General features: G+C 39.8%; 2 protein-coding genes across 4 annotated transcripts; both read left to right on the forward strand.

The window, feature by feature from the left end:
* Positions 1-40,120: 40,120 nt before the first annotated feature.
* batf (basic leucine zipper transcription factor, ATF-like) lies at positions 40,121-46,393 on the forward strand. The gene is made up of 3 exons (XM_047387653.1): positions 40,121-40,353; positions 41,103-41,207; positions 45,332-46,393. The coding sequence occupies exons 1-3, from the start codon at positions 40,291-40,293 to the stop codon at positions 45,536-45,538; spliced, it is 375 nt and encodes a 124-aa protein (XP_047243609.1). The 5' UTR covers positions 40,121-40,290; the 3' UTR covers positions 45,539-46,393.
* Positions 46,394-46,519: 126 nt separating this feature from the next.
* Positions 46,520-85,094, forward strand: flvcr2b (FLVCR heme transporter 2b). Of its 3 annotated transcripts, none has more exons than XM_047387651.1 (11): positions 46,520-47,576; positions 55,805-55,946; positions 65,055-65,195; positions 70,843-70,910; positions 72,616-72,719; positions 73,728-73,838; positions 75,562-75,667; positions 75,899-76,010; positions 77,294-77,349; positions 79,685-79,837; positions 82,159-85,094. In XM_047387651.1, exons 1-10 carry the CDS (start codon positions 47,001-47,003, stop codon positions 79,766-79,768), a joined length of 1,500 nt encoding a protein of 499 aa, XP_047243607.1. In that variant the 5' UTR covers positions 46,520-47,000; the 3' UTR covers positions 79,769-79,837; positions 82,159-85,094. The 3 variants fall into 3 exon arrangements, with proteins under 3 accessions (XP_047243607.1, XP_047243606.1, XP_047243605.1); XM_047387649.1 differs by lacking the exon at positions 46,520-47,576 and adding an exon at positions 49,037-49,830; XM_047387650.1 differs by lacking the exons at positions 46,520-47,576; positions 79,685-79,837 and adding an exon at positions 49,032-49,830.
* Positions 85,095-124,067: the final 38,973 nt, after the last annotated feature.

The raw sequence follows: 124,067 nt of genomic DNA on the forward strand, positions 1-124,067 counted from the left end.
ACTTTGTAAAACGCAAAAAATTGTATTAAAGAAAGAAATGTGGTCTCATTTGCAGAATTACATTAATATTTACACCTAGACTGTGGTGCATAGGGTCGGTCCAAGTATAAGTGGGCTTTGCGCCTGCTTAGAAACCCCCCGTTGATCTGGGGCCCCCCAAAAAAATAATTTATAAGAAAACTTGACAAATGTACCTCTTGCACATAAGGCTGAGCGATAAGAACATATTCAACCCATTGTGCTTTGTTCCATTAGCGCTGTCCAAAATGACAACATGGCTCCATTACGTGAACATTTTGGGCCAGGCATTTTTGGTTGGACTGACCCACCTGATCAGACATGATCTTTGCAGATGATCCTCATAAATATGTGTGCCATTGGTTTTAAGACTGTAAACAACTTCATGAAAAATATAAGAGTGGTAGATCTCTGTATGCACACTGGGGAATAGAAATAGATATAATGTCATATGTTTAAGCTAAAATAAATTCATATAAAACATGTAATATTTGTTTAGGTTTTAACAAATGGCAATTAGTGTTCTGTTATATTTCCTGATGCTACTAATTATGTTGGCTTAAAGTTGACTGTATTACTGATAAATACTCATACTAAATACGACACAGGCATGCCTTTGTAATTATGTTTCGCTTCAATTTAATTCAAAAATACTTTATTCATCCCAAAAGTATATTAAATGCTGTTGTAGCTCATTTTATGCAGGTTTCTTCAAAGGGTCGTTGAGTAGGTGCTGATGGGTGTGGGCAGGAAGGATCTCCTGTAGCGGTCTGTCTTACAGCAGATCTGAAGAAGCCTCTGACTGAAGACACTTTGTTGTTGTAGGACCAGGGGTGAAAGTGAGGTGGTACGGTCCGGTACTGTGTACAACTAAAGGATTCTGCGCCGGTATGCAGTACCGGGAAGAGGGAAGAACAGCTGTCTGCTATGAAGCCGTCATCCAGAACCAGTTATGGCTGCAAAAATTCACAAGCACACAAAGATGATCAGATCCGCTAAAAATAGGCCGTCTAAAACACAAATATAGCTTTTTTCCATCATTCCAAATTGTTTCTGAACTGTTCTGCTATGCTGGAGCCTCAATGCTCTTGCTTTGCTTCTCTCCCCTCAGAGCTCGAGGCTTTTGTGAACGGCCAGCCCTTAAAATGAGCACCGCTACGTTTAAAGTTTGTCTGCTCGCTGATAAATACCCGCGTTAAAAGCAAAGGGAGATTAACTTGTTGTGTTTCCTGTTATTTTGCTGAATTACAACAACACAGTACAGCTCGAAAACACCGTTTATAACCAGAAATTTCACATACACTATGCGAGAGCGCATGCGTGCTTACCTCCAAAACAGAACGGTTGCCAAGGAGATTGGTGCGTTCGATTTAATGGACTGGGAGATTTTACACAGATGGTGCACAGACATAAAAAAAACGTCACTTGCATTAGGACAGGACGAACAATAAATCACTTACAATCTACAGACTTTTAAATAAAAACCACGAAAACAACCAAACTTTCAAATGTTTTATTTAAATGATATCAAAACTTGACCACAATGCAGAGAACAATAACTTCTTGGTTCAAAAGAAAAGACAGAAACTGAAGATGAAAAGGTATGCATCAGAAAATGGTTTATCATTGTTTTATACATGGCAGTTCTTTAACAAATGAAATATATATATATATATATATATATACATATATACATATATATATATATATATATATATATATATACAGGGGTTGGACAATGAAACTGAAACACCTGTTATTTTAGTGTGGGAGGTTTCATGGCTAAATTGGACCAGCCTGGTAGCCAGTCTTCATTGATTGCACATTGCACCAGTAAGAGCAGAGTGTGAAGGTTCAATTAGCAGGGTAAGAGCCATCCGGACCAAAACCTCACGCCACAAGAACAGTTTTTTCCCCATCTGCCACCAGCCTTGTTAACAAAGCCCGGAAACCACCCTGACACTCTCCTGATTCTGATTCTGAACATCTCCTATGGCCTGCACAGTCACCAGATCTAAATATTTTTGAGCCACTTTGGGGTGTTTTGGAGGAGCAGTCAGGAAACGTTTTCCTCCACCAGTATCACGTAGTGACCTGGCCACTATCCTGCAAGAAGAATGGCTTAAAATCCCTCTGACCACTGCGCAGGACTTGTATATGTCATTCCCAAGACGAATTGACGCTGTATTGGCCGCAAAAGGAGCCCCTACACCATACTAATAAATTATTGTGGTCTAAAACCAGGTGTTTCAGTTTCATTGTCCAACCCCTGTATATATCTGTATATATATATATATATTCTACATTGTCAAGTGATTCTAATTTCTGCCTTATACAGACAGCTTACAGTAAAGTACAATATTGATACATTTTATTAGTTTGAGTTTGGACTTTGCTGAGAGAGAGAGAGAGATCTCAAGGGGCCACAGATGAGAGTAACAATTAACACACACACATTTTATATGTATATATATATATATATATATATATATATACATATAAAACTGAAAAGTGGGGCATGCAATATTATTCGGCCCCTTTACTTTCAGTGCAGCAAACTCACTCCAGTAGTTCAGTGAGGATCTCTGAATGATCCAATGTTGTTTCAAATGACTGATGATGATAAATAGAATCCACCTGTGTGTAATCAAGTCTCCATATAAATGCACCTGCTCTGTGATAGTCTCAGGGTTCTGTTCAAAGCGCAGAGAGCATCATGAAGACCAAGGAACACACCAGGCAGGTCCATACTGTTGTGGAGAAGTTTAAAGCCGGATTTGGATAGAAAAAGATTTCCCAAGCTTTAAACATCCCAAGGAGCACTGTACAAGTAATCATATTGAAATGGAAGGAATATCAGATCACTGCAAATCTACCAAGACCCGGCCGTCCCTCTAAACTTTCATCTCGAACAAGGAGAAGACTGATCAAAGATGCAGCCAAGAGGCCCATGATCACTCTGGATGAACTGCAGAGATCTACAGCTGAGGTGGGAGAGTCTGTCCATAGGACAACAATCAGTTGTACACTGCACAAATCTGGCCTTTATGGAAGAGTGGCAAGAAGAAAGCCATTTCTCAAAAAGTCTCGTTTAAAGTTTGCCACAAGCTACCTGACCTGGGAGATACACCAAACATGTGGAAGAAGGTGCTCTGGTCAGATGAAACCAAAATTGAACTGTTTAGCCACAATGCAAAACGATATGTTTGGCGTAAAAGCAACACAGCTCATCACCCTGAACACACCATCCCCACTGTCAAACGTGGTGGTGGCAGCATCATGGTTTGAGCCTGCTTTTTGTCAGCAGGGACAGAGAAGATGGTCAAAATTGATGGGAAGATGGATGGGGCCAAATACAGGACCATTCTGGAAGAAAACCTGTTGGAGTCTGCAAGAGACCTGAGACTGGGACGGAGATTTATCTTCCAATGATAATGATCCAAAACATAAAGCCAAATCTACAATGGAATGGTTCACAAATAAACGTATCCAGGTGTTGGAATGGCCAAGTCAAAGTCCAGACCTGAATCCAATCGAGAATCTGTGGAAAGAGCTGAAGACTGCTGTTCACGAACGCTCTCCATCCAACCTCACTGAGCTCGAGCTGTTTTACAAAGAAGAATGGGCAAGAATTTCAGTCTCTCGATGTTCAAAACTGATAGAGACATACCCCAAGTGACTTGCAGCTGTAATTGCAGCAAAGGGTGGCGCAACAAAGTATTAACACAACGGGGCCAAATACTATTGCACGCCCCACTTTTCAGTTTTTTATTTGTTAAAAAAGTTTGACACATCCAATAAATTTTATTCCACTTCACGATTGTGTCCCACTTGTTGTTGATTCTTCACAAAAAATTTGAATTTTATATCTTTATGTTTGAAGCCTGAAATGTGGCAAGAAGTTGAAAAGGTCAATGGGCCGAATACTTTCGCAAGGCACTGTATATATATATGTATATATATATATACATATATATATATATATATATATAGATGTATATATACTGACTGACTATATATATATATATATATATATATATATATATATATATATATATATATATATATATATATATATATATATATATATATATATATATATATATATATACAGGTCCTTCTCAAAATATTAGCATATTGGGATAAAGGTAATTATTTTCCATAATGTCATGATGAAAATTTAACATTCATATACTTTAGATTCATTGCACACTAACTGAAATATTTCAGGTCTTTTATTGTCTTAATACGGATGATTTTGGCATACAGCTCATGAAAACCCAAAATTCCTATCTCACAAAATTAGCACATCATTAAAAGGGTCTCTAAACGAGCTATGAACCTAATCATCTGAATCAACGAGTTAACTCTAAACACCTGCAAAAGATTCCTGAGGCCTTTAAAACTCCCAGGCTAGTTCATCACTCAAAACCCCAATCATGGGTAAGACTGCCGACCTGACTGCTGTCCAGAAGGCCACTATTGACACCCTCAAGCAAGAGGGTAAGACACAGAAAGAAATTTCAGAACGAATAGGCTGTTCCCAGAGTGCTGTATCAAGGCACCTCAGTGGGAAGTCTGTGGGAAGGAAAAAGTGTGGCAGAAAACGCTGCACAACGAGAAGAGGTGACAGGACCTTGAGGAAGATTGTGGAGAAGGGCCGATTCCAGACCTTGGGGGACCTTCGGAAGCAGTGGACTGAGTCTGGAGTAGAAACATCCAGAGCCACCGTGCACAGGTGTGTGCAGGAAATGGGCTACAGGTGCCGCATTCCCCAGACCTGGGCTACAGAGAAGCAGCACTGGACTGTTGCTCAGTGGTCCAAAGTACTTTTTTCGGATGAAAGCAAATTCTGCATGTCATTCAGAAATCAAGGTGCCAGAGTCTGGAGGAAGACTGGGGAGAAGGAAATGCCAAAATGCCAGAAGTCCAGTGTCAAGTACCCACAGTCAGTGATGGTCTGGGTGCCGTGTCAGCTGCTGGTGTTGGTCCACTGTGTTTTATCAAGGGCAGGGTCAATGCAGCTAGCTATCAGGAGATTTTGGAGCACTTCATGCTTCCATCTGCTGAAAAGCTTTATGGAGATGAAGATTTCATTTTTCAGCACGACCTGGCACCTGCTCACAGTGCCAAAACCACTGGTAAATGGTTTACTGACCATGGTATCACTGTGCTCAATTGGCCTACCAACTCTCCTGACCTGAACCCCATAGAGAATCTGTGGGATATTGTGAAGAGAACGTTGAGAGACTCAAGACCCAACACTCTGGATGAGCTAAAGGCCGCTATCAAAGCATCCTGGGCCTCCATAAGACCTCAGCAGTGCCACAGGCTGATTGCCTCCATGCCACGCCGCATTGAAGCAGTCATTTCTGCAAAAGGATTCCCGACCAAGTATTGAGTGCATAACTGTACATGATTATTTGAAGGTTGATGTTTTTTGTATTAAAAACACTTTTCTTTTATTGGTCGGATGAAATATGCTAATTTTGTGAGATAGGAATTTTGGGTTTTCATGAGCTGTATGCCAAAATCATCTGTATTAAGACAATAAAAGACCTGAAATATTTCAGTTAGTGTGCAATGAATCTAAAATATATGAATGTTAAATTTTCATTATGACATTATGGAAAATAATTAACTTTATCACAATATGCTAATATTTTGAGAAGGACCTGTATATATATATATATATATATATATATATATATATATATATATATATATATATATATATATATATATATATATCGTTCGTTCGTCGTCTTCCGCTTATCCAGGACCGGGTCGCGGGGGCAGCAGACTCAGCAGAGACGCCCAGACGTCCCTCTCTCCAGACACCTCCTCCAGTTCCTCCAGGGGGAGCCCAAGGCGTTCCCTGGCCAGCCAAGAGACATAGTCCCTCCAGCGTGTCCTGGGCCGTCCCCTGGGCCTCCTCCCGGTGGGACGTGCCTGGAACACCTCCCGAGGAAGGCGTCCAGGAGGCATCCGGTATAGATGCCCGAGCCACCTCAACTGGCTCCTCTCGATGTGGAGGAGCAGCGGCTCTACTCCGAGCCCCTCCCTGATATATATATATATATATATATATATATATATATATATATATATATATATATATATATATATATATATGTATATATATATATATATATATATATATATATATATATAGTCAGTCAGTCAGTCATTTTCTACCGCTTATTCCATAGTGGGTCGCGGGGGAGCTGGTGCCTATCTCCAGCAGTCTATGGGCGAGAGGCAGGTACATCCCGGACAGGTCGCCAGTCCATTGCAGGGCAACACACAAACAACCATGCACACACTCATTCATACACCTAAGGGCAATTTAGAGTGACCAATTAACCTATATATATGGTTCTACTGGAGGTTCCTTCCTGTTAAAAGGGAGTTTTTCCTCTCCACTGTCGCTACATGCATGCTCAGTATGAGGGATTGCTGCAAAGTCAACGCCAGTGACTGTCTCTACATGCTCATCCAGGAGGAGTGACTGCTACAAATCTCTGACTCGATGCAATCTGCTGGGTTTCCTTAGATAGAAAAACTTTTTGTCCAATTTGAATAAATAAATGAATCTGACTGTACTGTTCAATGGTTAGGATTAATTGGAATGTATGTACCTGACTTTTGTCAAGTGCCTTGAGACATGTGTTGTGAATTGGCATTATATAAATAAACTGAATTGAATTGAAATATATATATATACAGTACAGACCAAAAGTTTGGACACACCTTCTCATTCAAAGAGTTTTCTTTATTTTCATGACTATGAATATTGTAGCTTTACACTGAAGCATCAAAACTATGAATGAACACATGTGGAATTATATACTGAACAAAAATGTGTGAAACAACTGAAAATATGTCTTATATTCTAGGTTCTTCAAAGTAGCCACCATTTGCTTTAATTACTGCTCTGCACACTCTTGGCATTCTGTTGATGAGCTTCAAGAGGTAGTCACCTGAAATGGTTTTCCAACAGTCTTGAAGGAGTTCCCAGAGATGCTTAAGCACTTGTTGGCCCTTTTGCCTTCACTCTGCGGTCCAGCTCACCCCAAACCATCTCGATTGGGTTCAGGTCCGGTGACTGTGGAGGCCAGGTCATCTGGCGCAGCACCTCATCACTCTCCTTCTTGGTCAAATAGCCCTTACACAGCCTGGAGGTGTGTTTGGGGTCATTGTCCTGTTGAAAAATAAATGATGGTCCAACTAAACGCAAACCGGATGGAAAAGCATGCCGCTGCAAGATGCTGTGGTAGCCATGCTGGTTCAGTATGCCTTCAATTTGGAATAAATCCCCAACAGTGTCACCAGCAAAGCACCCCCACACCATCACACCTCCTCCTCCATGCTTCACGGTGGGAACCAGACATGTAGAGTCCATCCGTTCACCTCTTCTGCACCGCACAAAGACACGGTGGTTGGAGCCAAAGATCTCAAACTTGGACTCATCAGACCAAAGCACAGATTTCCACTGGTCTAATGTCCATTCCTTGTGTTCTTTAGCCCAAACAAGTCTCTTCTGCAGTGGTTTCCTAGCAGCTATTTTACCATGAATGCCTGATTCACACAGTCTTCTCTTAACGGTTGTTCTAGAGATGTGTCTGCTGCTAGAACTCTGTGTGGCATTGACCTGTTCTCTAATCTGAGCTGCTGTTAACCTGCGATTTCTGAGGCCGGTGACTCGGATGAACTTATCGTCCGCAGCAGAGGTGACTCTTGGTCTTCCTTTCCTGGGGCGGTCCTCATTTGAGCCAGTTTCTTTGTAGCGCTTGATGGTTTTTGCGACTGCACTTGGGGACACTTTCAAAGTTTTCCCAATTGTTCGGACTGACTGACCTTCATTTCTTAAAGTAATGATGGCCACTTGTTTTTCTTTACTTAGCTGCTTTTTTCTTGCCATAATACAAATTCTAACAGTCTATTCAGTAGGACTATCAGCTGTGTACTGTATCCATCTCCTGCACAACACAACTGATGGTCACAACCCATTTATAAGGCTTGAAATCCCACTTATTAAACCTGACAGGGCACACCTGTGAAGTGAAAACCATTTCAGGTGACTACCTCTTGAAGCTCATCAACAGAATGCCAAGAGTGTGCGTAGCAGAAATCAAAGCAAAAGGTGGCTACTTTGAATAACCTAGAATATAAGTCATATTTTCAGTTGTTTCACCCTTTTTTGAATGAGTAGGTGTGTCCAAACCTTTGGTCTGTACTGTATATATATATATATATATATATATATATATATATATATATATATATATATTGTATACATAAACCTGATTTCAACACCGAACCTAAACATAGGCTGCTGAGTCAATGACATGTCTACTTGTAGCCAGAACGTCCCTGAGGCAGATGAGTAATGGAGTTTAATAACAATTCTTTTAAATTAAAGTTATCGCAACAATTAAAACCTAAAATTAAAGTATCACGAGTTCAATTGTAGATGTTGAAAAACATGTTAAAATGAATTATCTAGACAAAGGGATCTTTAAGAAAAACCTGGAACTAGCAAGTACCACTTTCCCATGAAAACATCTAAAAAATGTGCTCCACCACAATAGTCTCTATGGACACTCACTGCGCAAGACTCCACTGCAGAAGAAAAGGATGCTGAAGCATGTTTAAAGTTTGCTGCAGAACATTTGGACAAACCAACTGTGAGGATGTAGTCATTCCTACATGGACATTAATGAGAAGAATCTAAAGGTTAAATGAGTGTGGATGAGCAAAACAACCCTAAATACACAGACAGGGAAACTCTCAAATGGTTTTGGACAAAGTAAATAAAGAACAGGTGGGGGCTTAATAAGTCACCCAAGTTGACTGTAATTGACAGTTTGTGTGGGAGAATGGGTCAAAACCGCACCTGAACAATTCATGCAACAATTTTCTCCATACAGTAGACTGTCAAAGTATTAAATACATTTCAGTAAGCATGTTTAATATATTCTTCCTGTGCCATTGCACTAGTGTACATAGCCTTATTTATGGACTCATTTGTTTTTATTTTTATTTTGGGTTACTTGGGTTGTTACCAAAATCTGGAGTGAATTAAAATTCAGTCAGCCCATTGGAAACATATTACCAGAGAAAAATGACATGTTTTAAGTTTATTATTTCCTTCTCTATAGACAACATCAAAACATAAAAACCACAAAGAAGTGAGAAAACAGACATCGCTTTACTGTGTGTTGGAGGTCTTAAAAATCTACCTTGTGATGGAATCATCATTTTCATTCCTTTTTCCAGTGAAATGGTTGAGAACTAAAAGATAAAAATGTTGCAGAGAGATCATTAAGTTGATTGGTCTGGATAGCAGAAAATTCATTTAAATAAAATTGAAAGACGGTAGTGATGTACACCTGCTAAATCTAACAAAATCAGATTCAGTACTAACTATTTACAAGCTGGTTTCTAGTACCAAGGTACCCCCAACCACCAGCTGTTACTGTGCCCGGCCAGGCAACAGTCTTCCACATCTTTCTTTCATGTACAAGAAAGGCTACTTCCATTTGTATCAAAAATCTAATGAACGCTACATTTTAAAGATAACATTATAACTCTAATAATACCCTAAATATGTATATATATCTCCAGCGACCCCTCTAGTTCCACCCCTAAGTACTGGCAAGAATTTAAAACGGTTTTCACCCCTGTGTAGGACAGTCTCATGAAGAGGATGCTCAGGGTTCTCCACAATATTTTTCATTTTAAGAAGAATCCTTTTTTGCACCATGATCTCCAGAGGTTCCAGGGGAGTCCCCAGAACAGAGCCACACTGAAGGACTTAAGCTTCCTCAGGAAGTACAGTCTGCTCTGTAGACGGCTTCACAGTTGCCTTAAGTATTTGATCTCAGTATTGCTGCAGATGACAAGAGTCTGTCTTCTACTGAAAGTCTGAGGTGTACTGAGTGAAAAGGAATGGTGAGAGTTCAGTCCCCTATGGTGCTTCTGTGCTCCTAACTACCTGGTTAGACACACGACCCTTCAGTCTCACAAACTGTGGTCTGTTTGTCAGGTGGTCTTTGATACAGGAGATTGTTGAGCCCTCCACCTGAGTCTTCCGGAGTTTCTGACAAAGCAAGTCAGGCTAAATTGTCTTAAATGCACTGAAGAGATCAAAGAACATGATCCCAACCGTGCTGCTGGCTTTGTCCAGACGACACTTGATTTGTTGAAGCAGGTGTATGATGGCATCTTCAACTCCAACTCTACAGTGATAAGCAAACTGAAGAGGGTCCTGATGGTTTATTGTTTACTCAGGTTGGCCAACAGGAGTCTCTCTAGGACCTTCATGATGTGGGATGTCAATGCAACAGGTCTATAGTTATTGAGGTCTGATAGGTGAGTTTTCTTTGGGGTACCGGAACAAGACAGGAGGTCTTCCACAACACTGGAACCTTCTTCTGAGTCAGGCTAAGGTTAAAGAGGTGCTGCAGAATCCCACAGAGCTGCTCTGCACAGGCCTTCAGGACTCTAGGGCTAACACAATCTGGACCTGCAGCCTTATTCCGATTCAGGCTCCAGTTGCATCTTCACCTGACTTCTTGAGACACACAGGTGGACGATGGAAGCAAAGGGAGCATCAGCATCTTCTGATTTGGTTGAAGGCAAACATATAGAAGCACAAGGGTCCATGGGTGAGGTGGAAGATTGAACATTTGAGGTGTGACAAGAAAGCTGTGGGTCAAAGGAGGGTGGGATGTATGTTTGGCTGTGAGCAGGAGAGGAGGATGCTGAGCTTGTTTCTGAACTGAACCTATTGAAGAATGTGTTTAGTTCATTGGTTCTGTCCAGACCTCCATCTGTCCGATCTTCCTTCTGCTTGAAACTTGTGATCTTCTTCATCCCTGACCACACATCTCTGATATTGTTTGGCTGGAGCTTGCTCTCCAGATTCTTCTGGTACACCTCTTTGCTGTCTCTTATGTTGTCTTTAAGTTGCTTCTGTATACTCCTCAATAATTGCCTGTCTCCCTCTCTGAAGGCTCTTTTTTTCTTGTTAAGCAGGTCCTTTAGGTCACTGGTGATCCAGGGTTTGTTATAGGGGAAGCATCTCACTGTTCTGTTGGGAATGGTGTTATCCACACAAAGTTTATATTGTCGGGTACACAGTCAGTCATGGCAATAATGTCCCCTCCATGTGGCTGGCACAGTTTGCCCAGTCTGTAGCCTCAAAGCAACCTTGTAGGGTTTCTTCAGCTTCCTGTGACCATCTTCTCACAGTTCTCTTTACTACAGGTTGCCTCTGAACAAGGAGCTTATATTTTGAGCAGAGAAAAACAAGACTGTGATCTTATTTCCCCAGGGAACGTATTACTTTAGAGATGTATGAGTCCTTGACATTTGCATTAAACAAATCCAATGTTTTGTTTTCTCTGGTAGAACAGCTGATAAACTGTTGAAATGTAGCAGAAAGTGAAGCATGGTTAAAATGACCAGATAATGCAGACGCATTGGGGTGTTGTGTCTGTAGCTTAGCAACAACTGAGCTGATGGCATCACACCCAGTGTCGGTAAAAGCTAAAGGTGGAACGTATACTGTTGCCAAAATAACACTGGTGATCTCTCTGGGTAAATAATATGGATGAAAACGTACTGCTAACAGTTCAATATCTCCACTTCAGAGACGACACTTCACAGTAACATGTCCTGGATTACACCATCTGTTGTTCACAAGTACTGTCAGTCCACCTCCTTTGCTTTTGCCGCTCCTCTTTAAATCTCCGTCTGCTCGTATGGTCAGGAAGCCTGACAGAGAGACGCTGGAGTCAGGGATATGATCCTGCAGCCATGTCTCAGTGAAGCACATAATACTGCATTCCCGAAACTCTGGCAGGGTCCTTTGTAGGGCTTGGAGTTCATTCAACTTATTTCCCAATGATCTCACATTGCCCATCAGAATCAACGGAAGAGATGGTTTGAACTTTCTCATTCTCTCTTTTCTTTTTGCTCCTGCTCTGCATCCATGGTGGCTGCTTTTCAACTCATCAAGGATTTGGGGTTGTAGTTGAAGTATTATTTGAGCTTTAGAGATATTAGTCAGCTACTCCTGGTTGTAAAAATCCACCTTGTAGCTATGGTGATGCATCAGAACAAATGTCCCAAAGTAAAAAAAGTATCAGCAAAAATCCTTACAGCTGCACAGCATCCGGTACCGGAGAGGATAATCATTCAAAAATCTAATTTTATCCACCGCAAGAGAAATTTGAATTGTTGAAAAGAATTATTCAGAATGAAAAGTAACAGAGCTACTCCAAACCTACTGCCACCTTGAACAGCACAATTCTAGAATTCATTTATATTTTATATTCATATTATTACTAAGGTATTGCTATTACATGATGTAGTTGATTTGGGCCAGATTATGTCTCTGTTACATGATGATGTTTAGTTAATTAGCATCAAGTCCATTCAAAACTTGCAAGCAATATTACCTTTATGCAGAAATTTTAGAACATTAATGTAGTGGCAGTCAATTTGCATTACTTAACTAAAAATGACAATAAAGTAAGAAAACGAATGTTGGGTTAGCAATGATGCCGACAAAAACATTAGGATCTTATTGTTGTCACACAGTCACTGCCTCCGCTGTTTTACTAATGTTATTACTCACCACGTCATCAACTACTTTCTCTTCACACTGTATGCCTTTATTGTGTCTCTCATCTTCCTCTAATTCACGTTGCTGTTTAATGTCTGTTGCTGCACAAGTTGACACTACAGCAAATATATGTGTAATTATTGCCCATTTGGCAGCATCTGCCAGACGTGTTTTTCCCTTTTTTTCCACAGCTTTTCTGCACCACCCTTTCTCTTTTGGATTTCCATTCTACATCCTCTGTCTTCAAGTGTATTCATGCCTTTTCTTAGCAGTTGACCCTAGAAAATCCTGCCAATACGAACTTCCTCTTGGGATTTGTACATTTGTTTGAGGTGCAGTTGAAGCTTTGTAGTTCTTATTATAGACAGTAGATGGCACTGCAGATAAAATCTGCTTGTATTCAACAACTGGTAGCAGAGGAGTCTTAAGAGGATGTGGAGTTTTTACTACTAAGTTTAGCCTCATAAGTGTCAGGTTTTAGCTGTTTTTTTTTATACGTCTATCAAACATGTAATAATAATTATTCCCTCTGTGTTTATATTGCTTGTAAAAATGGAAGTGCTTTCATACCACGTGGCCGAGCTTCCTGTGTAGCAAGCGCCACTCTGTGCGTGAACTGTTACAACAATGGGGATGTGGGTTGAAGCGGCTGGCCACACCAACCGAGAACAGTTTTTTGCCCTGCTGTTGGAAAGAGAGTAAAGTGTGACTTACCATTCACTTCTACCTTATGGGTTGAACATTATTATAGCAAAAATGCATGAATTTATACATCACAATACATAGCCTAAATAAATTCAAACTATATTGTCATATTACTTTTAGGTCATATCACAATGCCACAATTTTGCCCAAACTAATGTTATCTATGTTACGTTTCTTCCATGGTTTTGCATGTTAATGAAATATTAAACTTGAGGCTCTTGAATGGACATGGCTGCAGAAGAGTAAAACGAGTAAGTCAGACAAATACCTCTGTGCAATCTAGTTTTTCCCTTTTAATAGCTTCACTGAGAAGCTCAATTACTATGTTGTACCGTGTTTATAGCACAATGGGTAAATGGAGTGAAATTGCTAAAATTATTATCAGAAGTTATCCAAGGTGGTTTTATGATACGATAACAGCTTGGAATGTCAGAAAGATATTATTGTTATGGGAGACTTAGATGATAATTTAAGAAATATTTTGACCAGAGAGGGTTAATTCAGCTTAAATGCTAAAAAGTTAGCAGGTCAGCTTAGTGAGCAGCAGAGTCTTAACAAATGAACAAACAAGGTCAAAGTCCAAGGGATGGTTCACACTAAAACTTTTCCCTTGTCCTTTATGTGCAGAAAAAATACCAGCTAACCCTTTGATTTTAAGTATTTCTTATCCCTGAGTCTTAAGAGCGAGATCCTAGGTGCACAATTGAGCTTTATCGCAGATCCTTCCTCTCGGCATCTGTTAGACTTCCTAACCATCACTGCTCCCAACAAGCTCAATAAGTGTTTATATTCCTGCTGTTTTTGCAGAGTTTTTCCATAGTCTGTTATTTTCTCATGCACAATTACAAAAGCACTTTTTGTAAATTTTCAAATCATCCTACTCAGTTGCACATTTCATGTAACCTGTTCATGCTATTTTTTTAAACTGCACAGTATTTCTTTTTCATATGTGCTGTACATTCTAATCTTTTTTTTTAATAGTTTTTACAACTGTGAGTACCTGTATGCTTCCACTAGTATTTTACTTTGCTGCTGACACAAATTAATTTCCCTGCTGTGGGACAATAAAGGGTATTTCTAATCTATTCATAGGTTAGAACATAGCTTAACAAACATAGACATAGCTTAACAAACACACAAAACAATTATTTTAAAAATTGTTAGGTTCTGGACTGAGAATTTGTGAAAAAGCACCCAGTCAAGAGAAAAACTGAAAAAAGAACATCAAATTCTGATCAACAACTGTTGATCAAGAAGATTTGAAAAGAAGACAATATTGCTTCTTGGAATCTACAATAGATCTCAAAAGAATAAACACCCGTATCAGATCACCAGTTTGATGAATAATTTAAAACTTTTTCCACCTTAATGTGACATATATCCTGTAAAATCTGACTGAAAAACAAATCTGTTTAGAGAAAACAATTGCTGCAATAACCTGGCTACAAAGGTGTACAAAAACTTAGTTTTTATGATCCTTTTGATCCAGTTTTGACATACAGTCTTCATGGGTATACTTAACATCAATTAAAATGAATCAAAATCAGCTTTATTGCCGAGTTTGTACAGACAAACAAGGAATTTGACTCCGGTACACTTTGCTCTCAATAATAAAGAATATCTTTTTAAATTTACATATATACACAATAGACTTTACAATAGAATATAATGTGAGATCAATCCAAGTATGCATGGTGGTGTTCTTGAACTCTGACTGTCAAGTGTTCATCAGAGAAACAGCCTGGGAGAAGAAACTGTCTTTGCACCAGCTGGTTTTCGTAAACAGTGCTCTGTAGCACCTGATCAACTTGAAATAAGCTTCAGTTGTCCTTTAGGATTTTCCTGACATTTGCTCAGTTGCAATTATTTTGCCAAATCCATAGTTTAGGCAGAAACTGGTCTGGGAGGCCAACAGCAACACTAAAGAAGCTGTAGGAATATCTGATAAGAACTGCTTGCATTCCCTGGTGACAAGAGTGGAAAAGAGAGCTGAAAGCAGGAGCCTGTTCTTTAAAGAAAACATTAAGGATATGTTAAATTTCCCAAAACCTTGTGGGAGAATGTGTTATGGCCTGATAAACTATTCCCAAAGCTATGTTCGCAGCAAACAAGACAACACATTGCACCACCAAAAGAACACCATATCCATGATGAAACATGGTCGTAGTTCCATCATGATCTGTGTTTTTTTTTTCAAATGGATCTGCTCCATTTAATCAAGGTGGTTGAAATTACGAAAAATTCCAAATACAAGTCAGTTTTAACTCAAGGGGTGTGCTAGGAAGCTGGAGATTTCATTTTTCAGTGGCACAGCAAACATGTTTAGGAGTCATCTTACATAGTCCAGAACTAAATCTGACAGAAAATTTGTGGTGTTACCTGAATCTCTGGACAAGAGATTTCCGCTAATTTGTGTAAAACTTTTAAAACATTTCTAATGTTTTTTTTACATGATAAAACCTGGCATTTTACCAAGGGAATGGAAAAGTGTAAATACAAAGTAAAGATGACTCTGGACTATTGTATAGCATTATAAGTGCAGGACGTGACTAGCCTAAGAATAAAGACATTTATTACTAAGATAAATGCAAATACGAACATTTGTATTATAGTGAAATACTTTAATTCAAAGTGAAGTTCTTGGACAAGGCCCAAAGAATACTAAGGATGTGGCGAAGCATATCTATTAGACTTCTCCATTGTCAGATATAAACAGGGAAGATCTTTTGTGAGGAAGGGTGTTCCCTCTTGCTTTCACATAATTCATAGTGAGAGGTTTAGAACGTTTTCCCTATTTAGTTTGTACTCAAGGTTTAGTCCGAGTTTGTCTCGTTCTAGCAGTTTCTGAAACATCTTCATCGCTGGGTCTTTGTTTTGTCTTTGTCTTTGTAATGGCTCCTGAAATGGCTCATCTAATCTAGCTAATTGCCATTTTTCCTGAGCTCTGCATTTAGGAAGTGGAGCTGGGTCACCAAACAGCCGTTTTTGAAAACATCCTATTAGAGCGAGGAAACAAAAAGTTCTCACAGTCCGAACAATGTGCCATCGGTTATTCACTGGTTCGCTCTGTGGGCACAAAGCATTAATTAGGGCAATAACTTCATGCTAAAGCCATTTTATAGTCTCCTTTTCTGTTTGAGTGCATCTATTTCTGCTCTGACGTTTTGTCTGGGACACTCTCCCCTGTTGTGTTTGCAGATGTGTTACTTCAATAACGAGGAGAACACTGGAAATGTGGGAGACAGGCCTTGAAACGCCAAAACGTTCTTGACAAAACTAATATTCATCATCAGGGCAGCTCCTAACAGGAATTGACATAATTACTCGGCCTGTTTCTAGTCTAATTAGCACACTTCCACAGTGGACAGGGACTAGCACTTTGGCAGGAGAGGGGAAGTGGACAGGCATGGCAGTAGCAACAGAAAAAGGGGACCCCTGGTTTCAACATAATTAGGTGAGACAATGCCCCTGACTGTTTTTGAGCTATGGCAGTGGCTCGAAGTTGAGGCCAAGCAGGCGAGCAGACGCCCCGTGAGGTACATCTCCCCGAGATCCTAATAAGCCCCTAATTGTCCTTTTTTGTTTCACATGGGCAGCAGCAGCAGACATGAAGACAGCCTATTCCTGGTCTCCTGTAGAGAGCATGGTCCCAGATGAGGGGACAGCGGTTGATGTGCCTATGGAAGCTCAATGGGGGCATTTAGTATTTGGACATTAGACTCAAGTCAGTGTTTATGATCTTGCAAGAAGTTCTGACATAGACTTTACAAAAACTCATGTTGAATTTTTTTGGTTTATTCCCCAAAAATATGGACAGATTCTGCAGCACAAGGGGAAAAAATATATTTTCCGTTCTTTTGCAACAGTGCCTTGCAAAAACATCATGGCCACTGAACCTTTCACATTTTTATCACAACAAAGCTATTTGATGTGATAGACCGACACAAAGTGGTGCTTAAATGAGAAATGGAAAGAAAATGAAAAAAACACACACTTCTTGGCAACATTGGTAGTGGACTTTGTTTAAACTGACTGGTTTCCTTCAACAGATCTAGCTTTTAAACATACTACGTAGATTTTTAATAGAGCTGAGGTTGGTGCCATTCCAGAAGCCTGAGTTTGGGACTTTTGTCCTGCTGGAACACCAAGTTATGTCAATGTTTCAACCATTTGACCCAAGGCCCAAGTCTGGAAACTCCTGGAAAACCAGTTGCTGTCCACACTGATGCAAATTCACAATGGACTGGAGCTCCACAGGGTCAATATACACGGCCGGGCTGCTATAGCCAAACCTTTGGTCACTCATGCCAACGCCAAACGTCGGTTTCAATGGTGCAAGGAGCGCAAATCTTGGGCTGTGGACAATGTGAAACATGTATTGTTCTCTGATGAGTCCACCTTTACTGTTTTCCCTACATCCGGGAGAGTTACGGTGTGGAGAAGCCCCAAAGAAGCGTACCACCCAGACTGTTGCATGCCCAGAGTGAAGCATGGGGGTGGATCAGTGACGGTTTGGACTGCCATATCATGGCATTCCCTTGGCCCAATACTTGTGCTAGATGGGCGCGTCACTGCCAAGGACTACCGAACCATTCTTGAGGACCATGTGCATCCAATGGTTCAAACATTGTATCCTGAAGGCGGTGCCGTGTATCAGGATGACAATGCACCAATACACACAGCAAGACTGGTGAAAGATTGGTTTGATGAACATGAAAGTGAAGTTGAACATCTCCCATGGCCTGCACAGTCACCAGATCTAAATATTATTGAGCCACTTTGGGGTGTTTTGGAGGAGCGAGTCAGGAAAGGTTTTCCTCCACCAGTATCACGTAGTGACCTGGCCACTATCCTGCAAGAAGAATGGTTTAAAATCCCTCTGACCACTGCGCAGGACTTGTATATGTCATTCCCAAGACGAATTGACGCTGAATTGGCTGCAAAAGGAGGTCCTACACCATACTAATAAATTATTATGGTGTTTCAGTTTCATTGTCCAACCCCTGTATATTCAAGCTTCTGTGGATTAGAGATAATCCACATTTAATTCAAACTTGTGCACTCTACTTTGGGAAATTAATTTCATCCTAAAGAAAGAACAGAATTATGAAGTACAAATAAAATGACAATACAGAAACATAACCAAAGGTCACAGGAAGTACTGTAGTTTATTTTGATTTTTTTCAGGCCCCTGAAAAAAAAAAAAAAAGGTGTTGATAGGCTTTTGTGCTAGAATCTGAACTCTTCTGTTATTCCGATGGATTCATCAGCACAAATACAAAAAGCTCTTTAAGATGGTTTTTAGTAGGAGGTGTGTTATGATTTAAATCCATATGGTTTTGTCATACCCTAAGCCAGGGGTCTGGAACCTGTGGCCCCCGAGTCACATCGGACTCTTTAAACCCTCAACTGTGGCTCTTAATAACTGTGGCCAAAAATGCTAAAGAATGTGGAAGTGTTTTAAAATGTAAAGGTAATAAAATGCTAGCTTTAGTAGTAGGTGTTTTCATGCAAGACATGCATAACATTTCCATAAAGAGTGACACTAAAAGTGTGTAGCTTTACATGGTTTAAAAAAGTGTTAAATTGACAGATGCATCAACTGCGATGGACTGGCAACCTGTCCAGGGTTACCCTACCTCTCGCCCGTAGACTGCTGGAGATAGCCACCAGCTCCCCCATGACCCTCTATGGAATAAGCGGTATAGAAGATGAATGAATGAATGAATGAATAAATTGACAGATGTTTCGTGTCAACCAGGGGTCAGGGGGCACAACCTAAAGTTCATATCAAACTGCAACATTGGTGTTGTTTTCTTCTTGCAATTAAAAATGATTTTATGGTTCCATAAAATTTTCAGTAATGTCCTTTATCTGCATTTTATCTGACGCTTCTTTCTGGTTGTTGATGAAAAGCTTGTAGTACAGGCAGCTGGGCTCTACAGGCTACATTTTAGCACAGTAAGATGAGCCTGTTTAACTAATCACACACTCAAACACACACAAAGAGCAGCCCATATGTTTGGGGCCACTTCTGGCGGCAGGTGGTGCTCAGAAGATTCAATATTTCATAATTCCCTCTCTGTAACATCCCCTGCAGTCAAAGTGCCGCTCACAGGGACGTCAATCTGATGTGTCATATGTCCTTTAATTAGCTGTCAATTAGTGCAAATGAATCAACTCTTCGCCTAATTAAGCAATGCCACCAGGCAGCTCCCACATACGGGCCATTGTGCAAGCAGCATGAGAAAACCTCAGCTAGCAAACTCGTTTTGGATCACAAGTGCAACCTAACAATTACTGACAAACTCTGTTTATTGAACTCTGTGTCACAGAAATCTTGTTGCAGCTGCCAGATTTTGCACTATTTTCTTTCTTTGGCTAAAGATGTCAAACATCTTTTATGTGCAAAAGTATTTCATGTAAGGTGTTGTTCTGCTCCATTTTTAATTCTTCTAAAGATTTAGATGCCTCCTAAAGTATCTGAAATGCCTCTTACGTGGATTTATTGAATGAACGTTTAACAACTTGGTATGGATTTGTTAGCCAATTATATTTCATGTTTTGTTTAAACTTATCATACTTAAGATCCTCAATGAGCCTTAACAAACTGGCTTTTTCTAGTCAGTTTCTTCCTTCCTAACGCCAGGAAACAAGAAGATTCTCATAATGCAAATGACATATAGAGCTTTCTATAAAGCATTCTATAAAAGTTTAGATTAAATATGTTTTACCTTTGAGAATTTAAAGAGACAGCAAGCAAAAGTAAAACAGCCTTTAGATCTTCATGCAGAATCAGATGCAGAAAATGTAATTAAAATTTCCCATTTGCTTATCATCTTCTGGTAAATTATGTTATTCACAAAGAAAATATTGTCTAGATTTCTATAAAAAAAATCAATGTAATCAATGTCTATAGTTAGTTAACAGGAAATAGCAACACTAATTCATATCTGCCTTGAAATACACAATTTGATCACAAGCTAAACCAGGCTTCTGTGCATTTTGTAGACACGTCAAATAAATTCTGCAGGATGAGCCCAGAAACTTTGAGACTCAATCTTTATAATCATGCAAATGTGTGCCCCCTATGCTCTGGAATTTAAATTACCGGATAACAACATTGCTTGATCTCATGCTATGTTGTGCTGATGCTTTGTCTGTACCAGTGAAAATTCAGTCACCATGATGGGCTTAGTGTTTGGAGTGGTTCCAATGGTTGGGGAGTACGACCTGTTTTTTGATCATTCAGGTAATTATTGGACCCTTTCAGTCCACTCAGACGGTTTACAGAGCACTGAACTTTAATCTCTAGATGGTCAGAGGAGAATTAAGTATGGGAAAAGAAACAAAACTACATGCTGAAGTCATGGGAAAAGTAATTTGCTCTCTCCTGATGCAGAAGCACAGTTTTACCTCGCTGTAGCCTAATACACACAAACTATACAAAACTGGAGCGCATCCTACATGTGAAAGAAGTAGGCAATTTACAAAATGTCCTTCTTTAAATTCAATTTTAGAACCACTACCAAGTATAATTAATACAAACAATTTGGGTTTCCTGTTTTTAGATAGTTCTGAAAGTGACTAGTTGAAACAAATAAGCTTAACATAAAGAGGAACAAAAATCCTCCAATAATTCTTGGTATAAAAACAGTAAGATTAAAGTTATTAGTGATGATGAACTAAAGTTGGAGGCATGAAGATTAATATGAATAGTCTTGAGGCTGTTGAAGATCTGAAGTCTTAAGGAACCACAGTTTTGTGCAAGTTTAATTAACATCGCCTTTAGTATTTCTGCCCACTTTGTTGTTAAGGAAGTGGAAAAATCCTTAAAATATATTCATCTGTTTTGCTCTGTATTGCGAATACACAGAGTAAGCTAGAAACACAGATGTGCCAAGTCTCAGCACTTCACTGATGGTTATACATCCATCCAACCATCCATCCATCCGTCAGTCCAGACAGACAGACAGACAGACAGACAGACAGACAGACAGACATGACTATATATTTGGGCAAATTAAGGCCAGTAGGAATTCTCTTTTAGCTATTTCCTGCCTTCTTTAAATGGTATGAACTCTTGTCTTTCCCATTTTGAAGAGTTACTAAGGGAAATAGGACTCTGTGTCACATCATATTTAGAACTAAATCCTAAGGAAGTCAGGGTTTAATATTATGGAGTACACATAGGAAAATGCTTTATTTACACGGATGTTGTGAGAATATTTACTAATTAAACATTTTTGTAAAAAAAATAATATTTAATAACTTGGACCACTGTAGAACTGATCCTTTTTTAGTGTGAGACTATGCTGCTGCAATAAAAGCTTAATTAATTTAAAAGCTTTTCACACAAATCAACAAACCACCCTAAACAAAAAATCCATAAACGTGGATGTTCCCCTCATACAGCCTCTACAGTCTGTGTGTGTTTGAGGTTTAATCAGTAGGATGAGAAGATTCACACAGGTTAGGGGCAGTTCAGTCATCTCGCCACCCACCAACCAGCCACTCTGTGCCTTCACGGGCTGTAATTGTCATTTAATGGATTAAACATTCATCCTTTGCTGTGCAAAGCCCTTCAGAGAGAGATGACAGCATCACCATGTTCACACCGCTAAATTTCCCCCATCACACACACACACACGTCCATGCACTTACAGAAGCACGACAATGCATCGTTTGACGGCACTGTTTGTGCTTAAAATTCAATTACCCACTTATTGATAGCTCTCTGGGGTCGTGGGGAGGTGTGGATGATTTCCCACGAGACCTAGGGCTCGTCTGCGTACCTCCAGCTGGATCTATTTCACGGCTTTGCTCATCAGCAGCCCACGCAGATGGAGCACAGGCGACCATCATACGCTTGCACACAACAGCGCGTGCAGACTCAGAAACACACGCTCACACTTACATTAAACACACACAAACCAGAAAAATTGCATTGGTAACAGAGTGAAAATGTTAGGATGATCAAAAGATATTTAGTGAGATTTATCTTTGAGATTTAGGTAACATTTTAGTGTCAGCAGCAAAGACTAAGTTAGTTTATTTTAGTTTAGTTTAGATAGTTTTGGTAAGTATTTTTTGCAAAATCAGAGATTCTTGTATTATCTTCTTATATTATGTTATACATTATGATGGATTTTATTATTACACAATATATTTATCATTAAAATTACAACAATAATAATATAATTATTATTACCTTTACTTGCCTAACTTTCTGCTTTCGGAGTCCAACTGGGCACCAGGCTGACCACAACAAAGAGGTGATTGATGGAATGCTACACAGAGTCCAAACAAAGTTATAATAAACAGCTGAAGAAGCTGACAACAAGCACTGACAACACAGGAAACCGACGGGGGAAAATGCACTCAGAATGAAACTGCTAGAGACCATGAACATTTGTGCCCTGTTTTATTTTCCTCTTCATATTCTATTCTTATATTAATATGCTTTTTAATGTAAAAAGTGCAGCTGAAATTGAAGAACTAACACTTTTAAGAAGTCCACACTTCACTAACACTAAACATAAAAAACACAATTAATACACTGTAGTAAAAATATTCCTACAATCAGTAGAAAAAATATGCAATCACTGCTGTGACGCCATGTTTAATCATTACTTTTTTGCAGTAAAAAAACAAAATCACTAATTTGTATAATTAATAATCATTATAAATAGTAATATAAAATTGCAGTAGTTCCTTCTAAGGTGCTCAGTCATACATACATGAATAAAAGCAACACAAAAACACAAGATAAATATGCTTTGTGAGGTTGGTTGAACAGTGCACAAAAATAACTAAATGATTTTGTGTAAAAGTTTCACAAGGGTGTTTATGAAATTCAGCTGATGTTGTTTGATATCTCCAAAAGCCACTAATTGCCTCTTTTCATGTATTTGTGTATTTTTCCTGCATATATCAGTTTTAAAGCCCTTATCTTTCATCTTTTAAAGGGGAAGGAGAACAACCTGACCATTTTGACCATTTAGAATGTTATTCAGGCTTATTAAGAATGATGAAACCATCTTTTTATCGCTGTGAAATGCACCAGTCCTTCAGATTTACCATTAGTTCTTCTGGTTAACCAGCTACACAGTTTTCTGAGCTTTAAATGCAACAAATCAGAGCCACAGGTAGGACCCTACAGATATGCCACGCGCCTTGGTGTCCCCAGAGGGTTTCAGTGGTGCCGCAGGAACGCTTGGCCAGCCACTGGCCTCGCCTCAACGCTAATTACAGCCCTCATATCTGCTGTCCCATGAGACGCTACAAACCTGATGACAACACGCAACAATCTCAAGCATCACCGGGAAACAGCTGGGGCTGCGGCCTGCATGTCAATACCTCGAGGGCTGTTGAATGGAGTGGAATGCTAAGTCCTTAAGAGATGCATTCACAACAGCTGGGTGTTTTTTGCAGAAATATTCACACCCCATGAATGTTTTCACCTTTTGCCACATTACAAACACAAACGTTAATGTGTTTTATTGGGATTGTCTTACAAAAAAATACACAATTGTGAAGAAAACATATACACTGCTTTAATTTTTTTTCTTTTAAATAAAATCTGAAACGTGTGGCATGCATCTCTGCTCAGCCCACTGAATCAATACTTTGCTGAACCCTCCTTTGCAGCAATAACAGCTGTGGATCTTTTGGCGTGTGTATACCAACTTTGCACATGTCAAGTGTTGAGCAAATGTTTGCCCTCTCATCTTTGCAAAAATACCTCAGTTTGAGTCAGATTCTGATGAAGAGTGTCAGGAACAGTGATTTTCAAGTCTTGCAGGAGATTGTCAGTTATGTTAGTTGGGCTTTGACTAGGCCATTTTAACACAGTAATATGCTTTGATATAAAACTTTCCACTTTAGTTCTGCTTGTATGTTTAGGGTTGTTGTAGTGCTGGAAGGTAAACCGGTGTCCCAGCCTCAAGTCTTTTCCAGCCTCTGACTGGTTTTCTTCCAGTTTTGCTCTGTAGTTAGCTCCGTCTCTGTTCCTATCAACTCTGAGGAGCTTCCCTGTCCCAGATGAAAAGAAGAATCCCCCACAGCATGATGCTCCTAGCACCATTTTCCGTCAGTATGATGTTATGTCTGGAGTGATGTGCAGTGTTGGTTTTCCTCCACTCACAGGATTTTGACAATGGGCCAAAAATGCCCATTTTGGTCTCATCTTACAAGACCACATTCTTCCAAAGGTTTCCTCATTTGTTGCCTGCAAGGAGCCAAACTTGACTTTCCCCCCTTGGATCTTTGGGCTTCTTGGGAGCTACATTTTTAAAATAAAAATGAATCAAGACCTTTGAATAGTGCGGCACATATCACCAAAAAATCTAAAATAAGTTGTGATTAGAAAATTATTAGGAATCTTGCTGCCCTTTGAAGTGACAGGGTCAGACTGCAGCCATTCTTCATAAAAGGACCCTGGATTGATGAGATCCACAGATTCCACTCAGTGTGATTGTTCATTAGCAGGTCGCTGAGCTTTAATAGCTTGCACGCTTCTCTCAGCTGTAAATCTCTACCCCACTCTGCACCCAGGTTTGATCCCCTGTCTCATCAAAAGGGCTGTGAAGAATGAAGCGTGATGAAAAACTGAATGAGATTTATCTGCTCCTGCCCACCTTCCTCCCCTTTACACTGAGATGAGCTTCTAAGCAGTGAGTGGAATAAGGCTGTGACATGCCAACAAATGTGGATCTCGATGTGTTTGAGATGCCAATGAGTCTGAACAAAAACTTTGATTTAATGTCCCTTTTCTTTTTGCAATCTTGTTATTATTTAATAAGGACGGGCAGGTAAGCAAAAACAGGAAATGTGACGAGAGATACCTGTTTCATAAAAAAAATAAACAAAGAGTTATCTAAATTGTAATGAAAAGGGTAGCATTAATTCCAGTATTGCTGTCAACAGCTTTTACCTGCTTGCTTTTTAAAGGACGTTTCAGACTCTGTTGGACCATTTATTACCCTGCTTATGAGCACCAGTTTCACTAATGATTTCAAGTAATTGTCCCTTCTTGTTTTAAACATTCATGATTCAACCACCTTTCATAAAGCCCAATGTTTGATAAATTAGGCAATTTTCTCATACACAAAAAAAAAAAAAAAAAATACTAGTGCACAACTTTTTTTCTGTTTTCTACTACAAGGTACTTTGTAAAAGTTGCAGTCAGGATTTGGCTTTGCCAGAGGTCTCCATTGATCTGACCTCTGGACATGGCAAATGGTAAATGGAATCGGCGTTTATATGTCCCATTTTAATTCTAATACAGTCTTTAACATTGCCCTTGACGAGGTTGGAATTCATAGGGTAATGTTCTTCAGTGGATCACTTTGAATTTGACAAATAGATGTTTCTTTGGTAAATTGGAAAATCAATCTTCCCCGACTGACTGTGTTGGGTCTGGAGTTTCTTTCGGCTCCATTTTGGAGCCAATTCCATTCACGCTGTAATATCTTGTTATGCTGATGATACACGGATCTATGTACACCTAATGGCACTTTTATTATTTTTTAGCCTGAATATTCTTAATGAGCTAAAATGCTGGATTGCAAACAACTGTCTTTAGTTCCTATCTTGCCAAGTATGTTGGGATATTGAATAATGCATTTTAAGTTAGTCTTAACTTCAATATAATAATGGCTATTTGTAAAAACATGAAGTTTTTGTCACTTCTGATACATTTACAATTTCTATAGTGCATACATGGGAGTGTAATTTGCATTGCTTGTACTGTTTTAGAACATCTTATGTTACTATCACCATGAAGGTGCAAAGATATGCGGCAAAGGTCCCAGGGTCAGGAATCAAATCCTGAATGACTGTGTCAAAGACCGACAGCCTTCATATGTGGGTGCCCACTCTACCACTACACCACTATATTATTTCTATATTTAAGGAAAACTTGACTATCTTGGTATAAAACTGAGTTCTCCCGACTGGACAAATAGTTATTAGCTGAAATAATCAAAAAACTGGTCAATCTGCCATGTCGCTGGAGAGACTTCAAACACTCAGTATGCTAAGGTGAATGAATCTTCTTAGTGCAGACAGAGCATCTGCATAGTGTAGCATAATATTAAGTAAAGCAATAATTGGGTCAGTGCTTTGACTTTTAAATAGCACTTGTATTAAAAAATGTGCTTGTGTTGAAAATACAGTATGCTGTATGGTATCTAGGAGTTGCAGTACTTATGCAACAAATCTTTTATTAATCTGTCCAAAAACACACAGCTGGAGTTAAAAATGCCTACGCTACAAATGTAGATGTGCTGGAAGATTCACAGCAGTAGGATGGGGTTTACAAAACAGCAAGCTTACTGACGTTATGTTCTCTCCATCACATATCCATGCTAACCTAACAAGTCATTTAGTGACTTTTTGACTGCAACTGGACATTTAACAAACACATCAAACTTAACAATTGTTAAGAGATTTCTTTTAAAGCTAAGTTCGGTTGCTATGCCAAAACTCAATTTTACTATTAACTGGTTCAGAGCTTTGCAGCTAGACTTCTATCAGGATCCAGGGGAAAAGTCTCACTAATTCTTAGCATCATTCCACCTACTTCCTGGTAAATACACTTGGTTTTATAGCTGCTTGTTTTTATTTTTTCTGCATGGGTTGTGTCCTAATTAATTTTCCCATATTCAATTTCTACACTGATCCTCTAACAGCTCCTTGTTCTAGATTTGCTAAAATTGGAAAATGGGCCTTTGCTGTTGCAGCCACCACAGCCTCCCACTGTTTAACAAGTGTGCTCCCTCTACATAAACTTTAAACCTTTAGCTCAAAATATGTTGATATACCTTGGCTTTCAGTCCCACCTGACAATCTTAGCATTTTAGTAAATTGTCTTCTGTTTCACATAGTCACTTATTTTTCTGCTTCTATTTGATTTTGATTGCTCTGTTGGCTAAGATAATGTTACACAGTTACAAGTTACAAGTTACACAGCATTTTGGTGAACTTTAGTTGTTTTAATCACAAAGTTGATTTACTCTGATTTATAATGCATTTTATTCCCTGGCTAAAATGATCAACCGTGGGGCTGCATTCATGGATAGCAATAAGGGGTTGATAGAGCTTGTGATAAACCTGCAAAAAAGTATTTTTGATCTTTCTAAACTGTCTGACAGTTGGATGAAGTCAGTGTCTGATCGTCGAGGGTGAAGACACTGCGGCGCAGCCTCCCATTCACTCTGACCGTTTTCCCTTCAGTTCCACCTCATAAAATTTAGGTCAGGGAACAAAGCACTGTCTCTGCTAGACCGTAGCACGGTGCCAGGGCCCTTCACATACGCCTCTCCGACCCTCATCGCTGTAACCTTTCACATCCACCCCTCTACACTGTCACAGAGGGAAAAACATGCTACAACACAGTTGTTTCTGATGTGAAACTCTGAAAAGCACATTTGCAGATGGTGGGCCACCTTGTGGCCTGTTTGTGTAATTACACTTTATTTATATATTAGTGAATTTTTTTAAGTCTGATTTGCAGACGTGTCTGAAACGCCTTTTGACGCTTTGTGTAGGATTGTGGGTCGTATTGATAAAAACGGACAGGCTAAGAAAAGTTACCTAAAATATATATTGCACGATTTTGACATTATTCCAATGAAGCTCATTCTGATTAAAATGGCTGTATCTACACAAATATACATACATACTTCCTTTTTATGGTTATTTTATTTCTTCTAAAGCTTCTATATTTATACTTAATGTCACTGATGTCTGTACGCAATCTTAAGAACCACAAGTGCTTTACAGTAAAATAGATTTACATAAAATAAAAATAAAAACACAGCAGATATTAGGGCATGATGATAAAACAGCAACACATACACATAAAAACATCACACACCTCAAATCAAAAAGACGGTCACAATAAACAAATCTTCAGCTGCATCTTCAAACTCAACAGAATCAAGACAGTATTAAGATGGAGGCACAGCATTCCCCAAGGTGGGGTCTTTAGCAGTGGTTTAAATCACCCCGAGAAATCTGCTACTCTGACCCTCAGAGGAAGACTGTTCAATACTCTGTTACGGAGAACAGTAACAACATGCCTTTTCTGTTTTAGATCTAATCTAAGAAAATCCAAGAAGAAACTAATCAGAAGATCTAAGACAAGTGTACAAGATTAAAAGTTAAATAATATGCCCTGAAGATTGATTATTTACATTCGGTTCCTCTGAATTACAGAAGGAAAACCCCACCAAATACCACACAGAGATAGATGAGTCATCCTTCAGTCGATAAATCTTAGGCATTTTTATAGATTTACCTAAAAATATGAGAAATAACTGCGCCACAAAATTCAAAACTAGTTATGAAAATTTCATCTCTGTTGATTGATTAATTGGAACGGCCGAGAACAAAGAAACAGACTTTGTAAAATTTGTAGAAACTAGATTGTCTGAAAACAAATGCATCCATCCATCCATCCATCCATCCATCCATCCATCCATCCATCCATCCATCCATCCATCCATCCATCTATCCATCCATCCATCCATCCATCCATCCATCCATCCATCCATCCATCCATCCATCCATCCATCCATCCATCCATCCATCCATCCATCCATCCATCCATCTATCCATGCATCCATCCATGCATCCATTCATCCATGCATCCATCCATCCATCCATCCATGCATCCATCCATCCATCCATGCATCCATCCATCCATGCATCCATCCATCCATCCATCCATTCATCCATGCATCCATCCATCCATCCATGCATCCATCCATCCATCAATCCATTGGTTTTCTAGAATTACAGTTTCTGGACAAAGATGTTGAGTCACCCTGGACGGCTGAATATTCACAATAAAAAAAAACTCTAGAAAGTTTGAAAATATTTTTGAACAGCTCCTAAAACTAAAACGTCTGACTCTTTAATCTTCATCACCCGCAGTACTATCTTCAACCACTTGATGTCCCTCTTCTGTCTCTCCTGCTGTCATCTCCTCTCTCCTGGTCAAGCTCCTGTTAGAGAAGCTGCTCCTCGCCGGGTGTGGTGGCTCTCACCTGTAATCCAAGCTACCTGGAGGCTGAGGCTGGAGGATTGTTTGACCTCAGGAGCTCTGAGCTGCGGTGGGCTGTGCGGATCGGGGGTCCACACTAAGTTCAGTATAGATATGGTGACCCTGGGGGAGCCTGGGACCACCAGGTCTTCTAAGGAGGGGTGAACCGGCCCAGGTCGGAAACGGAGCAGGTCAAATCCCCCGTACCGCCCAGTAGTGGGATCGCCCCTGTGAATAGATGCTGTAGTTCAGCCTGAGCAACACAGTGAGACCCAGTCTTTTTATCCTCGTCACTACACTACTGTCACACCAACACTTACAAATTAACATCTAACAGCTGCTTAATCACTCATTTTAGCTTCTTATTTTACTAAAACCTTTATACTGTAGCTGTGATCCTTGTCCAACACCGCCTCCTACTGGAGGACAACTGACACTACATCAAGTTTTACATCTTCAATGCTTCAAACATTCTGAGACATTTAACTGATAAAACCTGGACAGGTAAACAACCACCAACAACACATAGATGAGAGCCTTCAGCTGTCCGACTTCAGCCAGAGAAAGTTACGGTTTCAGTGTTCACAGCTTTTCAGTATATCATTCCTGTGATTGGACACACACAATGTTTAACATGCCAGTGGGAACTTGTATAACAGAGAACCATCTGAATATGTTTTTACCAGATAAGCAGGAGGGAAATAATTTTTTTTTTATATAAAACAAGAAATATTTGAACAAAGTTTGAAAATTTACAGTGATAATGTGCTACTATATCTGCAGTAAGATATTTTAAATAGGTTCAGTAGAGATCAACTATTGGCAGATTGTTTTGAAGCGCTGTAAAGTCCAAATGAGGAAAGACTCTGAATGTTCAGCTAATATAGACCTCCTTTTTTCCTGGCAATATCAAAACAGAGCCTGAGGTATATAATGATGGTAATACTTACAACACTGATCTTTATTATGAGTGGAACCCTAAGGAATAATCAGGGGAAAAAAATCTTCAAGTATCTACTTAATAGGACATATTAAAACAAATATACAAAGTGTTTCAGAAATGAATACAGGCAGGTTAATAATTAAACTAAACAATACAAAGAAGGTTACTGTAGCAGGAGACTTAAACACAAAACAGCAAAGTAAGTAAGCAAATGTTTAATGGAGCACCCTTCACAGGTTAAGAACCACAAGTGCTTTACAGTAAAATATATTTACATAAAATAAAAATAAAAACACAGCAGATATTACGGCATGATGATAAAACAGCAACACATAAACATAAAAACATCACACACCTCAAATCTAAAAGACAGTCACAATAAACAAATCTTCAGCTGCATTTTCAAACTCAACAGAATCAAGACAGTATTAAGATGGAGGCACAGCATTCCCCAAGGTGGGGTCTTTAGCAGTGGTTTAAATCACCCTGAGAAATCTGCTGCTCTGACCCTCAGAGGAAGACTGTTCAATACTCTGTTACGGAGAACAGTAACAACATGCCTTTTCTGTTTTAGATCTAATCTAAGAAAATCCAAGAAGAAACTAATTAGAAGATCTAAGATAAGTGTACAGGATTAAAAGGTAAATGATATGCCCTGAAGATTGATTATTTACATTCGGTTCGTCTGAATTACAGAAGGAAAACCCCACCAAATACCACACAGAGATAGATGAGTCATCCTTCAGTCGATAAATCTTAGGCATTTTTATAGATTTACCTAAAAATATGAGAAATAACTGCGCCACAAAATTCAAAACTAGTTATGAAAATTTCATCTCTGTTGATTGATTAATTGGAACGGCCGAGAACAAAGAAACAGACTTTGTAAAATTTGTAGAAACTAGATTGTCTGAAAACAAATGCATCCATCCATCCATCCATCCATCCATCCATGCATCCATCCATCCATCCATCCATGCATCCATCCATCCATCCATGCATCCATCCATCCATGCATCCATCCATCCATCTATGCATCCATCCATCCATGCATCCATCCATCCATCCATGCATCCATCCTTGCATCCATCCATCCATGCATCCATCCATCCATGCATCCATCCATCCATCCATCCATCCATCCATCCATCCATCTATGCATCCATCTATGCATCCATCCATCCATCCATCCATCTATGCATCCATCCATCCATGCATCCATCCATGCATCCATCCATCCATCCATCCATGCATCCATCCATCCATCCATCCATCCATGCATCCATCCATCCATCAATCCATTGGTTTTCTAGAATTACAGTTTCTGGACAAAGATGTTGAGTCACCCTGGACGGCTGAATATTCACAATAAAAAAAACTCTAGAAAGTTTGAAAATATTTTTGAACAGCTCCTAAAACCAAAACGTCTGACTCTTTAATCTTCATCACCCGCAGTACTATCTTCAACCACTTGATGTCCCTCTTCTGTCTCTCCTGCTGTCATCTCCTCTCTCCTGGTCAAGCTCCTGTTAGAGAAGCTGCTCCTCGCCGGGTGTGGTGGCTCTCACCTGTAATCCAAGCTACCTGGAGGCTGAGGCTGGAGGATTGTTTGACCTCAGGAGCTCTGAGCTGCGGTGGGTTGTGTGAATCGGGGGTCCACACTAAGTTCAGTATAGATATGGTGACCCTGGGGGAGCCTGGGACCACCAGGTCTTCTAAGGAGGGGTGAACCGGCCCAGGTCGGAAACGGAGCAGGTCAAATCCCCCGTACCGCCCAGTAGTGGGATCGCCCCTGTGAATAGATGCTGTAGTTCAGCCTGAGCAACACAGTGAGACCCAGTCTTTTTATCCTCGTCACTACACTACTGTCACACCAACACTTACAAATTAACATCTAACAGCTGCTTAATCACTCATTTTAGCTTCTTATTTTACTAAAACCTTTATACTGTAGCTGTGATCCTTGTCCAACACCGCCTCCTACTGGAGGACAACTGACACTACATCAAGTTTTACATCTTCAATGCTTCAAACATTCTGAGACATTTAACTGATAAAACCTGGACAGGTAAACAACCACCAACAACACATAGATGAGATCCTTCAGCTGTCCAACTTCAGCCAGAGAAAGTTACGGTTTCAGTGTTCACAGCTTTTCAGTATATCATTCCTGTGATAGGACACACACAATGTTTAACATGCCAGTGGGAACTTGTATAACAGAGAACCATCTGAATATGTTTTTACCAGATAAGCAGGAGGGAAATACATTTTTTTTTATATAAAACAAGAAATATTTGAACAAAGTTTGAAAATTTACAGTGATAATGTGCTACTATATCTGCAGTAAGATATTTTAAATAGGTTCAGTAGAGATCCACTATTGGCAGATTGTTTTGAAGCGCTGTAAAGTCCAAATGAGGAAAGACTCTGAATGTTCAGCTAATATAGACCTCCTTTTTTCCTGGCAATATCAAAACAGAGCTTGAGGTATATAATGATGGTAATACTTACAACACTGATCTTTATTATGAGTGGAACCCTAAGGAATAATCAGGGGAAAAAAATCTTCAAGTATCTACTTAATAGGACATATTAAAACAAATATACAAAGTGTTTCAGAAACGAATACAGGCAGGTTAATAATTAAACTAAACAATACAAAGAAGGTTACTGTAGCAGGAGACTTAAACACAAAACAGCAAAGTAAGTAAGCAAATGTTTAATGGAGCACCCTTCACAGGTTAAGAACCACAAGTGCTTTACAGTAAAATATATTTACATAAAATAAAAATAAAAACACAGCAGATATTACGGCATGATGATAAAACAGCAACACATAAACATAAAAACATCACACACCTCAAATCTAAAAGACAGTCACAATAAACAAATCTTCAGCTGCATTTTCAAACTCAACAGAATCAAGACAGTATTAAGATGGAGGCACAGCATTCCCCAAGGTGGGGTCTTTAGCAGTGGTTTAAATCACCCCGAGAAATCTGCTACTCTGACCCTCAGAGGAAGACTGTTCAATACTCTGTTACGGAGAACAGTAACAACATGCCTTTTCTGTTTTAGATCTAATCTAAGAAAATCCAAGAAGAAACTAATCAGAAGATCTAAGACAAGTGTACAAGATTAAAAGGTAAATAATATGCCCTGAAGATTGATTATTTACATTCGGTTCGTCTGAATTACAGAAGGAAAACCCCACCAAATACCACACAGAGATAGATGAGTCATCCTTCAGTCGATAAATCTTAGGCATTTTTATAGATTTACCTAAAAATATGAGAAATAACTGCGCCACAAAATTCAAAACTAGTTATGAAAATTTCATCTCTGTTGATTGATTAATTGGAACGGCCGAGAACAAAGAAACAGACTTTGTAAAATTTGTAGAAACTAGATTGTCTGAAAACAAATGCATCCATCCATCCATCCATCCATCCATCCATCCATGCATCCATGCATCCATCAAACCATCCATGCATCCATCCATCCATGCATCCATCCATCCATCCATCCATCTATCCATCCATCCATCCATCCATCATCCATGCATCCATCCATGCATCCATCCATCCATCCATCCATGCATCCATCCATCCATCCATGCATCCATCCATCCATCCATCCATCCATGCATCCATCCATCCATCAATCCATTGGTTTTCTAGAATTACAGTTTCTGGACAAAGATGTTGAGTCACCCTGGACGGCTGAATATTCACAATAAAAAAAACTCTAGAAAGTTTGAAAATATTTTTGAACAGCTCCTAAAACTAAAACGTCTGACTCTTTAATCTTCATCACCCGCAGTACTATCTTCAACCACTTGATGTCCCTCTTCTGTCTCTCCTGCTGTCATCTCCTCTCTCCTGGTCAAGCTCCTGTTAGAGAAGCTGCTCCTCGCCGGGTGTGGTGGCTCTCACCTGTAATCCAAGCTACCTGGAGGCTGAGGCTGGAGGATTGTTTGACCTCAGGAGCTCTGAGCTGCGGTAGGCTGTGCTGATCGGGGGTCCGCACTAAGTTCAGTATAGATATGGTGACCCTGGGGGAGCCTGGGACCACCAGGTCTTCTAAGGAGGGGTGAACCGGCCCAGGTCGGAAACGGAGCAGGTCAAATCCCCCGTACCGCTCAGTAGTGGGATCGCCCCTGTGAATAGATGCTGAAGTTCAGCCTGAGCAACACAGTGAGACCCAGTCTTTTTATCCTCGTCACTACACTACTGTCACACCAACACTTACAAATTAACATCTAACAGCTGCTTAATCACTCATTTTAGCTTCTTATTTTACTAAAACCTTTATACTGTAGCTGTGATCCTTGTCCAACACCGCCTCCTACTGGAGGACAACTGACACTACATCAAGTTTTACATCTTCAATGCTTCAAACATTCTGAGACATTTAACTGATAAAACCTGGACAGGTAAACAACCACCAACAACACATAGATGAGATCCTTCAGCTGTCCGACTTCAGCCAGAGAAAGTTACGGTTTCAGTGTTCACAGCTTTTCAGTATATCATTCCTGTGATTGGACACACACAATGTTTAACATGCCAGTGGGAACTTGTATAACAGAGAACCATCTGAATATTTTTTTACCAGATAAGCAGGAGGGAAATACATTTTTTTTTATATAAAACAAGAAATATTTGAACAAAGTTTGAAAATTTACAGTGATAATGTGCTACTATATCTGCAGTAAGATATTTTAAATAGGTTCAGTAGAGATCCACTATTGGCAGATTGTTTTGAAGCGCTGTAAAGTCCAAATGAGGAAAGACTCTGAATGTTCAGCTAATATAGACCTCCTTTTTTCCTGGCAATATCAAAACAGAGCTTGAGGTATATAATGATGGTAATACTTACAACACTGATCTTTATTATGAGTGGAACCCTAAGGAATAATCAGGGGAAAAAAATCTTCAAGTATCTACTTAATAGGACATATTAAAACAAATATACAAAGTGTTTCAGAAATGAATACAGGCAGGTTAATAATTAAACTAAACAATACAAAGAAGGTTACTGTAGCAGGAGACTTAAACACAAAACAGCAAAGTAAGTAAGCAAATGTTTAATGGAGCACCCTTCACAGGTTAAGAACCACAAGTGCTTTACAGTAAAATATATTTACATAAAATAAAAATAAAAACACAGCAGATATTAGGGCATGATGATAAAACAGCAACACATAAACATAAAAACATCACACACCTCAAATCTAAAAGACGGTCACAATAAACAAATCTTCAGCTGCATCTTCAAGCTCAACAGAATCAAGACAGTATTAAGATGGAGGCACAGCATTCCCCAAGGTGGGGTCTTTAGCAGTGGTTTAAATCACCCCGGGAAATCTGTTACTCTGACCCTCAGAGGAAGACTGTTCAATACTCTGTTACGGAGAACAGTAACAACATGCCTTTTCTGTTTTAGATCTAATCTAAGAAAATCCAAGAAGAAACTAATTAGAAGATCTAAGATAAGTGTACAAGATTAAAAGGTAAATTATATGCCCTGAAGATTGATTATTTACATTCGATTGATACTACATCAAGCTGGTAAATCAATGCTTTACTCAGTTGATAAAATTATTTCAGTTGAACGATCATTTGCATCATAAGTGAAGGAGAAAAGATCGTTTTACTTGACTGTTTCTGTGAAATATGTTACTCTGGTTATTTGTTGTGACTTTCCTGAATCAGAGATGATATCATTCAGTAGAAGGAAGTTAGTTTCAATGTTTACAGCTTCTCTCCTATCGAAAACTGTGAAATGTCCTAGTGGTTATATTACGTTTACTGCTGTGTTCACTAGGCTTTGTTCAGCTGCCAGTATTGGTTGAGTTTAATATACAGTTGTTTTTTTATTTGCAATGCTTAAAGTGACTTGCAAAAGTATTTGTACATTTTGAACCTTTTACATTTTGTCACACTACAAATACAAACTTTAATGTGTTTTATTGGGATTTTATGTGACAGGTCAACACAAAGTAGGGCATATTTGTGAAGTGGTTGGACAATTATATGCGTTTTTATTTATTTGTTTATTTATTATTTTTACCAAATCAAAATCTAAAAGTTGAATGGCTACGTCTTTAAAGCTTTCCACAGATCTAAAATTTTATTTTGGTCTCTACTGGCACATTCTGACACATTGATATGTTTTGATATCATCAATGGCATTGTATCTCTGGCTGTATGTTTTGGGTCATTTTCCCGCTGGAAGGTAATTCTCTGCTGCAGTCTCAAGTCTTTTTTAGCTTCTAACAGCTTTTATAGTTTTTCAATATTGCCCTGCGTGTAGCTCTATCCATCTTCTTATAAAATCAGTTTCCTCATCCTTGCAGAAGTAAAGCATTCCCACAGCATGACGCTGCCACCACATTATTTCATCATTAGGGGTAATCAAGTTGATGAGCAGAAATATTTTTCAAACATAGCGCTTTGCATTTAGGGCAAGTCCATTTAAGTCTCATCTTACCAGGGCGTCCTTTTCCTCATTTTTCTTCTCTAAATGGCTTTTTACAAACTATAAACAGGATTTCTTGCGGCTTTCCTTCAACAGGGGCCGTCTTCTTGCCAGTGTTTCAGATTTGTGGAGTGTGTACCTAATGGTTGTCCTGTTGACAGTTCCCCACTGTAGCTGTGGATCCCATTAAAATACACTGAGCTTCATGGTTATAACATGATAAAATGTGGAAAGTGTCATGGTGTACAAATACTTTTGCAAGGTACTGTAATACCCAACATTACACCTTGAAATGACCCTTTTTACTGCACACTAGGTCTATGAAAGGGAAAACAACAGCAACAGACGTGGTTACAGACTGGACTTCACACATTGGACATGAGTCATAAATGTCATTTGTGTTTGAGTATATACCTCACTCACAATTACTGCAGTGTTGATGTTTATACACTCAGAAGTGTTTCAATTATCTTTTTCCCAATCAGGTGCTTAAAAGAAGTCTCCCCTCAGCTACTTCCAAGAAACACTACCACATATCAACTTATTTCAAATGTTTCATTAATAAGTGTTTCCAAGAAAAACCTAACAGATTAGGAGGTGTGAGAGGAGTTTAATGATGAAATTAGTGAATATACAGATTGCTGACACTTTTGCTAAACAGGATAAGATGCACACATCATATTACAAGGATGTGTAAGTACAAAGACTTTCAGTAAGTAGGTTTCTCAGAATATTCTAGAAAAATGGTACACATTTTGGTTAGTATTGAACAATGTTGTGCTTCTCTTCTGGTTACAACAGAACTGTTCAAATCAGCTTTCTCCTTTATTTTTCTTTTCTTACACTCTCAACTCTCTTGGACAGCCTTAAATGCCAAGTATTAGAAATGTCTGCCCTTGCCCAAGCTCTTCAAAATTCCTGTGATGGTGGAACATGTTTTTGTGTGGGAGGACTGTTCTGCCAAGCAAAGCTGTTTTAGTCCTGATTCTTTTTTTTCTCACAAGAAAATCTTGTTCTTGCACCGCCAAATGCTTTCTCGTGACGGGGGCCAAACAAGAAAGGGCCTATAACAAGTAAAAGGTCGCCAGCAGCTTTAATTTAGTCTAACTCTTGGTTTTACAGTGCAATTCAAAAGTAATTACCCCTTACAGATTTTTAATGTTGTGTGCATTTTGTGCTAATTAAATGTTCTAGATCTCAAGGAAATAAAAATCACCTGAGTGAACACAAAATTCAACATTCAAATGATGATTTTAGGGAAAAAGCTATCCAAACCAAGCTGGTCCTTTGGGGAACAGTAACTTGCCTCGCTGTTAAATCAAGAATTAACTGCGATAAACCACATTAGTTTGGTTCAGTTTCACTAGCCATGCCCATGCCTGATTCCTGCCTGTCCTATAGACAGACACAAATCAATTAAATGGAACCTGCCTGACAAGATGAAGTAGGCTAAAAGATCTCTAAAAGCAGCACATCAGACCCCAATCTACATACATTCAAGAACGGGTCAGAAACAAATCAATAACAGATATTGTTCTGAGTGTTTTTAAAGCCAATTATAATGCTTTCAGATTCCAGCAAGCCAGCAAACTTCACAGAACTAGTCAGCCTACCAAAATTACTGCAAGAGTGCTTTAAAGACCCACCAGGCCTCCCTTGCCTCAGTTAAGGTTAGTGTTCATGTGTGTATAATAATTAAAGAGACTGGGCAAAAACAGCATCCATAGAATGGCTCTACAACAATTGCTGACCAAAAAAGATTAAAAAAAAAAAAAAATGAGTTTCATATTGCCAAAAAAAAAACATCTTGATGAACCCCAAGACATTTGGTAAAATATTCTGTCGACTGACAAGACAAGAATTGAACTTTTTGGAAGGTTTATGTTCTGTTACAGCTTTTGTGAAACTAACACAGCATCTAGAAAAAGACCAAACCTGCACTAAAACATGGTGGTGGTAGTTTGTTGTTCTGGGGCTGTTTTCCTCCTTTTGGACCAGGATGACTTTCTGTAGATGATGCAACCATGAATTTGCTCTACTGGAAAATCCTGAAGGAGAATATCCATTTGCGACCTTAAGCTCAAGTGTACTTTAGGTGTAAAGCAGGGCAATGATTTGAAGCACACCCTCCTGTGTTGCTGAATTAAAACAATTTTGCTAAGAAGAGCAAGCCAATGCTCCTCCACAGAAATGACTCATTGCCAGTTATCACAAATGTGCTGGCAAGGGTGGCACAATCAATTATAGGTTTTAGCGGGTAAATCCGTTTTTCACAGGGCCATGGTGGTTTGGATAGCTTTTAATCATATTACTATTTTGTACTCACGCAGGTTGTCTTTGACTAACATTAAAATAAGTTTGATGATCTGAAATATTGAGGAATGACAAAAAAGCAAAACCAAAAGAAATCTCTAGGGGGGCACATACTTTCTCAGAGCAATTTTTGTGTATGCTACATACAAGAAAGTTAGAACTGAAGGTCAAAATTGAATACATTTCCAGTATATTTTACCCCCACAGAGACTGTAAACCTCCTCCAAATGTACATTTTTCTTAAAGATTCCCCACGCTTGTAGCATCATTTACACTGAAAAGCTACGAGGGAATTCTGAGTGGGTTTTTGGGGAGCCCCTTGAGCATTTCTCAACGCAGTAAGTCCTCAACGTCGCCCTCACCTATTTGCAGCTGGTGCTCCGCAAAGCGAAACGGCACGGCACAGACTGTGGAAATCACCACGAGACGTGTCGATATTCAAGGCCCAGTCATCCATGCTAGAGGTTTGGGATAAGAGGTCTCTGGAGGATTGAGTCGAAACGCAGCATCATATGCAACCGCCAAAAAAGGGGAAGAGGATATACCCCCAATGTCTGTTTGATACATATGGCCTACAAAAACTAATATAGGGCTGCACATAAGGACATTTGTCTCCTTTAGAATGCTAATTGTTATTAGGTTGTAGTAGTTTTGTAAACTTACACAAAGTCTCAAATACCCCAAAGGTGTTAATAAGTTAAACTGAATGTAATATGTCAGTTCTCTGGAATTTACACAATTAGTTTGAGTTTTAAGTTTCCATCAGACATGTGACTTCCAGTCTAATGCAACTTACCCAGATTCTTACCAGAAGCCACATCAGATACAGATAATTTGGTATACAACTACTCTCACAGTGTGTGTGTAAGTGTGAGTGTGTGTGTGTGAGAGAGAGAGCGAGAGAGAGAGAGAGAAAGCGAGATAGGGTGAAAGAGGAGGAGTGTCAGAGAGGGAAAGAAAAGAGGGAAGAAAAGACTCATTGCTCATTAAGCGGTAAGCCAAGTTCTTTTCAAGACTTGCTCTGCAAAGACTTTCCCTCACCGACACACGCGTACACACACACACCCATACACATCTCTTCAAAAACCCAAAGCAGAAGTGGACAGGAACGGCAGTTTTCAGTCGCTGCGGTTGGCTATGGCTCAGGGCTCTGACAGCAACGACACAAGCTACAAGTCCCCATCACCTGGAAGCAGACCGGTAAGCGTGCAGTTTTGTTTTGTGTACCTTCTCAAATAATCCAGGAATAGTTTTACTGAAGGAGTAAACACATAAATCAAACATCTGCCACCTAGATTTTTCTCTGTTTAATGCACACCGGGGCTCCTATCTTGAGTGGCTCTTTTTTCACAGCTTCTTGGGGTGTTTCACTTGCACACATGGGCTGGAGGCATGACTCGCTTCAAGTGTAGGCTTTTTTGAATTGCACAACTTATCACTTGCCCAAGCGGTGGGAATCCTTGTTTTTTTTTGCAATTTTCAAAACTGTGAATGACTTAAGAGCTGCCAGGAAGACGCATTTGTGTGACTATCATCCTTCTGTATCAACTGCCTTCACGTGTGCAAGCCTTTGATGATAATGGCAATTCCGTTGGGAGCATCTGGTTGCTTTCAGACTACATCACAAACAATAGACAGTTGTTATATCTTTGATGTACAACTGAATCAGCATTTTGAGATGGATTAGTTATTGCGATACCAAGAAAACTGAGCGTTAGGGACATGAAACAGGGTGTGCGTTACACCTAACCGATGACTCAGCCACTCCCTGACCCTACCCTTCGCATTCGGCACATTGCAAACCCCGTCTCCTTTCAAACTGCCATTGACACGCATAGCACTGCCATTTGCAGACGCCAGTAATAGCTAGAATGTCAAAGAAACTTATTTTGGCTGGTTTTAGCACTGTATGTATCGCGTCAACTGAAAAGTGGTTGTGTTTTTGCCAGAGCTCCTCAGACGATGTGAAGAAAGTGATGCGGAGAGAAAAGAACCGGATTGCAGCACAGAAGAGCCGGATGAGGCAAACTCAGAAAGCTGACAGCCTTCACTTGGTGAGGAAACTAAAGACTTTGCCACAAACATCCCACCCTACAACATAAACATGAACATCAAGTGTTGCAGATGATCTTTTTTTGCAAAACATGGTCTAACAGAGGTACAGTTAACTACAGGATGTGTTAAAGATTGCTGTAGGTACCAAAAACAGGTAGCTTGACCTTAATTTACAACATTACCTCTTTGCCCAGGAGCCCAAGCAGAACATGACATCTCTGGGAATGGGTTGGTACTATATTTACAAAATGCTACCTGACCATGTGGCGATGTGTCATGGCTTCTGTTGGGCTGCACACTTTGGCGGTTCTCTGTGTGTTTGCAGAAGATTAACGAATAAATTAACACGTGTGGGCATTGAAAATCCAGCGCCAAAGACTGCAGCCCTGCCGAGCTCGATGACAGGAGTGTGTGTTCAGTCAGCTAATTTCATGTGCTAGTGGTCATCTCTGTTGACTTAGATTGATTTCCAGGTCCAGGTGTTCTCTTCTACAAAACACATCAAAAGTAATTCAACAATTATCTATGAAATTCACACGTTCTACTTTTCTCTAACCTTTTTATTAATTAAAGAAAAGGACAATTTATGCCATGATAGTGTGCTCTGCTGCCACTCTGTTTTCAGAACATCAGTTTCTGTGAACTTTATCAGATGCCCTGAAGAGATTTTGACCTTCAGAAAAGCCACATTGTAGGCTGTAGTAGATTCTGTGAAACAGATCTGAATGCATGAAACTCCTTTCAGTGAAACATGCCGTATTTTATCAATCTCTTTAAAGCCCTGTCGCATTCACAAAGAACACCAGGGGACCACAGAACATGCTCTGTGGTTTTGCTTTCATCGTCTCACTAGATAAACAGGAAGGTGAATTTTTCCCTTGCTGTGACACAGTCTCTTATTTCCTGTTTCTTCTGTAGTATTTTCTTCTGTGTAAATTAGTTTGAATGTTGTGTGTCGTGGGCAGCAGGGGAGAAAAAAGGGCTGTCACTTCTTGTAAAGCTCTGATAGTAGTGGGCTGTATTTGGCTAAGTGACGCAAGTACATGGGGTTTACCCAGAGCTTATGTGACAGTAAGGACCTGAAGGTTTTGGTCATGGTGAGATGACCTTTATAGCGCCTGAGTGGAAGATTTCTGCTCCACAATTCCCACACAAAAAAAAATAAAAAAATTGAAGACAAAAAAGGAAAAAAAAGCAAATTTTCTGGTTGTGACGTACAATTAACTCAAACTTGATGATCAGTGTATGCATCAAGCTGTTTTGGAAAGTGTAGCTCTCAAACCCTTTGAATGGCAATGTCTCACACTGCGATGCTGCTGCAAGACTTTGCAGGTGGTTTCTCTTGTTTTTCCAGACTTCTGCAACACAGTTTGATACCCTATCTTACAGCATTACAAAAGATGCTGCATAGTTACCTCGCTTTTTTTTTTTTTTATTTCAGTGAGGAAGTAAAGTCTACAACTTTATTTATTGACTTTTGTCTCAAAAGATCTAGTTTATCACCTCCACTGAAATAAATCAATATTATTTTAATGGTTCATATAATATTTATATTATAATTACTTTATAAGGAAATAACTTCCTAAGGGAAAGTATAGTAACAGTATAAATTACTAAAATAAAATAAATCAGTTGAGAAACTCTTAATACTTGGTCTAGCACAAAAGAGTTAGCCTGCTTTATCTGATTTCACATTGTTTGCTTAAGAATGATGCACACCCATATAGGAAAGAAAATTTTCCCAATAAAAAGGCTTTATGTAGTCGTTGAAAACACTTGCATAAAATAATTTGAAGGCCTTTTCCATTGTTGAATTAGTGGAAGCCACAAAGCCACTAACCTGCAAATAAAATATCTATTAGACATTTATTTAGGCTTTTCACATTAAAAAGTACAAAACTAGAATAACAGGTGCAAATTTACATTACATCTATAACCTGTATCTGATAACATAATGTCGTTAAAACGTGCTTTGAAGTGAGCAAAAGAAGATTTTTGATCATATTTATCCTAAATACATTGAAAAGATGTCCAATGCTAGTTGAAAATGTGAGCTATTATTCATATGTTAATCCACATGTAAGGAACTGATGGGAAATTCATATCTGTCATGTACTGACAAAACAAATCATTGCTAGTGGTTCCAGAGCAAGGTACTTTACCTACAGTGGTGGTTTTTAGCAGAATGCTAAAACACTAGCATGCTAACATGCTAATAAGTCAACAAACTCATGTTTAGCAAGATTATTTTAGCATGCCAGTAATAGGTAAAGGCTGTTGGTATAAAAAACATCTGAAACTGGTGAAATGCCCCTTATTTTCAGTTGTTTTGTTCTAAAATGTAATCATATGATTCGTTAAGAGAATAACTTTCTGTGTGAGGAGGGAGTCCCTGGGGGACTCCTCAGAGTTTCAAGGGAGATTCAGTGAGTAACAAAGAAATAATATCAAATGTTTACATAAAAACTTTGTAATGTTTTTAACTTTTGTTAAAAACATAAGAACTTTTGTTCAGAAATACTTTTTCGTGAATAGTCTGGCTGTGTAATTGCAGCATCGAAGGTGTATCAAACAGTATCTTGGCCCAGTTTTTTTGTGTATATGGCATCATGTTTCTGGATTATAATCATCCAGGAATTTTGCTGAGGAAGTAACATTTTTGTTTACCATCCCTGAAAAACCCTGCTCTGAAATGAAAGATGTTGAAAAAGCAGAAACGAAATTGCAACCTAAAATTTAACAGCACTCCACGATATTGTCTTATTTTTCTCTCAAAATCCCACCACTAAACCCCTCAAAGTTGTATATGAGGTCAAAAATGCAATGTATACAATAAAGTTTTTTTGTGATACTGTACAATATTAATTTAAAGTTATAGTGTTTTAATTAGTTCTTTTTAATGCTTTATACTCTTACATTTTCTATGAAAATATTGTAAGTATTTATAATAAGAGTCAGAAAACACATTAAATGAACATCTGAAGATAATTACTCTTATGTTTTTCCAAGTGTAGATGTCAAAGGTCAGAGTAGAGTTTTAAGAAATGCTTAGAGCTAGAAATGTAACCATTGCCCGATAATAACTGTTTATTTTACTGAATTATTGAGATAAATGGGCATACAAATCCTAAAACCTGGCTTATAATACATTGTTATCTTGAAAACCTTGTATCACTCTCATTTATTTTTGTTCTGATGTCGGTTTGGGCCACCTATGATCAGCCCCGAATAACACCAAGTATCTTCCAGCTACTAAATATTATGTATTGGACTCATATAACCACATTTCCTCACAGTACACTATAGGTAGACAATAGAAAATTGCTGCCAATTGTCATACATCCAAGCTCATATGAAATGTCTCCCCTGGTTGGCACAAATTGATGCATGGTTCGTATGTCTTGTAGTAGAATTTTTTGCTGTTTCATACCAGAAAAAGTCAGGTACAAAATAAACAAAACTCCATTAGTGTAGTGACAAACACAAACACGTAAAACAGAATGGTATAACACAATCTAATTGCTTTTATTTTTAAACAGTAAAGCAACAATTATTGCAACAGATGTTAAATAATATGACACTAAAGTTTTTATAGTTTTACTAATGTTATCTATAATCTTTATGGACTGTGCTTTTTTGCAAGTATAATTATTTCCATGCAGCTAAATTTGGCTTTTTTGTAAGTGTGAGGAAAGTGCACTTGGGATCTTTGAGCCAGTAGTGTTCAGCAACAGGTTGGGAAGGGGCAGCAAGGCTCTACTCTATGCTGAGACAAGTCAGTCACTTTAACTTTCTATGGCATCTTAAAAGGACTTTACACCTTGAGAGTGTAGGAACAGTTTTGAAACAGTTTTGAAAAGATAACTCTTTAAAACTTTGTTAAATCTTGATGTGTTTATTGTATACTTATCCGATAGAGTAAAAGGACTCTTTCATTATTTTGGGGGTCCGAAGCTGAAATGTTTTAAAAGTCAAATATCTGTGGACAGATACAAGAAAAAGAGAAGTTTAAGCATAAAAGCAGATAAAATAACCTTACGTTACCTAGTTTTGCTTAAGAGCATAGAACCAAGTTCGGTCATTTTGAGCTCAGATCTGACATCTGGTCTGTGTGTTTTTCCAGGAGAGTGAGAACCTGGAGAAGGAGAACGCCGCCCTGAGGAAGGAGGTGAAGCAGCTTACGGAGGAGGCCAATTACCTGTCATCTGTGCTGAGCAGCCACGAGCCCCTGTGCACCGGACTGGCTCCCCAGACCCCTGAACTCCTCTACCCTACTCATCAAAGCAGCTACCACCGCCAGCACATTAGCGTACCACACTACCAGCGCTGACCTGCCTGATGGCCTGCAGCGAAAACAGTTGACTGACCTCAACAGACAAAGACTGACAGGAGACGTGTCTTTTTTATTCTTAAAACATTGTTAAGGTGAGACAGGCTAACTTGTCCATTAAACAACATGCCAAAACTCTCAACAGTAGTATTGAAGACATATTTATTTTGCTTCTCCATGTCTCCTTGCTTTCTGATTGTGAATCTATATCTGAGTTTAAATTTCTTGGTAAGGAGAATTATCAGGTAGTCTATGTTTACAACAAAAGAGGAATATTGTGCTTACATGTTAAATTCTTATTTTTAGTGTTTCAGAGAGCACCTTTTGTCATTTTATGTCTTGTGTTCTTCGTGTTTCTAATGTGTTTTTTGTGTGTAAACGCTCAGGAGCTTTGACAGTGTTGATTGTGGACAAAAAGAATGTAAATGTAAAAAGAAAGCTGGAAATGTGGGAAAGGGTAGTGGGAGGATCCAGCGTATGTATTTATTAAATTTGATGCTTTTCTTTTTCTGAAACATCATCTGTAAACCTTCAGGGTTCATGTTATTCTTTTGTTTGCAAAGACAGCTTGGTTGTAAAGTCTGCACAGGTGCTGATAATGCAACATGTGACCAACGTTTTATTTCTCTCCTCAGTCGCCTCTAGGGGGCACTGTTTAACCGTGTTAGAGATTAAAATACAGTAGCTTATATTTATAAAGCATAAAATTAATATTTTGTGAACTGCTCTGTGTGTGGATAAGGATTAATTTAAGACAATGAGCTCCACTGTTACCCTTTGCTTGTGCTACACTTGTGGTGATCTAAATAAAACGGCCTGTTATCTGCAGTACATTAAAGCAGGAAGTACATGTAATCAACTGGCAATAATTGTTTTTATTTTATCACCTGACTCGTTTGAAATAAAGTAGATAGTTTCGCACTCACTCACGGAGATTTCTGGGCGTAACTAATTAATTATTATATAGCCTGGGCCAAACTGTTCAAACAGCGTCAATAAAGTAGTTTATGTTAAACTCCGCCCCGGTGGTCGACTTTAACCGACTTCTTTTAAGATTTTAACGTGGCGGGTTTTGGTCCGGGTGGAGGGTCACAGCAGGCGTCCAAACACGTGTTAAATCGACCTCTATATCAATTCTTATTTATGAAATATCCCGCTGCTCTTTTCTGCTTAACTTAACGATATCCTGAGGGGGATAGTTAGACTGCTAAACTTGTTTTCGGGAAGGAAACGCTCTGTTAACTCTGAGCGGTACATTACTACTATGTTATAAACCTACAACAAAAGCATAAACGTTCTTGAACTCTTTGGCTTCGCTGAAGATATAAATATGTAACGATTTCTGGTCGGTTTTTAGATATATAACTCTTATTTTTACGAGACACTACAGAAAAGCGCTGCATGACCCGTGAAGTACAGTAAGGTTGTACTCTATGAGTGGCTCCGCTGAGAAGACTTGAACATGAGCGAGAAACAAGCGCAGGAAGACGCCAAACTAAACCCAGAGGACCTGGAGAACCATGTGAACCTGGAGGCGGGCGACGCTTCCACGCTCCGCGGCGATCAGACTCGGGAGGACGGTCACGGGGCGCCGCAGCAGACCCGTCTGTACAAACACCGCTGGTTGATCGTCTTCCTGTTCAGCTCCTATTCGATGTGCAACTCGTATCAATGGATCCAGTACGGAATCATCGGGAACATCTTCACGAGGTTCTACGGCGTGGAAGCGTTCACCATAGACTGGCTGTCCATGATCTACATGCTGACCTACATCCCGCTGATCTTCCCGGTGACCTGGCTGCTGGACAGGAAGGGTCTCCGGGTGATCGCGCTTGTGGGAACGGCGCTCAACTGCACCGGGACGTGGATCAAAGTGGTCAGCGTCCGACCCGACCTGTTCCCCGTCACCTTCCTCGGGCAGTTCTGCAGCTCCTTGGCGCAGGTCTTCATCCTGGGGATGCCTTCAAAAATCGCCTCGGTGTGGTTCGGTTCGGAGGAGGTGTCCACCGCCTGCTCTATCGGAGTATTCGGGAATCAGGTGATGCAAATTTGTGCTGGATAATAACTGGGTCAAATGAACTTCTCACCTATTTTCTGAATTGGTCTCTTGCTTCAAAGATTTACTGTCAGTTTCTTAATTCGTTTTTATGGCGCACAAGAACTGCCATATTCCAAAAATAATCTCTATTTTATCGTGTTATTTTATTTTATTATTGACAATTAGGTATAATGCTTTCAGATCTACAAAATGTTGCATGAATGGAGCAAGTGGGACCCAAGAACGTTTTCTACTGACCAGATAGGACCCATTAACACTTTTTTGTTAATTCAATTTTTCCAAGTACCAAAAATAATAAAAATGAAAAATTATATCTTGGCATATGCTTTTGTAGCCTTCTGCAAGTTTTTAGTAAAACTTTATAAATGTGTGACTTAGGTACACGAATAAGAAAGAAAGTTATTTGAGGTGAATTGTTACTTTTGCCCCATTTGTTAGTATGGTAATCGTATTGATTAATTAATTTATTTCTGTAATTATTCTTTATTTCGTCTGTTCTGATCTTCCATACAGTTTAGCACCTTTACACATTTGACATTGTCACTAAGTAGTATTTTACATTTCTCTTTTAAGACGCAATTAAGAAATTAGGAAGAAGTTTCCTCATCCTTTGATGTTTGATTTTGTTGTTCATGGCTTCATTTGGAGAACCCATCAGGGCTCTGTTACAAACTTTGCTCCAAAACTAGGGCAGCACTCTTCTTACTGGCATGAAGCAGACATCGACATTACAGATGGCAAAAGTGCAAACTACATATCTACCCAATTTTTCAAAACCATTATTCACATTTACTTTCATAAACTTGTTATAAACTTGTATTTCAGGTACCCTGTTCAATGCTGCACAGTGTTTAAAGATCTGCTGGATCCATTATCAAAGACACAACAGTAGAAATAACAGTCAAAGGTTTCTGTGCAAATAACTCTTGAGTCATCCTATCATGAATTTGACAGTAAGAGACCATGATGGGGATGTTGTAACTGAGAGCAGTAGCTTAATGTGGGACAGAGTTTCAGTAATGTGATAAAAAGATGTCAAAATGCATAAACAAAAAATAAATAGGAAAGAAGAAAACAAAAACAGATACACAAAGATTGTGAACAATACTGGAACAAGTGACTTCATTTTCATTATATCAGAAAGTATTACATGAGTATTTTCTTACAAAAACCTCATAGAAAGTTATTGTTTGCAATCTGCGGAGAACTGTTGCAAAGACTTTAAAAATCAACTATTTGCAGTAAGTTTCTGTCATTTACATGAATTAGCGTTCACAGGATGAGTTTTTACTTTTATGTTTAATTTTTATTCAGAGATTTAGTTGAGGAAGTCTGAGTTGGTAAGAATGGTTCTGGAAGGATTGTAATATCTCAACATCACATGACAGAGCTGAAGGTAATGAATATGTGGACATTCTTGTACGATCACATGCATAATGATAGAGGATGGACCTGGAGACACACCACTAGTTATTCCAGAGCACTCGCATCTTCCTGCACAGCAAGCAGTTTGGAATTGAACTCTGGAATCCTAAGGACGCTCACTCCAAAGATCCAGGCAGGGGCCTGGTTCAGGATGGCTGAAATGCCGCAAAACAATACTTTGAAAGGAAACCGTGCAAATTCCGAATCTATCATTGATGAATGGCTGCAGTTCAAGGCTGCAAAGAGCCTCGCTCCCGGCCTTGTTTTCCTGCAGGGGAGTTTGAGGCCCCTTGACAGAAAACTCTCCCCTGGCTCTAGATTGGAAATTGGGGCTTCAGGTGATCAAGCTGAGCTGTTACAAATACCTGAAACCAAGCTTTACCATCGCCGGTGGGTCATGCTTTTTCTCTTCAGTGCAGTCTCAGCTAACAACGCCTTCATGTGCTTCCAGTATGGCATCATTAGCAACATTTTCATGCGCTTCTACAATGTGGATTCTCTGGCCATCGACTGGTTGTCTATGATGTACCTGCTCACTTACGTGCCACTTATTCTGCCTGTCCTCTGGCTCCTGGACAACAGGGGAATCCGGGATGTGGTCCTTGTAGGGTCAGCCTTTAACTGCATTGGTACCTGGATAAAAATTGGCAGTGCCAGTCCCGACATGTTCCTGTTGACATTTTTTGGACAGTTTGTGTGCTCGGTAGCTACAGTGTTTGTTCTTGGTATACCTTCTTACCTTGCCTCAGTGTGGTTTGGAGAGAATGAGGTTTCAACTGCTTGTTCCATTGGTGTTCTGGGAAATCAGGTTGGTCTAGAACTTGTCTTAAAAGTTTTACTTAGATTGTGTAGTTTAAAGAGAATAGAAATGATTTCATTTGATTGTAAGTCCAAGAAAGGGAAACTAATGTGCATGGTTTGGTGATACTGAAGTCTAATGTTTAAAAGCTTAGCCATTTGTTCACTCATACACTTATTACACATGTTTAAGGTAAAAAAAAACTATTTAAAATGTGTGGTTGTGTAAAAGAACTAGGACACAAGCTTAAATATATATTTACATTTCGATCTCAAATTTCTTTTATTCTTTTTCTCTGAAAAACCAATTGATTTAATTTCAGGTAAATATCGAAAAGTAACTTTGTTTATCTCATTAAACAAAATGTAATAACTAAAATATGCATTATAACTAAGGAAAACATTAGGACACTCTAAAAGCTAGTGATAACCCCTTTAGCTAAAAAAAACATCTTGTATCCGTAACTTCAGCTGTAAGGTCTTAGATGGGTTTTATAGCATGTACAACCCATTTCAGGCCACCTTGCAGCATGTCAATGGGATTAAGATCTGGGCTTTGACTAGGCCCTGAACCAAAGTGTCCAGTTCTGCTTCAGCTTGAGTACGTTTTATTACTTGATGTTCTTTATTGATGTTCTCAAGTTTTACTCTACTGTGCCTGCCTATGGTACACAGAATTCATAGTAGTTCTATGTTGGTGATTTCTTCTTTCTAAATCCTCCTTGTTCTCCATCCTCTCAATGTGCACAGCTAAGAAGGGGTTGGAAATGTTTTAGGCGATTGTGGAGAACAATCAGTATGTTAAAAATCCTTTTCTGGAACACTGAAATAAACACATTTGTTGATTAAGATGGCCATTTCTACCTAGAATAGCAAGGTTAACTAGCTGGTTAATTGGTCTTTGTAATCAGCTGCTGTATTTTTCCATTAATAGAGCAGATAAGATAAAAATGTCTCACTGCAAATTGATCTGTACTTACCATCCTGAGGCAATGGGAGTGCCCACCTTCCATTGTCTGACCTGGAGGCGTCATTGAGGTGCCTGGACCTAATGCTGGATCCACTGCTGGGCCAAGTAGATTTACAGATTTTACAGAGTCTAAAACACATGAAACAGCCTATAATTATTTTGTAACAAATTAATAATTTCCATTATTCTGTCTAAATAATTTGATTTGGTAGGCATCCTGGTTGTCATGCATTGGACCGCCCCTTTGCTGCTTGCCTGAATGGAGTAACTTTGTGAAGTTGTATGGGTCGTGCAAGGAAAGATGTAAATACTCACGAAATGTGGACATCTATCTGGCCTGATAACTCTGTGTGTCAATTTGTGCTCTAAGGCCCACTGTCTCAGGTCATATTTAAAGCTGCTGGTCACCTCAGCATCATCATTTGCTTCCTTTTCTGAGTCAGGGGATCAATAGTCCACACCAGTGTGAAAGTCAAAACTATCTAAAGTCTCAATAACACTGTCCCTGCTACAACTACAACTCTGACTCCCAGGTACACTGTTGCAATTAATATCAATGCCTCGATGTTCATGCTTGCTGTCAGAATAACGACAGCACCACACACACCTGACAGAAAGACAAGACTGATTTATAAACACACAACTAAACCTTTGGTGTGTGTTATAAACATTAATAAATGTGAACTTATGGCCTTTAAAACTTCATTTTAAAGCATGCCAGTTAAAATTAGGTCATCAGGCATACCATTTACAAAGGATCAGAAAAATACAAGCTCTGTAAACTTTTACCCTCTAATTCAAAAGACTTGAAAAAAGCGTAACTGATCTTTCACTGCCAGGTTGTACTCTGCTTACTAAGGCTGAAGGCAGTTTTTGAACAAGATTTCATCTTAAATTATTATTTTTACATGTGGCAAAAATGTTCTATATGTAATTTCTTAGTTTTTTTCTGTATGGTAATGTGATATAGATTTTTTTCTTTGCCTTAATGCTACACCCCTGACTTTTGTGTGGTTATGTTTACACTTTGTTCAACCCACATTGTTCTGTGTGCCTTAATAACATTAGTCTACCACAATAACACAAGAGACAATGTAGACGACGTAGAAGTTTTAGCTAGCGTTAGCTGAAGAGGTGCAAGGTGGTGTCGACTGGTTGAAATTAGGGTGACCAGATAAAAAAAAACAAAAAACGAATGCGGGACAACAAGGATGGTTAGGGACATTGGTGGTTCTAGACAGGGGCCAGTGCCACTGAAGAACTGGTCTTGTCCCCTGTTATAGCCCCTGTACTGAAGATCAAAGTCAATTTCTTCTGATGATATGTGCTGGCACGAAAACCGTAACTGATTGGTCCCTTGCACTAATTTCATTTTTTACCCTTACAGTTTTACTTTAACATCCATCCATCCATCCATCCATCCATCCATCCATCCATCCATCCATCCATCCATCCATCCATCCATCTATTGTCTTCCACTTGTCCGCGGTCGGGTCATGGGGGCAGCAGCCTAAGCAGAGAGACCCAGACTTCCCTCTCCCCAGCCACTTGGGCCAGCTTGTCCGGGGGACCCGCAAGGCGTTCCCAGGTGTTAGGTTGAATATATATATATATATATGTATATATATATATATGTATATATATATATATATATATTCATGTTCACTATTATCACTCACATGCAGACTTTGCTGAAGTATCTAAAAAGTCACATGCAGATGTGACTCAGTGTTCTGGAACAGTCTGTACTGAAATTGTTACTTTGATCTGTATGCAACTGCTTCTGTATCTACTCCCTAGCTGAGAATCTCTAAATGTCATACACACTCCCTTTTTGTAACTTAAAATGTTTGTTCACTCTTCTGTATAATAAACCCTGATGAGAGTCTGCACCTTGGTAACTTCACACTGCAGCTGGTGTCAGTTTACCCTCGCAGCGAGAAAAGAAAGAGTCTCTGTCTCACTTCTGTTTGATTGACTGTGGTTTGACCTGATCACTCAATCCACCCTAACACCAGGCCAGGCAAGAAACATAGTCCCTCCAGTGTGTCCTGGGTCTTCTTCTGGGACTCCTCTCAGTGGGATGTGCCCGGAACACCTCACCTGGGAGGCGTCCAGGAGGCATCCTAACCAGATGCCAGAGCCACCTCAACTGGCTCCTCTCGACATGGAGAAGTAGCGGCTCTAGTCAGAGTCCCTCCTGGATGACCGAGCTTCTCACCTTATTTCTAAGGGAGAGCCCAGACGCCCTGCGGAGGAAACTCATTTTGACCGCTTGTATATGTGAACTCGTCCTTTCGGTCACAACCCAAAGCTCATGACCATAGATGAGGGTAGGAACGTAGATTGACCGGTAAATCAAGAGCTTCTGTTTTTGACTCAGCTCTCTCTTCACCACGACAGACCTGTACAGCGCCCACATCACTGCTGACGCAGCACCAATCCATCTATCGATCTCCCGCTCCATTTTTCCCTCAAGATACTTGAACTCCTCGACTTGAGGCAGGACCTCCCCCTCTAACCGGAGAAGGCAATCTGCCCTTTTCCGGCTCAAGACCATGGCCTCGGACTTGGAGGCATCGATTCTCATCCCAGCAGATTCACACTCGGCTGCGAAGTGCTCCGGTGAAAGCTGTAGATCACGAGCTGATGAAGCCAATAGGACCACATCATCTGCAAAAAGCAGAGACAAAGTCCTAAGGCCACCAAAACAGATCCCCTCAACACCTTGGCTGTGCCTAGAAATTCTGTCCATAAAAGTTATGAATAGAATTGGTGACAAAGGGCAACCTTGGCAGAGTCCAAACCTCACCGGAAACGAGTCTGACTTACTGCCGGCAATGCGGATCATGCTCTGGCACCGGTCATACCTGCTACCCCATACTCCCGGAGTACCCCCCACAGGATTCTCCGAGGGACACGGTCGAACACCTTCTCCAAGTCCACAAAGCACATGTAGACTGGTTGGGCAAACTCCCACGCACCCTCCAGGACCCTGCTGAGGGTGTAGAGCTGGTCCAGTGTTCCACGACCAGGATAAACCACACTGCTCTTCCTGAATCTGAGGTTCGACTATCCGACAGACCCTCCTCTCCAGAACCCCCGAATAGACCTTACAAGGGAGGCTTAAGAGTGTGACTCCCTTATAGTTGGTCTGCCAATCCAGTGGAACTGCCCCCAATGTCTACGCGATGGTGGAGAGTCGCGCTAACCAACACAAACCTACAACATCCAGAGCCTTTAGGAACTCCGGGCAAATCTCATTCACCCCAAGGGCCTTACCACAGAGGAGCTTTTTAATCACCTCAGTGACCTCAGCACCAGGGGTCGGAGAGTCCGCCCCAAGGTCCCCAGGCTCCACTTCCTCAGTGGAAGACGTGCCGGTGGGATTGAGGAGGACTTCAAAGTACTCCACCCACCGACCCACAACGTCCTGAGTTGAGGTCAACAGCACACCCTCCCCACTGTAAACAGTGTTGGGCATTCCCAGCAGACCCTCAAGATTCGTTTGGGTCTGCCAGGTCTGACTGGCATCCTCCCCCACCATCGGACCCAGCTCACCACCAGGTAGTGGTCAGTGGAAAGCTCCGCTCCCCTCTTCACCTGAGTGTCCAAGACATGAGGCCGCAAATCAGATAACACAACAACAAAGTTGATCATCGAACTGCGGCCTAAGATGTCCTGGTACCAAGAGCACATATGGACACCCTTATGCTTGAATATGGTGTTAGTTATGGACAATCCATAATGAGCACAGAGCAATTCCAAAGCGAATTGAATACAATTCTTCTTCTTTTTCTTAATGGCGGAAAGCAAACAACTTCACCAATATACACTGCCACACAGGGGGGTGAGCGTGTGACCAATGTACGGTCCTTAATGCAGGCTGTCCTGGGATCAAATCCTGGCCTGTTGATGTTTGCTGCATTCCTCTCCACTATTGCAAGTCAACCTACTTAAAAAAAATAAGGGCCTATACTGTCTAAAACAATACCTTTAAAAAATTGGACCCTGATCAAAATTCAATTTCTGACAGGGATCCAATCTAATCTGTTGGCTACTCAGAAGGCAGCCATGACAAAAGGGAATTTTTCATAATATAAACCAATTTGGACCACAATGATGAGGAGTTTTGAATAATAATTTATAGTTGCAAAACATCACTGGTAGCAACCAGTCTGCATAAAAATATGGGTTCAACAAGGTTTTGCATTATTTGTGGTTAAGAAATGGTCACATTCTCTGGTATCATATCTCATTTAAACATCCACGTCAAGTTTCATAATGAGGTTTGAGCTGTTTGATGTGATGTCTTAAGCATGAAAAACTCTTCCACAACCTAAAATAATGCTGACAAAAATAACAAGCATCCATAAATACCCACAACCCCACTTAAGGAAAAAAGCAATATCCCCTGTAAAGTTTCACAAAAAGGGCTGCATGGTGGCACAGTTGGTAGCACTGTAGCCTTACAGCAAGAATGTCCTGGGTTCAACTCCTGGCCCAGGGTCTTTCTGCATAGAGTTGGCATGTTCTCTCTAGGTAGCCCAGCTTCCTCCCACAGTCCAAGGTTAATTAGTCTCTCTGAATTGCCCTTAGACATGAGTGGTCGTGTGTCTCTATGTTGCCCTGCAATAAACTGGTGACCCGTCCAGGGAACCTAATTATCTTGGATAAACTTAATTTAATTACTTGTTACCAATTGAAGCAATTCGTTTAAGTTGGATCAACTCTTCTCTTTTTACAGTGTGGAGGTCATTTTGCCTATTTCCATCTTGAAATATCACCTGGATCTTGTAATTCCCCTCAGAGTTTACATGTTGATAACAGTTAGTATTCGGTACTGAATTATCTTGTTACAACAGGGACTTTTATGTTGTTCAAACTAACCGGCAATAAATTAAAGGACATTTCAGATTTAATTTGGTTCACTTAGACTGCAATAAGGTGTCACTTGTTTTCATTTTTAAACTAGTTTGTTCTCTTCTGTGTTACTGTGTTCATTTACACACAGCTGGGTTGTGCCATTGGGTTCCTCTTACCCCCGATCCTGGTGCCTAACGTGAACGACATGGATGAGCTGGCCAACCACATCCGAACTATGTTCTACATAACAGCAGGAGTGGCGACATTTCTCTTCATCCTCGTTGTTTTTGGTAAGATAAATCTGGGCATAAAAATAAAGTCTACTCACTACCTTTCTTATCTGACTATAAACCTATTAAGTGTTGATCTTTTTCAGATGTATTTAGTAGACAGTTTTTAAAAAATGTAATCTTAATGTAGTTTTGAATGAGTAGAAATTAATGAGTTTTGAGCCTGTATCAGCTGCAGCCGTTTAAATGTTAATAGCAAATGATGCCCCTAAACCTTGTGAAGATGCTTGATCTGCTATAGTGCATAAAAAAATAGCATTTGTTGAAAACAGCTAAGTTTATTTTCCAGGTGAGACTTTAGTTTACTTATTGCTTTGACCGACTTTAAGTCCTACTGGGTTTGGAGAAGTCTGGAAAAACCTGGAATTAGATTTTAGCGCTTTCCAGGTATGGGTTCATATTCTTATGGCCTTCTGTCACAAAAAAACATTCTTCTTGCTGCTCTTCCATAATGCTGACAACAGATTATCTCACTTAAGCAATGGATCTCTGCAGCTCCTCCAAAGTTGGCAAGAGTGTCTTGGCTGCTTCTCTTTCTATTTTCAGACTGTGGGCTGAACAGTGCTGTAATGGGTCAAAACCTTGGAATATTGTTTTGTAACACCTGTCTGGTGTGTTCCTTGGTCTTCATGATGCTGCTCTTTCTGTGACAAACCTGTGGGGCTTTTGCAGAACAATGTTTATACTGAGATTAAATAACGCAAAGTATTTACTAATTAGGTGACTTCTGAAGGCAATTGGTTGCACTGGGCTGAAGAGGTATGCACACCACTTTTACATTTTCATTTGTGAAAGCTTAAAAAAATATAATTTTCTTTTAACTTTAGAGTTATGGACTACTTTGTGTTGGTTTGGGACATACAATCACTATAAAATGCATTGACGTTTTGGGTTGTAGGTCACAAGATCGGAAAAAGTTCAACAGGTATGAGCGTGTCATACGACATTTCATTTAGATACAACAAAACAATGAAGATGAAAACGGAAATTGTCAGTGATGGACTCAAGTTCATTGGAAAAATGACTGCTGGTCCCCCTTCATGTCATTTTTTTTTCCAACAGAGCTCAGACCTTTAGTGTGGGTCATATTGTGTGGGTCTCTTCTTGTCCTGGCTAATGGGGGTTCTTTAGTCAGCAAATCTTTGCAGTGATGGTTTTAATTTCCACACTCTGACTGAAAGCACTATTCAAGAAACGGGAAAAAACTGATGACGTGTGTGCGCACTGGGAGATTCACATAAACGAGCATTGTAGTATTAGTCCAGTCAGGAGAAATGTCCTGGCTGAAATGCCTGGACAAAAATCAACAGTATTATTTTGTCACAGCCGGGTTTGTTACTGATGCATCAGAAACAAAGAACCTATGGCCACAGGAGGATTCAGCACATTGTCGTAAAAGGGAAGTGGTGCGACTTGTGATGATGTACAGGATGCGTGATGTTTTGAAAAGTGCTAACATGTAGTGATCTTTGAATTTCTGTGGACCGTGCATTTTCTCTCCCTTAACTTCCTACTTTAACATTTTCATCCAGAAAAATTGTTTGTGCAGCAGAGGAAAATGGTGCATGAGAATACCGCTGTCTTCTTTGAGAAGAGAGAGGGTGGGGGCGCTCGTAAGCACTTCAGCATTCCTTAAAACAAAAGGATGTTTGTAAAGGCATTTACATGTAGTACCATGCACAACATTTAGAATAACCTCTGTGTCAGTGCGACTTTGTGTTGTGTGATAGTCTCTTGTGAATAACTGCAAACTTCAGCTAATTTCTACATGTGACCAGCTGAATGTGGTGTTGAGTACATTTTCTGATCTGACAACTTTAAATGTGTGGCTACAATTATTTAGTTTTTGATACAGTAACATAGTTAAACATCTTTTTTTTTAATCCAAATTCATCTTACGGTATCATATGTTAACAGTTTTTTAAAAGAGAATTTGATAAAAAACTAAAATTGAAAAACTGTCTGCAAAACGTTTTTAGCAGAGTACAATTTTTGCCAGAGATAATATTACAATTATTCACTATTTATTTGTTTAATACTGTTTGTCTTTATTTCTTGGCTCAACACCATATAATACTAAAGTAACTGTGTAATGTTAAGCCCTTGCCTTCTTGAAATCAGGTCACATTTTCGTGGCTTAACTTTTTAATGACAGAAATGTTGCATACCAGTGCACTAAGCTGGAGAAACATAGCTTAGTTTTGCATTAGGACTGGGTAATATGCAAATCGTTACCATATTTCAAATGAAAAAGCAATTTCAGAAATGCTTTTTCATTTTAAGAATGTGGCTGCATTGTTTGTCTCATAAATGAAATTATTAATCAATCATCCTATTTGCATTTTAATTTTCTCCTTCAAGACTGCTCATTCTTTCACTTAATTAAAATGAAAAAGAAAAAGACATTTGAGATTTATTTTTCAAAATGTACCCCAGCAAATAGATACCAAAATTCAATTTGAAATGTAAAATTTGAAAATGAAAAAGCATTTCCATTGCTTTTTCATTTTCGTGGTCTGCCACAAATTGAGCTCGGCCCTGCTGCAATTCAATCAATTTCTTGGCACGTTTGCAATGTAATGCAATGCAGACGTGCACAGCGCCCCCTACCGAACAAGATGGGTAGCTCGGTCAGCAGGGAACTGAGGAAGAGCGGCTGCTGACGTCACTCTGCTGCACCCGCCGCTTGGAATGCTTTTCCGTTTTCGAGTTCTGGGCAGTACTTTGCGGGCAGACCACAAAAACGAAAAAGCAATGTCTGCTTTGTTTTCTTTTTGATTATGGCATAAAATGTGCAGTCTTGAAGAAGAAAATGCAAATGCAAATAGGATGATTGATTACTGATTTTATTTATGGGCCAAATAATGCAGCCACATTCTTAAAATGAAAAAGCATTTCTGGAAATGCTTTTTCATTTGAAATATGGTAACAATTTGCTTCCATAGGGTAAGGGTGTTTATGTTATCTCTGTTCAAACATTTCACAATTTTGAAATCAGCTTTTTTAAAACTGAGATTTAGCACTTTTGTTTGAATCTGTTTTTTTTTTTGTTACCTAATTCTGCTATTAATGAAGTGATTTAAAAGATAAAAGCAATACCTAATTTACTTAAAAGAAGAAAAAGATTAAAAGGTGCTTAAAGTTTTTTATTTTATTTTGTTTTTTAAAAAGTTACTTAGCTTGATATGCTGTTTTTTCCCCTTTGCTGAACTAAGAACAGTTAAGACATAAACTTAAATAATATGACAAATTTACGTTAGCTCTGGCCACCAAAGATAAGATAAACTAACCTAAACTATCCACCCATTGTCTGTACCCTGTTGTCCATGCAGGGTCGCAGGGGAGATTATAATTTATAATTTCTTATTGTAATAAGAAGTTTGAGTTACTGTGGCAGCTTTAAGTTAATGGTGAAAGTATTGTCACGATTGTTTCTTTTACCATTTTTCCACTTTTGGTTTCATGAGAGCATCAATAAATATCAATACATTTGAAAATATGATTAAATGCAGTTACTGTGTCCCGTTTTGTGATAAAAATCCCACTTCTTTCTGTAAATGGTGTCCTGGAGAAGCCTATTTCAAAATAAGTATGTTGTCCAAAGCTACCGCACCCTGTTGACGGTCAGACGTCTTGGAGCTCCACCGGTACTTGGACCCCGGAAACAGTCACCACTCTATCTAAAGACTCTTAAAGGAACGACTCTCAACCAGTTTCTAACTTTTAGCTCCTTTAATCTAAGTTAAGGCAGAAGAATGATTACAGAGATCAGCGCTGAGGCTCCCGTCTCGGACCATCGCCGTCTGTTAGAGGATGACGAAGAGCCTCGATAGAAGGTCACATGTTGTTTTTATATCTGGCACTCCAATGCAATGGATGTGCACTCCCTCAGTGATAATCAGTAGACTATGTGTCACCATTGTGGTGTCTATCTGTTAGATTGTGTAATCTAAGTGCGCTGTAGCTTTTTAATCAACCCAGTTATACCGGTTGCTCCACTATCAACCCCAGTGCCCCAGCTTCAGGTCATTTCTGACAAACCTTGGGCCGTTTATCCTTGTAATGTGTGTCGATGAGCATTCTTATCCTATTGTAACAAAAGGGAAACATTAGAACTTATACTTTACTTCACTATGGTATAAAAGGGGAAAACAGCTATGAGCATATTAATAAAGGTTATTCCTAACAATGTTTATAAGATCAGTATTTATATTTGTGGGGCTTTGACTGCTAGTGACATGCAGTCACATTTATACAGTTGCCTAAAATAGTCTGCAAAGAAACTAGAAATACTTCTTTATTGTCACTTTTATTGATATCACGATAATAGCAAAAAAATATTATGATAATAGTTTAAGCCTATAGCTCCCATCCCTAGGGTACATCTTGGACAGGTCGGCAGTCTGTCATAGAGACACTCAAGGCAAACAACCATGCAATTTAAAGTAACCATTAGACATAACAGTCATGTTTTTGGAATGTGGGAGGAATATCCAGAGAGAACCCACGCATGGACGGGGAGAACATGGAACCTGAAAAACTAGGCTAAACTCAGCTCAGAAAAGCTAAGCTAAAAATCTAAAAGAATACTACATAAATTAAGCTAAACAAAGCTAAGAAAAGCTAAGCTAAGCTAAAATGCTATAACATGCTAAAATAAACTAAGTAGAACAAAGCTTACCTAAGAAAAGATTTGCTAAAACAAGCTACGATAAATTAAACTGAGATAACTAAGATAAGAAATGTTACGCTAAGCTAAAAAGCTAAAGCAAAATAAACTAAGCTAAGCTGGGCTTGAGAAACTAAGAATAACAAATCTTTGTTTTGACCATACTGGCATGAAGATCATTTTAAACACTGTATACACTTTTAGCAAAAAAACAAAACAAAAAGATATGAAAAAAATAAATATTTACTTGAATTTCCTTTTTCATTCCACTTGATGTGTTTGAGAAAAGTTTAGTTTTTGTTTTTCTTAAAAAAGAAAAAACTCCTCAAATACAGGGGTTGGACAATGAAACTGAAACACCTGGTTTTAGACCACAATAATTCATTAGTATGGTGTAGGGCCTCCTTTTGCGGCCAATACAGCGTCAATTTGTCTTGGGAATGACATATACAAGTCCTGCACAGTGGTCAGAGGGATTTTAAGCCATTCTTCTTGCAGGATAGTGGCCAGGTCTCTACGTGATACTGGTGGAGGAAAACGTTTCCTGACTCGCTCCTCCAAAACACCCCAAAGTGGCTCAATAATATTTAGATCTGGTGACTGTGCAGGCCATGGGAGATGTTCAACTTCACTTTCATGTTCATCAAACCAATCTTTCACCAGTCTTGCTGTTTGTATTGGTGCATTGTCATCCTGATACACAGCACCGCCTTCAGGATACAATGTTTGAACCATTGGATGCACATCGTCCTCAAGAATGGTTCGGTAGTCCTTGGCAGTGACGCGCCCATCTAGCACAAGTACAGGTCCTTCTCAAAAAATTAGCATATTGTGATAAAGTTCATTATTTTCTATAATGTAATGATGAAAATTTAACATTCACATATTTTAGATTCATTGCACACTAACTGAAATATTTCAGGTCTTTTATTGTCTTAATATGGATGATTTTGGCATACAGCTCATGAAAACCCAAATTCCTATCTCACAAAATTAGCATATTTCATCCGACCAATAAAAGAAAAGTGTTTTTAATACAAAAAACGTCAACCTTCAAATAATCATGTACAGTTATGCACTCAATACTTGGTCGGGAATCCTTTTGCAGAAATGACTGCTTCAATGCGGCGTGGCATGGAGGCAATCAGCCTGTGGCACTGCTGAGGTCTTATGGAGGCCCAGGATGCCTCGATAGCGGCCTTTAGCTCATCCAGAGTGTTGGGTCTTGAGTCTCTCAACGTTCTCTTCACAATATCCCACAGATTCTCTATGGGGTTCAGGTCAGGAGAGTTGGCAGGCCAATTGAGCACAGTGATACCATGGTCAGTAAACCATTTACCAGTGGTTTTGGCACTGTGAGCAGGTGCCAGGTCGTGCTGAAAAATGAAATCTTCATCTCCATAAAGCTTTTCAGCAGATGGAAGCATGAAGTGCTCCAAAATCTCCTGATAGCTAGCTGCATTGACCCTGCCCTTGATAAAACACAGTGGACCAACACCAGCAGCTGACACGGCACCCCAGACCATCACTGACTGTGGATACTTGACACTGGACTTCTGGCATTTTGGCATTTCCTTCTCCCCAGTCTTCCTCCAGACTCTGGCACCTTGATTTCCGAATGACATGCAGAATTTGCTTTCATCCGAAAAAAGTACTTTGGACCACTGAGCAACAGTCCAGTGCTGCTTCTCTGTAGCCCAGGACTGGGGAATGCGGCACCTGTAGCCCATTTCCTGCACACGCCTGTGCACGGTGGCTCTGGATGTTTCTACTCCAGACTCAGTCCACTGCTTCCGCAGGTCCCCCAAGGTCTGGAATCGGCCCTTCTCCACAATCTTCCTCAGGGTCCGGTCACCTCTTCTCATTGTGCAGCGTTTTCTGCCACACTTTTTCCTTCCCACAGACTTCCCACTGAGGTGCCTTGATACAGCACTCTGGGAACAGCCTATTCGTTCAGAAATGTCTTTCTGTGTCTTACCCTCTTGCTTGAGGGTATCAATAGTGGCCTTCTGGACAGCAGTCAGGTCGGCAGTCTTACCCATGATTGGGGTTTTGAGTGATGAACCAGGCTGGGCGTTTTAAAGGCCTCAGGAATCTTTTACAGGTGTTTAGAGTTAACTCGTTGATTCAGATGATTAGGTTCATAGCTCGTTTAGAGACCCTTTTAATGATATGCTAATTTTGTGAGATAGGAATTTTGGGTTTTCATGAGCTGTATGCCAAAATCATCCGTATTAAGACAATAAAAGACCTGAAATATTTCAGTTAGTGTGCAATGAATCTAAAATATATGAATGTTAAATTTTCATCATGACATTATGGAAAATAATTAACTTTATCACAATATGCTAATTTTTTGAGAAGGACCTGTATTGGGCCAAGGGAATGCCATGATATGGTAGCCCAAACCATCACTGGTCCACCCACATGCTTCACTCTGGGCATGCAACAGTCTGGGTGGTATGCTTCTTTGGGGGTTCTCCACACCGTAACTCTCCTGGATGTGGGGAAAACAGTAAAGGTGGACTCATCAGAGATACATGTTTCACATTGTCCACAGCCCAAGATTTGCGCTCCTTGCACCATTGAAACCGACGTTTGGCATTGGCATGAGTGACCAAAGGTTTGGCTATAGCAGCCTGGCCGTGTATATTGACCCTGTGGAGCTCCCGACGGACAGTTCTGGTGCAAACAGGAGAGTTGAGGTGCACATTTAATTCTGCCGTGATTTGGGCAGCCGTGGTTTTATGTTATTTGGATACAATCCGGGTTAGCACCCGAACATCCCTTTCAGACAGCTTCCTCTTGCGTCCACAGTTAATCCTGTTGGATGTGGTTCGTCCTTCTTGGTGATATGCTGACATTACCCTGGATACCGTGGCTCTTGATACATCACAAAGACTTGCTGTCTTGGTCACAGATGCGCCAGCAAGACGTGCACCAACAATTTGTCCTCTTTTGAACTCTGGTATGTCACCCATAATGTTGTGTGCATTTCAATATTTTGAGCAAAACTGTGCTCTTACCCTGCTAATTGAACCTTCACACTCTGCTCTTACTGGTGCAATGTGCAATCAATGAAGACTGGCTACCAGGCTGGCCCAATTTAGCCATGAAACCTCCCACACTAAAATGACAAGTGTTTCAGTTTCATTGTCCAACCCCTGTATATCCTTCATTCTTTCAGTATATTTCACTATTTCTGACTTATAATGTTGTATTTCCTTCATTAATTTAAATCATGATACATGTTTTTAAGCAACATATGGATCCGTTCATTACTTTAGAGGTGATTTTATTCCACTTCATTTCATCATATAACACATATACACACAACACATTCACGCGTCAATGCAAAATGCCATGTGTGAGGGCTGTCCTGCTGGGAGGACCATCTGTAGCCCAGCAACAGTCCTGTGAGTCAGCAGGGCAGACAAAGTCCTGCGAATGAGACATTTGCATGAACTGTGTGCAGAGAGGTGAGAGAACAAATTTGGCAGCCACACTAGTTTGTCAAAAGACATTGACCAAACATGTGTGCAAAAATTAACAACTTGCTTTACAAAAAGTTCTTTTTTGTAAATTTCGTTATTTCTTTTCCGATTTTCTACAAAACCTAGAGATTGGAAATTGGTCACAAAAATCTAATTGATGGCATCTCTACCTGGAAGATTCCTACTCACTATTTTTACTGTGTTCACTGGTTACGAAGGCCTTTGAGAGAAAATGCTGACCAAAAAACACACAAACACACATCTGACTTTTTCCAGTCCACACCAAATACTGAACGTTAGTAAGAGAATAATGCATTATGCAAAGGTGTTTGAGGGGGTCTTTATTGAAAACAGTGGGTGACATAATCACAAATGATGAGGGATGCACCCATTTGAACATTTGAGCCGATAATGATATTTATGGTATGAATATATCATATCATATCAATGATATGATATTTATGTTATGGCCGATAACCAATCGTTTCCCTACCTTTTTCAACACCAGGACACAAATGGCAACAAGATGGACATAAACATCAGATGTTAATATCAACCCAGTTTTGCTTATGGGACCAATACCAACACGTTAAAAAAATGACTAACATCAGCTGATACTGGTTTATAGTTGATTTCTTAATGTATTTCTTTAGATGGTCCCATGATGTTACACAAGAAACCAGGTTGTTGAGGTAGTGCCCTAAAATTAATCCACATGTGTGCCTTCATTTAAGAGATGGTAATCTTAGTGTGAACTTCTAACACTGAAGAAAGTAATAAAAACACCAACTGACCTAAAATAGGAAACATTGAATGTAATTTATTTTTAGACAGTGAAAAAATTGTCCTTTTATAAAGGGGTTCATGTTACACTTTTAAAATGTGTCTGTAAATATTTTAATTTTACTGTACCTTACCTCTTTTTTTTATCTCCATACATATCAGTTTTCCAGGAGCGCCCGAAGCTTCCTCCAACGCAGGCGCAGGCCACAGCTCGCAGAATCCCACCAGAAGAGTACTCCTATACAGCCTCCATCCTCAGGCTGCTTCGAAACAAACCCTTTGTCCTCCTCATCATATCTTATGGTCAGTCAAAATGCTTTAATCTAGTTAATATAATTAGGGCTAGTAATAAATTCTGTGATATAGTGGATTTAATATTTATAATTGGTTATTGATTTTAGAATTTTAGAAACATCAAACTATGTTTATATCCTTGTTGGATTAGCATTGACATCAATACAGTAAAGGATTTACAGGAAAGCCCCAAGACACTTTCTTTATCGTCTAACAAGGTACATCTTATCACTTAGCCGTGCATGTATGCATACACGCAACTATTATGTTTTTTTGAATACCTACTGAGATCATAGTGAACTCTCCCTGAATTGGTGGAAAGTTTGCTCATCTGCCAATGTTTAACTACTAGGTTGCATCAGTGTGACTGAAAGATCAAATGATAAGTCCATATTTTAATTCCTGGAGTTCCAAGAAGAAATCAGTTACTTACACATTGAGTGAATAATTATAAAATCACTTGGGTTCTTCCACTTCTGTGTAACAACTATAAACAGTCAAAATAATGTTTTTTGGTGGTTTGACCTTCTCCATTTAATGTCATATGACACACTAACTGGATAAGAGTTTAGAGCATCAGCTGTCATTGGTTGTCAGTCTCTGTCCTTTTGTCTTTATACAAATGAAGCTTTGGGTCAAAGTTCACTGGACTCAGCCACCTTTACCTGTCTCTGTCAATATACTGAGCTCATGTTGATGTTCCTTAGTGTTAGGTTGGATTCAAGAAACTCATTCAGTCTGAAATATCCACAAATCCTTATTTTTATTACTATAAATTGTTCTTCAAAAATACAGTAAATAGTTTAGTATTCGAGGGCAACAATTCAATGCATTAAATAGTTTTTACATAAATACAGGAAAAAACTGGAAATGCATACTTAACATTAGTACATTTATTTATTTATCAATAATTATAAACATGTTTAAATAATTTATTTAATACAAATAATGACTAGAAATTAAATATGAAAAAAAATGTATTAACTTTTCTATTTATTATATTTTTAAAAGCATAAACAATTATTTAAGTATTACTCGTACTCATCGTCTTTTGCTTCATCCGGGACCGGGTCGCAGGGGCAGCAGACTCAGCAGAGACGCCCAGACGTCCCTCTCCCTAGAAACCTCCTCCAGCTCCTCCATGGGGAGCCAAAGGCGTTCCCAGGCCAGCCAAGAAACATAGTCCCTCCAGCGTGTCCTGGGCCGACCCCTAGGCCTCCTCCCGGTGGGATGTGCCTGGAACATCCGGTATAGATGCCACCTAAACTGGCTCCTCTCGATGTGGAGGAGCAGCAGCTCTACTCTGAGCTCCTCCTGGATGGCCGAGGTCCTCACTCTAAGGGAGTGCCCTGCCACCCTATGGAGGAAGCTCATTTCAGCCGCTTGTATCCGGGATCTTGTTCTTTCGGTCATGACCCAAAGTTCATGGGCATAGGTGATGGTAGGAACGTAGACCGACCGGTAAATCGAGAGTTTCGCTTTTTGGCTCAGCTCTTTTCACCACAACGGACTGGCACAAGCCCCCTCCACCCCCCCCCCCCCCCCCCCCCCCCCATTACTGCGGCAGCCGCAATGATCCGTCTGTTGATTTCCCGCTCCATTCTTCTCTCATTCGTGAACAAGACCCCGAGATACTTAAACTCCTCCACTTGAGGCAGGAACTCCCCTCCAACCTAAGGAGGACAAGCCACCCTTTTCTGGTCGAGAATCATGGCCTTGGCCTTGGAGGAGCTGATCTTCATTCCAGCTGCTTCACACTCGGCTGCGAACCACCACAGAGCATGCTGTAGGTCTTGGCTAGAGGGGAGCAGCAGGACCATGTTATCCGCAAAAAGAAGAGACGAAATCCACTGGTCCCCAAACCAGACCCTTGGCTGCGCCTAGAAATCCTGTCCATTAACGTTATGAACAGGACTGGTGACAAAGGGCAGCCCTGCTGGAGTCCAACATGCACCGGGAACAGGTCCGACTTAGTGCCGGCAATGCGGATCAAACTCCTGCTCCGCTTGTACAGAGACCGGATGGCCCCTAATAAAGGGCCCGCGACTCCGTACTCCTGGAGCACCCCCCACAGGGCACCACAGAGGAGCTTTCTCCAGGTCCACAAAACACATGTTGACCGGTTGGGCAAACTCCCATGAACCCTCGAATACCCTGCAGAGGGTGTAGAGCTGGTCCAGTTTTCCACGGCTGGGAATGAAACCACACTGCTCCTCCTGAAGCCGAGGTTTGAATATCGGCCGGACTCTCCTCTCTAATACAGTGGCATAGGCCTTACCAGGGAGGCTGAGGAGTGTGATCCCCCTGTAGTTGGAACACACCCTCCAGTAACCCTTCTTATGAAGGTGGACCACCACCCCAGTCTGCCAGTCCAGAGGCACTGTCCGCAACTGTCACGCAATGTTGAAGAATCGTGTCAACTATGACAGCCCCACAACATCCAGAGATTTGAGGAACTCAGGGCAGATCTCATCCAACCCCGAAGCCTTGCCACTGTGGAGTTTTCAACCACCTCGATGACTTCAGCCTGGTGATGAAAGAGTCTAACCCCGAGTCCCCATCTGCTTCCACCAGGAAATGTGTGACAGCAGGATTGAGGAGATCCTCGAAGTACTCCTTCCACTGCCCGATAATGTCCCCAGTCGAGGTCAGCAGCTTCCCACCCCCACTGTAAACAGTGCTGGCGAAGCACGGCTTCCCCCTCCTGAGGCGCCGGATGGTTTGCCAGAATAGCTTTGAGGCCAACCAGTAGTCCATCTCAATGGCCTCACTGAACTCCTCCCAGGCTCCGAGTTTTTGCCTCTGCCACAGCCTGGACCACAGCATGCTTGGCCTCACGGTACCCGTCAGCTGCCTCAGGAGTCTGACAAGCCAACCACAGCCGATAGGACTCCTTCTTCAGCTTGACAGCATCCCTTACTGCCAGTGTCCACCACTGGGTTTGCGGATTGCCGCCGCGACGGGCACCCCAGACCTTACGGCCACAGCTACGGGCAGCAGCATCGACAATAGATGTGGAGAACATTGTCCACTCGGACTCTGTCTCCAACGTCTCCTGGAATCTGATCTAAAGCTCTCCTGGAGGTGGCAGTTGAATACATCCCTGGCTGAGGGCTCTGCCAGATGTTCCTAGCATACCCTCGCTATATGCTTGGGCCTGCCAAGTCTGTCCGGGTTTCTCCTCTTCCAGCGGAACCAACTCACCACCAGGTGGTGATCAGTGGACAGCTCAGTCCCTCTCTTCACCCGAGAGTCCAAAACAAGCGGCTAAAGGTCTAAAGACACGACAACAAAGTCGATCAACGACCTCCTGTCTAGGATGTCCTGGTGCCAAGTGCACTGATGAACAACCTTATGCTTGAACATGGTGTTTATTATGGACAATCCGTGACTAGCACAGAAGTCCAATAATGAAACACCACTCAGATTCAGATCGGGGAGGCCATTCAGCAGAATAATGGAGTCCCCGGGAGGTGCACTATGCAGCACCCCGACAATGACGCCATGAAGGCAGGGTGCTCCACACTACCGCAAGTCAGAGACCTGTCCCCAACCCAAAGGCGCAGGGATGCGACCCTCTCATCCACTGGGGTTATCCCCAACACAAGACGGCTGAGCTGGAGGGTAACAAGCAAACCTACCCAGCTTGCCACCTCTCCCCGCGGGCTCCTCCAGAGTACGAGAGAGTTCAGCCTCTCTAGAGGAAATGGGTTCCAGAGCCCACGCTGTGCGTGGAGGTGAGCCCTACTATTTCTAGTCAATATCTCAGGCTCCTTCCCCCCCAGCAAGGTGACATTCCACGTCCCTAGTGCCAGTCTAAGCATCTGGACATCGGGCCACCGAGATCCTCTTTGCACCAGTCCCTCACTGTTCCCCCTGCAGATGGTGGGCCCACTGGGGGATGGCCTCGCGTCTCTCGTTCGGGCTTGGCCGGGCCGGGTCCTGCGAGGAGCAACCTGGCCACGACCCCAGGCCTGGCTCCAGGGTAGGACCCCGGCTCCACCGTACCGGGCGATGTCACGTGGCTCACGTGGGTCCTCATGAAGGTTTCTTCAACTGCTATTTGTCTGACCCGTCACGTATTTAAGTATTTATGTAATTTAAATATTTACAGTGAGATGAAATATTTCATGAATTTGGAGTTATATAACATTTATTTTATTTATTTATTGTAGAACTTTTATTTTTACTTTTATTTTACTTTATCTGTTTTTTTGATTGGTACCATCAAAGTCGAGGAGATTGCTAGAGACAGTTATTTTATGATGGAGTGTAGCACAGAAATGTATAATAATTAAATAAATACTAAATTATTAATATAATGATTTAAACATAATTAATAAAAATGTTAATTACATTTATGTATTTTTTATTTAATAAATTGTTGCAACATTTAAAGAATTATTGATAAATCTTTATGTCTATGTAATCTCTTAGTATGTTTTTATTTAAATGAACAAATTATTTATTGGTTAGATTGTGCATGCCACTGTGTGAAGAAGGGCACTGGTGACCACAAACTGATAAAACATCCACAGGAGTTTCCTGCAGATGTTAAAAGGACTGCAACCTCCTCAGGACTTACAACGTGCCCTGTCCCTTCCTGTACAGATGGTCAGTGCTACAAGTCCAGTCCAGCTTGCTTTCCAGCCACAGCCCGAGGTATTTGTAGTAGTCTACAATCTTGACTTTGACTGCCTCAATCAGAACTGATTGTGACTTTAGTCTGGACCTCTTAAAGTCAATGACCAGTTCCTCGGTCTTCGTGTGTGTTGAGCTGACGATGGTTCCTGTGGCACCAAGTCCTTCACCAGTTTACTATATTCATCCTCTCTGTCATTCCTGATACATCCTAAGATGGCTGTGTCATCTGCAAACTTCTGAATGTGTCACAGCTCCATTCTGTGTCACATGCTGTGACACAGAATGTGACACAGCACCAAGTTGTAACAGAAGTCCGAGGTGTACAGGGTACACTTGCATATTGAGGCCTATCCTTGAGGTAACTTGAGATTCAAGTGACCAGGCAGGGGTCCATCTGCACGCTATGTCGCTTATCCTGAAGTAAAGGGGGCTAGATGGTGTTGAAGGCACTGGAGAAGTCCAAAAAAAGGTTCCTCACTGTGACTTTTCCATTATCCAGGTGTGGATGGGCTCGATGTAGCAGGTAGAGGATAGCATCAACCATGCCAACACCTGCTCGATATGCAAACTGCAGACAGTCCTGGGCATATTGTACCTTGGATCTAAGGAGACTGAGAAAGAGCCACTCAAAAGTCTTCATTAGATGTGAAGTGAGTGCCACCGCTCGGAAGTCATTCATCTCACTGGACCGGTTCTTTTTGGGATCTGGAACTATGCATGATGTCTTTCATACTGTGGGCACTCTTCCCTGCTGCAGGGTGAGGTTGAAAATATGCTGGAGTGGTTCACCAAATTCTGCCACACATTTCTTCAGTAATTAGGGGAAAACTTGTCAGGGTCTTCTGCTTTCCTGGGGTGAAGCTTCCTCAGTTTACCCCTAACCTGGGGTTGGTGGCGGATGAGGGAGGTTGCTGCAAGACCTGAGGGGAGGTGTTTTGAGATGTCTGACTACCCAAAGTACAGTTTTTGATAAATGGGTTAAAGAATTTGATATAATTGTTTCTCTTGACAGGTCTGAACGTGGGTTGCTATTATGCTATCGGAACTCTGCTTAACCGCATGATCATCGATCAATACCCTGTAAGTTGAAAATTAATTTGCAAATATCTCTGACTCGGACATTGTTTTTTTTAATATGCACTAATCAATCAGTCCAATCATGGGAAATGAACAATTTTCCCCTGAATGGCTCTGACAAGTTTGTCAGCTTATCAAATACTGAAAAATCAGATTTTGTTCTGTTTGCTAAATGCATCAAAACTGAAAACTCACATTTTTGGTATTTATTTAATTGGGATTCCACATGCTAGACCAACACAAAGCTGTGCATAATTGTACAATGGAAATAAAATCAAACATGGTTTTTAATTTTTTTGCCAAGAATAATATGACAGTGTAGCTTTCATATGTGTTCAACCACTTGCATTCTTATAAGCAGGGTTTCCAAGTAGTTTTATTATATATTTGTTCTGTTCATTTTCCAAGTGTTGATAAGTATGGAAAAACGTGAGAACTAAGTGTCCAAAAAGTTCAGAAAAGTACAGAATTGATAACTCATGTTGTTATCTAATAGATAAAAAGCATAATTTCTTGGTAAAATAAAGGGCTTTTTTCATTGATTTGTATTTAGATGATGACATCTATTTTTGGTTTGCAACATCACGACTTGGAGTTTTGTCCATCTTATTGATCAGTTTGGTTTTTAAATTACTGACAGATAAATACACCTTTGTTTACTGTATAAAACTCTATTTCAAAACCTTTTTCACATATAGATCCTTTTACTTTTAAATTTTAAACTGGAAAGTAGGTTGTTGAAAGGGGTTTGGTTTGGATGTCACAGAAAGTATTGATGTTCCTTGTACTTGGTGAAAGGTGTATTTTTGTGAGTGGAAGGTACTGATTACAAGCTGATGGATCAGTGTTTAATCTAAGTAAGGATTTTAACTGATCTAACTTTGCCCAGATGTGGACAAAAAGCAAAATGGACATTTGCCACCATCGTGAATTGGAAGCCAGCTTTAAGCATTTTGTTTATCATGATTTGTGTGGAAAAAACAAAAACAGGGAAATGTTTTACTCAAATGTCAATACTGTCATAAAAGCCATGTATCCTTTCCGTCCACTTCACAATTATGCACTATTTCGTGTTTTTCTGTCGCATAAAATCCCTGGTTGTTCTTTGACTAAGGAAGGCACTGTACAGCTTATGTCACGATTCTCTGGTGTTATGTTTTGATTTTTATCTATGTTCATTTTGGTCAATTTATTGTTGGGTACTGTTCTCAGTTTGTTCTTTTATGTGTTTTATCCTGTTTTCCTTTAGTGTTGATGTACATGTTTGCATTATTTCTCTGTTAGATATGCTTCCTTGTGTCTCTTTCTCTGCTCTCATTTGCTCATTACTCTTCTTTCCCTCAGCTTTCATTTGTCTCAGCTGTTTCTCATACTCACCTGATTACTCACACCTGCATTCTGTCATGTCTCCATTCTTCAGGATTTAGGCTCACCTGTTGCATTTGCTTCCTGTTGTATTTTCCTGTTACTCTCACAGTTTTCGTGTCATTCTCTACTGCCTGTGTTCCTTGTCCTGTTTCCTCGAGCTTCTTGTAAGTTTCTCATTTTTATTTAATAAATCATGCTCAATAAAAGCTCCAGCCTGCGCCTGGGTCCTCCACCTCCCCCAGTGACAACTTATTTCCGTTAATTAACAGTCTTTTTGCAGCCTGTTAAGACCTTGCGCTCACTTCATCTTGCCGTGTTGCGTGTTTGTTTGATATGACAGGGCGAAGAGGTGAATGCTGGAAGGATTGGGCTCACCATTGTCATTGCAGGGATGGTCGGTTCCCTCATCTGTGGAGTTTGGCTCGACAGAACTAAGACATATAAGTAAGTGAACGTGAGGGAAGCAGATCCTCAGAAAAAAGTAAAAATCGTGTATAAGGAGAGATACAATTATCTGTCACATGCAGCCAAATTTCTAAGATTGAGATTTTAGAAGTTCATAATCCAAAATCAGAGACCGAGTTTTCATTTTTCCCCTAAGCATATATACAAGCTGTTTTGCTCTTGTTGTCTCTTTCCTTTTTGTTTCTTCTTTAGTGTTTATCTGTTGGCTGTTTGGTCTGTGGGGCTGTTTAATCAGGTGCAGCATGCTGTTACAACAGTGACCCCTCTGATCTTCCTCATGGGTTCTCAGGCTGTGTACTGATGCTCATTATCCTCAGCTATTTTATTTACAAGAGTTGTGTAGTGCAAATGGGGTAATGCAGAAAGATTATTTCCCCTGATTAAAAAAAAAAAACTGCTACAGCACAATAAGATTTTGCTTTTTAGTACAGTGGGAAAAGTTTAACAGATTTGCTTTTCATATTCAATTAATTCAGCTCTTGCTGCAGGGATTTGTTGGCTTTAGCTTTTGACAAACAAACACCACTTTTCAATGTGGTTTAAGCACCCTGGCGCTGCAACAGTGGGCAAAGCTCACCTTTCTTGTACAGAAATCATCCGTAAAGGCTAACTGTAAGGCCCTGAAACATATCTAAAACCTACCGGACCAAAGAAACATTGACGTTGATTTTAGCAGTCAGTGAGACAGTCGCCAGCTCCCTGTCAGTCCTGCTGTATGGGCTGACTATAGCAGTCAAATATAAAACAATAAATCATGTGAAAAAGTTACACTTTTCAGTTACTGTGATACAACTCACCGTAGCTTGGATATTAGAAAACCACGGCATCACATTATGGTGCAGAAGGCCTCTGGCTGGTCAGTGTTTGCTCTGCATTAAATGTTTGCTCTGTAAAATGTCATTTAATTTTTGAGAAACGTGAAGCTCAAAACTTTATTCAGACATTTTGAATTTCTCACATTTTATGTGTTTTTTGTTTTTTTTACAGACAAACTACTCTCGCGGTGTACATCATGACTCTTGTGGGGATGATCGTATACGCTGCAACACTCAAGCAGGGAAAACTCTGGGTGGTGTTTATCACTGCTGGATCACTTGGGTATTCTTATTTCTAACTAAACTTGTTTAAATTGTAAAAATAGTGACTTGAAACATTTGGTGTATGGGTTGTTAAGACGCCTAGTTGCATAAATTAATACCTGCATAAAATGGCCCTACTTCAGTCTAGGGCTGCTCAGGCATCTATTCCATTTAAAGGACAGTCTTAAATGTGATATTTTCTCTGATACCTTCGTGTTGAACCTTCACTTCACAACTAAGTATTTATTTTTTCAGATGTAGGGTATGAGAGTTAAGCCCAGAATTATTCATACACCTTTCAGATTTACATTTGAAGTTATTTTCATTTAACCAAAAACTGTTGTTTTGTTAGAAATGAGACAATGATTTGTTAGAAGATAATAAAACGTAAAAGGAGGGTCAGTTCAAAAAAAGAATTGTTTTCATTCCCTTTTCATTAAAAAGGTGCATATCAAGAAAATATTTATATCCTTTTCGATAATCAGTGGAAAAAAACTATTGACATAACAGCAATCATACCTGACATATAGCAGCTTTTTCCATGTATCCATTGTTGGTTTTTTTTGGTGAAATTATCTTTGGTTGGAAAGTCTCATTGCCATCACCCTAATATTTAGCTCCTTCAACAGATCTGAACCACCCTAAAATGTTACAGCAATATTACTTTCAATCAGAAGAAACATGTTGGTGAAATAAAAAAATAACTTTAAATCTGCCAGAAGGTGTATATTGACAACAAAACACAAGCAAAAAAAGCCATATAGTTTACTTCAATAATCTCAAAGATTACCCACTGCAAGTGAATTACAAAATATATTAAAATATAGAAATAATAACATCATACAATAAACAAATCATAAATAAGAAAAAAGAAAATGACAACTGCCATGAGAAATAATTAAAAAAAGACCGTGTTGTTTCTCCCAAAGAAATTTACTCACATTTTAGTAGAGCTACTGCAGGATCTTATACATTCATTAATTTTGACAAAATATATTGAAGAAATCCCTTTGACTTCTTGTATTAGTTGCTAGAAAGTCATCGAGTTGTACTGGTAGTTTGTGTCTTTTCATTTTTGGTTGTTCTGTGCTCTAGATTTCCCTTTATAAATTATTCCGTCCAACATGGGACATTTCAAACAACTTTCAAACTATTCAACTTAAACATTTTTTTTACTATTTTGTATAATTATGTGGACATTCTATCTAAAGTGTAAAGACATTATACCAAACCAAACATATATTGTTCTTAATATTTGCTGCCTACAAAAAAGAACTGATATAATTTGTAAAACAAAAGAAAAAACAAATGCAATTTTTTCATCTGCTGCTATAATTTCTCATAATCAAACCATATTCATCAGCAAAGAAAAAAATCTGTGTAAATACAGCATACAGTGATTAGTTTTAATTTATTTTGCATTAGAGAACTGCCTGAATGACCTTTACTTAATGTCAGTTCTGTGGAAGGAAAGCTACTTCTTGCAGTTGCTTTATAAAAGTATCTGATGCGAGGACATTGCTGTTAGATGCAACATTTCCACTGCTATAAAGCAATAGAAAGATCACAGTTCATTCAGTAGGTACAAAGTTTTCCTCCACATGTAAAGTGTTTCGAAAAACTATGCAATGAGCCTGTAGATGTAATACTGAGACTGTATAAAACTAATATTATCAGTTTAATAAATCAGACTGCAGCTCAACAAAATACTTTCTGTTATCTGTGTATGTTTGTTGCTCCAGGTTCTTCATGACAGGCTACCTGCCTCTGGGTTTTGAATTTGCAGCTGAACTGACGTACCCGGAATCGGAGGGAACTTCCTCGGGATTGCTGAACTGTTCAGCACAGGTAAAGCTGAGACTCCTGCAAGCCTACAATAATGCAATAATAAGAAAATAGTGACAGGAATAGGAGAAATAAATACATTTAAGAGTAGCAGTTTGCAGAAACCTTTTAATGCATTTTTGGTTAAGTGATCCAAGTAGATCTATCTTCATGTTTTGTGGTTACTGTGAGGGTGTTTGTGAGTGCATGCAAGCACCTGCCTTATTCCTAACTGAGGATGTTCTGCACACATAGGTGTTTGGCATCCTATTCACCATCTGCCAGGGGAAAATCTTTGACAAGTTTAACACGTTGGCGGGAAACATCTTCCTTTGTGTATTTCTGCTGGTAGGCTCAATAATGACAGGTATGACATTTCTAACTATATAATACAAGATTGGAGTCATTTCCAGTAATTGTTTTCTAATCATTCATAACAAGGTGTGCAACACTGATCTTTGCCTTTCCAAACCTCTGTTACTGTTTTACTAACACCTCTGTGGATGGTGGTACATTCCAAGAATGTTGCTCTTTGCTTCTGTGTAATTTGAGGCTGTAAAAGGTTACATTTCAGCAAACAAATAAATTATTTTATAGCATGATGTCTGCTTTGTTTTGCTGTAAAATTTTATATGCAAAGACACCGGTTTAATCCTCAAGGATTAGAGAATAAAAGGAATAATTTATTTTCATACTACACAGGTCAGTCATTTTACACAAACAAAACATTTTTTTTAAATATCAGGAGCACTGCTAAACAGATATTGTATGCTTGGTAACTAAGCCCAGTGCTGGAAAAGAAAATAGGGAAATCTATAGAAAAATGAACATATGCAGAAAAACGTGCAAAAATATGCAGATTTTTTTTTGTTTTTGTAAAATAAATGCCATTGAAAAATTACAATTTATCAGCTACTTTTAATGTCTAATAATTATTTATGCAGCTGCTGTGCAGCTATATACACATTAGCAGTGTGTTTTCAGTCATTAAAGGTGACTGACCTGCCTCAGTCAATACAAAACCACTAAAGTGTTTTTGCACGGCCAATCGAGAGTTTTATGAGCAATGTGTAACTTTTAACAATACGCATTATGCGCTGAGGCGATAAACCTAGTGCTCGCTAGAAAAACATGAATCTGTGATGAGACTTCATGCTTTCAAAGGTCAGGAGACTGACTCATTTATTTACTCGGCATTCAGAATATCAATAACTTGTTTTTGATATAATCGTTTTAAAGGAAAATGACTTTGTAAAAAACAAAAAGCTTGCAGTTGATTTGTTTTCCTTGTGCAATGTATTGTTATTCATTTTCTCTTCTTGGAAAATAAACATTTCTGTTAAGCTTTTTATACCTGCAGAAGACCTATATGGCCTGCAGAAGATATGGCTTCTCTGCGTAGGTTTTTACTGTTTCTCTGTTTCTGCACAGTCTTTAAAATATACAGCCTGTTACAACATATTATGGGGCACCAGTTAAGACTGTAATGTTTCATCTTTTATGCACCACCCACAATTGCATATTGTTGCTGTCACTACCATCATTTAGGTTTTTATAAAGTGTAACATTTTTTGCTTTTTTCTATAATGTGAGAATTTTATTGCGTCTCATGATCTTGTGTTGGCTCTGCATGTTTCTTTGTTGTTGCAGGCTTAATTAAGTCTGATCTACGGAGACAAAATGCAAACAGACTGGCCAAAGAAGAGGTAAGTGTTGAAGCAAGGTAAGGGGGTGGTGCTTGTGTAGTTTGCTCGTGGTAGTCAAGGAAAATAGATAATGGGAATATTAAGGGGAAATGGCTTAATAATGAGAGAGGTCACCATAAAAAACATGAGTGTTAAATTATTTATTAGAGATTATATATATACTGTATATGCCTTTAGCAGAGTTAAAAGTGTTTTCTTATAACAATTGTCATTAGTGTGACAAGTCAGAAGTATTTTGTGCATCCTTGTCACATGTTTGCTTTTAGGGCACGGAGTGACATTTGTACCTCATGGTGCTCCAGGAAATACCCAACGATGTTCATATGTTTATTTTTGTGTCATATGTATTTTGCACACAGGTGTACTTAAACACAACATCATTGTCATCAGCAGAATTGAGGCCTGGAAAAGAATACAATTACAAGCAGATGTGTGATAAACAAGTCTTAGCTAACATACACTGCCCGTCCAAAACAAAGAAACGGTGATATTTTTTGATGGACCATCTTTGTGGCTGATGGCAGCACACAAGGTGGTGTCATTATTTTCAAAGTGTTTACAGTGTGAAAGGTTGCCGAAGGTATTCCCATCCAAAGATGCATTTGTTTTCCAAGATCTTACTTTAAAGGTCAACTTCAAAAACTAAGAATGTTTCCTGATCCACAAATTTGCAATTTCAGCCCAATAAATCCTCAGATTCATAGGGGCATGGTCATTTAAATCATGTCACCAGAGTGTTTCTCAAGTTTTCATGGATAGTGTTTGCAAGTTGTTCTGTTGTGCACAAACATCTGTGAAGGGATCATGGTGGTTTAATATGGATACATATCTTAGTCCTCAGTCTAGTTGCAGCAGTGGTATCTTATTAATGATGTTGGTCCTGCGAACTCAGGTGGCTTAGTCTTCAGATAATTTGATGCAAAACTGGCCATGCTGGTCTCATGCCAAGGCTGCAACCTGGTATCTATCTAAATAATTTATTGGACCACTTTTGGCGGCAACATAACTTTGTGTTTCCACCTCGATGCAACAAAAAGAAGTACAAAAATCCACACTCAGTGACCTGAAGAGGCCTCTTTCACATAGAGATAAGGGTTCGCCTGTTTAAAAGGCTCCCAGTTGGGGAGTAGCACACACACACCTCCAAATTGTACATAGACTGATTGTGGAGATCAAAAGAAGTTATTAATTGTTCAGGCAATTTATAAACAATCTATGTCACTCTTTCAAGGAGAATCAGTCACATCATATATGTGGAGGAAGAAGAATGGGAACTAGAAGTCATAGAGTTTATGATGCAATTATACAATGCGAGGCACTCTGTGCGAAAAGCCCCTTTACCTGAATCCTCTTGTGCTGTTGAGAATAGTAATAATAATAATAATATAATGATACCAATAACATCAGCATATTTTATGTATAGGTTTTATGTACAGTCAATGTCAGAAAGGATAAAAGGATCATAGTATAAAATAAAATGGAGAAAGCAGCAGACAACATGCTAGTGTTTGACCCTTCCCAGCTTGGCTGTAACTGATGGTGGAGGTGCAGAAACCTCCTATATTTAGAGGGATATTACTTTTTGTGAGAGGATGCTCTGGTGGTGATGTGAAACTCTTGTTGTTAGCGTTCTGATAAGATATGCAGGAAAGCATTAGGAACAACCTACAGTGTTTGTAGAGTACTAATAGCAGACTAGCGCCATGATTGCCTTCACACTAAAATAAGGTTTTCCAAATTTGCCCGTATCTAGAGACATTTAAAAAGGTTGTGAAGTCCTGGTGACACTGGTTATCTTAGTCCAGTGTGAAGGTGGCCATAAGGAATTAAAAGTTGGTCAGAGTGAAATTAAGGTGAAAACTCAATAATTACTGGAGCACTCTTCAAAAAGGAGCCTCTTGCTTTGGTAAATTCAGATGGGAATTGTTTTTCTTTATTTGGCCTGGCAGTGCATGTTTGTCTACATCTGCAATCAATCTAGATACCACTGCTCTTGTGATTCACCCTGTTCTTGAACTGTTCACTCATCATGTTTTTCTAATTCTGGATGGGTCTCCAAGCTTTGTGGTGAAGTTACTGCTGAATGCTGACAGTGAAATCTAAGGTTTCATGTGCACAAATTCCTCACTTTCATCCTAGATGTCACCTCAAACTACAGTTTGATCTTTGGAAACATGCACCTTTGCACTTTCTGCTAGACAAATAGGCACTGATTTTGACCTTTTCTTTAACCATAATACTTTCAATCTTGGTCAGTTTCTCATGAACTTCATCCCAGACTGGAGCCTCATGCTTTTGTAAATGCTTAATAAGTGATTGGCAGCTGTTGTTTTAGGCGGAGAAGCGGATGTTGGAACAAGACTACGGAGCAACAGCCCAAATCTCATCCCAGCCAAAAACTCCTCCCTCTCAAACCTGATCAAACAAAAAAATTCTCTGTTCACAAAGAATTTCCTCAAATTTTAGCTCTACACACTGAATCAGAAAGGTAGGAGCACAGAGCAATCACACAACAATGTTGATCATCTTTGCACCTGCTCTACACTTTTCACTTTGCACTGTTAAATCTTCCTCCTCAGTCTTTCTCTGTAAAGATCAATGTTTCATTAATCATGAAAATGAATTCTTTTTTTTTTTTAAACTGCTTCACTCTTAATTGCCTGAGGTGATATTTTACCACATTTAGTGACTAATGTGAGGTTTTATTGATCATTTAGCAAAAACAAAAACTGAAAATATAGTAAACAATTTACAAAAAGGCGTACACATTTTGTTTTGGACTGTGCTGCAGAGAAAACATTTGACTAACTCACCCTAAGAAGGAGATTTTTTTTGGCATGTAACAATTACATAAGCAAAAATGATCTTTCACAGCAAAGAGTATTTTTGTTCTCTATTTTTTTAATGATTCTTCTATTAAATCATTCCAAGTTCTACCGTAATTTGTGCTGTGTTTGTTCACACATCAAGTTTAAAAATCTAACTAACCTCTGTTTAAGAGTTTTTCTTAGTTGAAATGCCTTTTCAAGTATGACTCAAAGGAAATCTGTTTGGAATTTACCAGATCATACTTTTAGTGTTTGTTTTCCTCATAATTTGCATGATTACTCTTAGTAGTCATGTTTTCTTTATCATACTCCCACCATCATGCTTTACTGCCAGTCCATTTGCTGTTTATATTTACATGCAGCCACAATGCAAATAGATGTTAATTGTGAATTAACTCCCATCTACATTTGAAGTGTGGAGTAACTAAAGCTGTAGAAATCCCGACAAGTCCCCCCAAAACTTTGCACTTGCAAAGTACCTGGTAAAGGTTCGGTGCCTGGTAAATGCATCATACCCTTTGTGGCTGCAGCATTACAAAATGTCAAAAAGGTCAAACACCGACGTGTTTTATTGGGATTTTATGTGATAGACCAACATGAATTAATTGCATAATTGTCAAGTATTGTCGCTCATTTTAAATCAGATTTATGCCTGGACTTTGACTAGGCACATTAATCTGTTTTGGTCTTAGCCATTTTATTGTAGCTTTGCTTTGCGATTTAGTAAAAAGCTTTACTTTCTTATTTGACCTCACCTTCTTCCACGTTTGCTGTTTGCAGGTGGTGCACTGGGATTTATTTAGGGGTATCGGTGTAACACTGCTGAATCTAAATGCACGCCAAACTTTTCAGATTTTTATCTGTAAAATATATCCTTTTACTTCTACATCACACTTATGCAGTACTTGGAGTTGCTATATCAGATGAAATCCCAATAAAAAACATAGATGTTTGTGGTTCTAACAGGATAAAAGGTTTTTAATCGGTGAAAGAGCAATGGGTTACTGTGGTTTAGGATTACTATCTCTTAGCTACAAAGGATTTTAGCTTGCCTGTCCACTGGCACCTTTCTGATCTCATGTTTTTAATAGGCAAGAACAAGGTAGGTTGTCATATTTGCTAAATCTAAAGCTCCCTAGAGGGCGTTGTTGAAACATGTTGGTCCTGATATTTCCAAGCTAGTGGTGAGAGATCAGCTACATGTCCATGTCAGCAGTTTGATTCTTTGACATTGACGTTGAAGGAGCTTCGGTGCATTTTCACATTAAAATGTAACTATTCAGTTTTTCTGTATTCCTCCTCTAAGGCTTTTACACATTGGGTTTATAATTATACCCTTATTGTCATTTAAAAGTATATCAATTATATATTCTGTCAGTTAATTGCGTTTTAGAGGTTGTTTCGACTAAAACCTGAAATGGCACATTTGAAATTGAAAGGTCTTATAAAAAAATATAATTTTTTCTGAAGCCTCCTTTTTTTCCTATGTACATAATATTGGGACAAGCAGCCCCACAACCTGGATGGTTGTCAAAAGTTTTTATTTGGTAGTCTGTATGTTGCATCACATTTCTTTGAGAATTGAGATTAAAGTAAAAAGTCTGACAACCAACCATGTTCTGCCTTACAGCAGCTGAAATCGAAAACATCATAGTGAGCAAATGGCCTTTCATGTTTTTTCTCTTTGCTGTTTAAGAAGTTGCATGAAGAGATGCATGAATTATAATCAAAACTGACGTGGTAGAAAGGTTCTTAATTTTGGAAGGAAGAATTAATCAATCACTAACTTCAATTAAATGTCCTCAGTCTTTAATACAGGTGTAACATTAATATCAGGCATATTTTTTGTACAAATATTGATGTAATCGTAAGCAAACTAGATAGTCTAATAACATGTTTGGCTAAATATCCAAGTTAAGTGGCTGCTGTTGGTGTATCTGAAGACATTTGTAGTAAACAACACTTCTCTTTTCATTTACAGGAACCTACTGATTCCACCACGGGAAACTTGGACTTACCCACCATCATCAAAGAAGTCCAGTTTTAAAGAAATGTAATCTCTCCTGCTTTTAACATGAAGTACTGATGATCATGAAACCTCCAGATCCTTTTCCCTTCTGAATAGACTGCAAGACAAATCTGTGAAACAATGCTGCCATGACAGTTTGATCTGTCAGTGTTTTTTATGTTTATTAATACTACCTGGCTAAAAGAGAGCAACAATGTTTGATATTTTGTTATACTGTCTTTAGATTTGAATACATTTCAGATTAGCTTTCACATTTAGGTGTTTAATTATGTCCAGAGTTGCATTGTGAATTTTTAGGGGATGATGGAAATACTGAAATTATAACTCTTTTTCTTTTGCTGTGCAAATCTCGTGAGGTGAGATATTTTTACCACCAGAGTTTTTTTTCAGTGAAAAAGCCTGCTGAATAATACTAAGAGCATGTACACACTTTACAAAAACAGTCACAATCCAGAGGAATCCAGAGTACCTGGAAAGAACAAACAGAAACACAGGGAGAACATGCCAACTCCATGCAGAGACGTCCTGGTCAGAATTCGAACCAAGGACCTTCCTGCAGCAAAGCTATAGCGGTAATAATTGAACCACCATGCAGGCTCAACTACTTGTTTTTGTACCCCAAATTATGTTCCTGGCTGAGGCGTTTGAGGTTTCTAACATGTAATCATTTTAAGAATAAAGAGATTTGTGTGTTAATCAAATTAAGGTATGGGCTAATCACAAATTATAAAAAAAACGAACTCTACTTCTAAATTAGTAAAATAAGTTAAGAAGCATCAAATAAACCTTCACACTTACCTACAGACATTTACCCATGCTTCCTTTGAGCACAACACTTTAGAGTTATCATACTTGATATTTTTAACACGCACTGATGTGATTCATGTGGAATAAGATGTTTTTGGCTAATATAAAAGGAAGGATATTTTCAAAGAGCAGACAGCTACAAGTGTGTTAAAGGTCACATTTAAGGCGTTAGCACTCAGTACTAATGTCACTTTAAAAATAAAATGCATTCTGACCTTTCACTGATACAACATTCTGCAAGTTTCCTATATGCCTTCTTGTGTTAACTGGTCACTTTGTTTTGATGGTTTTAAGCATAATCATTGTGGCAGTTTTGCCTGTAGGTGAGTAAATACACTCTTACTCTGTTCTTCTAGACGTATTTCTGTAGTTAGACTTAGGAAATAAATATAAAGTATCACCTATTTCCTTAAAAACGGTGTTTTATTTTTGCCATGTTCTAGTTTTCAGCTGACATTACATAACTTAAATGAAAGTAAACCTTGTTAACTGAAAACAGACACCCAGATGCTGTAACACAGTCTCTAGAGGGCGCTCTTCATCTATTTCTCTTCTTGACCAGTGCCACCATAACAGTGGAACACTTGAGTTTTGTCAAATTTTTAACATGTCAAAAATGATCTCTCACCACTATTCTGTCATTTCCAGCAGTTGTTGTTGCTTGATAGAGATCAGTTATTGACATTTTAAAACATTTTTACCACAACTACAAGATGTGACTTTTCAAAATATTCAAGGCAAGAGAAGCAGCTCAGTAAAACAAGAATAAAAACATCTACCCAACTTGATGTAACTTTTAATTATTGCACTACTTTTTTTTTTTTCAACATAAATCCAGGTGGTGGCTTTAATTGATTAATTTATTGTTTTTTATTGTCAATTAGCATCGATTATTATGTCAGTAGAAAAATTTCCAATCCATAGCAGTCCACAGTAAGAAAGGCAGAGAAAAAATTAAGAAATTAGAGTATTATAAATGAATTTGTACATATATTCATGTTTAACATGAAATAAAACAGTTTTCTATGGATTATTCTTAGCATTACTTTTCACATTATGTGTATCTTACATTTTATTATTTTCTGCAAGGTTAATTTCAAACCTTAATTCACCACAGCAAGTAAAAGCCTAACATTAACATTTTATCATTCTGTTAGCACGATACAAATAGCACCAATCAAAAAGAGAGGCATGTTTAAAGAGCACAGTGTTATTATATATGGTCTAACTATAAATCAGCTCCAAGTCCACATGCACACATAGGAGCTCTGTCCACTAAACAGTGGTTGGAGGTTTTATTAAAGCTTACTTAAACAATTGTGTTTTGAGAATTATTAACCCCCTAACATTCGCCACAAAATGGTTCAAGAACTGCTGGGAGCACATGCCAAAGCCTGGTTTCTCTGTAAAGATAACACTCAATGTTTTAGAAATAAATTGTGACATATTGATGTCAAAAAATGCACTGGCCCTCGCTGGCCTGTCCAGGGCCCCCCAAGCTTTTAGGTAAAAGAGATGTTGAGTAAACATTCACTTAAGAAAGGTTAGAGGAAGTGCTTGTATGATAAGAGAAGAATACATTCAGATTACAGGAAAGCTGTTAAGCTGCCATCACAAGCATTTTAAAGATACATGAGCTATTTAAAATATTTGTCATGATTTGAGGGTGTTTTGGTTTTTGTTTGGGATTTATTTATTGTTATATTCAGTTTGTGTTTTGGATCCTGTTTTTGTTTATTATTTTGCTGGTTTTGCTTTAGTTTTTTATTATTGTTTTTTAGGTAATGTCTTGCAAGTCATGTTTCTCTATTCTCTTTGGATTTCTGTTTTGCTCCAGTTACGTTTTGTTCTCCCTGCCTCTGTCAGCCATAGCAATCAGCTTCATTCGGTCCACCTGCATCATGCAATCAGTCTTTTTTGTTTCACCTATACCATGCTTCATATACACACCATCGTTCTGTTTACTTGTCATGGAAACATCACTTCTATTTATCGTCCATGCCTGTTAATGATTTGTTCCTGCCTCCACCTTGGAGTTATTTGTTTTGACTTTAAAATAAACCGTCTTTACTTATGGTTAAGATGCCGCTCTGTCTGCATTCTGGGGTCCTCCACCACACCAAACTTGACAAGAACTTAATAACCTACCTTAGATCCCTAAAATCAGACCTCTGTTAGAATTTTAGATTCAGAAAACTGAGACCATGAAAAGTAATTTCAAATATTTATGCACGTTTTATGACAATTCTGTACAATTCAACGTAAAACACACAAATATGTTAGGGGCCAAATATAAGGACTAAAAAGTTAGAAAACCCAGATGCATGACTGTGCACACCCTTAAACTTTACTTTAAACAACCTTTTCATTCAGTTTCAGCATTCAGTCTACTTTTTTAGGAGCCAAGCAGCCTACCACATTTTCCATTGGCTATATTTTACCAGTCTACCTTGCATAGGGTCTCCAAAATCTGTAAGATTGTGAAAGTATCTCTTGTCCACAACCCTCTCTGGGCAACCTCACAGATCTTCTGTTAGATTCAGTTCTGGACTGTGGCTAGGCCATCCTGGAACTGTAATTTTCTCCCAGTGATTCCATTGTTTTGATGACTTTGATACAATATATGCTTGGAGTCACAGTCATGGGGAAATCTTCATCTTCTTTCTGAAGGCGTTCTTATAATCCATTCCAACTTGACAAAAACTCTAGTCGCATCTGAAGAAATGTAATTCCGGATCTTGATCCTGCCACCACCATGTCTCACTGTGGGTTTGGTGATCTTTTGGTGGTGTGTTGTGTTTTTATTGTAGCAATTCTTCAACAAGGTTTTGGAAGATTTTAGCCAGACCTGGGTTATATTTTACAAACCTCCTACTTAGTCCAGACATGTGGAGAACATAGCAGATTGTTGTCACATGTAAAGCACAGCTATTACCAACATTAAATCACTACAACACTTTCAGTTTCTATTTTGTTTTTTATCTGTTTCAGGAGAACATTTAGTTATAAACTACATAAAGGAAGCAGACGACGGAAATCATCATTAGTGAAACACAAGAAAGGTGCATCAGTGACTCTCACGTATATGAGCCTAAGAATGCAAATAGTCATGTGTGTGATATTCTGCCTTGTTACACAGAAATTCATGTTTAGCAACCATTCACCTGGTAAAACAACCTAAACAAACCTTTTCTAACTGCATTTCAAAACTATTTTGGATAGCAAACAAAATAGTTATCAGGTCTATTTGGGTTGTTTTAAATTCAGAGATCAAGTAGGGTCAATTACAAATATGTATTTAGTTGTATTAGAGTAAAAAATGGCTGATGTAAGTCACCCTTCTCAGAATTTTATTTGTAAATATTTTAAAAACCATGTGTAATTTCCTTCCACTTCACCCAGATGCAGACTTTGTGCACATACATTTTTAATGAAATGCATTAAGATTTGTGATTGTAAAATGAAAACAATTTGAAAAATGTTCAAGTGGTATAAATATTTCTGCAAGACAGACTGAAAAGAAATGAAAAAAAAAAACAACATAGTTGAAAATGTTGGCCTGAGGACAAATGTATAGATGTAAGAGAGGAGACTTGATGAAAATACAACAAAAAGCTTGTTTTAAACTGCAGTAAAACACTTTCACAATAGAAAAGTACTTTCCAAATGTTTCTATTTGCTGGTTGTCTAAATATGATTGGTGGCAGGACAAGGACAGACCAACCAATAATAACCATAAAAGTGTTTGTATGATACTTGTGACCCTGATTATTGATTAGTGTAGAGCTGTACTAGTAATACTCATAAAACAGCTCCAACAAACCAGATTCAGTTTTTATATAACTGTATGTGCGATTTTTTTTTTTTTTTTTACATTTTCTAAAGAGGATCTCTTTTCAGTTCATTACCGATTCAGACTTGGAGCCACTGTAGTAAAGAACTGAAAATGCAGGTACAGTACCGCTTATGGCCAGATGATGGTGTGATAGGCATATATAATTTAATGAATCTTAGTCATTAGTGTATCTCCGTGTGTGCGCAGAGGTTCCCGACAGGCCTAGACAGTGAGCAGAAGAGGAGCTGCAGTGGTCCAGTTATAGTACTAATTTGAAACAACAACATTTATTTTCAGTAAATCAAGCACTGCAGTCACAGAGGCAAAGTCAGCAAATCATTTTGCAAAGGTCCCCTCATTAGAATTAGCAATACTGCAAATGCAGCAAATTTATGTGAGCCACTTTTCACTGAGAAAAGGCCACAGAAGGCAGGTCAGACATGGGGTCACAGCAGCTGTCCACACTGCTTCTCATGGATGAAGCACTCTCATTGCAGGTGCAAGTATTTGGAAGGATAGACCCATGTTATACTACACTGCTTTGTGCTAAAACTTTCTTATTACAGATGATCTGTGTGTCTGTCCTTGTACATTTTGGGAAAATATTAGGTGGCCACATCAGGCTTCAACTCTGTGATGTCGTCCAGTTGAGCTCCATCAGAACCAAGATGGCTGCTTGCTTTGTCTGCAGCGGACAAGGTGTAATCAGCTTTCTGGTATTTCTTCTTCTGATATAGCTTTGTTTTTTAAAGGACCAATACAATCACATTGTCATTTACAAAGACTTCATACAAAAAATACTTTGTTTATGATGGTAGTAGAGTTTGCTTAGTAAACTTTAGACTTATCCTTAAAAACGTTCTATATCCATTCAGGTTTTTTTGTAAGACATTATTTTTTCATGGAAACCTTCCTTGTATAGATCAACAGTACTGGTACATTCAGGTATATATATAGATATATACCTGAATGTACAGTACAGACCAAATGTTTGGACACACCTCATTCACAAAGTTTTCTTTATTTTCATGGCTATGAATATTGTAGCTTCACACTGAAGGCATCAAAACTATGAATTACCACATGTGGAATTATATACTGAACAAAAAAGTGTGAAAAAACTGAAAATATGTCTCATATTCTATGCACAAAGACATGGTGGTTGGAACCAAAGATCTCAAACTTGGACTCATCAGACCAAAGCACCGATTTTCACTGGTCTAATGTCCATTCCTTGTGTTCTTTAGCCCAAACAAGTCTCTTCTGCTTGTTGCCTGTCCTCAGCAGTGGTTTCCTAGCAGCTATTTTACCATGAAGGCCTGATTCACACAGTCTCCTCTTAACAGTTGTTCTAGAGATGTGTCTGCTGCTAGAACTCTGTGGGGCATTGACCTGTTCTCTAATCTGAGCTGCTGTTAACCTGTGATTTCTGAGGCTGGTGACTCGGATGAACTTATCGTCCGCAGCAGAGGTGACTCTTGGTCTTCCTTTCCTGGGGCGGTTCTCATGTGAGCCAGTTTCTTTGTAGCGCTTGATGGTTTTTGTGACTGCACTTGGGGACACTTTCAAAGTTTTCCCAATTGTTCGGACTGACTGACCTTAATTTCTTAAAGTAATGATGGCCACTCGTTTTTCTTTTCTTAGCTGCTTTTTTCTTGCCATAATACAAATTCTAACCGTCTATTCAGTAGGACTATCTGCTGTGTATCAGCATAAATCAGTGTATCAGCACTAGAATATAAGACATATTTTCAGTTGTTTCACCCTTTTTTGTTCAGTATGTTATTCCACATGTGTTAATTCATAGTTTTGATACCTTCAGTGTGAAGCTACAATATTCATAGTCATGAAAATAAAGAAAACTCTTTGAATGAGAAGTTTGTGTCCAAACGTTTGGTCTGTACTGTATATCGTATTGTTGTGGCTCCTGTGGCCATTATTGGAAGTGTTTTGGATAGAAAAGAAGGAAAGCGGTTAGAACATTCAGCAAGGATCCTGAGGATGGCTACATTGAAGAGTAAGAACCTCCATATACAGCACTATATACAACAGCTGCCAGCATGTCCAGGTATGGCCAGCTAAACAAGTTCCCCTTATACTAAAAGAATTCTCCAAAAACTCTCAAATGTCCTCAGGAGACCTGTAGCAGGGTCTCGCTAATGTTAATATGATCAATCAGAAAGAGACTACACAAATTAATGTTACTGGGAAGTAAGCAAGGCAAACCCCTTTGCTGTCTATCAATAACATAAAGGCCAGACTGAATTTATTAAGTAAGAACATATACAAAGACCCTAACTTCCGTAATAATGTGCTTTTGACCACTTTTGAGATAAGTCCAAAAGTAATTTTCTTGGACCTCATAGGAGAGGACATACTTGATGCAGATTTAAATGAAAAAAAGATTAGACATCAATATGTGAACACTTCTTTTAAAATAACTGATTGTTATATTGGGTGTGCTAATTTTTTCACATGGCCGAATTAGGCGCCCCCTCATTCAGGGATCTTATATAAAAAAAGTGAGGATGCAATGAAGATAAATTGATTAAACATGAAGCTGTGTAGTACAGCGGTTACGCCCTAGTGGTTACAACTCTGATGATCCTATGAACATAGTTCTGCTTCTCATCAGACAGCAAAACATTAATCACTTGATCATCTAAGCGTTAATTAGAAGGCAAAACATGCCTTCCACAACAGAAAAACCTTAAAAAAAAGCTAAATCAGCACACAGAGTACCTAATAGAATATAATCTGTCCCTAAACGTTTAAAAATACACCTTGTGGAATTAGTACCACCACGGATTGACCAGTATAACCTCTGAATTGATGATGGTGTACCTCACTCCAGGGCCTAAAGATTTATTTTTCACTGCCAGCATGCCAAACTGCGTCACTGCCCTGAGTGTGGTCGATCCCATCTTCCTCCTGGCGCTTCTCAGATATGATCAACTATCCACATCGTCATCCATCCTGCCCCCACAAACCAAAAACACGCAGCTGAAATCATAGACTTTATCCTGTTTTCTAGCTTTCTATAATTCACTTCTGTGCTATTTACTACAAACAAGGTTCAGAAACTGCATTGTAGGCCTTCACACAACCCGTTAGATGCTTGAAGTAAACAAAAATTGCACATGTCATTGCCACTAAGTGTAGGAGTGTAAAGCCATCATGCAAAGGAGAAACACGATGACAGAAAGAGGAGGTGAAGATGGTATGACGCATTGACTCCTGTTTGAGTTGCAGCAGAGGCTGTATAAAACACTGCTTTAAAGATGGATCATGATTTCTGACACATGGGCTAAAAAGAAGAGGTGAGGAGAATAAAAAAGTGAAAAAGACTGAGAAAAAAAACACAAAAACTTTCTTTATCTTGATGGGTTGAACGCATAACTACAGCTCAGAATGAAAGAAATCTAAGTGCGTTAAACACTCACAGATGGCAACTACTTCAGAGCGGGTGCTGAATGAACACCTCATCCATGGCCGTTCTGGAGAAATCTGACTCACAGATGGACACTAGAGGAGGGAGGTGCTTTTATGAAGTGAAACTGTGTTCTTGATATTTAATGCTGACCCAGAGCCAGTGAAGCTTTGCTACTCAAACAACAAAGAAGACAATGAATAGAAAGATGTTTTTCTGTCATGTTGTTTGCAATGTGAAAGAAAATGTTGGTGTGCGATGTAAGTACTGTGTTTAATTTGTTTGTTCTAATGAACCAAATTAAGAAAAACTGCATCAAAATCCCAGTTTCTATCAGATGCAGAGAAAATGATCAAAAACAAATGATATTACAACAAACTGACCAAAGAAGAAAGCTCAGCTGATTTTAGATGTTGAGGCAAAATGCACAGAGGATGAAAAACCGGCTTGTGTATTTAGGCATGTTTCCCAGAATCTTTTATTTTACCTTGGCCCTTATTTCTGTGCATTTCTGCTGTGGTGTCCAAATCTGGGCTGTTTACATAAATTACATCTGCTGATATTGAAAAGGCCCTTCTCCTTCATGAGTGTTGCTGCTTCAGGTTCACTGATGCAAGGAGCAGAACTGCAACAGCGGAGTGGAGCATTAAAGGGTTAGTTCAGATTCTTTTTATGTCAGATTCTTTGAAGTTATCATTGATAAAGTTCCCTGACCTGTAATATAAAGATGTCATGCCACTGTGAGCTTGTTGGAAAAGTAAATTTTTCCTCAAAGTGGTGGAAGCTAAAAGTCAGTCAGAGGTACGCTGTCTGTTTTAGCCAACCTTAGTAATTCTAAAAAAAGGAAGGCCTGGGGTCTTTCCACACTGCCTTTCTATGTGTGCCATCTGGGTTTGGAGGCCATAAGTAGAAGTTGGCCATCTGGTCAGAGTCTGGGCTGGGGTAGGGCCGTCGGGTGGTGTCCACAAAAGGGAAGTGCACCATACCACCAATGTTCTGGCCAATGTTCACATAACAAATCCAATTGAACATTTGTGGACAAGCATAAATGGTGCATGTGAGCAAGGTGGCCTACAAGCCTGACTCAGTAAAACCAGTTCTGTCAGGAGGAATGGCCCAAAATTCTAGCAATCTTTTCGGAGTTTCTGGGAGTTTTTGTTCACCTGTTTTTGCCTGTTACTAACCACTTCCAACCACTAAATGGCTCCAGACGCACGGTAGGAGCTGAGCCAACAGGTGTTCTCCATCAGCCTCATCAGGAGAGGAGCATAAGAACCCAACTGCCAACATCAGTGCCTGAGTGTTAACCTTCAGTGGTAATTCTAGCTGGCCAAGACAAATCTCTTCGTGATTTTTCAAAGTACTTACCTTCTCATGTCCTCTTTACCAGGTTACCTACAGTCTCGAGTTTCAGTATCCAGTCTGCTTATGTAGAGAACCGTGATCCGCTCTTTCCAAGAAGACTTCACGGATTGTATTCTCAGTTGGCAGCGTTCTGGCTCTAAGGCTCCTCAGGCTACCTGCAAACGAACCTAGCTCACCCTCCAAGAAAACCTACCTAATGCCACCTTTATCTCAAGAGCAAGTAGGACAGGATGGGTTCCTCATGAACCATGAACCTGGACCAATTCACTTACCTGACCCCCCCCCCCCCCTGATCTGATCTTCAAGTTTTCAACTGTGAGCAAAATTATATCAAGATTTATAACTCTGTTATATCGGCCATTTACCATTTATCTCTTCATACAGCGGTGAGTTCCAGTTTCCAGTATTCTAACACTTCATAATAAACTTATTAAACCTTTCCTGTTTCCTGAGTGTATCTCTGCATGTGGGTCAAAGAAGCTAGAAAAACAATGACAAAACTATTGCGAGAAGTTTGTGGAAGCATGACCAACATGTTTGAATTCAAGTCATACAGTTCAAAGATCAATTCTACCAAACACAAAGGAAATGTATGTAAACTTAAAATGTAAATCTCTTTCTTATTTTATAGCATAAGCAAACAAATAATTTTGATAATTCTAACTGATCCAAAATTAGGAAACGTTTAGCCTGATGTCTGAGAAAATGTCTTTGTTTTTTGTTTTTTTATAGTGTGTGTAAAAATCTGGTTTCAACTATCTATTTTTCTATGTATATTTATAAACAAGAATTTATGAGTTTAAGATACAAACTACATGAAAGGTTTAGTAATCTCAGGAAGGGCGGGTGTGCCTAAACTGGTCATGCAATCATGTATGGTCTCGTCTTTCATGTGCGTACTGATTTTGTTTTTGTTTTGTTTTTTTTGCACTGGCCCTGTACCCCTTTCCATTGCATCTATATTTATTTTGGTTCTGAGATTACAGAACAAAAAAACCTGTGTCAAACAAACGTCTGAAGAAAACTTGTCACAGGGCGTCACAGTTGTGGCCTTGCTGATTAATTACAGCAGTTGGAGACTAATTTCTTCCAGTGTTCCCCAAGGCTCATGTGTTGTTTTTATTTTATTGTTCATGAGGAAAATGTTTCAGTGGGCTAAAAATGGAAAAATCCTTTAATTTTCCTCACTATAACTAAGCTACTGTTTTGGCTTTTACTGCACACTCCTCCGCCTACATGGTTAGCCAGAGTCTGAATCTTTTTCAAATCACTCATGTTTGTGGGCATGTGAAGGTAAAGATGCTACCAAACCCTGTGAGTGCTGAAGCTTTCTCGGTTGCACTGTTTTGACAAGAGAGGTATTCATAGAACAGTTTGCAGATTTACCTGATTTGAATTTACATCTGGGAGCAGAAGAAGCCTGGGTTGTGAGTTTTTCAGAGGAGGTTTCTCCAGCTTCTCAGGTTTCAAAGCTGGCAGGCTCATCAGGGTGCACGAGGTTTGTGAGCCTTGGCAGTTACACACAGGGCCGGGCTTTGAGGACCCAGATTAACCTACACAGAAGTTAAATAAACACACATATACGCATGGCCGCATGAATGGACGTTTCATCACAACCCGCTATGTTTCCGTGATTGTGCTTGGGTAAAACACTGCTGCACTCCATGATGCAATCGAAAATAACAGCTAGAATGCAAAAACATATGTGCGATATAAGCCGAGACCTATAGGAACTGATGCACTCTTCAGCTTAATGTACGTATGGACTTTATTTTTAGATGGTTATCAGATTTAACTTCCACTACTCACTCATCAGTTCAAGCATTGTTTATTCATGTCCTCGTAAAGTGGCCTCAAGGCCAAACTAGCTTGACCCCACAGAGTGCATGATTCTGGCATTGAGTGGGGGCTGGCTTTGGGGGGGCGGCATAGTAGTGGGTCGTTTTAAAACAGCACAGACAAGGGAGTAGAGGGGCTTGTGTTTCTACATACAGAACCAAGGCAGCTCAGTAAAAATGAGCTTTATTATTTAACCCATTGCCAAGCAGAGATCAGGGTGGAAAATACTCAGGCGCCAACTCCCTTGCTCTTGGAAAATCCGCCCTAGAAGCATCCAAGCATGGGGCCTGGATTTAATCACCCTCTGTAGCATTTGTCCTCAGTTTGAATAAAGGAGCAATAATCGATATGCATCTATGTGACGCCTGATCCTTCCGCTGGTATTCTGGTATAATATTTAAGACACAACTGAAATTGTTAATGTAAAGCCAGTAACTGTAATTTTTTTGTCTTCCTCCCTTTCTAAATCTCAGATTTACTCAAAGAAAAATATTACATTAGGTCTTATGATACTTTGATCAAAACTTGATAAAACTTCTAGTGTATAGTGTATCTTGGTTTGAAAATCCAACTGTAAGTTTAACAAAGTATAAACCATCAAATAACTGGTTTGAAGTGAGCTTAAAAGTTAAACAATTGTAGAAAATGCATAAATACTGCACAAAAAAGCAGACAGAAGCCAATCTAGGTACAATTTTTAAAGGGTTCAATCAACTGAGACACCCGGGAAAATAACTATATATGATTATTTTATGTTGTTTGCTATACAAGACTTCTTATCTACTTGTCAGTGTGTGAATGTGTCCAAGACAAGTCTCTTTTTGAGTTGCCTGTTGCAGTTAATAGATCACCAGTGAATCCTTTTTAAACTGAAGCCAACATCTGGAACTAAAGTGTGGAACTCAGCAGGTTCAATATAAGCTGTTACCCAAAAAATGTGGGTTATACAACTCCTATTCTAAAGGTTAAAACAAACCCATTCTGTCTGACCACTCACTGGTTTTGTGTTATTTTCAAGCATCGTCCCTTTTTTTAAGAAACTACTTTTTGGCTGAAGTCCATTAATCTGTTCTGTTTAGGTGCACTTCACTGCAGTGGGACCCTTTATGGGGTTCCTTGAGACGACATTGTTGCAAATAAGCGCCGTTTAACTAAATAATCTGAACTGAAACTATCTGTGTAGTTATGCTGCTATAGGCTTAGGCTGCTGGAGGACATACTGACCACTTTCACCCTCTTCGCTACATTCTCACACTACTCTCCAATTTTGCATTATTGGCTGTTATTTCAGCTTTTAACCTTGTTCTCTCTTTTTTCTTCCTAGAAGCTACACCTGGCCTGGCTCTATGTCTACCTGTGACACCTTTCTGGAGATGGGAATCGTCCGGGCTTCTGCTGGCAACAACTTAATGCTCACCCTCTACCGATGATTCACATAGTCTTTCAGTGTTTAACCCTTTCTCTCTCCTAGACATGGCGATTGACTGAGCTTTTACTGTGACTAACTCTATGTCCTCTCTTTCAGACTCTAACCTTGAAAACTGGCTCAGAGTTTATCTGTTCTTTCTTTCTAGGTGAAACAACTAAAGGAGCTACATCCATCAACATTTACTTTTCCTTCCCATAGAAAGGACTCCTGGATCGGTGCTTCTGTGTTCTTTTTGTGTCTCTGCTCTGTTCTCTCAAACCCCCAGTTGGTCGTGGCAGATGGCCGCTCACACTGAGCCTGGTTCTGCTGGAGGTTTCTTCTTGTTAAAAGGGAGTTTTTCCTCTCCACTGTCGCTACATGCATGCTCAGTATGAGGGATTGCTGCAAAGTCAATACCAGTGACTGTCCACTGTCTCTACATGCTCATCTAGGAAGAGTGAATGCAAGTCACTGACTGGATGCAATCTGCTGGGTTTCCTTAGATAGAAAAACTTTTTATCCAATTTGAATAAATAACTGAATCTGACTGCACTGTTCAATTGTTAGGATTAATTGGAATGTATGTACTGTTGTGAAGTGCCTTGAGACAACATGTGTTGTGAATTGGCGCTATATAAATAAAACTGAATTGAATTGAATTGCAACCTATCCAGTTCATCTGTTAATGGCAAGAAATGACCGCACCACTGTAGACCTATGAGGGATTCCCAGGAGTTCTGCTGCTGAGTTTTTGCAAAGTTTGAAAAACTCTGTTCTTGTTAGTGTCATCTCCCAAACTATGTATTGGTCTTACTAACTGAGAGGCATAAAACTGGCTTGTTAACTTCAATACTAGTTTCCACCTTAATACTTTCAGAAAACCCACAGAGAAGACAAGAAGGCATCGATGTCCATGCTTTAAGTGCTTTGTGAAATAAGCTAGAGTTTGATGACCTACAGTAACTATATTGACTGACTTTTGGTTGCTCCAGAAAAGCTTAATAACACTATCTGACCCACCACTTATGGCCTCTCCTTATTCTAGACTTCCACAGCTGGTCTGCATGCACAGCAAATTACTTCCAAATATTTTTTAAAGTAATTTGTCAATATGCAGATCTACTGGCAGCATTTGGTGAATTGCCTTGCCTTTTGATTGTTGGGTAACTAATAGTCCTACTGATCCACAGCCTCAACAACGTTTGGTACTTGTGTCAGATTTAAGAGCAAAATTAACAACTGCTAATCAAATGGGGTTTAAAAAGATAATCTGTAGTCTCTGTAAAAGCAGCAGTTTTTGCAGTTTGTGGTTCAGAAGAATGTAGGTATGTTTTCACAATACCAAGGTGGAGAGCAATCGATAGATGGATCAATAGACAAGCAACTGTTTCTGCTCATCAACCTCTGAGCAAATTATTCTGGGAGTCAGACGTGCAATAACCTGAGAAATTGTAAAAAAAAGTCCAAGAGCCATGTCTTAGACTCTACAGGCCTCAGTTAGCTTGTTAAATAATAAACCTTGTGACAAAACAGTTACAAAAAAACTGAACCAGTAAAGCTTGCTTGGAAGGCTTGCCAGGAGAAAACGACTTTTCTCCACAAAGAATTTTGAAAGCACAACTCTGGTTTGCAAAGTTGTATCTGAAAGAACCACACTTCTGGAGCAGTGTCTGCCAGACAAATGAAACAGAAATAGAGATGTATGGTCATAATGCCTGAATGATCCAGAGGTCTGCAGATTGACTCTCACTTGTCCTTCTGGATTAAACAAGTGAGTCATTGCACACATCATCAGATTGCTGCCTCGTCTGCTGCTCTCTCTGCTTGCCCATATAGCTAAAAATAATGTAAATCAGTAAGCTACAAAAGACATCCTCTGGAAAACGTTCATTGGCAATAAGAGGTCAACAGTTATTGTGAATGCTGAGAGTGAATAAGAGAATTAAATCAGTACTGCAATATGCCCACTTTGAGAATTATGTTTAAGTGTAGATAAAGAGCAGTAAATGTGTCACAACAGCAGCAGCTTGACTTTGAACTCGGTTTAGACAGCTGCCAGAAAGCTGTATGGGCCATAAAGTGTGCTGGAAACAAAGATTTTGTTTTTAAAGTAGCATAATTCTTTTTCACTGTTAAAAAATCCCACACAGCTATCTCTAATAATTTCAAAAAGCTGGGTCATCGCCTTAACATCTGGAGTGATGTAACATATATCCTTTCTGCAGAAATCCAAGATGATGATGCATTGCCAAGGATTTGGTTTGTTCTTGGGGTTTTCCCACAGTTTGCTGAGTTTGCTGCAAGCAAAACTAAACAGAAGCTAATATGAAGCTTTAATGGTCCATGAGGGGAACTTTGGTTGCTCCATCAGCAAATAGCAGAAGGATATTGTGGAGTGGAAGACATGGACTTTTACTCATGTTGCACATTTTTGAAAGCGAAACCATCTAAATTTGTCCCTAATTCACCTACTCACTCTCCAGTAGGAACAGAGCTACAATGACAAATGTAGTTTGATGTTCTTTCTTAGAAAGACTGATGTGTGGCTAAAAGGGATAGAGATCATACTTGAAATTGTGGAGTTAACAGATGACCTGCTTCTCATCCTGAACTGATGCCACACACCCCATAATACATTTCAAATAACTAAATACTGTATTTAAAAAGGAAGTGGGAAGAAGCAAATACTGCTAACCTAGTTTAGGACTATTGGAAAGCATGACATGGCTTTACGTGGGTTTGACTGTAACCACTGCACTCCTGACTATTCCTTCAGACAGACAGTCTTGCAAATTCTCATAAATTTATTTTTAACTTTTATATTCATAATGTTCCAATTTAAAGGAAAAAGGGTTAGACTTCGGAAGCTACCAGTCAGATCTTTTTACTGATGAATGCTGTACTGAAACAAGTTAGATCAAACTGTTGATGAAATAAAACATTTGTGTGTAATATTGACACATTGAATGTCAGTGCGGACTGACATTAAAAAATTAACTTTTTACAATGAGTGATTTATTTTCTATTTTGAGTGTTCTGGTCATTCCTGGCTGTTATGTTTTTTTTAACGGACTTGACCCACATGAAGAAACACTCAGGAGACACAGTAAAAGTTTAAAAGGTTTATTCTCTTCACAGGTAAATGATGGGGAATGGAGCTGAACCCGCATTAAAAGTGGTATGAAGGTAGATCTGCCAGGGGGAAAACTTGATGCAGGTGCCTGGGAGACAGGTCACTGGACTGAGCTTCTGATACAATTACGTATCCGGGGGTAAGGTGAGTCATAATACCTCAGGTAGGTTATTGGTGGGGAGAGGAAGGATGAAGGCACGGTGGAGGGCGAGCACAGTTGTGGGTGTGCACGGTGGAGGGTGAGCAGGGTTCGTTGCTTGAGACCAGGAGGACTAGGAGCCTGCGGCTGTCAGTTGGAACTTGATCTGAGACGAGGTTCTTGAAATCAGAGGATCTGGAGCTTCGAGCGAGGAGTACTCAGGAGCTAGAGCCAGGGTTCGGAAGTCACCTAGGAAGGAACACACGAGAAGGTAAGTAACCTTACTTTCTTTAGGAAAGACAAGACTAGAGCTTCAGAGCCGTTTGGTCACCACAATGGCAAACACTCAGGCATCGAAGTGCTGACAGCCTTCTCCTTTTATCCTCCTCAGGCAATAAGGTAATGGATTGCACCCGCGTCAGTCCCACGCCTGTGCAGCTGCGCCCCCTAGTACTCAAACACAGTTAGTAGCAGGTATAAACAAACAATCTCCCAGACCCCGACAGCGTACCCCCCTCAACGGCCGCCACCTGGCAGCCCAGAAGAGGAAGACGAAAGGGAAGCATTATATTCTGTGATCAGGAAAGGATCACAAATAAAAGTACAGGGCACCCACAATCGGTCCTCCGGACCGTAGCCCTTCCAGTCAACGAGATATTGCCAACCTCTACCCCATCGACGGGAATCCACGATCCATCGGACCGAAAAGACGGGGTGCCCCTGGAAGTACCGGGCGGGTGGACGGGGTTCGGACTCAGAGATGTATTTCTCCATAGTTTGTCTTTCAGGACGGGATATGTTATATAACCTAATTGAAGGTAGAGGTGCTCCGGGAAGAAGGTTTATTGCACAATTGTACAGTCGGTGAGGGGGCAGAGACAGGGCCTTGGATTTACTGAAAACTTGTCTTAAGTCGTGATATTCTTCTGGCACGGTTGTAAGATCGGGGGGTTCCGCCTCATCCACGTTCACGGTGGGAGGACTTGGGGACACTGCTGACTGTAAATAAGAGCAGAGGGATTTATTAGACCAGGAGTTAATGCGACAGTCAGACCAGTTCAGTTGGGGGTTATGTTCCTGTAACCAAGGCAATCCTACCACTAGCGGTGTTTGAGAGAGTGGTAAAACATAGAATGAAATTTGGTCTCTGTGATTACCTGATAGGATCAGGTCCAAAGGCTTGGTTTGATGAGTTATTCTCTGGAGAGTCTTTCCATCAATTGCTAATACACGTTGGGGTGTAGACAGAGGTTCAACCTTTATTTGTGCTTGATCCACAAGGCTTTGATCTATTAAGTTCTGTTCACTCCCAGAGTCGATCAGAGCCAAAAGATGGAGAGTGTCTTGGGAGAACATAATTGTAGCGGACAAAGTAATTCGAGGGGGTTTGCAGATATGATGATGGTCCATCGGGCCCCCTGCACAGTCGACGGACCCTCTCTTTTGGCCGCACATTACAGGAGGCAATGAATTGGTCAGGAGATCCACAATATAAACATTGATTAGATTCACAGTGCCTCTGTCTCTCTTCAGGAGTAAGGTGCGTTCTACCTATTTGCATGGATTCAGGTTCAAACATGGAGGATTGATCTTGCAATCGGGATGGATGGTGTGGTGATCTACATTAGGATGGTGAGTTTACTGAGTTTTGGGGTCTCACAGCAGTTCTCTCCACATGAGACTTTCTTCTATCTCTCATACAATTATCGATTCTAGAGGCTAAACTAATTAGTTAATTCAGGGTTTTTGGTTCATCTATGAGTGCCAACTCATCTTTTAATGACATATCAAGGGACTGAAAAAATGCTGCTTTAAGGGCTTCTGAGTCCCAGCCTGAAGCGGCTGCCAAAGTACGGAGCTCTATGGCAAACTCTGTAACTGATCTATCTTTTTGTTTTAGCGCCCACAAACAATGAGCTATGCTTGTCTGATCAGTCTCGGTGGCAAATGTTAGTCTAAATTCTTGAATGAACTCGTCAAATGTGCAGCCGAACTGGTTATAATCATTAAACCTAGTTTCGGCCCATCGTAAGGCCTTCCCAGTGAGTAAACCCGAAACAAATGAAATCTTGACATCATCATGTGGGAAGGATTGTGGGGAGCGATTAAACACAAGGGCGCATTGTAAAAGAAAACCCCCACAATTTCCTACCTCACTGGAAAATTACTCCGGATTTGGGGAAGTGATGTCACGTGAGTGAGGAAGTTACTGTGAGACCGGGGGAACAGCGGCAACCTCTATAGGCGGGGAGTTGTGAAGTGCTCAGAACTTGCTGCAGCATGGAAGCCATCTGATCAAGCTGCTGGTTTGTCTGCTGTTGTTGATGTAGGAGAGAATGAAGATAGTGTCCATGAGCTTGAATCTGGCAGTTATGTTCAGAGAAGGTTCTCAAAAGTGATTCTGCTGGGTCAGATTGGCCTGGGTGTTCTGTCATGGTTTTTTTAACAGACTCGACCCACACGCAGAAACACTTAGGAGACACAGTAAACGTTTAACAAGTTTATTTTCTTCACAGGTGAATGATGGGGAATTGGAGCTGAACTTAACCCGCATTAAAGGTGGTATGGAGGTAGACCTGCCAGGGGGAAAACTTGATTCAGGTGGCTGGGAGACAGGTCGCTGAGCTTCTGATACAATTACGTATCCGGGGGTAAGGTGAGTCATAGTACCTCAGGTAGGTTATTGGTGGGGAGAGGAAGGATGAAGGCACGGTGGAGGGCGAGCACAGTTGTGGGTGTGCACGGTGGAGGGTGAGCAGGGTTCGTTGCTTGAGACCAGGAGGACTAGGAGCTTGCGGCTGTCAGCTGGAACTTGATCTGAGACGAGGTTCTTGAAATCAGAGGATCTGGAGCTTCGAGCGAGGAGTACTCAGGAGCTAGAGCCAGGGGTTCAGAAGTCACCTAGGAAGGAACACACGAGAAGGTAAGTAACCTTACTTTCTTTAGGAAAAACAAGACTAGAGCATCAGGGCCCTTTGGTTACCACAATGGCAAACACTCAGGCATCGAAGTGCTGACAGCCTTCTCCTTTTATCCTCCTCACGCAATAAGGTAATGGATTGTACCTGCGTCAGTCCCACGCCTGTGCAGCTGCGTCCCCTAGTACTCAAACACAGTTAGTAGCAGGTAAAAAACGAACAATCTCCCAGACCCCGACACTGGCAAGTATTTTAAAAGTATATAAAGAGTTTGCTTTTATAAAGTAAATACAGTCACAGTAAAAGGAAAGTGTAACCCAAACCCTAAATTCTACGATTTTATTTATTTGTATGGTTTATGGTCTGTGAGAAAAGATCCAAAAATTCTATAAATCTATGAATGTATGAAAGAGATATTAATTACAGCTGTTTTTCACAGATAACAAACCAAGCCTTTGGAGTGAACCCTCTGTAAAAGGAAAATAGTTTCCATATATAGATGATTAAATGTTGTTTGGACACCAGACTCCAACTACCTATTTTTTTTGACAGAAAACAGAGAGTTTAATTGACAAAATGACTTTTTGAGCATAAATCTTCAAATGGATTAGACTTTCAGGTGCTGCTATTTACTGCTGCTATGTAGTCAACCGATGTACTGTAAGTTGTTATGACAACTCAGTTGTTGGGACAAATGGGAGTGTTGGTGCAAACCTAAGCATGAAGGTCTAGCAAAGAAATGAGATTTATGTGAATGCTGTCAAAATTCTAGTTTTATGGTTTTTGTAACAAGCTGTCATTTCCCAGATAACTGATTTATAGGTAGACCAGGACCAATACAGAGTTAGGTTGTGGTCTGCAATGTTTGGTTGCACCTTGTGTTTGCTTTCTTTATTTTATTCTGTTTTACCTATTTGTAATTTGTAAAATGTACAGTAAAGCAATTAACAGTGCGTGCCTCCTTAAAGAATACTTTTGTTATTGTTAAATGTTTCAGATCATCGGATTATTTTTTGCCAGTCAAAGATAACCTGGGTAAATACAACAAGCAGTTTTCAAGTGATGGTGTCATTAATTAAGGAAAAATAAGTTATACAAACCAATCCAGCCCTAAGTAAAACATAACTGTCTCCCATGTTAATTTATAAATGAATTGTGATGAAATCCCCTCCCTGTGCTGCCACCTTACCGTGGTGGAGGGGTTTGAGTGTCCCAATGATCCTAGGAGCGATGTTGTCAGGGACTTTATGCCCCTGGTACGGTCATCCAAGGCAAACAGGTCCTAGGTGAGGGATCAGACAAAGTGCAGCCCACAGACCCCTTATGATGATTGCTACAAATGGAAACAGTGTTCCCTCGCCCAGATGCGGGTCACCGGGGCCCCACCCTGGAGCCAGGCCTGGAGGTGGGGCACACTGGCGAGCACCTGGTGGCCGGGTTTTCACCTATGGAGCCTGGCTTGGCACAGCCCGAAGAGGAAACGTGGGTCCCCCTTCCGATGGGCTCACCACCCATGAGAGGGGCCAAAGAGGTTGGGTGCAATGTGTTATGGGTGGCGGTTGAAGGCGGAGACCTTGGTGGTCTGATCCTCGACTGCAGAAGCTGGCTCTTGGGATGTGGAATGTCACTTCTCTGGTGGGGAAGGAGCCTGAGTTGGTGTGCAAGCACGGCTCTGGCTCTGGAACCAGTCTCCTTGAAAGGGGTTGGACACTCTTCCACTCTGGAGTTGCCCCTGGTGAGAGGCGCCGAGCTGGGGTGGGCATCCTTGTTGCCCCCCATCTCGGCACCTGTACGTTGGGGTTTACCCCGGTGAATGAGAGGGTAGCCTCCCTCCACCTACAGGTGGGGGGACGGGTTCTGGCTGTTGTTTGTGCTTATGAACAAAACAGAAAAGAAAGATATCATGCCCCAATGTAAAGAAAATCAAGAACAGGTGAAAAACAGTCAGGGACATATATCTGCCATGTTTTAAGGGGTAGGTTGACATTGTCTGAAATTGAAAATTAATATTTATAAAATAAAGACAGAACTGTATGCAGGTGTTGTAATTATTATTATGATTACATTATTTAATATATAGTTAAATAATAATTCGGCCTGTTAGGTGTTGTCCTGTGAATACCACCCCAATAAGACAGTGGTATTAGGACAATAGAGAAAAAGATGAAACAAGCTCTGGCATTACTGAACATCAAACTCTGCACAAACATGGAATAAATTCACACAATTTCTTAAAATACAAGAATTAATTAGCAAAAATAAGTCAACTCAAAGTCAAACATATAGCAATCAACAAACTCTTTACTATACTATAACAATCCAACTAAAACTACCAAGCAGAATGAAGGAGTAAGGAAGACCAATGAACTATATACAAAATGAACTGTGAATTAAATATGGTTAGAAAACCATGACCAAAAGAATGATGCAACATTACCATTTAATGTTATTTATGTTTGAAAACCAAGGATTATCTTGAGGAATCTGGAAATGAGGTTAAGTTAGTGTTGGAACTAACATAGGTAATAATTGGTACCTTTAAACCACCATTCACACTGCAACATCAGATAAAACATTATTTTAATAAAATTAAATTTCAAAGAATAATATGCTGAATAAATCCAACCTTCTAGATGCGCGTACTCGCAATTTGCTGCTCGGAGCAGTGTGCCACATATAAAAAAGATCAACCTTTTCCTGCTGAGCAGTTTATTGTGTGGCACAGTCGTAAAAATTGAGCTTGACTATGTTTTGTCCTTTATCCTCGCCCGCGAGTTTAAAAGTCTTCAGCCGACACGCGTGTCTCTCAGTTAGCTGCGATGCACACAGCCAGATTGAGGCCACCATGTTGTTCTGCACCACCATGGTGTTTCTGTTCAGAGATTCAGCTCTGACTCCTCCACTTCCTGGGCTGAGCTGGAAGTAGGTTAATGTTATTTATTTTGAAAGTTCCAGAGAAGTTCATACTGACCTTTGCACAGTTCAGAGTTCATGTTTATCTATGTTGTAACCCATGGCTGGGGTCCCAACACAGGTGAAATGAGGGGAACAGGAGATCATTGGTAAAACGGGAAAGGCAAAAGCAGGACAAGCAAGCAGGCATAGCAGGTAGCAGAGAGCAGAAGGATCTGACAAGTTGGTAATAAAACTGTCTGGGTTCAACTACTGGGAAGGTGACTGAGAAAAATAAGAACATGGTAAAACTAATCAATGGAGTACAGTGGAGCTGAGTAAGGACCTGAGCAGAGGAACTGAAACTGAAAAATGAACAGAAAAATGAACAGGACACAAAAGGATTTGACTAATCGCAAAGTTAAGGCCTAACACTAAAGTAAAACTATTACACAAAGAAAAGCAAGTCTAAACCAGGCTTGAAGGCTGAAAGTAACAGAAAACCATAAAATAATCATGACACCAAAATGATCTAAATACCAAAAATAAAAACCATCAGTTTGAAAAGGGTTACAAAATTTGTTCTATGGCTTTAAGATTCGAAAGAAACGGGGAACCAGCGGGGAACAAAGAACACAGACCAACTAATATACAGGGAGAAAACAAAGGCAGGTAATCACAGGAACTAAGAACAGGTGTGGCAAGGAGACATGGAGGCATAAGGGACAGGTGGAACTAATTAATAATAAAGGAAACCATAGACCTAAGAACAGTTAATACAAAAACACAATCCAAGTCCAAGGATGTCATACCATGACATAACCCCCCACTCAAGGTTGGATCCCAGACGACCACTAGAAAACACAATGTCCAAAACACAAAAATACTCCAACCGGGATGGGCGGAGGGGGTCCTCGGAAGGAGGGCCAGAAACAAAAAACAGAGTTCAGGCGGGCGACCAGGAGGTCGTCCCCAGCAGGCACAGAGTTCAGGCGGGCGACCAGGAGGTCGTGCCCAGCAGGCACAGAGTTCAGGCGGGCGACCAGGAGGTTGTCCCCAGCAGGCACAGAGTTCAGGCGGGCGACCGGACCTGCACCACAGAGTTCTGAGCGGTCGGCGGTGAAGCCTTGGAGACCTGCGGCGATGTAGCCAGCGAAGAGGCCGACGATCCGGAGGTCTGCGGCGATGTAGCCAGCAAAGAGGCCGACGATCCGGAGGCCGGCAGCGACAGAGATGCAGGCGTCTAGGAGACCGGCGGTGACAGAGATGCAGGCGTCTAGGAGACCGGCGGTGACAGAGATGCAGGCCTCTAGGAGGCCGGCGGCGACAGAGATGCAGGCCTCTAGGAGGCCCACAAAGAGAGGAGTCAGGCGGTCTGCGACGTGGAAGCAGGTGCCTCGGAGGTCTGCGGCAAAGCCAGAACCACAGTGAAGACTTGGGCCCAGGCAGGGCCTGCAGAGGCCTGGGCCTGGCGTCAGTCTGGCCAGGAGCACAGTAGGTCAGCTCGGGAGCACAGTCAATGGGTCCTGGAGCCAAGATCTGAGGCGGTCCGTCCTCAGACCCCTCAGGAAACTCAGGAACTAGGATGAGAGGCGGTCCGTCCTCGGACCCCTCAGGAAACTCAGGAACTAGGATGAGCGGCGGTCCGTCCTCGGACCCCTCAGGAAACTCAGGAACTAGGATGAGCGGCGGTCCGTCCTCGGACCCCTCAGGAAACTCAGGAACTAAGATGAGAGGCGGTCCGTCCTCGGACCCCTCAGGAAACTCAGGAACTAGGATGAGAGGCGGTCCGTCCTCGGACCCCTCAGGAAACTCAGGAACTAGGATGAGAGGCGGTCCGTCCTCGGACCCCTCAGGAAACTCTGGAACTAGGATGAGAGGCGGCTCTCCATTGAACCCCTCTCTGGACTCTGGGTCCTGTAGCTTGGCAGCAGGCTGTGAGTCCAGAGGCTTGGCAGCAGGCTGTGAGTCCAGAGGCCTGGCAGCAGGCTGTGAGTCCAGAGGCCTGGCAGCAGGCTGTGAGTCCAGAGGCTTGGCAGCAGGCTGTGAGTCCAGAGGCTTGGCAGCAGGCTGTGAGTCCAGAGGCTTGGCAGCAGGCTGCGACTCATGAAGCTTGACGGTGGACGGCTGTGGCTCATAATCCTTGGAGCTCTGTGCTGCTCTAACGGCCACAAGAAGAGGGTCGAAAGGACCTCCAGCAGAAAGAGGAGCTGGAGCGTCGAGCCATCCCTCCGCAATGAATTCGGCCTATAGAACAGAGTGCACCAGATTCAGATCCTCTGGATGATCCATTAGATGAAGCACAAAATCACAGCAACGTCCCTTCATGAAATCCTCTTTCATTTTCTCCAGCCTGGCTTGAAGTCAATTCGGGGCTGGAGGCTGCACCGGCGACTGGTGACCTGCAGAGGGCGCTGGGTGACCACCCACCAACTCCGGGGAAAGCAGCTGCGAGGAAGCCATGGCGGATGGACCCTCCGTAGAAGGATTGGAGGCGCCCATCCGAACTTCCCCAATGGCGACTGTTCCGCGGCAACGACGTCGTCCAGGGCGGGAGCCGAAACCAGCGGGGAATTCGGCCGCAGCAGGTGCCGCTGCAGACGTGGATGGCTCCGGCAAAGCAGCTGTGAGCAGGTTGAGCTCGGCCGGAGCTGCTGCAGCTGAGGTGGAGAGCTTGCGGCGAGGGCGACGTCGCCTGGAGGAGGAACAAGCTGGAGAGGTATGATTCCGATCCGGTAATACATCCATGGGGACCCGGTCAGATACACCGAGACACTCCATCTCCTCCAGCAACAAAGGCGAGGGTAAAATCTCAACACCCTCTCCATACATAGCTTGTAGCGTCTCCTCTTGCTGCTTTATCCACATCTTAAGTTCTTTAGCTCTGTCTGAATGGTCCTGTTTATGGCTGGTTCCTAATATCACATTCTTGGTTTGGATCGGACCAAAGTGCAGATAAGAGCTTGGCAGCCGCATGATGAGAGGAAGACTTTTCTTTAATCAAAGGTCTCCAAAACGTAACATAATCCAACAAGTACAAACATGAGTCGAGCCAAAAACGTACATGTGTACATAGTTCTGTAATGTAGCAAAACTGAACATAAACAAGGGTAGTGAATGAGGAATAGTGACGGAGGAACCAGTGGGGAAGAAAGAACACAGACCAACTAATATACAGGGAGAAAACAAAGGCAGGTAATCACAGAAACTAAGAACAGGTGTGGCAAGGAGACATGGAGGCATAAGGGACAGGTGGAACTAATTAACAATAAAGGAAACCATAGACCTAAGAACGGTTAATACAAAAACACAAACCAAGTCCAAGGATGTCATACCATGACACCCAGGAATGGCTGGACTACCAAGATTACTCCATGAGCTCATGACTCACTCTCCCAAGAAGCCACAGAAGAACTAAGAACAACACCTAAAGTACTGCAGACCTTACGTGACTCAGTTAACATTTATGATTCAACTAATAAAGAAACTGGGCAAAAACAACCTCCAGGAGAGAGTTTCAAGGTGAAATCCCTGCTGAACAAAATACCCCACAAATGCCAGTTTCTATTATCCTCGAGACTTTTGGGAAAATATTCCATGGACTGACAAGACAAATGTTCAACTTTTCAGAAGGAATATGTGTTGCTACACCTGGGGTCAAACTAACAAAGCGTTTAAAAAACAAACATACCTCCTTCTCTCTACCAAAAAAATCATGAAGGAGAATATTCGGCCACCAGTTTTTGATGATTGAACTGGGTTATGCAGAACTACAATGATCTGAAGCACTCCGGCAAGTTCAACTCTGACCGGGCAATTCAAAATTAAGGTTTTTGAGTGGCCTAGTCAAAGTCTGGGCTGAAATGCAATTGAGATGCTGTGGCATGACTTTAAACAAGGCTCATTGTAAGTTGCCACAAGCACTTGATTTCAGTAGTTGGTGCCAAAGTCAGCAAGACTTAGGTTAAGACTGCAACCACTTTTTCATATAAGGCCACATAGGTTTGGATAGCAGTTTTTTCCTCAGTAAATGATATTCACTGTATTTCTAGTACTACATGTTTATATATAAACATATAGTACTAGTTTCATATATAAACATAAAATAATAAAATATAACATTATATTTTATATTTTATAAAAAAAAAAAAAAGTATTCAACAGTGAAAAAGAGTACATTTCCAAATGCAAAATATACATTCCTGCCCTCATGGATGAAGTTATAACAGTAAAATCCAATTTAGAGCAGTAGGTCATAATACATTCCTGAGAAGTTTCTCAGTGCAGTGAGTTCATACAAGTTTCAGTCAAAAAATTTTATTCCCTTTGGGGCCCACTTCACTCTAGTTATATCAAACCATCACTCTCCTGAGATGACGTAAAATGCTTTCCTAGTTTAAAACCAATATTGACGTATAGGATTTGCAAGGAAATTAGGGTTTTGTTTGAAGCCTCCAGGGCACTTTGGCATACCATTCCCAAGAAAGGTAATCTGACAAAGTCCGATCATTTTTATTTACGCTGTAATTAGCTCTTTATCCATAGTGAGCAGATTTCTTGGTTTAAAAACCGATTATCCTTGTACAGTGCGGTATTAGAGCATGATTTAAGACTACTTCTCTCCAAACTGTGACGATAACTTAGATTTGAATAACATTGTGCATATTGCTGCTACTTCTTAACACTGATACATGGTGGCTGCATTCAGAGTCACTTGTGGTTATAGTTCTCGTTTGCTTCCAAAACCACACATTACAGAGTGGCTGCTACTTGTCTACGAGCGATTATGTCTGTTTTCGCAACAGAGCTAGAAAAACATTGTGCTGCCATGATCTCTCACTCGACCCTCCCTCATCAATCCCTGGTGTGGTCTGCTATTTTTCTCACCATATGACTTTTATTAGCTTGATATGAAAACCCCGATTCATATTTCGTGTCATGGTTGAGAGCTTTTCTTGCTGATATTTTCAGGCTCCTTGCCTCAAATCAACGCTGGATTAGCACACTAAAGAAAAAGAGCAATTTGCAACACTAACTGGGGGGTAATGCAGTTGATTAAAGCTGTTGATTGCCAAGGGAGAGACCTGGAATTTATTATTGGACCTGTGTCGAACCACTACCTTTTACCTCTGTAGGTCAGAATTACAATCCCATTAGAGAGTACGATCAATGGAGGAATTACATCATGTGCTTTCACTGAAATTAATGACTGGTGTTTTCGCATCAGAGCGCTGCTCAAGGTGCCGCTGGGAGGGAGGCTTCTGGATAAGGTGTCCTTGTTCTGTCAACACTTGAAGAAGTCAAAGCGTTCTTTTCCTTTCCTGTGTAAAAAACGCCCTCATGTTTTCAATTTTCTGGATGTGGTGGACTTTTGACTCCTTCGTCCAACAGTTTTCACACTAAAAGAATACTCTAATGCGAGAACCTTAGGCAGTATCATGAAATATTTTGCAGCTGCTGACGGAGTGAACTTTAGCTCCTGGATCTGACTTAGTTATGATTAAAAGGGATGTTACATAAATCTTACTGGGGTGTGCAGTAGTCATTCTTGATTTCCACTTTAGTTTTAAAAGATGTTTTGAAGATACTAAGTTTGACTGATCAATACTCATCTCCTTTTCACTCCATACTGTCATTAACACTGTGCTGTTGCCACCTTGTCATGTAACCCTGGTCTTCTGTTTCATACTTGGTTTCTCCCACGCTGCTCATCCTGTTTCACTCACATCACCTATTCTTTTTATTTTATTTCTGCAATATTCACTGTAACTTTGATTGATAGTCGTACCTACTCATAATGCTTTAAAGAATGCTATTTGCAGAAATGTGTAATTTGCTTCCTCTGCTCAAAACCCTCAGCTAGTGGGCCTCCTAATCAGAGACTAAAAATACCTCATGGAAAATTTACATGTCATACTGATTCATTTAAACATCTTTTTTCTCTAAACTGTTTCCTAACTCTCCATGCTGGGATCACCCTGATTGCTGTCCACTGCTGGATAGACAGTGACTATTCATAAATGCCCCACCCAACTCAATTAAAAAGAAACGTGTTGCTAGGAGCCAGGTCTTCAATCAAAATTTATTGTACACATAAAATTGTCTCATTTTTAGTTGTCGAATGAACAACATACTAGCTAAATGCTGTTTTGACACTATTTAAAACTGGTATGACAAGTATTGACATGCAGTCACACTCAATCAATTATAATGTGTGCTCCAATGAGGATTGTTGGTCAGAGTATTTTTTTTTAAAATAACAATCTTTACGCAGCTATAAAACATTGTTTTCATTGGTGTGAAATTCTAATCTTAAATGTCATGTTTTCATTAGCTGAATGCAGAAAACCCTCAAAATTAACAGAAATAAAGACTTGAAAACATTTGTGTGCAGTTAATCTATTTAATGTGCTTCATTTAGTGCGCTATTGAAACAAATGAACTTTTCAACAATATTCTAATTTACTGAATGGGTCTTTATATTTACTACCTGCAGTGTCATTAAATAAATTGTTATTATTATTTGCGTGATCGAGTTATTTCCATGTTTGGCGGCATGAATTTGAGCTGTGTTTGGTTTGGATGATTTAGTGTTAAATGTGGTTTATGGATGACAAGTTACCTAATAGATTGATAACCATTGATTAGTTTTGTTTTAAAGAAACCTACCACAGAAAGATCTTGTTAGCATCGGTTCCCATCTATTTATTTAACTTGTCAAATATGCTGATTCACCCATTGAAGAGACAGGCCATCACTCTCGGTTTCTGACTGGTTTCTCAGATTATTTTTGACTTGTTGCTGAGTAGAGTATAGCTTGTTGATTACATATGTTATGTCATGTAAATGTTGACAATGATAGCTTTAATGCATCCTTTACCGCTGAAGTACAAACATATTCTTAGACTTAATCAAGAACATATGCAGAATTACTCAGTTTCTTCATTTATTCTCTTGACCTTGATTTGGCCTATCTTACTTTTGGCATAAAAATTTAACAAAACCCAGCACTTTCGCTGAAGTGTGTATTATCTTAAAAATAGATGTGCCAAATCAGAACAAGAAGCCGCAGACCATGACAGCTTCAAAGTTTCTATGTTATTCAACAATTCCCTTTTTCTCTCAGACTGCAGGGTCACTTGTGGTTTTTGCAGGGGACAGAGCGTTCAGTTACTAAGCTCCTATGTTTTTTTTGTACTTTTAGGATCTGGTTTAAAACACTCCTTTTGAACAAACCTAAGTTAAAAGTGACTTGAACCACCTATTCTGTACTTTAATAACACCTGAAAAAATCCCATGATCATCTCTTCTTAAGCTCCTGTTTTCTTTATCTTATCTACATTGAAAACACTTATTTTCTTGATGTTACTAATTTAATCAATGACTGTACTTTGACACGGTTATGATTGAATTCACCTGTGTGGTAAAGTGTGGTTATTTTGTAGATCCTGGATATTATATTTTATTGTGATAGAGAGGCTGGACCTCTTTTTTAGCCTACTTAAATATAGCCAAACTAATAAGAGATCCTATTGTTGTGGTCCAAGGTTATATTTTTTATTTTTTGCAACCTTAGGAGTCTGCAAACACCTACCATACACATTTAATATCCTACTTCACAAAGTCCATGTGGCTGCAAGGCTAAAGTTGACCATTTGAAATTGTCTGGATATGAATACCAGATGGGGATGAGACAGGCAGTCCATACATCATGGCTGTCAAATTTAGGGACATGTAATTTGCAAGTAAGACCTTTCAGAATGAAAATGATGGATGACTTTTTCTTGCTGGTGATTTATATGAAAAAACCCTTCACAACCAAAGCTTAATAAAGCTCCACAGTGTTGGTTAGAAGACCTGGCCTTTACAGTGCTTTGCAAAAACATCAGGTTACCACTACAAGCTTCAATATATCTAATAAAACTTGATATGATAGACCATCAGAAAGTAGTGTATAATTGTGAAGTAAATGGAAAATTATACACGTTTTCCACAATTATTGGCATAGCTTTTGTATTCAGAACTCTTCACTCTGGTACCATAAAGTAAAATCCAGTGCAAACAATCACCATCAAAAGTCACCCTAATTAGTCAATATAAATTAACCTGTGTGAGATGTAATCTCAGTGTAAATTTAGCTCCCACAGGCCATGCATAGGGCACAGCAAACATGTGGGAAACATGTGGGAAAAATAGCTCTTCTCAGACGAAACCAAAATGAACCTTTATGGCCTGCATTTTCCTGTGGTGGAAAACTAACGATGCACATGACCCTGAATTCCGTAGTGAAACATGGTGGTGGCAGCATCATGCTGTGGATATGCTTTTTTTCAGCAGGTGAAGGTCAAAAGCAATCGGAATTGATGAAAGACGGTGGTGCCGGATACAGGACCAACCTGAAAGAAAAACCTTTAGAAGTGCAAAAGATTTGAAGGTTACCATCCAGCAGGACAATGATCAAAAAACATTCAACCAGGGCTACAATGGGAAAAACCAATTTCAGACCTAAATCCTATTAAGAATCTGTTGCAGCTGTTGAAAATTAATGTTTACAGATGCTCCCCATGCAACTAAACTTGAGTTAATTCGCCAAGAATGGGCCAAGATCCTAATCCTCGGGATGTGCAAAGCTGATAGAGGCATACCCCAAAAGACGTGCAGATATAACTGTAACAAATGCTGTTTCTGCAAAGTATTGACTTGGGGCACTGAATTCACCCACTTTCACATTTTTATTTATAAAACCTTAAAACAAAAACATACACCATTTTCCTTCCAATTTACAATTATGTGTTGCTTTGCGTCGTTCTATCACAAAATATCCCAAAAAATGCACTGAAGTTTGTGGCTGTAACATGACAAAATGTTTAAAATAAATTAATCCCAAATGCTTGACCTTCTGGGACAGGTAGAGAGAACCCATCCATTCTTGGTTTGCAAGCCTATTTTGTTACCTCTTATCTCGAGTAAGGACAGAGAAGGCTGTATAGAGTAAATGGAAAAAATGAGAGGGAGTAGTTAAGTTTTGCTAAAAGGTGACCCCGTGTGTGTGGTCCCGCTGTATCAGATGCACTGAGGAGAGACATGCACAGAGCATGTTGATATTCAGAAGCCTTGCATGTTTGTTTAAAGAGAGTAATTGACACTTGCCACTGGAAGAATTTCCCCCACCAGTTTGGCTCAGACTGTGAGAACAAGGAGAGTCCAGTTTGCCATGTCTACTTAGTGCTGGCATGTGTCATGCTATGATGGGAAATACGCTGGCCCTGCTCCTTGCGCTTCTTTGGTGTTCACTGGAAAAGCAACATTAGACCACACAGACTGACACTTTTATAGTTTTTCAGCCGATAATCCCTTCTATTGGTGCCAAATTTGTCATTACTGATACTCTCGATAAATAACTGAAAAACTGTAAGGCTGCCTTTATGACAAGGTTTTAGATCATTTAAGAATAAACAGTTTGACTAGATCTTCAACATCTTAAATTAAAATATAAAATCTGCAAAGGTTCAACAAAATGAGTCACACCCTGATAAAACTGAAAAACAAGAATGTGTTACAAATCCTCTTCTTGGTGATGTCTTTATTTAAGTGGGTGTGGTGGTTTCGTTGATCTACATCAGTTTGGCACCTTAAAACATGACAAAAAGAAATGTGCCTGACAAGGCTTAGTCAGAGCACGATACAGCTGTAGATGTTATCTTTGCCAGCATGTTGCTGTGTCTGAAAAAGGAGGATCTGCGGACTTTGTTTTCATTGCCAGTATTTACACCGCCAGCATCTCCACTCATGTGTAAAACGGTGCTTGTATATGATTCTGATCACCTCATTCCTCGCCTTTCACCCAACCCTCATTCATGTGTCAATACAAAGTGTGGGCCCTAATCTCTGAATGAAAGACTGTTTTTGAGCTTCACGTGGCAACACATACTTGCCCCCGGAATGGTGAACAGCTGGTTGGCTGCAGCACAAGTTGTTTTATGTAATCCTGCATTGTTCAGATATCAAGTTTGAAAAGCACACATCAAGAATGTACTTGAAGTGAATTGAATGGAGGTTTATTCTTTACCAGATATGGCTAAAAGTTTAGTTAACCTCAAAAAATCTTTTTTTTAATGTTCATATTAATGTGTAAAACACATTTACAGTGCCAAATAAATTTTAATTTCTTTTATACTTTATCCATATACCAAAGTTAAAACAAAATGACCCTTTTTTGGATGCTTTAAACAACAAAGGACATATATATGCATTACCGGCATCTCCGTTAAATTTAAGTATAAACCTTTGACTTGGCCAATCCAATACCTGCGTTTTGTTTTTGGCTTTTTTTTACCATTCTGAGGTGGACATGCTGGTGTGCTTCTGAACAGCGCTTGAAAGTCACAAACTGATGGCTGGGCGTTCTCCTTCAGGATTTTCTGTTCCATCAATCATTGTTGTCTGTCCATCCATCCATGCTCTCCGGCTTATCTGAGATCGCACCGCTGGGGTAACAGGTCCAGGGTGGAAACCCAAACATCCCTCTGTCCAGCAACATCCTCCAGCTCATACTGTTGGATCCTGAGGCTTTTCCAGGCCAGATGGGACATACTGTATATACCCTCCAGCGAGTTCTGGGTCGTCCCTGGGATCCTCACCCAGTGGGATTTGCCAGAAAAACCTCAAAAGGGAGGTGCCCTGGAAGCATTCTGATCAGTCAGGATATTATTTTATGTAACTTCTTGCCTTTCGGGGCATTTTGGTGGTTTGTGATTTTAATTGTTAAATAGTTAAATAAAACAAAATTGAGAATCACACCCGAAGCTTTTTGCTGGCAATAAAAACTGTGTGGTCGAAGTGAAACTTGCTAAGGGGCATTTAGCCAAAATGTACCTGGAAAAAGAACGGTATGGGTCCTATTATATCAGTGATGCAAAAAACAAAGACTGAATCACAGAAATTGACAAATAAAATAAAATGGAATGCACTTTCAATTTATTGAAATATGTGTTTCAATGGGGCTCGTTTGTCGGATTAAAATGACCTTTTAAAGATAACAACCTATAAGCATGTATCACACATAGTTTTCATCAAGCCAACATTTCTGTAATAAAAGTTTTTTTTATTGGTCTGTTGTAATATTCTAATCTTAAATATCATGTTTTTATTAGCTGCAAGTGGAAAATCATCATAATTAACAGATTTACAGGTATGTGTAAGGTGTGTAATTAATCTATGTGTTTAACTTTGTGAAATGGATTACTAAAATACATGAACTTCTTAATAATGTTTTCATTTATTGAATGGATCAGTACAAGGAAATATGTTTTCAACAGAATTGTCAACGAGTTATATCAAAACAGAGAGGAAGCAAGCTAGCGATAGCCTGCCAGGTTTGCAAACTGCTCCAAACAAAAACACTAGCAGCAGAGGTCACAGGTCACAACTAAGATATTCCTTTAATAAATAAGCCATAAGGCTACCAGCACAGATAAAACTTTTGTTTAAAAGTCTCTTCGATTAATTTAAATGGTCCCTTTATTTTGGCTTTGTTTTAACTAGTTAATGAATTAAAATGAAAGTCATATTTAAGGTCCTAATCATTAAAAAACAAGGAAAGTATTTTTTATGTATTTGTTTAGCCTTTTTCCAAATGTGCTAAGCACGAATGATTAGCTGCCTCAGAGTGAGTCCAAAACTGATAGATTCTCCAACCTTCAACATCTGTGTTAGCCAGCATTAATGAACTCTATGAAACCTTTCATTTTTGTCTACACATTAACCACAGTGTGTGTTTTTTATGAAATCATAATGGGGAGAACAGAAGTATAAACTTTATCTGTTCGTTTATCAGTCCATCATCCACCTTTCATTTACCTCCAATAAAACCAAGCCTTTACTAGTTAGAGATGTAGTCATTTTTTCCCCTTGTGAGTTATTGCTTTACATTCACTATGGCGTATCATGTCGTGCTTCTGAGAGGGAGCAAGGCATTGATGTCTCATGGAAACCGTGGTATGGGGGCCAACTCAGAAAATGAGACAAACAGAGAGACAGTTTTATAGCTGATCAGAGTAGATTGCCTGTTCGGAGACATTTTAGGAACCGTGTTTTCTAATCTTATAATCTCACTTGGCAATAGTTATCTCTTCCCATAATACAGCATATGTTCTTTAGATTAGCAAATGAGGTATAACATTTTCTCTATAGAATATTTATGATATACAAACTTTTAGTTGCAAAAGAAATTATGATGCCCAAATATAAAATCTCCTTCTTTGTCTGCACTAAACACACATGATCACAGGTGAATAAGGCACGCTCTGAAGCTGAAATGTCCTCAAACAGGCACATTGCACTTGCTGATGTAATGTTACTGAAAATATATCTTCCCTACTTTCTCAGCCAGTCCTGAAACTCCACTTGGGCCAATATTTTCTTTGTCTCTCCGGCTAACAGCCGGTATATTGTACTCCGATACCTGGGGTTTAGTAGGTAATCATCTAGTGCTTTCTTTTGAATGGTAATAATTCTGTAAAAAAATGAGCATGAAATAGAAATTACCATCTTATATATTCTCTATGTGGGGTAAAGTTGAACATTTGTTTCCTTGTGTTGTGTTGGTGGTTATAGCCATAACGCTCTAGACCCTGGAGTGAAACCATATCTTAAGAAACCAAGGCTCAATGGCCTCTCTTGATGAGGTATTCTTGAGCTCTCAATACTCCCACAGGGATTCCAAAGTTTACTGGAAAATGAACAATGTACAGATCCACTTTCTTTGTGATTTATTTCTATGGCATTTTTTTGTAATGCACTTACTTTTAGTTACAGTTTGTAAATCCTAAAGGTAAATTTAATAGTCTCTGATGGGTCTTCAGCAGAAAACCAATATGATCTTTGGACTTGGAAAGTTCTAAAAACAGTTTTCTTATATAGATTACAGCATGAAAGAACAACATTTCTAAATGTTGACTTTGCATATCTACATTTTAAACTAAATTTTTATGAAAAACTTTAGTCTGACATGCAACGGATGGTGAGATAGTCATATGGCATTTCATCAAAACTCTGTATAGCCTTCGCCAGACAGAAATCTATGTTTTTTGTTCAAGGACTGTGAACCTCAGACATTTTCCTTTTCTAACCTTCACTTTTGGGTTTGCTCCCTCTCTAGTTTGCTCTTTGTTAAGGTCAGGTTCAATTATTCAAATCAGCCAATCAAATCTTATTTGTAGAGGTACATAACAATCAATGTGACACAAAATGTTTTACAAATTATAAAAATAGATAGCCAGCCATAAAAATATGCTAGAGATGGTCTAACTAGGTATACATGTAATTATTTTCAGACAAATGAATCAAACAGTAACAGAGGGCAAAGAGCTGAGGTTCGGAGGCAGATTTTGGAGAGCCATTCAATGAGGAGTTAGCAAAAGAGCTGCCTTTGTGTCTTTCATAAATGTTGGGATTATTATGTATGATTATTAATTAATTAATATTTATCAAGAATTATAATAAAAAAATCATAATTTGAGAAAATTAATTTCTTAACCAAAAATCCTCATTTATAAATCAAAACCAGAGATGTCCTCTGGTGTTGTATTTGTGGCTCAAAGCCCTTGATAATTACAATTATTAAATTCTCAGTAATAGTTGATAACTATTATTAAATGTCACTGTTTAATCAACCGTTTCTGCCGAAACGTGGGGAACTTTAACCTTATTTTGACTGACAAATCACTCATGCACAAAATAAACACAAACGCCTTCTCATTATATACGTGACATTTATTAAATCAACAGTAATACAAGTTGCATTGCGTTTTCATAATCTTCACCAAATCAAACATGCAAAGTTCTACACGAAAGGGTAAAATACCTAACTAAACAAAATGAAACTACAGCATTGCGTGTGTATGAAATCAAACCAGCAGTTATGGCAGTTATGGCAAAATTACAAAAGAAATATGGTTGAACGAAGCTCGGGGAGGCCACTCCCCAAAGTATAGCTCAGCGGGACACAGGCAGTCATAAAACTTCCTCCAAGCAAAGTCGTAAACCCAAGAGGACAGAGAATAATAAAACTTTTGACGGCAAACAGTAAAACATGAAGTTGAAGACAAAGAAAATGATTGATTTTCACCATAAGGTTATTATAGCAGCTCAGTTTCGCAGCGCACCTGCGCTCAGGTGTCCAGACAGTAAAAACACAACTTGCGAGACTCGGCAGCCTCAGAAATCAACAGCAATCAAAGTTTAAATAAAATGTTGTATGCACGCACAATTTAGAACACATTAGACTAAAAGTGGCGATTCTAATCGCACTAAAATCCTACTCTATCCTGCCCACGCTATTTCTAATAAAGAAATAAAAATAAAAGGATGGATTTTACTTGATGTTGTTGTCTCCTCTGAGCAGAGGGAGAGAGAGAAGGGTTGAAGAGTTTCACGCGTCCGTGGATAACTCAGCAAAGCAGTCCGTTTTTCGTCCTTGTGGTCTCCTTGGCAGAAAGGTGAAAAGTATGACGGATCGTCACTAGTCGACTGGAACAAAAAAAAAACAAGGAGGAAAAATTGCATCTCCTTGAAAACTCCGTAGTTTTTTGGTTACGTGTTAAACCCACGTCTTTGATCGGTAAAGTTGAAAACTTACAATCTTTCTTATTCCTGTAAGCTTAATTCGCTTAGTTTTCTCGTTGGCCAACTGGGAGAATGAATGAAAGTCCACGTGGGATTTCTTCTCCAGAATGATGCGCTTCAGTTGCGTAGTAACCGCATCTCGGTGTCCAGCTGAAAAGCAATGGTGGGCCGTCTCATATTCTGTTATATAGTTGACTGTGGCATCAGAGCTGCGATGCCCCCATCCTATCAGCCGCGGTGGCCGCTGGGATTTGTAGTAGCGGACTATCCTGGGATGCAAAATGGCCGATGATGCCGGAAGGCATCCTGGTGTCCAGCAACTTACAAATGGTCCAATATTAAGCAAAACATGGTCCAACATAAAGCCATAGCAGATTACAGATTCCACAGATGTCTCACGTCTGTGAAACGTCTGTGTCAGAAAAAAAGATAATATTATGTTCATGGCATGCAATACCTGCCCTGCGATGGACTGGCGATCTGTCCAGGGTGTACCCTGCCTCTCGCCCATAGACTGCTGGAGATAGGCACCAGCTCCCCCGCGACCCACTATGGAATAAGCGGTAGAAAATGACTGACTGACTGACTGACTGGCATGCAATACAATATATATTTAATCCCCCAAAGCAAGGGTATCCAACGTGTGGCCTACTGTCAATTCTGCAACATCAACCAAATCTAAAAGATCAATATTTTTGTGATGAAATGGCAAATACAATAAAATAAAAGACTAACCTGGAAAGATATAAAAAATAATAATGTTCACTGTTGTGTCTGTCCTTCCTTTATTCATTCTTTGTGTCCTTCCCGTCTGTCTGTCTGTGGTTTTTGCAGAGTCCATATCTGCCTACCTTGTCTAGAAATTAAAGGGAATTCTTGTATTTATATTTTACAATTTGTGAAATTGTCTGAGAGGTCAAGTCTGAGAAGGCTTTTCACGTGATGGTCAATGTTTCACAGTAAAATGCATAGGAACCAAGTACACAGTGTTTTAAGGCCATTTCCAAACAAACTGAACACAAGAGTAACATTATACACTCCACAGGCAGCAGATTGCAGATTAAATGACAAACCTTGTGAGAGTGCAATTAGAAAAACAGTGAACAGTGAATTTTTAAATGTCTGTAAAAATATTATGACAGCACAATTTAGGTTGCAAAGTTGCATCTGGATGAACCATAAACCTTCTGGAACAATGTCCTTTGGGCAGATGAGACCAAATCTTTGCCCATAATACACAGCTGTATGTTTGGCCAAAACCAAACAACACATTGGCCCAAACACCTCATAACCTTTAAGCACGGCGATGGCAGGGTAAGGATTTGGGACTTTTTTCACTGAGTCGACCAAAATATTCTAGCATGAACGTAGTGATAGCTGTTTGAAAGCTAAAGCCTGGTCTACACAGGGTCAAACACAGGAGCAAATCCACTGGAAAACGACGGAAAGGGAAATAATGAAGGTGCATTGATAGAGTGGGAATCCAGAGCTGACTGAAATGCTTTGTATTAAACATCTGCAAGCCTCAAAGAAATAAAGCATTGTTGCAAAGAGTCTGATAAAGTCAGAAATTACCCCAAATGAATCATTGAATCAGTGAGTACACCTATTAAAATCTGGATTTATGAAACTAAAACCTCTTTTACAACAACAGTTTTAAAATTTATGTTTTGTTTACAATAAGTTAAAAATCGGATCTAATATTGAGCAAAAGAACACGCGTCAGTCTGTTCCAACGACATCTGCAGGTATACTTCATTATTGTTCCGAGGATTCAATAAATCTACAACATGAAGCCAACAAACGTTATACTTGAACAACTTCCAAATGTCCCTGGTGTTTAATTTTTGACCTTTGCACTTGATGGAAACCACATGCCCAATCAATCTGAGAAAACATCTCCATCATACCAAGCAGTGATAAACCCCATCTGCCACAATCACTGCAAAACTGGGTCACAGCTCAGCCAGATTATGCTCTCTACCCATTCATTTTACCCTTTAGCCCTGGCACAGTGAGCTGTAATTTAGCCTTTTGGTGTAAAGCTGCAAATCTTCACGTGGTCTAAACTGCTACTTATTTGAATAGCTGTGACTGATTAAAACGATAGGCTTTGATTATGTAAGAGTGTTTTTTTTTCTTTGATATTTGTACTCGCTTTGCACGATGACACATTTTTGACTCCAGTACATCAGTAAAACCACAGCTCAGCTTTTTTAATGGCCTCCAAGCACAGCAGAGTTTGTGTGAGGCCTAAAATCTGGAGAGATTTTGACTCTGGGGATCAATATAAAAAAAATATAACTGATAACTGTGGTTTGATAGCAAGCTATCAGTAAACCAGTAGACGCCTGACTGTCAGAGCTATTTAAGACTTAGATGATTTATTACAGATAATTTCTGATTATATTAGTAAAAAAGCTTGTATTTCATTGGCTGCCTGCAGCACACTGTTTCAAAAGAGATCAAATAACAACCTTCCTACAGATGGGCCTTGGTTTTCAGTAACAATTGCTATTGATCTTACAAAACTCGTACTAAAGTGAGATTCCAGTCTCCTTTACTTTGGACCTCACAATTTTCCTGCCGTTTGGTGGTTGACCTGCTGGCTAAATTGTTCAGCTAAAAATGTTGGTGAATTAGCTCAGAGTGCATTAGTCCCTCCTGAACAAGCAATGCTTGAACCCCACACAGAAACATTAAGTCATTAAAGTACAAAAATAAAAGCAGATGTTCTGGTAACCCCCACGCACACCCACACCAACACACTCTTTGTATTCAGGGGGGTTTAGTTGTTCAAGCACATCACTTTATGTGATTTGAAGCTATTTGGAAGCTATTTTTTGCAACACCGGGGTAATGTAGGTCAAGATAAAGTGTGGATTGCTGATATCTTGTATAAGAAATTTTTTTAATGGATCTGTAACAGAGAAATGCTATTAAATGGTGTAGTTACCCCGCCACACCACTAGTAGGTGGTATTTTCTTTGAAACTTAACAAAATGCGCAAACACTCCCTCTATGAAAACAGGGTAGAAAATGAGCACTTTCATGGATAACCATTGTTAGATTCAAAAGAATCAGCAGAACAAACAGTACTCTGCAATTCGCCATTGTTATTGTCGATATCTCCTACTGTGTGTTTCAAACTGGTTGGCATCCTTTATGCTGTGCGCATGCGCATTAATTTCTACTCATTGCAGTTATACTGCGCATGTTCCAGGGCCTCCTCATACAGGAAGATTCAGTTTTTCCTGTCTACATAAAAATGAAGAATGGGATGATTTTTAAAACTTTGCACTCTGGAACCCTTTTCAAACAGTGCCGTTTTTAGAGAAAACGTGCGGCATCATCTTGTACATGAACAGTAGAAACGCAACAAAACCTTTCACCAATAAATGTCTTGTAAACAGGGCCTAAGGCTTCTGCAGGACAGCCTGCCTGACCAACTGAAGCTGGACAAAAGCTTATACAAAAAACAGCGGCTGGGAAAGATAAGTACAGGTGTCTTTTAAAAGCGTATACAAAACTGTTTCCTTGTGGCGGTCTTAAGAATTCAAACAATCCACAGACAATATAAAAGAGAGCCTTGGGTAACTCTGTATGTATGTATTTGTGATGGCAGGATTCAAAAGACTAAATTACCAAACAACCGGTTAGCATGTAGATAGCATCTAATTGTTGTAATATACTCTTGAGAGCTGCAGGATGTCAAACTTTAATGCTCTCCCCTCACTGTCTGTGGGAGTAAGATAATTGCCAGTCCTCTTCTAGCCTTATTGGTCACAGTTCTTGATGGTTTAAACTTTCTATTTACTGTTTTGACACTAGATGTTATCCAATTTTATTGGAGAAGCTTATTTCTTGTAGCCATTTACATATAAAGATCAAAACTCATCTGCCTTTCTTGAATGGCATGTTCTTTTGTCTTTCCCATGTTGTAGAATATCTAGAAAACAAGGGTCTCTATGCACATCACATATGATTTTCTCCAACTTTACCAGCTCATCAGTAATGAAAGCCAAGGCTCTGGAGTCACGATCTGTTGTCTTGTAGACAAATACTATTATTTCTCTGCCTCTGTGTGCCATCCAATTCAGGCTTAAATGGATTAGTGAATATTCTGGCAATGCTGACCTAAAACAGCCAAAGCTTTGTTACTTTTTAATAGAGAAATATCTAATTTCGCATACTGGCCAGAGCCCAAGTTGAGGAGGTAATTTAACACAAACTGGAAGCAACCAGCATGTAATTAAAGTCTCCCCTTTAGTGCTGTTTTATTGCTTTGTATACACAGTGACTTGCGAAAGTACTCGGCCCCCTTGAACTGGTCAATCTCTTGCCACATTTCAGGCTTCAAACATAAAGATATAAAATTCTAATTTTTTGTGAACAATCAACAAGTGGGACACAATCGTGAAGTGGAATGAAATTTATTGGATGTGTCAAACGTTTTAACAAATAAAAAACTGAAAAGTGTGGCGTGCAATATTATCCTGCCCCTTTACTTTCAGTGCAGCAAACTCACTCCAGAAGTTCAGTGAGGATCTCTGAATGATCCAATGTTGTCTCAAATGACTGATTATGATAAATAGAATCCACCTGTGTGTAATCAAGTCTCCGTATAAATGCACCTGCTCTGTGATAGTCTCAGGGTTCTGTTCAAAGAGCAGAGAGCATCATGAAGACCAAGGAACACACCAGGCAGGTCCGAGATACTGTTGTGGAGAAGTTTAAAGCCGAATTTGGATACAAAAAGATTTCCCAAGCTTTAAACATCCCAAGGAGCACTGTGCAAGCAATCATATTGAAATGGAAGGAGTATCAGACCACTGCAAATCTACCAAGACCTGGCCGTCCCTCTAAACTTTCATCTCGAACAAGGAGAAGACTGATCAGAGATGCAGCCAAGAGGCCCATGATCACTCTGGATGAACTGCAGAGATCTACAGCTGAGGTGGGAGAGTCTGTCCATAGGACAACAATCAGTCGTACACTGCACAAATCTGGCCTTTATGGAAGAGTGGCAAGAAGAAAGCCATTTCTCAAAGATATCCATAAAAAGTCTCGTTTAAAGTTTACCACAAGCCACCTGGGAGACACACCAAACATGTGGAAGAAGGTGCTCTGGTCAGATTAAATCAAAATTGAACTGTTTGGCCACAATGCAAAATGATATGTTTGGTGTAAAAGCAACACAGCTCATCACCCTGAACACACAATCCCCACTGTCAAACATGGTGGTGGCAGCATCATGGTTTGGGCCTGTTTTTTGTCAGCAGGGACAGGGAAGATGGTCAAAATTGATGGGAAGATGGATGGGGCCAAATACAGGACCATTCTGGAAGAAAACCTGTTGGAGTCTGCAAGAGACCTGAGACTGGGACAGAGATTTATCTTCCAACAAGACAATGATCCAAAACATAAAGCCAAATCTACAATGGAATGGTTCACAAATAAACATATCCAG

This window comes from Girardinichthys multiradiatus, chromosome 15 (genome assembly GCF_021462225.1).
Source record: "Girardinichthys multiradiatus isolate DD_20200921_A chromosome 15, DD_fGirMul_XY1, whole genome shotgun sequence".
Taxonomy (NCBI): domain Eukaryota; kingdom Metazoa; phylum Chordata; class Actinopteri; order Cyprinodontiformes; family Goodeidae; genus Girardinichthys; species Girardinichthys multiradiatus.

What these genes read in the sequence shown, in the direction of transcription:
- batf (XM_047387653.1), top strand. Translation starts at nt 40,291, where the DNA reads ATGGCTCAGGGCTCTGACAGCAACGACACAAGCTACAAGTCCCCATCA. An exon ending in CATCACCTGGAAGCAGACCG is followed by an intron (nt 40,354 to 41,102) that starts GTAAGCGTGCAG and finishes TGTTTTTGCCAG; the next exon opens with AGCTCCTCAGACGATGTGAA. An exon ending in AAGCTGACAGCCTTCACTTG is followed by an intron (nt 41,208 to 45,331) that starts GTGAGGAAACTA and finishes GTGTTTTTCCAG; the next exon opens with GAGAGTGAGAACCTGGAGAA.
- flvcr2b (XM_047387649.1), top strand. Translation starts at nt 49,174, where the DNA reads ATGGCTGAAATGCCGCAAAACAATACTTTGAAAGGAAACCGTGCAAAT. An exon ending in CTTCATCCTCGTTGTTTTTG is followed by an intron (nt 55,947 to 65,054) that starts GTAAGATAAATC and finishes CATACATATCAG; the next exon opens with TTTTCCAGGAGCGCCCGAAG. An exon ending in TGATCATCGATCAATACCCT is followed by an intron (nt 70,911 to 72,615) that starts GTAAGTTGAAAA and finishes TTGATATGACAG; the next exon opens with GGCGAAGAGGTGAATGCTGG.